Genomic DNA, 124170 nt, shown 5'->3' with positions numbered 1-124170 from the left:
TTAAATTTTAAGGCTGTACTTTCCCCTGCTGTTTGTTTACTCCACTGCCTTTCTCTGCTCCTGCACAGCACTTACCAATTGCAGAGAAATTAGCATTTCTCCTTCTGCTTGTGCCAACAAAGTATGCTCCTCCATACAAACTCACCCGAAAGGTTCTACCTGGTAGTGGGGTTTAATCTTTCTGAAATTTAGCTACCTCATCCGTTAGATATAGTACCAGAAGAAGCATTCTGAATATTGGGGCTTAAAAAAAAATCTAGGTTTTCTCTTTTTTTGAGGGAGTAGGTAGAAATTTTTAAAATGGGTTTCAGATATTGTTCTTCCCTAAATCTCCAGAAATGTTTTGAAGAGACTTGAATAAAAAGTAAGAGATCATTTGGCACAAAAATGATCAGATGATCAGAGGGCTGGAACACCTCTCCTATGAAGAAAGGCTGAGAGAGTTGGGGTTGCTCAGCCTGGAGAAGAGACGGCTCCGGGGTGACCTTATTGCAGCCTTTCAATGTATAAAGGGGGCCTGTAAGAAGGCAAAGACTTTTTACTAAAGCCTGTAGTAGCAGGACAAGGGGCAATGGTTTCAGACTGAAAGAGGGTAGACTTAGACTGGGTATAAGGAAGAAATTCTTTACTATGAGGTGGTGAGACACTGTAACAGGTTCCCAGGGAAGCTGTGGATGCCCCATACAATTTTACCCTGATTAATCACCAGTCCTTGCTATTTTTTTCTTGCTCTCTTCTGGGTACTTGTTTAATTTAGATTAACAGAAAAATAGTGGAATAAATAATTAAACATGCCAAAATGTTTATCATTCCCAGGCTATTCCCTTTTCTGAAGATGGTTTTCATCTTAACCAGTCTTCTGGAACCTCATCTGTCTTTCACGATTTCTCAAATATGTAGTCAGTCTGAGATTATAGCAACTTTTAAAATATAAACCACACTGGAAATGTGTGCCAGTCTCCTTAGGTAAACTGACTTTCCTGTAGAGACATTTCATGCATCTCCCAGACTGTCTCATAATGTTCTGTGGTATTTAATAAACATTTTTATTGTTGTCAAAGATAGTAAAATATCAGTTATTATTGTGAAAAAGCACATTTTCATAATACATATAGATACCATAAACCTTGCATGTTGAACCAGAATCTCATTTAAGAAGTTGTATAGACAGAAGGATGAATATCTGCTGTTAGCCCCTATGAATTTGACAGATATTCAGATATGAAGTCATGCGGTGATCTACTTTCACAACATAATATGACAATAAACTCAGATGCCTCAGATTTGAGGCCCAAAATTTCAGGGTTTGGAATTCACATTTGATGTTCAGAGACAGAAGACACTAAATAAGTTAACAAAAGAGACTGTGCATAAAATGAATTTATACGACTATGGTTGGCGTGGCTTTGGACTGAAATGCGGTCAGATGATTGCTCTTAGTTTATCTGGAGACTCTCTCCAGTTTGGTTTTACACCTTGCCTAGGAATTCAAACAAGCTGAATATATCTTTTCCTTGCAGCACGGTTAAGTTAATGTTTCTATGACTTGAGTTTCTAAGCTGAAAGTTGTCTTCTTTAAGAAGACCCTGGTTACATAGTGGGAAAAATGGAAGGTGTCATGTAGTTTTCACACACTTTTGTAGCTAACAGAGGCAACATTTTTATTTTTGCTTCTTACAGGTCAACAAGTTGATTTCATTCATCTTAACTCTCTCCTTCTGTTTTCTAAGAAATCAAAGTGAGAGTATGTTGATAAATATGTAAGTAAATATACTCGACTAAAAGCAACTCACAGCTGTCTGTGCCTTTTGCAGAACATTGTTAAATTACATCTTAGAAAACACAGTACTGTGCTTCAGAGAAATGGTCAATGTTTTATGAGCATATTTTTATTGAATTCAAAGAAAGTCCCACACCTGTTAACAAAGAATATTGATAACTACAATCAAGGAATTGGAAGCAATGTAATGTGTTTGGGTTTGATTCAGACCTGGCAGCCCTGGAGGATGAAATAATCCACGTGGGATAATTTTGGAATGGGTAAAGGTGTAGACGCTCCCCAGTGCAGTTTCTGGATATTAGTGTGGAGGTACCATTTGTTGGAGTAGAAGAGTAATTAAGTCTTTGTTCCTCTTTGCTTGCACCAAGATGATTATCAGGGGAATCTCGTTTTGCTTGGTGAACTTCTGAGTTTTGCAAGGCAGACACTTTTCTGATAAGAATTGGATTTGCTTATTTCAGACAGTCTGGTGAGCAACCATCAGAGGACAAATTCTCTTGGCCGCTGTGCGAGGCTCAATGCAGTGTGTGCGCACCTTGCCACACTCAGCTACCCTAGTTGCTCGGATGAGTAGTTAGTTGTTAGGCAGATCAAGCTGTTTAGTCAGCTACTCAGCTCGTTTGCAGTAATTCTGCCTTCTTCCTTGGGATGTACTAATCCCTCCTCTTCAAGGTGAAAATGAACTTAGTAATGCCATTTGTGGACATAGATAATCTTAATTCATTTTCCCAGTGACTTTTGTGATGGATGTTTTTTCTTTCTGGGTATCTATTAGCCTGCTAGTCACCTCCAAGCCACCTCCCCTATTTATGGGCATTTTAACAGAAGGAAATTAAAAGGAATCCACATCGGGTGTGAATTTACAGTTCACTAATTCACAGTATTCTTGTTGGAAACACTTCAGTACTAAAGGCAAAATAGCTTACCGTACTTTTGAAGCAAGATTACTTTCTCCTAGCAAGACAAAGTTGCCTTAGTGGGAATTAGGGCAGCTAAGCTGCAGTGCTTGGAAATTTATACCCTAATTATCACAAATTAGCTTCTCCATCTGGGCCAGAACAAATATATGAAGAATACTCAGGGGGTTGTCCAGTGTGTTACCTTTTCCTATAGTATGATCTCCACTGAGATTTGTCTGGTCATATTCAGATCATTACAGTGGAAAACTCTTCCACAGTTCAAATCAGCAAAAAAGCTTTCTGATTATCCGTTATCCAGATGTTTAAAGTACCTCTCAGAAGGTAGCATACATATATACATGTTAGTGACAACAGTAACTGATAGATCTTTAATATGAGTTGTAAATGCCAGTACTGCTAAGATGTCATCTTTGCTTCCATTTCAAGCCTAAGCCTGCCAACTTGATTAGCTTTGCTTAAGCTGAATAGTTTTGCTGATGTTAATTGTTTCAATGGATACCAAATTATTGTCACTAAAATGAATGCTTCAGAAGCCAAAATAACGCCCCCACCTAAATATTTGCTGAAAAATATTTTTCTTTTAGATAACCATGTCCACAGAGAAAACCTGCCTGAAGTCAGTTTGATTTTGAGTTGCTTAAATTGCAATCCAGAGCAAACTCTTACAATATGTGTTAGGAAAAAAGAAAAAATTTCATTCCTGTTATGTGCTGGTTTATGTCAGTTTGTAGATCAATAATTTATGTAACCCAGTCAGCAAGAAACACATATAGCGTCTACCCCTCTGAATCAATTAGCTGCCTGATGTCAAGGCAATTACATTAACGTAAGGCTGTTGCAGGTTCAAGGAGAAGAGAGCTTAGTTTCTCTACAGAAAACTAAATGCCTTGAACTGAGAAACAGATCTGCGTGTGTGTGTGTGCAGTACTTGTGAGTCATGATAGTTTCCTGAAGGCTGTTTAACTTTCTGAAGTTGACATGAGTCATTGTTCTCTTCCCAGGTAATGACTAGTTAAGATCACATTTAGCTCTTCCATTTCTCTAGTAATCTCTGAGACTTGTATTTCATTGATCTTCCAGTGAACAACTGCTTCAGAGTTCTGAGTGACAGGTAAAGTCTTTAAAGCATGGATGACTAGAGCTGGTACCTGTTACTGCTCAACCACTCAGAAATAAAAGTGACAATTGGTTTAACAAAAGAAAGCATACCTTGTCCTTATTGATTAATGTAGGTACAAAACATATAGGAGTTTGAAAAAGGCAATTCTGAATGACATAGATGATATATTAACTTCCAAAAATAAGCCAAAGGGCAGAATTTTTACTTACTACATCACAATCACCGTTTCTCCTAGCTATTCCTAAAGTTAAATTGAGTATTTCAGATGGCATTCTGAATATTTACACAAGATCTAGACCCAAACTTTTATTATCTGACCCTTGTGGTTTAGGCAAGTTTATTTAGACATTTCAAGATAACAGAAAAAAAGAAGACAGAACACAAATTAAGATAATATATTTGTGGTATAAAATGCACTAGAACCTCCAAACAGGATTTCAAACCTTTCCTGTTCTCTTCTTCATAAGAGATGTGTAAATCACAGAGAATCACCTTGTCTTGCTGGTTCTGCTTCAGACTGGAAATATATTATATGATGTTAAAACCAGGATGGCTAATGTATTAAAGGTTTATATTTAGAATAGGAATGATCTTTCAGCACAGCATTCTCATGAAACTTCTTGCTAAACATGTTCCCACTCCTCCATTGCCACCTCCAACCTTTTCTTCTGGTATTTTTCCAATTTACAATATGAATTCTTCACTTCTTGTTGTCAAATGCTAAAATAGCTTTTATAAGGGACTTTAGCTGAACTGACTAGAAATTCTAAGTGAAACAGAGTGCTACAATCATTAGTTTAATTCCTACAGTTAAAAATATTATGGGGTTTTCTTTTTCTCTCAGGTATAATACGAGGAATATGTTTCAAAGTTACAAAAACTTAGGGGATCAGTTTGGACAATTTTAATTAAATTCAGCGTTTGATAAAGAGTTCTGTTATTGATATCCTAGTAATACAACTTGTGGGGTTTGGGCAATTGATTTTTTTTTTTCCTTTAAACAGAGGTTAGTAAAACCTGATACTAATTTAGCAGACGTAGAGGACAAAGAGGCAGGGTTATAAGGGTCCTGAGCTGATGGCAACCAGTCCATTTGTACTGTCACTGCAGTACATGCTGCTGTACGTCTGCATAGCCTCTCCTTCCTTTCACATCACAGATATACCCACCTCTCATAAAACTGCATCAAAAGTGAAAACACTTTTTCTGAATAAATACAGCCATAATTTAGTGTTTATGTATTCATTAGTCAACACTGTTATTTATGCAGGCCATATTGTAACTATTCATTTTTGTGTGCAAGTTAAAAATGACTAAGACCATTAATTCAGTTAGAACACATATGTCGGTTTGATGAAATACTGAATTTTTCCTAAACTATAGCAAAGACACTAGGCCTGGGTTTACTGCACCAGATTGTTGTTTTCTGGACAGCAGGGATGAGCATTCAGCAGCAGTCTCAGTATAAAAAGATAAAGAGGAAGAGCATTTGGTTTAATATGCGAGAATTAATGTTCCTCTGAGAAGGAGAACTATTGAAGGGCATCACATATCTGACTTTGTTCTGGCTTTTCTGTTCAGAATGATGGAGCCATGAGGTGTGATTTGATACAGCCTGCAACGGGCTGGGTTTGTAGATTAGCAGAATATTTCAGGCTCTGGGGTGGGAAAAAATGAAACACTGTTAAAATCAGAGGAATTTGGCCCAGACTGTTATTTCAGTGTATGGACAAATGCATCTCTTATGTAAATTGTCTTGTTAGCATAGCTAGCTCTGCAGGATTTTCAGTGACTGATGAAGGATTCCTCATAGGTTACTTATTCAGAAAATTCGTTATTCCTTTTTCATTCCTTTGATGGAATTCAGTTATTCAGAATTGATAAAGTTGGAGCTCACTCTCTCCCCAGCACAGACCCAAATTAAATTCCTTCTTAGCAGGATTAAGCAATTTTAGCAAGAATTACTTGTGTAAAGTTTCCATGTATTGATTTGAAGCAAAACAGGTAATGTCAAGGGCAATTAAGACTGTTTCAGATATTCCATGTTAAGATCTTACTTCCCATTCCCTGCACGGGCTCCCATTTTTATGTCAGGCTTCCTCTCCAGACTAAAGGTCTTGAACAGTTCAGAAAAATGTTCATAGAAAAAAGTAGACATGTTATTTTGCCAATGCTGAAAATCTTATTACTAATTTATGGAAGGCTCCTGCCTTCTCTGTGTATTGGAAGGACTTAACTTCTGGAAGGAGGTAACTTTTGTAAGATGAATATGACTTCTGCTGTTGCCATGAATAATTATGGTCTTTTGCTAATTCTAATCCTTCTGAAAATTTCACACGCAGTTATTAGAGATCTATTGAAATTAAGCAAATTCTTTCCCCATTCCATTTCACTGGTTGTGCTTTAAAGCAGGACCTCCCCTGCAATTGCTATTTCCACTTGCTTTTGCTACTCTGTCCTGGAACGAAGAGAAGAGATGTTGTCTTTCTGGAGTGCTTAGTATCCTGTCAGGTAGTTCACCACTGGTGAGGAAGCAGTCTTAATGAACTCCCAGGAGACAAAATCTTAATTTGGAGGAGGTGAGGAAGTGGGATGCAGCGGATGGACCAGGCTGAGACTGTGAACTAGCAAGAAGATAAGGGAAAGACAGGCTAATATGAAAGAACTGTGTGGTAGAGGGGAGGGGAAGCTGGAGAAATAGGGCAGAAAAGCATAGCTTAGGAATTAAGAGGTGCAGTGAGATCTATGCTCACAAAATCCCTCCACTAACACTGCAGATAATGGAAAAAGTCCCAGATCCCCTGTTGTCAAACACTCTTCTATTTGCTAGCAAATTATCAGTGACGTGAAGAGTCAAAATGTGTATCATGCTTCTGTGGTGCTGGTTATCAAAGCATGAGACAGAAGAGTTACTGAAATCAATTAGTTCAGGTGAGTGATCTAAGTTGCAAATCTGAAGCCCCAGTTTTGCCAGTGGCCATTATGGGCATGAGTGTGATATTGTATAATTCTGTTACTGGCTGGCAAGTGAATAGTAGAAGCAAAGCAGTATAGTCTCATGCTCTGAACAGTCTTATTTTGCTATTTAGGAACATTTCTGTATTGCATATTAATCTATGCTTTTTTAAGTGGATTTCAGTAATTAAACATGGAGATCATAGCCTGACAGGAACCTTATGAAATTCAATAAGGACAAATGTAAAGTCGTGTACTAGGGAAGGCATAAGCCCTGGCAATGACACAGCCTAGGAACTGACAAGTTTGCTAAAATGACCTGAGACAGGCAGTGGAACAGGTTGCTCAGAAAGGTTGGGCCATCTCTGTCCTTGGAGGTTTTCGAGACGTGACTGGATGAACCCCTGAGCAACTAGTCTGACCTTGCATTTGGCCCTGCTTTAAGCAGGAGGTTGGACTACAGACCTCCTGAGGTCCCTTCCAACATAAAGTTTCCTATGAACCTATGATAATGTAGTTAAAATTCATTCAGCCGGTTCCTACAAAAGAAGGTGAGAACAGTATTCTTGCTAACAGCTGGTGAAATAGAGTATCTATTCACCTGGCAGTAAAATGAGATTATTGTCAGTGGGTTTGGGAGCTATCATAATCCTGGTGTCTGAAAATAAGACTTCATTAACGAAATGTCACTTGCCTTTATTATTGCAAAGGTAACCTTTCAAAAATGAACTGACCATGAAGTAATAGTCATTTCATATGGAATGTGCAGATAATCTGAAATAATAATGCATAAGCGTATGAAATGCTTCTATTAATCTCTGTGGGATATTAGCAGTAAAGCCCAATGATGGCAATTTGTATATAAGCATTGTTAATAATTTAGTATTACTTAAAGTTCACAAAAGAGAGAGTCAGATGTATTATTAAAATATAATCAATGTAATGAATGACAATACTATAATTAATATGATGGTTTTTACTCTAACAGGCACTCAGTAATACATTACACTTAAAACTACACATTGTAACAATAATAAGTGAGTCTTAAAATTGTGGCTGAGAGTACCTTATTGGTAGATTTATGGTGATTTTATCCTCTCACTTCAGGGACTACTGGTCTTATAAAGAGTCATCCTTTAGGTTTATACAGTTGTGGTACTTATTTGGGAGTTGAAAGGACTCGTTAGCAGTCCCTTCTCCTCTCTGATGCTGTTCCGTTTCCACTGGAGATTTCTTTCAGCACCTTCAAATTCTTTCGTTATCTAGCACAAATGTTCATTTCATATAAAATCAAGTGCTCCAAGACCTGCTAATGTAAGGACATCCTGAACTCATAAATCTACTAAATCTATTTACACCATGTCTATAGACCATTGGATGTCATTTGGTTTTGAGAGCCGTCTGTTGTTCACCAGATGTACTCTTTTGTTATCATTTATCTAGTGACTGAATTTTTATGGTCCCTTCATAGAGGTCCTCACAAAGTAAAAAGCCATCCTTAAGTAAAAAATCCCAAATTCTCTCTGTTTGTGCTTTGACCTATGATAATATTTGCAGAGTGATAGCTTTGAAAATCAGTATCTCAGTACCAGTTGCACAAAAGCAGCACCACCATCTATGTTCTTATGATGACCCTGTATGAAATTTGGATCAGACTGTATTTCAAAAAAAGGTCTGCTTGATTCTCTAATTCCTTCAGGAACCTGCAATCACACTTTCCAATAAATATGCGTGGTAAAGACAAATGCTTTCTACTTACAAACCAAACCACAAAACATGCTTCAGTGTATTCCAGCTGTAGCATTCCAAAATTTAATCTGCTCAAGGAAATCAAGGACCCTTACAGTCTTTTGTAAAAACCCTTTCTCCAAAGGTTTTACAAACACACTGTCATGATCTGCTTGTGTGTGTTGTGGGATACAGCCTACAAAACCTGTTCACGTAAAATCTTGTGCTAGGAAGTATTGTTAAGCTTGAAGGACCTTGTGTGACACATCAGGAAACACTTTTAAAAGAAATAACCTGTGGTTAAAGATGAGAGGAGAGAATACAAACCATTTTTTAAATCAATCTGAACATGAATTTACTTCTGTTTCTTGCTGACTTTCTACTTGGTCTGAAATTCATCTCCATGCTTCAGCTTTCTGAATATTTTTTGCTGCTGCGTTCCTGGGTTATAGGTGTGTGCTGCAGGGTAAGAGCACCAGTCTCTTCTGAGAATGGCTTGGGAATACGTGATCTGGAGGAAGCACGAGCATATACAACCTGGAGGAAGCATGGGCATTTGTGAAACTTTGAAGACAGCTGAATGAAAGTTGAGGTGCTAAATCTGAGACTGTGGCTGCTAAAATGAGCTGCTGAACACCAGAGAGCAAGGATTAGTGCATTTCCTAATGGACTATTGCAGAACATCTGGGCCTTTTATTTCTAATAATAGAAAACCCAGGTGTGTCTCAATGTGTGGATGTCATTTTGTTTATTTTGGGAAAAGAAGTGTTAAAATAGCAGTTTTGAAAGCAACAGGTTTTTTCTAAAGGTGGTTATACTCTGTATTTTTCTGGTTTGCCTATTCCAGACCCCTTCAGTTGATAACGCTGCATCCTCAGCTCCCATACCCTCTGTTCTGGCCTCTGTGATACGCATTATTTCAAAGAAGCACAGCTGGGTGCTGGACTGTAATTTCTCATGCAGCTAGGATCAGATCCATCAGTTTGTTTGAAGGTTAGGACCAAGACCTTAGAAGTGGATGGAGAGCTAATAGACAGACCGATGTTCCTGCTGCATTCACAGAGGCTTAAACCAGTGAGAAAAGGGTCAGGCACATCCGTATTATTTTCACCTTTTGCCTCAGATGCTGAGGTTTGCAGTAGTCCCATTCAGAAATGACAAAGGAACGGCTCCCTGCCGTGAGGTCCTCATGCCACAGAGAGCTGTAATGAGTTTGTAACAAGTTGGAGAGAAGGAAGACTTTTTAGTGATTACTGAGACAAATCTCAGAAATATGCCGAGTGAAAGGTAAATCTTTCCACCACTCTCCATCACTTAATACCTCAGGATACTTAAGGTATCCTCATGGTATAATGTAAGAAGAAGAGTCAGTAGGACAAAAATGTCCTAAACGCATCTTGATACATTTTCCTTTCACTGTATATCAGAAACTTTTGTAATTAGTCAGCCACTAACAATGATTAATGACTAGAAATATGGCTAATGGGCAGTATATGTTTCAAAATCAATATCAGGAAGGACTGTGAGGTCTTGGAAGTGTTGAGCTGTGGAACTGCCTCCTTGCAAACTGAGGAACAAATATTTTGCCTGTGTGTTCATTGAAGAGCTCCAAATACACAGCTGGAATGTAAATGAAGATGAGAGAGAGTGAAAAACATAATATTTACCTTGGAGTGTAGTCCTAAACTGAGATTTAATGGTTGTTTTGACTTCTGCCTTTTACGATACCTACAGTGTATTTGTATTTTTATAGACGTGCATATATATGTGTGTGCGTGTATACATATAAGTGCACCAGAAGAAAATGTTTTATTTTGGTTTTCTTGGAAGCATCAGATTTTTGTGTTGAATCTTAACATAGGTAATATATATCCAGATATTAAAGTATCTGTGGCAAAATAAAAAAAAAAAAAACCAAACCCAAAATTCCAAAGACTTCTTCTGTACCTCATTTACAGCTCTTTTCAAAATGTGCGGTTATGAATAAACCATTTATTTCCGCAGACATATGCTCTGCAGGATTTCAGATACAAAAGAATTAAAAGGTCAGGGAATTACAATGCGTTTACTGTATCCCTGTATGACAGCAAAGCTCATTACTATTTGCCGTGTTCTGTCCTTCTTAATTAAAGCATCAAATCACATGCACAGTCCGGAGCAGCTCAATTATAAAAGGTTACATCCATCAGTTTATTCCTGACTGGTTTATTAATTACTGGCCTTGACTCTTGATTCAAATCAGCAGCACTCTTTCCTCAGGATAAAAGCGGATATTATGTTAAAAATAATTAACATAATTTTAAACAAAAATATATTGTAAACATTTAAAAAGAAAGCTTGTACTGCACTTGGCTTTGATGGAATTACGTTCTCTTGTGCCATGAAGTCTGCCTTTTCACAGGTGACCACTAGCAAATTTCTGAATAGTTTTGTTACTGAACCCCCTTCCATCCCTAAAAGGCCAGAAAAAATGCTGTGAACTGAAATTCTTTTTAAGTTTTGTAAGAATATTTCGAATATATATATTTCATCCACAGTTTTCAGAATATTTTTAAATGGGACTTCTGGTGGTTCTGTGGTATTTTCTCCTGAAAACTTTTTGCTTACAAACCTGCTATATTGTGTCAGCTGATGCGCTCCAAAGAGGTGGAAGAACTTTTGGTGGTAACTCTAAGACAGATCACCTGCAGAAATGGCTAAGTGACATCTGGAGACACAATGGATGGTGTTAAAGATAAGAAGGCAGTGGCGTACCCTTCCTTCCTTCCTTATTTTAAGTAGGTATTTCAGCAATTTGGATATTGCGTCTACCTGGAAGTCATGAAGAGCACTCTCCCAATTTGGGGCATTTAAGAAATGTTTGTCTTTATTTAGTCTAACAGTAAATATCTTCTTCACCTAGTGGGAAAGGGCGGGCTGATCCTACTGTGCTGAGCTACCCCGTTTCAGTTCGTTAGCTCCTAGGCTCGGTTTCTGTCCCCACTCTCCCCGTCAGAAGGCGGCCACCCCAGCGGGGGTGGGGTGATGGCCTGCCACCGCCTCGGCCTCCCGCCAGCCGTGCTCCCCTCCTCGGCCAGGCCGAGCCGCCTGGGCCTTGGGGCACATCTCACCAGATCTACCTGAAGGAAAAGATAATTAAAAAAAAAAAACAAAACAAAACAACCCCCAAACACTTCAAGTTTAGGCATATAATTATCTCCTCAGGATTTGGCCCAAACTGATCCCAGCCTACGCCCGTCCCTCTTCACGCTGCCGTGATACACGACTCCTGTCAGACGACGCCGCCCCAGTGGCGGCGGGACCCCGCCACCGCCCCCGCTGACGGGACCCGCCCCTCGGGGGCGCCCTGGCGGCGGGGCCGCCCACCGCCGCGCCTCAGCGGGGAGGGGAGAGCGGCGGCGGCGGTGGAGGGGCCGGGCCAGCAGCCCCAGACGCTGGCGGCGCTGCGGGGGTCGGGAAGGGCTCGGCGGACCGAAGGGAGAGGCGGCGAGGGGCGCGGCGGCCGCCGCCCGGCCCCGCTCCCTGCCTGTCCCGGCTCTGTCTGCGTCTGTGTGGCGCTCTCCTCCGCCGTGAGGGCGCCCGGGCGCTTCGCCGCTCTCCCCGCTGGGATTTCGGGGGTCGCCGGTCTCCCGGTCGCCCGCCGGGACCCCCCCCTCCCCCCGGGCGGCGGTGGGGGTCGCGGAGGGCTCTCCCCGCCATGGCCTTCACCTTCGCCGCCTTCTGCTACATGCTGTCGCTGGTCCTCTGCGCCGCCCTCATCTTCTTCGCCATCTGGCATGTGAGTACCCCAGCCCCCCCGCCGCCCGCGGAGACCCTTAAAAAAGGCTCCAGCCCCGGGAGGCGGGGGGGCGGGCAGGGGTCGTGCCGTGAGGGGAGAGGGGCGGCAGGACGGGTTGGGGTTGGGGTTGGGGCTGGGGCGGACAGCCAGCCCCGCGCCTGAGGGGGGCCGAGGCGAAGCCCCCGCCGCCGGCGTCCCGCGGCGGGAGCGGGCGCTTTCCCCGCCTGTCCGCCCCGCAGCGGCGGCGGTGCCAGCACAGACCGACCGCGCCGCGAAACCTCCGCCTGGGTTATTTTACTTATTAAGTTTTTACAAGCGTAGACACCAATGGCAGTGCTTCTGTGATAGCTTATAGAAACACACGCGACCGTCCGCGCTTCTGGGAAGCGCTGGCAGCCCGAGTGCCGGCCCAGCCGTGTGCGTGTGGAGACCTCCCCGCGCTGCCGGCTTTGGCCGAGTTAAAAGGTACTCACGACTCTAGCACCGACTGCGCTAAAACATGAGACCTTCGAGGTAAGAACAACAGTTTTTCTTGCCCGAGAATAGAGCGTTGTGAGGGAGAAACTGCCCCATACCTGATGAAGCGGTTAGGTGGTTTTTCCTTCACTAATTACTACGTTAATAACTTCTTTAAAAGTCGGATTTGAATGGGAAACTTCCTTGTCCTTCTAATGCATGAACGGGGGATTAGAGTCCACCTTCATTAATTTCACTCGAAAGTGCTGGTGCTCATTCCTTACTGTACACTGGGTGACCGTGGTAGGGGTAAGCATGTAACTTAGAAGGCGTTTATTTCTGCAGTAGTGAAATTATTCTTATGTGTAATTTGCAATTCTTTTAAGTGGTTACATATTTTGGAATTATTTACACTATGTGTGTGCTACACAAATAACTTCATGCCATAAACATTCAGGATGGAACAGGGTAAGTTGAAAAATAGAGCAAGCCTCGTGAATGCCTCTACAGATACCTGATGGAATAAGATAAACCCTACCACCACCACCTTTAACTAACAAGCAAGGGAGATACAGAATTTATTTTTATTGAAACGAGAGTAAAGCTGCTAGCTTAGTTGTATGTAGGCGTATTGGAAGTATGAAACAGATCACTCTGTTGTGAGAATTCTTTGAAATCGAATTATTTTGAACTCTTAATTGTGCAGTTACAAGTTTTTTCTTATTAATGAAACCACAAAAGTGTGATGGTAATGCCAAGTACAGTAGTGATGTCAAGTACTGCAAGGCTGAAAAGGGTGTCTAGCAGTCAACTACTGCACTCCTGTTCTCTGAAAAAGGAGTAGTAAAATTTAGATGATTATTCATGTCTTCTTCCATCCTCTTCCCCAAACATGAGAATTCTACAGCTTCTTCAAAGGGTTTAGAGTTAGAAGTGTATTCTACTCTGACTCTCTTGCTACAAATGAAACAGTTACTTTCTTCTTTACTATCACAATTTTAATGATTTTTTTTTTTAATATATTTGAAGTCTGTTATCATCATCTTTTATCTGTCATCTTTTTCTTGGACTGAACTTTTTGTTGTCTGAAGACATACGGTACTTCCAGAAAATCTGGCAAATTATTCTTCCATATATCAGTTTAATTACTGCAAATTTACTCCTAGTGAAATATTTTTCAACTTTTGGTCTGTAAACTCATGGAGACAAAGCCATTAGTTCTAGAGCTCCATAAGAGGCAAGTAAGAAAGGAAACCTTTTGTCAATAGGCTTACGTTTATGGTGCTTGTTTCTTATATCTGTTGAAAAATTGTTGAGGGGTTGAAATTGAAAATGGCTGGAAATACTGTTCTGTTGTAATAGGGCAAGAACTGGTACTGTCTTTTCTTCTAAATAGATAATATTTCTACTAAAATACATATTTTGTGAAGGTCATAGAATAACAGATTTAACACCCTGCCAGAATAAACTTTTAAGCATACCCATTAATCACATATACAAAACACAAGGATTTTTATTATCCTTTCTATAAGAACAGTTATAATCTGGTTTGTTATTTCTTCTAAAATGTAGTCTAACATGTAGCTTATATATTGAGTCATAGGAGTTTCTTTTACCTTAAACATCTCATTGTGAAAATCTTCCCAAGAAACAAAACTCCTACTTCTTCCCCATGACCAATTTTTTTTTTTCCACTGTGATATACTTGTAAGGGACAGTAAATATTTTTTTAATAGGTTCTCATAAGGGCAGTGGAGGATTTTAATAATTATATTTTCCTGTTAAAATGCTTTTAGGTGTTTGGGGTTTTTTTTTTAAAGAACACATTTGGTTACTAAGAACAACTTGTTGATTAATCCGAGCTTCCCATCATTTTGAAAGATTTCTGAGGTTCTAAGACTGAACAAGAATTTGTATTTTGTAAATTATTTTAAAGAACAAGGAAAAACTGTAGCATTTGGACTTGATATTGTTCTAACCTGAAGCTGGCTGAGGTTTGGGCAGTTATCTGAAATGAATTAACAGTGGATCAAATAAAATTTCATTTTCTTTCTGCTGGGAAGTCAGATGAATTATAATTTTCATTAATATTGATGTAGTAGGTTCAATAAAAACTGTGAAACCAAAACAAAAGAAGAAGGTAAAATGAAGATTTTTATTTTTGGAAACTGTGCTTTTCTGATGCCTTTCCTCTAAGAAGTTAAAGGCTCTCTGTACATTCCTGTGCTCTGTACTCTTTGGGGGCAGACAGAATGAAATTGGTCAGAATATTTTAAAGGAATTGTAAATAAAATATAGAAACTCCTTCAGACAACTGGAACGTGTTATAATTTTTTTTCATACTTCTGAGTGATCTTCTTGTATAGGTTGCCAGTAGTGTCTATCATGATCAAAAAACCCCGCCCAAAAATTAGATACTATCAGAAATGTTTGTTTAAACTATGCATGAGATTGATCTTAATGTATTAGTGCTGGAATTTCACTCATACCTATTAAGTGAAAAAAAAAAAGAGCTGAAAAATCAAATTCTCCACGTATTACATAATACCAATACCACTTTCTGTAGTATGGGAATTTTTTAAGCATTTAGGTTGTTCAGTGACCACATTACCTCTATCTGTAATGACACAATATTAGAAACATCATGTAGAAGTGGGTATTTTCATGCCACTATTGTGGAAAAGTACTAGAGAATTTAGTAGAGGATGGTGACCTTTCTGCTTGGTTTCTTCTAACCAGCCTCTGGAATTTAATAAAACCTTACACTCCCATTATAGAATTATATAGGCTATTTCAAGCAACTCTTTTGGTGTTCAGAGTAAACTTCATGTGACACTATGAATTAGTCCTTTCAAAATTCAGGAAAACATTTCCATCTGGGGCCTAAAACTTTTCCCTGTGTTTGAATTCTCATACAGTTGGGTAAAGTTGGTTATGTTTGAAGCCATATTAGCGGAATGTATATCAGCTAAATAAGACTGTCTTCAAATGAAGTTAGCAAGTGTCAAAATGTTGAGCGAACTTTGGTGAGTGAGTATCTTGTAGGGGGGGAGAAGTAGCACATAGAGATACTCAAATCAACTGTGCTGAGGTATGTACTGCACGTGACTTTAGCTGCAGAAATGCAGTTACAATAGCACTCTGCTTTACTAGCTGAGGTATCGTTTAAATGTGTTTTGACTGAGGTGTCCTCTCATCTGGACTAATGCAGCTGAGCATATTTCAGCATGATACAACTAACAGCAGAATTTGGTCTACTAACTACATAATTTTATATCCTCACCTGATCATGTTGTAAACTCAAGAACAGAGTATGTGGTCTTCTTACTAATGATCACAGATGCTTTGTTTTGCTGTCCTCAGCTCTTGCTCTTCTTTATGAACAGCTTTTAACTAATCAGTTTTACTCCATTCCTAAACTATGTTGAACTAAGATTTATCTTTCTGTTAACATTTAACTGAGCTATGTCAAGTCTGGTTGAACTCCCAACAAGATTTGACATACCACATTCATTTCTAGTGTAGCTCCACTGAGTTGTGTCTGAAGTTGACCAAATTGTGGTTTATTTGTCATCACTTAAAATGTGACATGCTTGTGTGAAGTCTTGCAGCACTATTATTCTCATCGAATACATTGGTTTTGGGTAATCCGAGTCCTTATCTTTTTTAATATTTTAAGATGGAATTATCTGATTTGAGATTTGTTATTTTAAGGAAAGCTTTTAGAAAAGAGCTTTTCAAAGTTTTGCATTTTATAATACCACAGTAAAACAATTCATACATACCTAGAACATTACTGTTTAAAAAAAAAGAATTTCTGTGGTGGGCCGTCTCTTTTTGAACTCATACCAGCATATCTTTGAATGTGTGCGACTGCTTCATGAACAGTAGTACTTAAGGATTGCCAGAAAGTGTTAGGAGTATCATGCCAGTGAAAAAATTAATGGTGCCAGCCTGAGAAGTTGTACCAAATTGAATGCTTTTTGGAGTATTCTGATACAATTGTGAATTCAAATGAATCTGGGAGCAGCTCTCTGGCATAACAAGTTGTGTGCACTGAAATTGGTGACAGTTACTTGAACCAAGCATAAGAAGAATAAAGCAGCAGAGCATGGAATTTTTTTTTCTTTTTTTGTTTTATGCTGTTTTTTTTTTCCCCCCTTATTTTTCTTTTGAAGTGGGAGGATAGTATTAATCCTGATAAACTACCTTAATATGACTTTGGCTTGACTTAACAGTTACAAGTTCACAGGTATACTTAAAAACAGTGGGAGGCAGTGATTGAACAGAATAATACAGGCTGAGATTGACTTTTAGTTTTAAATTAAAGCATCTTTTTTTGCAAACACCAGGGAAAGAAGCCCTTGGAATCTATGTTCAGTGCTGTTTCTGCTATTGGCTTTGTGTATTATATTTAGCAGACAGCTTGAATTATCTATGTCTTGTTTTCTTATTTAGTAAGTGTGGGTAATAGTACTAAACTCCCAGTACTGCATGTCATTTTATTTAACATCTATCCCTAAAATGCCTTTGCTTTCTGACAGAAGGTGCTATGTACGTATAAGATGTTGCCACTTCTGTTATTTGTCACTGTACTGTCCTGGTGATGTGGACCGTACTTCATCAGTACTCAGGTTGCAGTAGCTTAGGTAAAAAATTCAAAAGCTCTCCAAGAGTTATTATATATGTGGAATTTGGTGAGTATTCAGTATCTGACTCACTTAGGCTTCCTCATAGAATTCCTAGCCTAATTTTCGATAAATTGTACAACCTTAATTTTAAAGATACATAAAAAGTACACAAGAGAATCATTTCGAGCTTGGTTTGATAGCAAATTCAGTTGAGCAAAGCACTTTGGTCACAAAATAGGTGCTAGTCTATCAATGTTCTCTATGTATCAGTGTCTTATTGTTTCTGTAACTTTGGTTTGGAGGATAGCTATCTGTCTTACCTGAAACCAGTAAAGAGATCCATGAGTTCACTTGAACCCATGCTTCCCTTCAGTAAAGGCTGCCAGTCATCTCATTTTAACCTCTTTACAATGCTTTAGAACCTGTCTTGAAAAGAAAGTAATTTCCTTACAGACTTGTGGTCAGGCTTGAATTCTCTTTCAGCTATTGAAGTTCAGTGCTGTCCTTTACCAAGTCATTAATTCAGTTCTCTAAGAATATTAGATAATTGTGATTAAAAATAAAATCAGATTAAGGTTTGATGAACAGGAGCACAAATGCTGTTGTGGTATGTTATACATATTTCTTGAAGATATTTTTTCTTCTCTAAGTGGCTAAGCACATTGTCCCTGAAGGTTTCATAGTCGTGACAGTTTAAGGAATGAGTCTAATATTTCCACTCTTTTAAAGACAGAGCACAACCAGATTGGCCTAGCTATAACATAGCTTGACAGTTCCCTTACAACTTTTCTTTCAGAAATTTGTCACGTTAATGCTGACAGACAGATATTAGGCCATGCAGCACAGGCTGTGGAGCAAACTGTATTTTATATATTGGAAAATAAGTATATTTCAGTTTAGTTACCTTGTCATGCTTAAATAATAATTAAAAAATCGTAGAAGTCTTTGGGCTCTACCACAGACTTAAATGCTATGGAAAGATTAAATTGGGTTTCTGTGTATGCTTGAACTGTCATGATGAGATTTATTTGGAGAAAGGTTTTAAATTGTGAGTGGTTGCCACTGGCTGTAATTCCATATGATTCACAAGTCACAGTGACTCCATTATCTGTGTAAAATAAATTATTTTGTGGAGTCTCATGCTTCTCACAAAAATGTGCAGAGAACTATTTAAACATTATTTGGTTGTCACATATCCGATATTTTTTTGGTCTTAAGATTAGTGGGAAAATCTACTTACTAAAGGGATTTCATATCCAAATTGGTAAATAATGTATTTCTAGTGCTTTTTTCAAACTGCTATGCTTGTTAATAAGCAAGGCAATATAGCTGTCATATTTTATTAGACCATGAGTACAGCTCTTAGATTGAGTCTGAGGCATGAAGTTATAGCTCGTTACATGTATTTGTTTATTCAGCCACCACAGTCTACATTAAATCACACTTAAAACATTGATTTCAACCCTCAGACCTCTGGCTTAGTTGATTCCCCCCACGCCAACATAAATATCCTTTTGTCAAAATATTTTTCAGAAAGAGGAAGAAGCTCAGCAGAGAATAAGAATCTTTTCCTTACAGATACTAGACCTCTCTTTGACCTGTTCCTCTTCCTCAGTGCCTCTGACATGCCGTTCATTTATAACCAGCGTTGCTGCTGACAGCTGGAGGTGACTCTGCCAGGCGATGAAACTGGGTCTCACTTAAGTTATAAGCTGGGGATACTGAGAGACTTACTCTTCTGGAGATTGGTGGTTCTGAAAAGGCTTCCACTTTCTGTGGAAGCAAAGTATCTCTCCCATATAAAACAGGTAAGAATTATTATTATTTCCATACTGCAAAGAGATAGTCGCTTAAAGTCACAGGACAGAGTCAGCTGATGAGGTAAAGGTGGAAGAATGTCAAATACTACTTGATTTACTACATCAACTTCCAGTGTTTCACAGTTGGAAACTCCCATCAAAAAAATTCAATTTGTGACCGTGGCGCTATGCAGAGAGCAAGATGCAATTTTATTGGAAGAATCATTCCGATCAGAATATCCAGTTCCTGTTAAAAGAAATAATAACAGGTTCATAGATTAATTTTGATTGGAAGAGACCTAGGAGATCATCTAGTCAAATCTCTTCTTCAAGGTGGGCCTGATTTCAACGTTAGGCCAGGCTGCTTATCGCCTTCTCCAGATGACTTATGAGCTCTTCATGGGTGGAGAGTCCACAGACTCTCTGGGAACCTGTTCCAGTACTTTACTCCTCCCACTGTGAACATTGTTTTCTTACACACAGCTGTAATTTCTGTGGGTGCAACTTCTGATTTGTGTCTCTTGTCCTCTTGGTGCATGCCCCTGAGAAAAGCTTTGTGCTGACTTCTGTCTAACCCACCCCAGGAAACTGAATGAAGTAATTAGATCCCACCATAGCCAAACCCACTTCCCTCAGTCTCTCCTTGTATGTCATGTGCTCCAAACTTCTTTTGTCCACCAGTGTCGAGGTTTAACCCCAGCCAGCAACTAAGCACCAGCTTACTAGGAAGAAAATTAACTCTATCCCAGCAGAAACTAGGACAGCCAGAATGGCCAGGTCCTTTTCTGCTTGGTTGCTCCCAGGCTGTGTTGTTTCATGTGGATAGTCTATCCCAGGTTGCAGGACTTTGCCCTTGTCTTGGTTGATCATCGTGAGGCTCTTGCTGGCTGATTCCTCCAGCTTGTCAAGGCTGCTCTTAATGGCAGCTGTGTGCTCCAGTGTGTCAGCAGATCTCCCCAATCTGGTGTCATCTGTAAACTTGCCCCATCTGTTTCATCTTCCAAGTCATTGATGAAAGTGTCAAACAAGACTTGCTCCAGTATTGATACCCGAGGAAATCCACACCTAGCTGGCCATCAGTCAGACTTCAAACCAGTGACCATTACCCTTTCAGTCTGATAGTGCAGCCAGTTTTTCACCTTGTAGTCTGCCCATCCTATCCCCCCAGTTTGAATATGAAACTTTTCTGCTGGGACACTGCATCGTCCTCTTGCTTAGTGTTTCATTGTGTGCCCAGGAAAATTCAGGGGAACGTCAATGCGCTTTGTGAAGGCAGGACAAAAGTCTATATTTTTCTCCATTTCCCATTGAAAAACTATTACTATATAAAGAAAGGATTTATTTTAGGAATGTCATTGTGAAAAGTTACATTAGAAGGCACTGAAAAATCACAAAACATTTACAATGGAAGTAGGTTTTCTCAGCAAGATACTGCAGGAGTGCTGAACTTGCAGCTCCAGTTTTGATAATGTGAGCACATGAAGCAGAACGTAAGGGAGATGAAGAAATAGTGCCTTCATTGAGTTGTCTCATAGTACACTGCTTGCAACTCCTCACCAACTCAATAGGTCATGAAAAACCTTTGGGTTGGTTTTGGGTCCTTTTGTATTTCTATACTTTTGCAGGTCATGTCATATTCTAGCTATCAGTGTTAGATTTTTTTTTTACTTTTTTTTTAAATATAGCTGGAAGTCTAAGCTAAGCATATCACTGGAGGAACCGAAGTTTAAAAAACTAAGGAGATCTGCAGTAAAATTGTGAGAATTACTAAGTTATAGTCCTTGCAATTCTCTGATAACAGATACTGTGCAAGTACCAGGCATTGTTGATACAAGCGCCCTTTTTTTGAATAGAATGACATTTGATTTTTTTGAATGCATTTAAATGCCAACCATCTCCATGCTGTGAGTCACTGTTTCAAGTGTTTGATTGTTTAGTCAATCTTCTACTGCATTATTATTTTATTGCGTTATGAGTTCTGGCTAAATAGTTCACATTGTATCACCATCTAAGTATAAACTGCCTTGTACATTCACAGAATGGGCATTTATAAGCAAGCATAATGAAAGCGCCACTGAGATCCGTTTGACTGTGTGTGCTTCAGAGTTGTTCTTCCCTCAGTATTATATAAACACTATTAGCAGATCCTTTAGAAAATTGATTTTCTGATCATTTAAGTGGCAGGCCTGTTTGGAACTATGGTGAAATGTATCCTTAGCCTTAGTCATGCTCCTGTAATTAAGCTAAGGAGTTTCATAAGAACGTAGGTGAACAGATGAGGATGCTTCTTGGGCTGCTGTTATTTTACTCTCAAGGTTTGATCATTTTTGCCTGCTGCTGTATCCCTTCCCCTTGCCCTGTTTCTGCAACCACAGCTGTGTTGCTGCTGTATTGCTTCACCTTGCCTTATCTCTGCAAACACAGCTGTGTGGCTGATGGCTGTTTCACATATGTGTGTGTGTGTGTCTTGGCCTTGAAGTTATTTCTTCCACGTTCTGCCTGACCTCTTTCTGGCAAAGAATGAAAACTTGGGAAGATCTTGAATCTGGTCATTCCTGCATTAGAAGAGCCCCTCTTCCCTTGTCCTGCCTCTTGCTGGTGCAGCTGGGCTCGTGCTGTGCCACTGGGAGACAGGGAAGCACAGATCCAGTGACATTTCTGCCTGCCGCCCCGCAGCGGGCTCCTATCTGAGACGGCATCAGTACGGCCCCACTGTTGAGGGGTTAATGGGGAATAAAAATGGTGTGGGAAGGGGGGAAATGGGACTGTGGGAGGGAGGAGTTCAGGGAGAAAGATGGGAAGGAAAGAGCAAATGAGAGGAAGAAAATATATGTATGAGTAAGGGACTAACAAGAGAGAAGATTGAGAGCACAGAATTCTTGTTTGGGAGACGATTATTTGAGAAGAGAAGGCTGCCTAAATCCAGAAGGTATGGTTGAATTCAGGTGGTGGACATTTTTGGACAGCTTGTGTAATGAGTCTTCTGTGTGGGTATGGTGTAATGCGTGACATGCTTGAACAGATTTTTTTAGCGACAGAAGCCAGATGCCCTTATGTGTTTCCTGGATTTTGGCGAATGCGCATGAATCGCTGCTGACAGGAATGGAGAACACGAGAGAGGGGAAAAGAAGTAGCAGCAGCAATGTGAAACCTGTGAGGAAATGGAAGAGAACTCAACGTAAGGACCGTGTGGGGGAAAGGAAAATAATACTTCTCCCAAGCATGTACTTGTGTAACAGAAATTTAAAATGTCAAAATAATAACTTGTAACAATACGTAGGAATCTTTGAAAGCTCAGGAATAGAATAAATTGTGGTGTGGTGATAAGATTGGAAACTTACTTAGAGACAGCAAGAGCCAACTGGCCAATCTCTCATCCATGACTTTTATCTTACTGATACTGAAAATAATCTTCTCTTTTGATCTCATTCTCTTGCCTCCTTTGGAGCAAATAGTTTTTCTAGTTGTATCTATTCTGGCGCATTTTCCCATCTGTTTACTACCCTTTCCCTGAATTTACTCTGCAGAAATGTCCTGTTTATTTCTAGCTTCGGGATTATCAGCTTTGTGCTGTTAACTAATAGAAGTGCTTCAGTTGATTTTGAGAATTTTATGAAGATGGAGCTTTGTGGCTTCAATGTGTCTGTGCCTTTCTCCTCGCATATCCTCCATACTGTAGGTTTGATGAGAAGAAAAAGACAAGTAGAAAAGTTGCATGAGAGCACATTGCATTTAAGGTGGGGTAAATTAGAAATGATTTGTAATTTTGAGGAAAAACAAGGACAGAAGAATACAACTTCTCACATCTATAGGTAGTCAGTTATATTGCTTCCAGCCAGAATTAACCTGCTATTGGTCCAGTGTGACCAGACTACCACCGTTCCTCCTACCTTCCACATCTGGCTAGCCTTTTGTATTAGGTCTTTCACCAACTCCCGTCTAGCCTGTCCTTGGTTTGGTGTGGAAGAAGCTGGGTAGTGAAGAATTTGGCCTATAAAAGTAGATGATGTACAAATCTGTAGCAATGAATCTGTGATATAGAGGTAGTGAGAAATACATCTTAGTTGTTTCATTTCTTATTGTGCTTTCTTAGTTGGTATGGAGTTTAGTATGAAGAGCAGCAAGGGCAAAGCAGTGCTCTCTCTTGTGCTGAAAGCAGAGCTCCCCAGCCTCTCCTGGGTGTGGATAGAAAGTAATGCTGTTTTCTTCTCACCTTGGTTGGTTGAGAGGTCTGCAAACCAGTTCATCTGCACTAGTCATTACCTGAATCAGAGGTGCAAATCTGAGGTCAACACCTCAGCTGTAAAGCTTAGATCCAAACTCCCTGTCCTGGTTTTGGCTGGGATAGAGTTAATTTTCTTCCTAGTAGCTGGTATAGTGTTATGTTTTGGGTTCAGTACAAGAAGAATGTTGATAACACACTGATGTTTTCAGTTGTTGCTAAGTAGTGTTTAGACTAAGTCAAGGATTTTTCAGCTTCTCATGCTCAGCCATCAAGAAGGCTGGAGGGGCACAAGAAGTTGGCACAGGAAAGAGCCAGGAGAGCTGACCCAAACTGGCCAAAGGGGTATTCCATACCATGTGACATCATGTCATGCCCAGTATATATAAACTGGGGGGAGCTGGCCTGGCAAGGGGGATCGCTACTCAGGAACTAACTGGGCATCGGTGGGTGAGTGGTGAGCAATTGCATTGTGCATCACTTGTTTTGTATTTTCCAATTATTTTATTATTATTAATGTAATTTTATTATTATTATCATTATTAGTTTCTTCCTTTCTGTTCTATTAAACTGTTCTTTTCTCAACCCACAAGTTTTACCTTTTTCCTCCTGATTCTGTCCCCCACCCCACTGGGTGGGGGGGGGAAGCGAGTGAGCGGCTGCGTGGTACTTAGTTGCTGGCTGGGGTTAAACCACAACACTCCCATAATTTGCTCTTGACCCATTGAAGAGATCAAGACTAGGAGTGAAGCTTTGGCCTAACTTTTATATATCTGTTTGTTCAGTTTATCTGCAGTTATGGTCTTTGTTTGCATCCTTTCCAGGACAGAAGAAAAAGCTGGCACAAGAGTCTGTATGACCTTTGCTAGGATGCCCTTTCTTAGCTTGCTCAATGTGTGGCTGTGCCTGGGAATCCATGGTGTAACAGATTGTTTGTTTGCTTTTCAAGACAGTCCTGACTATCAAATCAAGTTAGTGCCTAACTAACAAGTGACAGCATTCCTGATATGACATGTCAATTTGTTGTCACTGGTCCTCTGTGAGTTTGGGATTTTGGTGCTGAACTGAAGAAATCAGAAGTGGTTAGATACTGAACTGTTTAAAAGGTTTTGATCTTGTTATCTAAATGGAAAAACCAGTTTGTTTTAGAAAGAATCCACATAAAATACTCCATTGCATATAGGAAGAGGAGACTGTATGCAGGGCAGAATGTTGGCGGCATGCTTGTGTCAAAAGTACAAGAAGTGTGGGAGATTTATATGTAGTTCACTATTGCTGCAGAGATGCAACCTGTATTGCCCATAGCCTACAAAGGTGCATAGATTTTGGGCCTTTTGGGCTGGTGGAAAGCATTGCCAAATCCTGTGTAAGATTTTATTGGTAGGAGAAGAGCATGCATACAGCTGCTTGGGATTCCCAACTTCATACCTGCTGCCTTTGATTCAGACCCTGACGTTAGCTTCACCACTGACCTGTAGAGTCTCCAGATGCAGGTACGCTGCTAAATGGAATGGTCTCACATTGTATAAAATTCTTACACAGAAATGTAAGAGTAGATCTCTTCCTCTGTAATCCCTTCAGTGAAATGTATATTTATGCCTGGTAGCATGATACCAGCAGTGGAACTGACACTGTTATCCATGTTTCAAAAAAATGAGTAGCCTGATGGTTCAGGTTCTCTTGTGAGAGATAGAAGACATGATTTTTTTTTAAGTCAACTGAGGCAGAAGAATTGTTTCTACCACACTGAATGTAATTAAACTTAAGTAATGCATCTCCATGTACATGCAAGCTTTTTTCTGTTCAGAACAATGTGGTGTATTCACCAGTTTTGTTGCTGATTGAAAATGTGTTTTTTTTCTTAATATTGCTAACAACTGTTTGTGTCCCTTTAAAGAAAAAAAGTTGAAGAGTGTGTTTGATTCACAGAATACTGCTACTTTCTGAATTGTTTCCCTGTGCCGAATGCAGTAATGTGAGGTTTAAAAAAAAAAAAAAAAAAAAAAAAAAAAAGAAAAAAGAATTGCGACAACAAAATGATTAAATCCTTTGGGGCGGGAGGGAACCATGGCAGTCTGGACTTACCTTAAAAATTCCTCCTCCGCTTGAGGTCTGTTTTGAAATGTGTTCTAGCTGCAGGGAGCAAAACTATTAGCCTATTTAGAAGCAGGTTCTGTACAGCTATATTAGCATCATCCGTCCTCCACAGCTTGCTTGCTTGTCTTCCTTCTTTTAATGAACTGCAGTTTATATGTGCACAGCTGATTTTTGCCTGGCTGGATTTCAGCTGGTCTAGACTGGAAGACAGTGAATGCGTATAAAGTTGTGGTACAAGCACAGGTAATCTCTGAACTCTGTATTTGGGGAATAGGTGGGACATTTGTCTCTCTCCTGAAGGACAGGGTTGACATCTTTCAGTTTCAGGATAACTGGGGCACATATTTCAGTGTCTGTGGTGAGCAAGTGAAATCTGTGTCCAGGATCCTGTTGTTGCCCAGTAAAACTGTTTCCCCTTGCAGTTGGATGAAATTATTTTTAAAAGCCTGTTTAATAGCAATTGTAGAAATCTGTCAATAGATGCTTGTCAAATCATCCCTCTGGGAACAATTTGTTCGCAACAGAAATTTGCAGCTGCTGAGGTTTTTTAAGTGGTTTTGTCAAAACTAATAACAAGAAGTGAATTCTTTACATTCAGAAATCAGGTTGCTTTTTCAAATTATTGTCTGCAATGTTGAAATAATAACCAGTAACTCATGGAGATAGTAAGTTTCCATTCAAATCACTCAAAGCTCTGTACAGTATGGTTGTGTTCCTGAAGATAAATTTCTTTTTCACCGTGTGGATGGAGTCTTTCATTCTTGTACTGATAGGTGGACTGTTTCAGGTGACTGCCAAATAATTATTCTTAGTGATTTCTCCTGCGCCTCTCTGCAGACTTGGAAATCTGATTTGGCATAGCTGAAGCAATAATACTACTTTCATCCATCTGAATAGTTTTTGTGGTTTTTTTTTCATTTGTATAGTTCTTGTTTATGCAGGGGAATACAGTGGTGTAACTATAACAATGCAGACTGGTATGTTTGTGCACATGTGCTCTCAGCAAGAGAGCCTTCCTCTATGGATTTTCATCAATATTTAATTAGAGTAGTATAATTATACCTCTACATTTCCACAGGTACATAGGAAAGCCTTTTGAATCAATTTGCACAATGGAGATTATGCGTCTTTTAATTTTGCATATTGGAGTTTCTCTTGGAAAAGACTTAGGATCTGGCTTCAATACCTGAGAAATTACAGTAAGATTTTCATGACCATTAAGTTAACTTAAGCTTCCAGTTAGAGCCTAAAAAGTTTAAATTGTGTTGGCCTAAATGTAACATCCTTTTACAGGCAAAAGAACTTCAATAAAAAATGAAGACTAGATGCTCAGGTGTATGTTTGTGCAGCCCTGGATGGAGCCATGAGAGCTTTGTTTGCATTGACAATGTGTTCAGATTTCTGCGTGGAGAGTTGTTTTAATAGTGGCAGCATATGAAATTCAAGTTAAGTAGAGCAAGGAAATGCCATACAATTGTTAGTGTGAAATATGACAAATAGAACAATTTTCTACCCTTGAGTGATTTAAAACCATTTGCAATCTTAATCCAAAAAGGCACTGCTTAAAGCAATGCTCTGCTCTAGAGATGAACGACAGTACAATAATCAGACAGAAATGCATAGTTTCACTTCTCATATGTTACTAGTCTACTGACAGTATTCTTTGTTTCCCCTAACATTTTATATGGTGCAGCAATCCAGAGGCTTTGGTTCTTCTGCCACTGATTCTGTAAATCATTTACTTTCTCTGAGCTTCATTTTTCCCCCTGTATAAAAAATGGACATGATATTTTCCTTGCATTTGTTAAGGCCTTCATTGCCTTGAAAGGAGATTTATAACTGTAAAGCATTGTTACTTATTATTGTTTACTTTTATTAATATGTGGTGAATTAATAAGTGTAATATTCAGAAAACTAAATACATTGGCGAGAGATAAGAGAAGAAAGGAATACCTTTCATCTCACTTTCCTCTCTGCACTTTATTTGGCTGTAGTGTTAAGGTTCTCATCATAACCAACATTTCAGATACACTGGTCTGGGAAGCTACCAAGTTACACGGGCAGGTATGATGAAAACCAAGATTTAAGCCTTTTTTTCTTTTTTAATAGGAGATGTTTAACAAAAGGATATAGGCAAGGAATAAAATATGGCTAAAAGGATAGAATTATCTGGCCTTTGAGGCAGGTTGCCCATCCATTCATGCAATTTTGAATAATCTTTCTAAGCAACTCCTGTCTGTCACTCTCTAATAGAGGAGAGAAGATCTCTTCATACTAACAGAAAGTCAGGAGGGGTGATTTCCACTAGAGTTATACTTGACAGTGCAAAGATCACTCCAAATTATTTTGCTTTATGTTCTGTCCTTGCTTCATTGGTCATGTAACTGCAACTTCCAGAGGGATTTAAGCCTCACTTTAAATACAATTAGGGTGCAAATGTGCCCCAATATGGCAATTTGAAATACCAGGCAGGTTTGTAGCTGGGATCATACAGAGAAAGGCAGAGAACTAAGTCATATGAGATAACATTGAGACATTGACTGATACACCCATGTGCTGGTTTTGGCTGGGATAGAGTTAATTTTCTTCATAGTAGCTAGAATGGGGCTATGTTTTGGATTTGTGCTGGAAACAGTGCTGATAACACAGGGATGTTTTAGTTATCGCTGAGCAGTGCTTACCCAGAGCCAAGGCCTTTTCTGCTTCTCACCCCACCCCACCAGCGAGGAGGCTGGGGGGGCACAAGGAGTTGGGAGGGGACACAGCCGGGACAGCTGACCCCGACTGACCCAAGGGATATCCCAGACCATACGATGTCATGCTCAGCAGATAAAGCTGGGGGAAGAAGAAGGAAGGGGGGGACGTTCGGAGTGATGGCGTTTGTCTTCCCACGTCACCATTACATGTGCTGGAGCCCTGCTTTCCTGGAGATGGCTGAACACCCGCCTGCCCATGGGAAGTGGTGAATGAATTCCTTGCTTTGCTTTGCTTGTCTGCGCGGCTTTTGCTTTACCTGTTAAACTGTCTTTATCTCAACCCATGAGTTGTTTTCTCACTTTTACTCTTCCAATTCTCTCCCCCATCCCACTGGTGGGGAGTGAGCGAGCAGCTGCGTGGGGCTTAGCTGCTGGCTGGGGTTAAACCACAACAACCCATCTGGCTAATGGGGAGGTGCTGTTACAAATATCAGAGCACTTGCTGTGTTTTAGAGATAAGCAGTTAAAACCAGTCAAATAAAGGGGTGAGGGAAGGAACATTGTCAAGGATAGGCAAGGATTAAAGCTTTATTCTTTGATACTAACATGCAACATGGAGTTGCATATTTCACCTGTTCGGGTAATATATCCATGTGAAATTACAACATCAGTAATGTTTAAGCTGAATGATGGTTTTTGTCTTTCTGACTTTATCTGCTACTTTGTCAGGGCATGGATGTTTAAACTTTCACATATTTTGCAGTAGTCTGCCTGCTACAAAGACACAGAGGTATTGCATCGTTTGTGCATGTCATTGGGAGCTAACACTGTATTCTGAAAGCTTGCGATGTGAACCAGGCAGGCAATATTTAGTAACTCTGTTAATACGTTCCTTATCTGAAGTACAAACCCACACAAACACTGTAGGTATTTAGCCTACAGGGCTTTCTAACACCATTCTCCTGAATCTGAACTCCTATATAAATAAGCAGATTTTAGTGCATCTTTGGGTTATCTTTCCAAATAAGGGATATTGAAGCCTATAAATGGCAGTGGTGATATCTGTCAGTATAAAACTCTTTCCAGTTTCTGGATGATGTACTTGGTTCCGTTACTAATTTGGAAGCTTTTGACTATTGAGACAGTTCCTACACCTGCCATATATAAATTCCTGCAGTGTGGCTTTGATGCAGGGGTGCAGAGTAGAGCTTTGTCAGGCCTCTCTGCTTAATCAATTCCTAATCAAACTGAAGCTGTTAAGATGCAGTCATATGGGTAGCGTGCAAGCAGCTTTTCTTATCTCTTTGGCCATAGCTTGACTGGGTAGATTTCCCTGCCTTCTGACTCGTCTTCAGAGGAAATTCCTGCTGCACTTGCTTGTCAGGGAAATTTCTTCCCTTGGGATGCAGTAGTAGGCACAGAGTTCTTTTTGGACTCGGTCCCTGCTTAGATCAGCAAGGGGAGAGTGTGGTGTCCCCTCAGCCAGAGAGAGCTGAACCTGCTGGATAGCCCAAAACAGGAACCTTATTTCACCATTTTTTATTTCTCTGCCATTCATTATTGTGCTATCATATTATCCATGGCCCTTTCCTCATGTTCATAAGGATCTTCCTTCTTCTCCCTGCTGTTAGAAGTAAGGGGCTAATAATGCAGGGATAATTTGATACATGTAACTTGTGTATAAAGGCTCTTAAAGAAATTTGGCAAGAAAAAGGTTTTGACTTTTTCAAAAAAGGGATTGGTTATATCTAGTTGCTATTGGCAGGTGTCAGTATAAAAAGCTCCAGACAACCAAGAGTTATCCACTATTTTAGAAAGAAATGAAGTAGAGATTCAGAGCCAGCATTGTTTAGGTCTGTTATTAATTCACATACAAGGGCTGTAATGCATAAGATTTGTGTGTGTATATGTGGGTTTGTATGAATGTCAATTACCATGAGCTGGGATGGAGTTTCTGCTGAATTGAAGACAAATGGTTTTGGAGTCATGCCAATTTTGATGCAAGCTCCTGCAAAATAAAACTTTCTCATTTTACTAAGTAGCTGTTGTAATAAAGCAGTCTTGCCAATGATATACATGGCTTGTGTTATCTCTGAACAAATTTAAAAGTTAGGAGAAGGCTCCCAACTTTCACAGCAGGTTTGTGCTGTGTTCCAAATGGAACAGTGAAAAGGGAAATCATATGCCTCCTCCCTGTTTTAAAAATAAGCTTGGTGTATTTACCACTTGGATCTTCTGATGTGGTGTCTGCAGAAATTGGGGGCTGAAGCTGACAGCCCAGGAAGCTGAAGCTGACAGCCCAGGAAGTCCCCTCCAGTTCTCTTTCCTGAATTCTGTGTTGACAATTAAGTGACAATATAATGGTAACACTTACTGGCATTACTGTTTCATTATAGGACAAACAAGAGATACTTTGATCTAGAAAGTAAGAGAAAATGTTTCAATCTCTACTAAGCAGTGTGTTTTCTTCAAAATAAACACAATGAAATATTGAACTATGTCATATAATCTGATTTGCCTAAACCCAAAATAAATTCCAAAGCAAAAATGTAGTGTTGGAACATATTTTTGCTTTTTGTCTTAAATCTGGAAATTCTTTCAGAATCAGTTTGTTGGAAATGTTGGAAATACTTGTTCTTCTGACTTAGAGAAAATACATTATTTTGAAAACTCTGATATATATACACCTAAGCATCTTCTTACTAAGAATGAGGATCTGATTGCTTGTGCTATTTAACAAAACACTAGTGTGCAGGATCACTGGTAGCTATTCTTTCTGGATGAAATAGGAGGCAAAAATAGCCCTAAAACATTTCCTTGAAAGTTTGTATGTGTTTTGACTTCCATGTCTTGGTCAAACTGTAGCTTAAGTTTTACTTTCTGCTGCCTTAAATCTTCCAGTACTACAGTTCCAATATCTATTTCTTCATTTTCTTCTCTGAACTGTTTACATAGTACTGATAGTAACGATTACAGAGCAGCTGTATGTTCCCCAGCCCCTGAGCAAGTAAATATTGCTGAATCTGTACTATAACACATTTGGGATCCCTAGTAAATTGAAGTAGTTTGTTTTATGAAGAGCTATTACTTTGCTGGAGATCTCTTTACACCCAGAAAGATAGTCCTTGGGGGCATGAGTGAGAACAGCTTTGTAAACTTGTAGTACTGCACAGCTCCAGCATTTTAAAGTCAATACGCTTTAGTATCTAGCTCACTGAAATACTGAATTTACTATAGTTACAGTTGTAACCTTAATGAACAATTTTGTACTCTCTCAGTGGGTCATAGGTTGAATTTGTGAACCTGAACATGAAGCAGCTCTGAGGCTTGCCAGAAACGTTCATGAGCTGTTAAGTACAGATGCAATACTGGGTACAGACCACTAGTCTTAAGAGCGTGAGTGAGGAGCACCATAAATACTCATCTTAGTAAGTACAAAATAAGAATATAGAAATTCCCTCTTTAAGAAGTGAAAAGCAGAGAGTTATACTGATCTGGATATTTTCTGAAGGGTTTGAAAGTTAACCCCAAGACTTAGAACAAAGATTGTTTTTCAGCTTCCTGTCAGCATATACGATGATGCTGTGCAGCGTTAGCCTCTGGCGTTTAGCCTGTTTAATTTCTTCTGAATTAACTTGAGCGGTAACAGCCTCTTTTGTCTCCTGTTCTGAAGACAGAAGGTGACTTGTGAAGGGAATCTGGGAGCTACTCCTTTGCTGCATGTCTACCCAGCTCCAGGTGTTTTTAAATGTGAATCAGCTGATAACCCCTCTGTCTAAAGGCTTTGTGCGTATTCTTAACTGTAAGCCTGCATCCTTTCCATGAAGTTAATTTTCTATTTAAGTAATAATTATAGAATGGTTATAAAGTGCATACACACACATTCTGGATGTTTTTCCATCACTGTACCTTCTTGTATTTATTTGATGCCCTTTTGTGAGGGGCTGCAGGTAGGTGATAGAGTGCAACAGTAGGCTGTGGGGTTTTTTTCAGGAGAAGTTAAGTTCTGTCTTTTCTGCCTTCAGAGGCTGTGAAAGTTGTGCTGTGCAGCTCAGTGGCAATCAAGATGTTGTAGGAAGACCGATTTATTACAATACAATATGAAATGAGAGCTGAACACCATTTCCTCTGAGCAGCCAGCTCTTGGTTTCAAGGCCTTAAAAACCCCAGCCCATCAGATGTTTAGTAACATTTAGTAAAAACAAATAATGAACAATACACTCGAGCACTGGCAAGTAAAAAAAAGATATTTCCTGTCATAGCACAACCTGCATTCCATCCTTTTCCTGTGCTAATGAACCAAAGTAGGCCAAATTGCTCTCTGGTGTATTCATGTATAGTTTAGTATCATATAACAGGATTTGTTAGTATCACAAGCAGAATTTTTTCCCAGTAATTTGATTTCATTTTTTTCTCATAGCCTAATGTCAGCACTTTATGGTATTCTCAAAAGAAGATTGTCAGGTTGATTCAGACCTGGTTTCAGTCATCTGTGATGCTGTGAGTGCTGAATTTAACAAAAAATGGTCCTGGTGAGGGGGAGGAAGACCGTACTTAAAAAGCAGTTTAAATCACACATCTACATTACTTGACATGTCATGTATGGTCTCTGGGCTGTATCACAGACTGTAACGTTAATAAAATTACAGTTAACAGCTCTTATGATTTATAGGGTATTACTAGAATATTGAAAGTATTGTGACTAACAGCCACTTAAGCTGAAATGACCTTTCTCATTGGAGATCGCAGTGGAGGGGTCAACTCAGAGGAACCTTTACAGAGGGGGAAGGGTTTTCCTTGCTGTGTTTACATTGCTTGGTAGCATGAACCAGATCAGTTCAACCAGAAGAGAAAGAGGGAAGAGGAACAACCATCTTGAACAAATGTTCACCAACCACACAGCTAAATTTCTTGTTCAGATTAATTTCATATCATGGTAAGAATTGGGTAGTAAAACCTGTGCTCTCAGTCTGTCACTTTGTCAACGTCACCATTCTCTGCATCTCTCTAGGGGCTCCCCTTACTCCATCGTGTCAAGGCAGTGACTTGCCTTCCATTTCAGGTCCTTTTGCATTCTTATGTGACTGACACTCACACATTTTGACATTTGCTGCTTTTGCTCAACAAAATCCAAAGTAACTCACTCATCTTGCAACAACATGATTCAAACATGATAAATGTTCAACACTATTTCCCAAACACAGTAAATATGTCTATACGGCAGTTGATGGGCAGGCATGAAGTTTTGGAGCACAACATGCTCCTAAACCTGTCCACCTTTTGTCCATGTGCTGACTTGCAGACAGCCTATGAACTGCTGGTATGGGTGCTGTGAAAGCTGTGTGAGAGAGTGGAGGGGTAGACAAATGGTTTAAATGAACCATTAAAGACAGTTTCTTCAAGATGGGATTGTGGTGCATTGACAGGGTGGTGTCAAGGAAACATATGTTAAGTGTTACTGTTCTGTTCTGTGGTTAGCGCGGTTGTCATCAAGTTCTGTTTTATCTTAACTTTTCTGAGATGCCAATAAGCAATAATATCCAACTTCTTTGCTGTCACTGAATTCACACCCACACCAACTCCACTGCCACCCTAAAACATCACATTCCCAATTAAAGTATATTTCTGTAAGAGCTCAGTGATTTAAAAAAAAAAAAAAAAGTATCTTCCCTAAAAATGAGAGATCATAATTCATTCCTACCATTAATAGGTGAAATTTTCAGTTTGATGGGTGTATAAGCATAGGAAGAAAACAAAATTCAGGTTCAATCTTACGTGAATACTTCATTATTTAAAGCTGTTATTGTCTGGAGAGGTGAGCACAGAGAGTGTGGGTAATGAAAACAAATTTTTTAAATATCATTGCAGTTGTAGCTGTACTGAAACATACGTTGTCATCACAATCTCATCTGTTCAGTATATGTTTAAACTGGGGCAAACTCCTTGCTGACTTATACTTGGAGTTTTGAGATTTGTAGATGGTGTGAATCACCAGAGAACGCAACCAGTATTTTCATAAACCTTTAGTTCTGTCAGGTGGATAACAGCCACAAGTACACTTCTATCAACAGAAAAAAAGCACGGCTAGGGCAGCGGCAGAGCAAAATTCCTGCAATGTTTCACAATGTGGAATCACAGGGAAAATTCCCCAAGTCAGAAGGTAGTTCAATATCCATTGCCCATTCAATCCCTGGCCCCATTGTGCAGTAATGATAAAAATTATTGCTAAAAATGCCACTTTTTTTTTTTTCTGATAGAGCTTGGCAAATAGATAGCTTGATTTTTTTTTTTCTTGGCATTCCTAAGTAAATATCAAACGGTCCTTATTCTCTTTCTGTGAAGCTGTGTACAATGTTAATATTTACTAAAAGAAATAAACTTCTCTGTGTAAGATCAGTCCCTGGCACATGTTTCCAAAATGCTATCCACTTAGCTACCTGTTTAGCTTTGTGACTAGAGGCTAGTCATTTTTCTTTGCAACTGTCTGCTTATTGTGTGGCCTTTGGAGAGCTGGGGTCGCTGATGTCCATGCAAATGTATGCTTTGTAGTCTTAGTTGCCACCCTGGATCAAATTAGATTGGACAACTAAAAGACGTTGAACAGTTTATAAAATACATTCATTTACAAAGGCGTAATGATGACAATTCATGTGGTGAGGTGCCCTGACTGGGATCTATTACATTGTTTCCCTGTAAATGATCTACTCTGTCAAGTTGCTGATGAGTGTGGCAATTTCGGAGGTGAAACAGACCTTGAGAATACCTGGATGCTGTCGCAGAGCATTCAGCAACTCTGGTCCGCTGATGTATGGGAAGCAAGTAGCTGTACTGCATCCAGCTGAAATGTAAATGGGCAGAAGATTGTTTCTGTAGAGTATGCCCAGAACGCTGCATCTCCTGTGAAAGCATTGTGAAATACTTAATGGAAACAAGTAGCGAGTTATTTGTTTTTTTGTAGGGAAGAATGGCAGCTCCGGCCACACAATGCCCTAGGGCATTAAACTGCTACAGAAGGCTAGTTATAATTCAGAGAGGGAGATGTTTACTAATTAATTATTTAAACCATGCTGCAGTACAACCCAGCCTTATTTTCAGAAATACAATATAATTTGTTGCACAGTTACGTAGTGTATTGTGAGCAACCGCCAATCTTAAGAAGCTACAGCTTTGTTTCCATCATTTCTCAATTGCAGTTTTAGAATTAGAACACACAACATTGTGAGATTTAAAAAAAAAAAAAAGAAAAAGAAAAAACCCCAAACCACAAAAACCCATCCCCCAAAAAAACTTTGGGAGTTTCTTTATATTCCTTCTAATTGTGAGCCTGCCTAATGTTATGCCTTCAAGTTTTTCACTGTGACTGAGAAATAGGAATGTGCTTTTTCATAAATTAAAATAGGTATCTTCATGTCATCACTAGATTTCTATTCCTGGAGATATAACAAAATATAAACTATTATGGAACTTTTATGAAATAAAATACTAAGAATTGAGGAGGCTTTATTTGTCAGCCTCCTTCCAGAGAGACACTGAAACTTTTAATGAAGAAACTTTCAATCCTGTATGCTTGATACCAGACCTCAATCTGTTTCTTGCAGGCATAGCAGGAACATCTCTAACATTTTCATAATTAGCAGGCATCCCAAAAGGTTTATCTGTGAAACTATTGTGTTTACACTTACTGGTTCCATGAAAACGATGTGCTTAATACTGTCAGATTTGTTTCAATGCACTTGGATATAATGCAAGAATAACAGAAAATAAATTGCATGCCAGCAAATAGAGTAGGTTTTTGACTACAGAGTTGGGAATGCTGGTTAAAAAAAACACGAGAAAGCAAAAATGAGGAAATCAAAATGTGTAGTATATTTGAGGCTAATCCCTTTTCCAAACTATCATTTAGGATTTCCCCAAGACTTAGCTGCATTAGTTAAGGCTAGCTCAACAGAGCCCTGCCTTAATGGCTCTGTCTTTCAGAGTGACCTAGTTCTTCATCTAAACACACTTCAGGGTTATCATCCTATCTCTGTGTTCAGTGAATCTTTAGAGGCTTTTCTGGACTTCTTGAATGGGGTCCATCTTATCATTCCAGTATTTAGGTTCCCCATGTTGTTGTCTCGGACCAGTCTTTCCTCACAGCATGAGCTGGATCTTGTACTGCCTGTCATTTCGCGATTATCTCAAATTCCTGGTTGCTGTTACTGACTACCAACAGGAAGAGCACAGCACATTCACTCCCCCCCCCCCCCCCCCCCCCCCCCCCCCCCCCCCCCCCCCCCCCCCCCCCGGAAATTTCAGCTCATCTCTACATTTACAACAGAAAAAAAGCAGTTACCACTGTACATTATTAAAAACAGTTGTCACTCAAAGCTCGCAACTGTTTTCTATCTTAAAGCTACATCTGTAAGTACCAGTGCAGTGAGACAAAGAGAATTTAAGGGAGATGCTCAGGATCCCAGAGTAAATCAGTGGCACGGCTATGAAGAGAGGCAGCTCTGTTACCTGGTACAGGGCCATCCTTCCCCCTTTTTGTCAGTGCTGTCAGTGCCAATGTTGATACCCAATTACAGACAGAAGTGTGTGCATCTGACTTGCGTGGTTGTTACCCTCTTAACAGTTGCCCCAGCTTGGGAATATGAAGACCTGTTCAAGAAGTATTAAATACAGAGGTGTCATGAACCTTATTCTTCACAACTGTACTCTGACCCTCTCACAGTTTCTGAGATATGCTCTTTTACCTTAGTCTAAACATCTGTTGCAGATCTAATTCCTAACTTGTAGAGATACTGCATCCATGGGGAGAAATGCTTCACTTGTAATCATGTTTTATAGTTCCCTTTGTGGTTTATTCTGGCAGTTTGACTTGTCATAGTTGAATAAATTGAATTCTGTAGAGTACTCTTGTAAAATGCCACACTTTTGATTTTAAATGTGCTTCAGTATGATGAATGCAGCATTAGAGTGGGATGCAGAGTAGGGCTTAGATTTGTGGATTGTAGCTCTAGGTTTTATTCTCAAGCCTCTCATCAGATTATTATATAAATCATGGATAGGCTATTTTCAGGTTTTCTGCTCCTGCATTCCATATCTGTAAAATGAATCTGTTTTACCTATACAGCCGGTCTGTGATGACACCCAGTTGATTATTTTTTGAACAGCTAGGCAGCAGGCATGCTGTAACATGTCATAGAATAGTTGTTGCGCTCATATACTAATTACCTGACTGCTACTGTGTACTTCCTTCATCTTTTTATTGAGAACAAATACTTTCCTGGGTTGTAAATTGTCTAAAAAGGAATCATTGTTTTAACATCTATTTATGTGGTGCCTGTCATAGTGAGCTTTCATTCCTTGGGTGAAGCAAGCAGAAGAAAAGGTATTACTAGAATACAAACATAAAATAAAATTAAGAACATGCTTTGAGATCTTTGAATGAAATACACTGAGGGTTATTACAGCTGTTTTCTTTCCAAGAAAACATTATCAAACATTATTTTTATGGGCACTTTTATCTGCTGTACTTTAAAAGCAGACACTAATTACCACTGTGTCTCAATCCATCAGTTAAGGGAAGAAACTAAAGGATATGAGCAAAAGACATTTGTCCATTAATGAGGTCTGAAGTAAGGTTCTAAAACCTGCCAGAATTTAGGAAGGGTATGTTTTGCTCTAGAGCGGTTTACCTTTTGAGGAGTTTGCTTGATAATGAATAGTGGCTTAATAATAATAAAGCTGATACTAATTCAGAATTAATATCTGAAGTAGGCTTAACAACTAATAAAAAGGGCCTGTTGTGTATGTATTGAACCTAGAATAGCATGTCTGATGCATGTCTGTGTTTTAGGCAGCTAATGACTTTTTCCATCAAGTCTGGAGATGTATTTGTTTGTGAAGTAGTTTTATGTCATTTGGAAGTTTGAGAAAAGAATTCTAGCTGATACGAGGGAAGAAATCTGGAAAGCAACAGTGCTGAAAAGGCTATAGATATGATTTTACAGAGTGACAGATTAATGGATTCCAGGTGTCATATGTAGGAGTATCCCATGTTTTGTTTTAACTAGTTAGTTCTGAAAGGAGTGTGTCGGGGAAGCTAGTTTTCCGTATTTTCTCTGGAAGGGGAGGAAGAGAGGCAATGCACCTAACTAGTCCCTAAAGGAAAAATAAGTGTTTGAATGAGCATTCGTTACAATATTTGAAAAAAATTGTTTTTCAGATAATCGCCTTTGATGAACTTCGGACAGACTTCAAAAGCCCAATAGATCAGTGCAACCCAGTCCACGCAGTGAGTACAACCAGTGGCTTGCTAAGCAACAGCTACTAAAGAAAGGGAGATGCACTAAACTGTCAGTGAAAGTATGAGTATAGAAATGAATGTAGAATACGTTGTGAAGTCAACTGTAGTTTGGAAAATTATTTATTGGGCCAGTCTTAGGAAGCCAGATGACGACTCTTTATGCTAATAGCTTTCCTTTTTGCTGAAGGAGGCAGGAAAATAATTTTCAAGTTCAAAAACTAAAGGATATATAATGTGATGCTAATGCTTTCTTTTTATCTTTTCATTCTGTGGCACAAATTTTCCTTTTTGAAATAATTTGCTTTATCTGCGTTCAAGCATGGGATGACCACCTTCTCCCATACTGTCTGTATCAATGAGTCAAAAGCTTGAAGGGATTTGCTAAGAGGTGTATTCCTAGACCTCTGTCCCATGGCAGGGCTCTAAATTCTCCTGTGCTTTAAGAGTAAATAACACGTTCTGCTGCATCTGCTATGGAAAAGGTTAAATATCACCCTGGGACTGTAAACTCAGTTTTACCTAATGAACCAAAATGCAACCCAGATTTAAGCATATGAAAATTCCTCTGTTAATTAAAGCTGTAATCTAGGGTGATTAGCTGACTACAGTTAAACATGCATGAGATTTGTACCACCAGAACTGAGAGCAGAACTTGGCTCCCGTCATCTCACTGGGAATTACAATGATTATGACAGGTGCTGAATTTGATCTCTACAGAGTATCAAGTTACTGAATTGCCTACAAATGATAACCAGATTCAGTAGCTAGTACTTTGCCATTTAACCTTGTTTCATAACTCAGCAGAGGATTTGTGGTACTGCTTAGACCACTGGTGATTTTAAGTGTAAACTTTACATGAATCTTCAAACAAGAAATCTTGTTTACTGTTCACTAACACATAAGCAAAGAAGAAGAACAGAAGAAAGAAATTATATTAAGAAATCCCATAGAGGACTTCAATGGAAGTAATCTGGTTTTGAATTTACTGAAAATAATCTGATTTTGAATTCACTTCATCTGTTTTTACTTCCCATCATGAGAACTGCACACAAGAAATGTGTATTTATATATAGCAAATTCCAGTAATTTGTTCTCCTCCTAAAACTTGTAAGATGCTCCATGGAGGTAATTTCCTCTTATTTTAAAACGGTAATGGAATTGGTCTCCAGGATAGAAGAAGTTAATAAGTCCGTGTTTCAGTCATATTAGTGGTGTAATCAAAAAGTTAATCGTAGAGTTTCCAGTACAACACAGAAAAGTATTCTGTGATCAGTTGACATATTTGACTCTCTTCTATGAAACTTTCTATGATAACTCAAGTAATAATCTCAGATTGCTTTCTTCTGCACTATATACATGTTGATGCCTTTTATATTGACATAAAAGAAAGATTTTTAGCAAGTATTTCTTATGTCTTTGGTCCAGCGTATTTTCCTTTTTCCCTATGCATAGTTGCTCATGCCCATATTCCATTTATTTGGTGGGGTAGTTTTCTTTATTGCACCATAAGAATGTCTGATGTTTACTCATGTGTCTTTCACAACGTTTTCATGACAGAGGGTAGAGTCTTTTTGACAAGAGGAGGCTGAATTAAGGAGAAATCAGAGGCAAAAACAATGGCACTACTGAGAATTATTTGTCTGGTGCCTATCAAGCTGCCACTGTCTCATTGTCTTTCCAAAATGATACGTTTTTTAGAAGTGGCTTACACTTGGGGACAGGAAAGGAAAACAGTCATTTCTTTGGAGAATAAAAATAAACCTCAAACTTGGAGCAAATTTAAAATGTTTGAAAAGCAAAAAGTCTAGGGAGAGTTGGCTTCTCACATTGGTAGATTACATTACCTGTTTAAAAAAGGTCATTGTTCAGAATATTTTTTCCCATGTCTAAATGAAAATTTTACCAGATAGTCTTCTGAAGACAACAAATCCACTCTGCCTTCTGCAGTGTAGCCAACAGTAGGATCTTTCACAGTAATTCTAGTGATGGGGTTACACAGAGTGAAATCTGATTTTACTAGTGAATTTCTCATTATGAGCCATTTAAAAGAAAACCTGTCTTTGACTTGTTGTCTTTCTGTGAATCGAGCTTAGAGCATCTTTTGAGTTACAGTGCTTAATTACAGTGACTTTCAGTATTTATGAATGCATCTGTGGTTTAAAGTGGCATTTCTAGGACATTTCAGATATTCTTCACTAATGGGTTAAATTCTAATATCACATGTTGCTCAGGCACCCTCTTAATGATAGAGGAAGGGCTGCCATACTAACTCCATAGTTGTTTTTCCCATTCAGAATTATCTTCAAACCAGAGGCTGGGTACCTGAAAATGCAAGACCAAGTCTCTGTGGTATAGATTGGCCCCACTGGATAGAGCCACAAATGCTGACTTAAAAGAAGTTGCAGCCTCTGGCTCAAGGCTAACACAGACTTGAATCCCCAGTTTATATTGTTACACCCAGTAACAGATGAAAAAATAACTTACTGGGACTTAATGGGTGTCCTGGTTTCAGCTGGGATAAAGTTAATTTTCTTCCTAGTAGCTGGTATAGTGTTATGTCTTGAATTCAATATGAGAAGAATGTTGGTAACACACTGATGTTTTCAGTTGTTGCTAAGTAGTGTTTAGACTAAGTCAAGGATTTTTCAGCTTCTCATGCCCAGCCAGCAAGAAGGCTGGAGGGGCACAAGGAGTTGGGAGGGGACACAGCCAGGAGAGCTGACCCAAAATGGCCAAAGGGGTATTCCATACCATGTGACATCATGCCCAGTATATAAACTGGGGGGAGCTGGCCTGGCGGGAGGGATCACTGCTCAGGAGCTAACTGGGCATCAGTTGGCAGGTGGTGAGCAATTGCATTGTGCATCTCTTGTTTTGTATGTTCCAATCCTTTTATTATTATTGCCATTTTATTATTATTATTATTATTATTATTATTATTATTATTCTCTTCCTTTCTGTTCTATTAAACTGTCTTTATCTCAACCCATGAGTTTTACTTTTTTTTCCTCCTGATTCTCTCCCCCATCCCACTGGGTGGGGGACAATGAGTGAGCAGCTGCATGGTGCTTAGTTGCTGGCTGGGGTTAAACCACGACAATGGGTAAATCATTTGGCTTGCAAGCAGTAGGTAAGAAGTGAATACTATCATTTCAGATTAATAATGTGTTTCTTCCTTACAGCCATTAATTATGATCTTGACCCATTGTAATTGTAATATATTGTCTTTAATTTGTAACATCAGCTAATCTCCTACCTTTTTCCCACTTTTTCTTGACAGAGAGAGCGGCTGAGAAATATTGAGCGTATTTGCTTCCTCCTGCGAAAGGTAAGCATAAACTAGCCTAGAATTTGTGAAGTTTATGAGAATTAAAGCCATCCAGTGGTGATGTGCATTCATTTTCTCTTCAAATGATCCTCATACTCCATTGATGAAAGGCTGGGTTCTGCTGCAGAAGTGGAAGTTATGATGACCTTATAAGGACAAAGTAAGACAAATTACGAAAGGTTAATGTAATAGAGGATTTCTGGATAAGAAGTGAAACTTCAGAACATCAGCCCATTCATTTTGGAACATGCTTTTCAAAGGTGGTGAATCATTTTGCAGTTGCAGCTTGAGGTGCTTTTATAGTCCTATTGACGTGCGGAAACGGACTCCACAATCAGTGAGATTGTAAAGTAGGTATGTTTATTCAGCGCTGGGCAGCACGGGGGTAGTCCCACCAAAGTCGTGCGCGCCCGACTTGGCAGTTAGTTTCAAGTTTATACAGTCAAGTGTTACATATTCACAATACGCCTATACATATGCATGACCTGTCCCCGCTTCATATTAAAATTAGCTCCGAGAGGTCATTTCCATAGTCTCCTCTCAACTGCGCTTGTGCAGTGCCTCTTTATGGTGGTCGTCTGGTGGTCACAGAGATGAAGATAGATGACTCCTCTTCGTCACCGCTAGTAACCTTTCTTCTTGCGCAGGCTCAGTGATTTCTTGGTATTCACCCAAGCCGCAAGACCAGTCTTAGCTGGCTCTTGGGGCCTGCTCCTGCTTCTTATCAGGAACTGTCTTTACCTTATTGGCTGGTTCTTAGGACCAGCTCTTCTTATCAAGGACTGTCTCTATGTCAGCTAATTTCAACAATGTAAGCGCTAAACATCATCTTTCATCCCCCTTTATTATGTCTACTGAGATTCTTTTGACTCCCCTTGTCTCACTATCAACTGATGATATTGTAGTACAGGCTTTGGAAATACCCTTTTTTTAAACAGTGGCTTACTGTTTGATAAACTAAACATTTTATTGGCTATATATTTAATGTTTAAGTTCTTTAATTGGCTGAATAGAAAAGTTAATACAGTATTTATTTTAACTTGACACAAGAGAGATGCTGAGTGCCTCAGTTTCTCAGGGATTTGAAGGAGCTGATAAACTGTAGGATTGATACATTCATGGGTTAATCATCTGTAGCTTGAAAGAGAGTTCATAAACACTCATTGTTCTCCTTACTCTGTCCTATTGAAGTCAAAATAATCATAGTTCCAAACTATATTATTCTATATATTCAAGTTTCTATAAATTGCCATCATCAGAGTAGTAATGAAGCCACCTAAATTATTCTCATTTTTGCTTAAAAAGGTTATCACTGAAGTGTGGACTGCTGACTGCATCCTAATCAAGCTAAGAACTAAATTCAGATATGTTTTTAGGAAACTGATGGCCTCATCCTTAGAGGTTTTGGGAAACCAGTGCTAGGGATTATTGGTTTGGGGTGATCCCAAGGTGTAACTGTGACTCCGTGCAGAATCTATGATGATCAGTCAGAACCTGAGTTGTATCTGTTTGGCACCGTTATGAGCATGTGACTGTTAGGAGCCACATTTAAGTACTTTCTTAGTCTGTTTATGATACTAGGGGTATAAAAATAAGAGAAAATACCCATCACCAATAGCTTTCCATTTTATCAAATAGGCAGCCAGCCAATTTCAAGTTGTGTCCCAGTTTCTTTGACATAAAGCAACTGGTGAGTGGTAATGTATTAATATATGTGAGCCCCATGGGAATGCCTTCCCTGCATCAGTGTTTAATTTTTATTGAGCCTCAGCCTCACTGTGAAGAGCAAAATGGAGCGTTTTGGCTAATTACAGACTCTGTATTCATAAGGGATTGGCTTGCTTCTGGTTCACTTAAACAGTTTGTTAATTCAGCCCCTTCTTTAGAGATCTTTGGGGACACATCTGTTTTAATTGAGAGATTATATGCAAGAAGAGGAAGATACAATAACTACAGAGATTTGTAGTCTTCAAATCTGACAATCACTAAAAATAGCTTTAGTTTATGTAGTATAAAGGATTCGCTGTTGGGGAAAATTCTGGAAAAACAGTAAAGAATTGAGTGCCAGCTATATAGGTACAGACAAATAGTAGTTAGGATGCTTTCAGCAAGCACTAACTATATCCTTCATTATAACATTTTGTAGCTTTAGGTCTGCTTCTCTTTCTGTGAAACAACAGCGTATCTGTTTTCCTATGTCTTGAAGTCAGTTCTTTTAAAGAGATTTGAAAACAGTGATATCTTGCAATTTATGACATTAGAACTTAATGCTTTAAGATCTCCTGTAAATCTGTTTTCTGAAGAGGTTATAGGTGGGCTATTGTCCTGGTTTCAGCTGGGACAGAGTTAATTTTCTTCCTAGTAGCTGGTATAGTGTTATGTTTTGGGTTCAGTACAAGAAGAATGTTGATAACACACTGATGTTTTCAGTTGTTGCTAAGTAGTGTTTAGACTAAGTCAAGGATTTTTCAGCTTCTCATGCCCAGCCAGCAAGAAGGCTGGAAGGGCAACAAGAAGCTGGGAGGGGACACAGCCAGGAGAGCTGACCCAAACTGGCCAAAGGGGTATTCCATACCATGTGATGTCATGCCCAGTATGTAAACGGCGGGGAGTTGGCCTGGGAGGGATCACTGCTCGGGGACTAACTGGGCATCGGTGGGTGAGTGGTGAGCAATTGCATTGTGCATCACTTGTTTTGTATATTCCAATCTTTTTATTATTGTTATTGTCATTTTATTACTGTTATTATTATCATTATTAGTTTTTTATTCTTCTTTCTGTTCTATTAGAATGTCTTTATCTCAACCAACGAGTTTTACGTTTTTTTCCTCCTGATTCTCTCCCCCATCCCACTGGGTGGGGGGAATGAGTGAGCAGCTGTGTGGTACTTAGTTGCTGGCAGGGGTTAAACCTCGACAGCTATAAAAATGTGTTCGGTTTCATTATATCCTAGCTTTAGAAGGGGTTCTTGGGGATTATTAAATGGGCATACAATATGTCATATAAATCTGATCCCAGCGGGCAAAGTGTTTCTTAAGGATGGATTTTCAGTTTTGTTCTCCAAGTATTTTGGAGGTATTATTAACAAACTATGACCAGGTATGCAATATGTCACCAGATATTATATAACTTATTTACATTTTCCAAAATAGAATGGAGGATGTAGTTGTTCTGCAGCCAGGCATCTTCTGATATTTGGTTTGGGGAAAATGTTACTATATAATTAAAACAAGCAGGGATCATGTGAAGCAGATATATATGGTGCTAGCATCTGTACGTGCATGTACACATGAGTCCATGTTTTTATGGTGCTATAGAATTACATTAGCCTACATTTTCTGGTTACTGGAGAATGATTGGTTATGTATAAAGAAGCTATGAACTTTGTGTAGCCATGGTCAAATCTCTTCTGAAGTAAATGAGAGGAAGGACTTATTTTCTGAAGCCAACACAAAGTGAGGTTCTCTCAGGATACGGGTATCTCATTTCATTCAGTGGTGTGTTTTGGGGGCTTTGTAGCATATATATGGGTTCATGTGTGTGCTCATTAAACTGTTGAACGTCCATTGTGTGGACATTGGTGCGTCATACAAGTGTGACGTGATTGATGTAGAACATACACTAGTTTTGGAGAATGCTGTGGAGTCTGTGCTCTCTTTTTTTGAATCCTTTGTTTCTGTAAGGATATGATTGTGACACACTACAGTGCTGTACAGAGGAACACAAACTAGTTGTGAATGAGCTGTCTTGAGCTAGTGGAAGCAGTACAGTAAACAGCAGTACAGGCTTCTTGGGCTCATTAGCCCAGCTGAGGAGTGGGATAGGTGAGGTGTGCCATATAGGTCTACCATGGGTTTTGTGAATTAAATATTTTGGTGGGTTTATTAAAATATATTCAGTTAATGGTGACAGCAATATTATATAATTGTAATTGCAGTTGTATTTCAAGAAATCTATCTACCTGATTGATTCCTGTTGGATATACTTATTTTAGCACTAAGGGCAATTAGGAAGTTCCTAGATTGAAACATGGTCTATTTCATTAATCAACCACTGTAATATTATTACTTTAACTTTGAGGAAATGTAAATTAAGTTGTGATTAGGTTATGCATCGTAATTTTTGAATTAATCTGATAAATCCTTACTAAGGAGGAGAGTTGATTGAATTTGCTTCCTGCTCAGCGAATGTATTTCAGACTTCAGTTTGCTCATGCCAAACGCTGCTGAACAATATAAGTGACCTTTCTCAAATTATCAGCAAATATTTGTTTTTAAAGCCCATTATGCTAAAGTAAGAGTGATTTATGAACAGCAAAACTGGAACTGGAACTTACCTGGGAGGGAATTGAGGTAGATAAAAGACAGACTTTTACTTATTTTCCTACTGTAGTAGAGCATTTTAGTTAAGTTAGGCATAAAATTCGTAAAACTGCAAGTGTAAGAAAATATTGTACCAGAGCTCAATCCTTTTTCTTGATTTTATTTGGTTGGGTTTTGGGGTTTGTTTTGGGGTTGGTTTTTTTTTCTTTGCAAGTCCTGAAGGGATGATTGGAAGAGAGCAAATTCAGCAAGAAATCTAACCACAGGCAAGGTGACATTAATCTCAAAGATGTTCCAGATGAACTTGAACTGTCTTGAAAAATACAAATAGGCAGACAAAAGACCCTGCAGGGACAACTTTTGAATAAGCAAACTTAGCCGGTTCAGCGCTCCAGTACTAGCATTAGCAACAGCAACAGTAGATTGTAAATCAGGAGCTGGGGTGGTTATAAAAAAAACCCAACAAACCAATTCACCTAATCTCTTTTGAAGCAAGTTTTAATGTTTTACTTAGGAGGTTGGGGGTTGCCAGTGCTTGGTCTGTTCTAGTACTTTGTCACTAGTTTCTAGTGGAGCTGGATCTGTGGTAGTCGTGGGGGAAATTTATTCTGTACTCAATAGTTCTGGTGTTTACCAGATTCAATTCTGGTTTTTATTACTCTGCAAAAATAAAATAAATCAATATTTTAAATTTATATTCCACAGTATATACCCTAATACACATCACAGTTAAGTTTTACTGTATTTACAGGTTTTGGTAAATAACCAAAACCAATGTTACCTTAAATAGCAATTGTAGAAGACATTCCATTCAGTCTGAGATACTGTAAATAAAATGTAAAACCTCGTGAGCGTAATTTATAATTCCAGACACCTGAGTGTCTGCATACAATTTTGTTTTGGTATGTTTCCATATTTAAATATTCTGTAAAAAAAAAAAAGTCAAAATTACTTACATGTATGAAAGTAGCAGTAATTCAGAGGCATGAATAATCAGAAGCTTGAAGGGTTGTGGGTTAACACCACAGGTTCAGCTGTACGGAGCATTCCAGGGAAGAAGATAAGGCTTGATCCTGTGTCTGTGTCATGCCTGTTTGTCAGTGTTGAATGCACATACTCAGAACTTGAAAAAAACCACAATATGTTCAGTGAAACATTACTGAGCTGACTGGATCAGCTAAGAGGGAACAAGTTAGCTTTTTAGCTTTTCCGTAGTAGCAGATGCAGTATTTTCTGAGTATGGAGGTTCTTCTCCTTTACATGTAGATAAATATTATGGGAAGTCAGCATTTTTACAAAGTAGCACCATCTTTCCTTGTTTATCCCTAATTAGCTGACATTTTCTTTCCTGCATATTTTGGACTATAATACACGCTAGAGTAATTGCCATATGAAATAATTTTTGTACTTGGACCTTGTTAGGTTCCAGACCTTCACCTACCAGTAACTCCTACCAATCTCTGCATGCAGCAGCTACAGTGGACATACCCTTTGGAGAGTGTCAGGTGTCACAGTAGCTGATTTCAATTGACTAATAATATTTTTTTCTTCTTAATAAATTTGCTGGTTATTACAATGGTCACTCCTTCCATTGTTCTGCCTCATAGTCACTGGCAAGCCTGAGATAATGTGATGGATTTTAAGTGTGTGTTTCTGGATATGTCAGTTGATTGCTTCATCATGGATTTAGGGATTTATAGATGTGCGACATTCTTTTAGCCAGTCTGCAGGCTGATAGTCATTAGCAGAGTACTTCTGTAAGCCTATAGTGTGGTTCATTAAGACGCTTAATGTAAGGTTATATAAGCCAGTTTGGCAAATGTGATGTATAATCACAAGAAATTTTTTAAAAAGTGATGTGTATCCATCCATATGTAAGAAGGAATCATACTTTCTTCCTGGAGTTGAAAATTCTCATAGGGAGAAACTACAGCAATAAGACAATTAGTTTGTTGCAGAACTGGGAATAACAGCAATAGTTTTACCTTTTGTAGTGCTATAAATTTTTTTACAACCTCAGCAAAGATGCTTTAATTCCTCATTTAGTTACACTTGACAGAAAAATAAAATGTTGCAGCATAGCCACACTAGAGAGATAAGTCTGCAGGGTAAATACATACCAGGTTTGTGGTATGCATTATATTCAGCACCTCCTAACCAGTAGTCAGCATTTTATCTTTGAAGTTTAGGTACTTGTGTTATCTGAGAGGAAAACAGAATTTTTTAGGCTAGTCATAAGGTGGTTTTGGACTGTGGAAATAGCAGTGATATTCTGTCTCGCAGGACAAAGAGGATGAGGTTTCCAGAGTTCTGATAAACTGCTGCTGTAACAAAGATCACAAAGAGAACAAAAAATGGCACCCTGTGACATTTTTCCTGTTAACAGTGATTGTTACAACAATGGAGCACGTGAACTTTGTCCACTCTCATTAGAGACCAAAGAGTTCATCATTGTTACTGGTTTCTCAGTACATGTTATATTTCTTGATGTATCTAATGCTCTCTCTTTTCATACCTCATCAATATGATGAAACTGCTGAGTTTTGACAATCATCTGGGCAGCAGGAAAACTGTCAGGAGACCCTTCCCACTGAGTGACTTGGAGCATAAACCCTAATCAAGAGACAATGTGATAACTTCTGAAGAATTAATATAGAATATGTGTATAGAAAACATACTGCAGGTACCCAGTTAGTTATTCAATGTCTTCCTGTGACTTGGTGCAATACAGAAGCTTGCACCCAAGCAGGCATTGCTGTGTATAAAATGATTTAAGTAAATACTATGTATTTTTAAAATTATTTTTATCATCTCAAATGCTTTTTTTTTTTCCTAATCTTTGCACTGCAGTTTAGTTTAGTGGTTCAAAACAGAGTTGGTTTATATCAAAAAACTTTCTGAATGTCCCTGGATTTAGGAAGGGTTTGACTTCAAGTTTGACATTCATGCTTATCATTCATCTCTAAGATCGAACAACAACAAAAGCAGCTGTGATCACCCTCTGTGGGAACTCTCAGTCTTTCCTTGACATTGACAGCTTGGAGCAATCCCTGTTTATTGCTCTGAGATGAGAAATGTATTGATATTCAAGCATAAACCCATGTGGAATAGGCCTGGACTTAGATTTGGATTTGAAGTACTTATAATTTAGACACCATTTAGATAAAAACTGTGTAGTGTATTGTTGGTGGTTATGACCAGATATGTCTCAATTTGTGTAGAAATCTCCTGGTGAAACTCAGGAGAAATCACAAAGGTCAAACTCTGAATAGAAAGAGGGGAAGAAATACAAGTTTTTGATTAGGCAATTCAACACATGCCTTCATAGCACTTACACTTGAGGTAGTAATGCTTTACTCCTTGGAAAATCATCTTCTTCCCTTTGGGTTTAGCCATTACTGGGAGAGGACTGTGTCATGAAGGAAGGTGGCTGGTACATATTTCCAAGAAGTCAGGGTGCCTTTTGATTGGATTGTATCAGATAGTTTTATCAAGATCTGAACTTTCTATTAACTGGCCTGATAAACAATATGAATATGAAACAGTTGTTCACTAATCCTTTTTTTAGAGGTTTAAACGTATGATCTGTTATTGGGACTACAGTGATATTCTGAATTAACATCATATGAAAACTCTTCACATTTTAAAGTTGCCTTCAGTAATTTCAAAAGGGTGGTTTCAGGCTGTTCTATTTGCCTTCTTTCTGGAAGAAAATATAATACAGGAGCAAATCTTCTTTTGTTGTCTTTAGGTGGATATTCTGCTGTCTTACGTTTGTCTTGCTCTTTGAATTTTGCAATTTTTTTTTAATTTCCATAGTTGGATACTTTGATCTTTTAAAGGCCCCTGTTGTGCTTCAGTCAGAGATACTTTTCAGCAAGACTTGGCTCTCCTTTTCTGTTATGTTTTCATTAGTGTTTGTGTTACAGCAATGCTTTCAGACTTGGCTAAAAAATAAAGGCTTATTGTGCCAGGTGCTACAAAAAACACCAACAAAATGAAGAGCATTTGTTTACACTCACAAGACATGTACACAACAGGAAAGGAAAGGTTGTGCAGGTAATCTGATGATAGAAATCTTGTTTTCAGAGAGCTACTGCATTTTCTTGTTAGCAGGCATAGTCTGAATATTTGATTTTTAATTGAAGCTAAACATTTGTTTGCTGTTTTCAAGGGCTCTGATGGTTCATTGAGTTAATAATTGCATATAGTCTTTAATTTCTACAGCAGCTGTTCAAATCCAGCCCAGTCTGGAGTCAGACAAACTACTGCAGTCCAACTGATGGCTGTTGGGAGTAAAATTATCTTGTGTCATATGCTTAGAGACTTGTGATGCTTGCTGTACAGCAATACTAATAAACATAGACAGTATGATGAGGTAGATCTCTGTCAACATCATAGGGAGTATGAGCTACACCCCCCTGCTATATATATGCACACATAATTAGCTCCTAAGCTGCCTCAGAAGAAATTCTATAGAGTTTGCATGCAGGCACTGGAATAAAGGATATTGCTGTTTCTAAAGCATTAATTAGATCTGCATATTTTGTAGGATGTAAGGATGTAATGCTGTATGCATTCTGTCAGCTAGGACTTGGACTGTAATTACAACATCTTTCATAAAACTAAATTCATTTAAGTTCTCTTTTGTTTGAAGCAACCTGGGACTTTTTAAAGTACATTAGACTCTGAGCATGTGTGACAGACATAAACTGCTAAGTGTATACTTCAGTACTCAGTACTTATTTGAAAGATACAGCTAAACTGTTATTGGATGATAAAGCCAACTTTCATCTGGCCTTCAGAATGGTTCTGACAAGGTATTTTTATATTAGGAACAAGTAACTTTAAGGATAAAATTTGAAGTTAGCTAAAAATGTATTAGTACACAGTTTTTCGTTTATGGAAATCATAACTTATGGATGAGTTCTTTTTAGATAATTTTGGTACAGCATCTCTTGTTAGTCAAAAGAGGCATGAGATAAAGCAGGGCTGTCCTTAGGTTGTACAAGCAAAAGAAAGAAGAGCGTAGCTTAACAGGAGAAGTGGGGATACAGGAAAAGCAAGTAAAATATTTTTAACTGAAGTATTATACACTTCCATTAGTTCTGTGTTGGTTTAATGTCTTCTGCAGCTTGCCTAAAAGAGGATGGAGTTAACATATTGATAGCGATTCACACTTGGTAGAGATTTTGTTTGCATCTGGAAACATGAGGGACATAATGATTTTCCCTGAATCTTGCAATAGATTTGCAGTCTAGACAAAACTTAGGCCTTCAGTACTTCTGTTGCTGAGCTGCCTTTTCCTCTTTTGCACTTTCATAGGAAATTCACTACAGGTCATCTAAAAGCTTCTCTCCTTCCTTCTCCTAAGTCTTTTCTGCCTACCCTTTTGTTACTTTTATTATCTATGAAGTGTGGAATGTGATGAAATGGGGCTGTGCCCTATTCAATTAGTGTCTTGGGTGCCCAGTTAGTTTTAATTATATCAGAAAGAGTGGAACTTGACACAGTAGCTATTTTGCAGAACTGACAGTAGAATTGGGACCAAAGAGCTGGCAGGATTTATACCTTCTGCACTAATAATCCCATAAATGTTGCTTGACTAGAGATAGTGCATCTCTTCTTCACACATTTTATTGTAAATATATCAGGGTCATATTTACTAGAAGGATATTACTATTGCAATAAAAATACTGAACATAATCCTTTTCATCCTTTCCTTGTATACAGTACCGTATCTGGAAAGAAAGTCCTTAAAATAGGACTTAAGAACTTAGAGGAAGTATAGTATTTCTGGCAGGCATTCATTCACTACTGACGCTCATTTATTATGTGCATTGTGCCAGCACTATTTTTAGTCAAATTTAAAAGTTCCTGAATTCAGCACTTTTGAAAAGTTAGAACGTAACAACTGTTACTTTTAGCAATCATTACCTAAGGATGTCTGTGTGCTTACCTAAGGATACTGAAAAGATATATCCTGCTGTGCCTGCACAGGTATTCGAAGCAGGGGTAGCTCATAAGGGGAAAAGCTACAAAACTATTGTAACAGTGAAGAGTTCAAACTTGTGACTCAGTCAAAGTTTGATCCTTACCCCCCACTTTTATTCCAAGGAGGAAGGAAGATTCACTAGTGTGATGCCCAATGGAAATTGAAATGTCCTTTGAAGGGAGATACATATGGTTATTCATAATATTATTACTCATTAAAATATTTATGTATAAAACTATTTCAGGTTAACCGACTGTATTTTGCTGTTAATCTAATCTTTTAAATGTTTATTCAATCATCAAAGTGGCAAACAAAGTATCACCCTGTAATAGATGACCTCTTGCTTTACAATTCAGCTTCTTCCAGTACTGTTCTGGAGGACATGTAAACGTACGTCCTTACAGTATCAGAACATCACAAGTAACAGCAGAATAAGGCTGAAGATGCAGCAAAAATGTACATGAGTAACTGTTGCCTGTAAGTACTCCTGAGAGCAGTGTGCTTCTCAGCTGCTTGGGGTAATGTAATTTATGCATCTGTTCCTCAGAGCTGCGCTGAAGATATTGGCAAAATTTGACTTGCTAATGGACTGCGTTTGCTCTAATTTGGTAGGCAATAAAGTAAATATTTGCATTTTAATAAAACTAAAGAAATTGGGGTTAAATCTAATGTCACTGTTATGTTTAGCAGAATGTTCATTGTGGATTTAAGTCAGGATCAGACCCTGTAAAGTCACAATGCAATTACAAAAAGCAATATAATACCTAAAAATAGAGTGCAATGATTTTACATCATACCTGTCTGTGGATGAAAATTGTTTCTGCTGGGAGTTAAATGTCGTACCTTGCATTTAGATGCTGATGTTTTCAATAAAGCTGTTAGAATAGGAGGGCAGGGATTGTCTTTACCATGTCTGCGCTGTACCAAGTCTGCTTCCTCACACTGACAGTCTTTACACACCAGATACAGAAACAGCCCTTTAGTGAACACTTAGTTTTCAGCATTTATGAAACTGTCAATCTTAGGCAGACCCCTGGGAGAAGACCTGAGGGCCCTTCCTGTGCCGTGCAGATGGCTGAACTTCATTTTAATGATCACTGAGATGTTCTGCATTCATAGACCTGCCTGTGAAATGAGAGGCTGGTTTTCTAGATCCTAACAAACAGCTGTGGTACTAATTGTCATTCTCACCGGTTTTGGGCAAGCAGACAAAGACGGCATGAGCTCTTAGAATAACCCAGCTACGGGGTGTCCTGGCTGGTTGTGTCTGAAACACAATAGTGAGCTAGGGCAAGACAGCGTTTGTTACCCTGTTTCGTGTCAGTGTTGTGAAAATTAGAGAAGTTCACACTCCAGGGCTGCTAACCCAGCTTCTGTTACTGGTTCTGAATTAACATTAAAAGAAGAAAGGTTGTGAAGATATCTCCTACCCCCCGCTGAGTGGAAAAGAACAGTTCGCAGAGGAGATACACTTGTAAGATCACAGCACATCTGCCTTAATGACGTGCCTTGCAAGGACGGGGCACTTTTTGAATTGTGCTGGTGCCCTGCAGGCCTTAAGAGTGGAGAAGTCTTTTTTTTAATCCGTTTCATAACCTCTTTACCTGTTGGCTGTTATGACCTCCCGTAGGCTCTCCAGTATAGAAATATTTATAGATATTCTTGATTAATGTCCCATAAAGACCTGATCTTGCTCTTTCACTCTTGTTAAAGTTATTTGTATTATGACAAAGCTTAAATATTCTAGTCATAAACTAGCTGCAGTGGAATCTATAGATTTTGAATATAATTATCCCCATGTTGCAGAAGACAAAAATGAGACAATGAGAAGTGAAACGATAGGCCTAAATATAGACATGTTTAATAGCTGAGATGGAAAGAGCATCCAGAAATCCTGTATTTTAATATTAGATCTGGTACTGTGTTACAGATGGTTATGGAGTGCTTTGTGAGAATGATAATTAGGTTCTTTGTGTTATTCATTTCATTGTCTGGTATTTGTGCTGTGGAGTGACTTATGTTCACATCCACTTAATACTGTTTAAAGAAATTCCAGTAGTGCATTAGAATAATGAAAATACCTTTACAAAGCATTGGCTTTGTGCTGCTTTGCTTCATTGTGGTCTGGAAAGGTGGAGGGGTGAAAACACAGATGTTGTATCCTTTCTTTTATTTGTGCTCTGCATCTGGTCCATAACGTTGAGTCTTGCATGCGTGCACCATTGCTCTCCCCCAGATAAAATGAAAAGCTATGTATGTGAACTGAGTATGTTCAACTGCAGGTTGTTCTTTTGATAATCTGGAATCCATTTTCCAGACGTTTTCTTTTCAGCTAGTTGCATACATCTACACAGCAAACGGCTAAATACTTCTAGAGGTTTGCATAACATGGTTTTGAATTACTTAAAAGGCTTTGGTTATAGGTTTCTGTTATAACAATTCTATACTACACAACTGAATTTCTAAATGATTGCTAAAAGTGGCTAGAGAACAGAGCTTGTAGACACACAACCAAGTGTGGATTTTAACAGGAGAATTGAAGGAAATTGAACCTGAAAATTTGGACTGAAAACCTTAGTATATTTATTGTGGCAGCATTGTATTGGGCTCTAGGGCAGCCTTTCAGAGGAGATTTTGGAAGTCAAGTAACTCAAATAATTTAAAGTAGATTAGAAAGATACACTAGAAAATATAAATGGGAAGCCTTCCTGTATTTCAACAGTAAATTTAATGTGTTTCACGTGTTTGATCAATGCAAGCAGTATGTTTAAAACTGTTGCAAATGTTAAGATGTATGGTCTGTGTGTTTAAGTTATACACAGTTGACCCTACTTCCTTGGTTTGTGCAACAGCAGGAGCAAACAGATATGATTTGTTTCAGTGTATGTACATTCCACATACATGCACAGTCTGGGCTAATGCACATGCTACTGGTATTTTTCTGTGTGTTTCTGCTTTCTTTTTTTCACTTGCTTGCACTACACTTCTGACTTTTGTGGTCTGTGTTGTTCAATTAGGAGAATTTCAGAGTGATTAAGTAATCGTCTTCCTTTGGTCTCACAATGTCGTTTCATTCAGCAACTGATACTCCCTGGTAACCCAGGTTAGCTTTGGCAGGCTCTATTAGGGTGGACTTTAAAGTGTAATTAAAATAACTCTTGTGTTCTGAAAGCCCTGGGTACATCTCTATCCCCTCTTTTCCTGCTACCAATGAGGACCAATTCTACATGTCAGCTTTAGCAAGGGATATGGTGGAAAAAAGAAGCAAAGTGAGCACCATAGTGACAAACTGCAGCCATCCTTTGGTGGGAGTAGGTACAGTGGCATTAACCACTGCAATAAAGCAGCATACACTTAGGTCAGGCCTAATTTGGGGCCCTGGAGTGATGCCATGCATGCGTGGTGTTTTCAGTTTCTTGTTGCTTTTACATTGATGGATAAGGGCTTGTGTGTTTGTAATGTGAACAACTTGTTTCCACTTGGGAAATCACCAGAGCTCTTATGTTACACCAAGGAGATTCAGCCTCCACATCCCTTCGTTTTTTTTCGTGCCTTCAGTGGGAGGAGAAGGCAGGCATTAAGAAGGGAAGCTATCTCAGCCTCTAATAGCATAAAGACGACTCTTGGAAACCCTGGGAAGGGTAGAGTGTCTAATGGCTGGCAGTTTCTGGGTACAGTGTAAAATCCGTGGTGACACTGTAGAGGCTGGCATGCACAGGTGGAGACTGATGTAGACTCAGAGTCTTTTGGGAGAAGAAACAGCAATTCTGTGAGAATTACTATTATTGTGTAGCACTCAGGAGTATTGGTCCTAAGCGAAGTGCTGGAAAGAAGCATAAGGTCTTGTCATTTCAGTGGCTTAACAGTGATTGGAAAAACAGTTTGATTCACTTGTTGCGGTTGATTTTCTAAGCATAAGAATTCAGTAGCACTGATGAAGGGAGATTACTATTCCTACTACAATATCTTCCCAGTTTGGGTTTCTGTGAGGTATTTTATGTGCCCTGTTCACTGGTGAGACAAACTGTAACAGTCATTCCCTGTAAAAGTATATAATGTTCTGTAAAAGCAAAATTACATTTGAGAAGGAGGTATCCATGTGTAATAAACAGAATAAGGAGGAAAGTACTGACAGGAAAAGATGGGTTTATCTTTTCTATATGAACAACAGAAAATACTTATGAAATAGGAAACTGAATAAATGATTTAGGACTGAGCTTCCCAAGAGATGCCCTTCTGCAGCTGCAATCTACAGAGGTCTTTGTATTCTTATAAACACAAAGAAGCGGCTGACAGGTGCTTAGCTTCAGTGCTTGTTTTCCCATGCTTTAGTTCAGCCAAACCTAGATGTCTATACACAGCAAAGCCTGCCTTATTTTCTTTGGAATTAGGGGGAAAAATCTATCTACATGTGCATGTATATGTGTACTACTTTGTATGAGAATGTATTGAATATTTATGGTGAGATGGTAATGATACAAGTATGATATCTACCTAAGATTTTACATTTTAAATGCAAATGATGGATTGTGAATAAGGATTTTGAGTATTTACTGATATGGATATTAACTATATGTATCAGAACAAAACTTAGAAAGGTACAGTAGTTTCTTTCCCTTGCTTATGTTATAGCAAAATATGTTTCTGATTAGCAGCATTTTGGTCTAGAAGCTGACTTCCTTTTCAGGCTTTCCTGTGGTTTTCCCCAGGTAAATGTCAGCCAGCAGAATTTCTGGTAATAAATTTGTAATGCCATTCATTAGCTTTGGAGTCAAAGTGACCAAGTTGCAGTCCTTAAGAATTGTGCTGCTTTGCCAGTTTCTCCTTCAGCTCTGTGTTCTGTAACCATCTCAAGACTTCAACTTGAGCTGTGTCAGAAAGCAGAGGTCACTATCTGAATATCAGGGTGTTCCTGGTTCAAAATAGAAGTATGCTGTTTATATACTAATGTGTTTACCATCTGACAGCTTCATATGCTCTCCCGGGAATGAATTAAAGATGTTAGTTTAATTCCTGTTGCACAGCTATCTGTAGCACAGAAGTTACTACTGTATTTGAGTACCTCAGCAGGAACAACAAGGATTGACTGTTGCTTGTTTCTCAGGCAGCTTTCTTCTATCCAGGAGCTGAACCTCGTGTTTGCTAAAGTTGATTGAAAGTTTCCGTTGGTTTCAGAGGACATTGTATCAAACCGCAGAATGACTCTTGCAGCCAAGTACTGAGGCAGTGTTATTTTTTAGTTACTTAGTTATTCAGTTTACTTTTCCTCACAAGCTTTGCTGTTAGTGCCTTTCTACACTTTACACTTTCAATTCTCCCACCTCCTTTTAGATTTAGTCTCCTAGGTAAATCACCTGAATATGAACTGTAATTGGCTTTGCAGGCTGGGCTTTGTTTGCTTCTTTGCATGAATTCTCTTCAGAAACTGCGATCAGCACTGATCCTTTATTTATTTATGTCCACAGGAAAATATCACTCCAAGAAGAGGGTGAAGAGACATAAATGACCCATTTGTTGTTCTATCAGAAGCATAGGTAGATTTAATTTACACCAGAAACTGTGACTGGAAAGTGAGTCTGTTTCTGAGAGTCCACTGCTTCCTTTGTTTCCTTTCTAGCTTCACAGGAGATTGTTTTGTTTTGTTTTGTTTTTTAAGCTCTGCATAAATTTTCACCATGGGTTTCCTTCCCTGTTATTACCAGCCAGCCCACTGATCAGACACCAAGGTTGTGTTCTTGCTACGTTTGTGGATTGTGTTGGAATCAGAAATCAAATATGTGATAATGAATGTAATATGCTTTGAAGTGTTGTGATGTTTAGTGGGTAGATGTACATCATGAAGACCTTTCTTGTCTGCAATTTGTGATGAAGATGAATCATTCTTTGGAGAAAGGTTATAGTCATGTTGTAAATCACATTCTAAAAATGAAAAAAAAAAATCCAGCAGTGATAAATAACTACCATCTGGAATCTGAACTATATAATTGTATTATGATTTGTCATCCACATAAGATAAGCTTTTGAGAATGTTTAAGTTGAAGGCGTAGACACAGAGATATCCAAATGTGTTAACTACTTCAAGTAGTGAAGTTAAATGAAAGTAAAAAAATAAATGTTCCATGTGGGGTGGAAAGACTCCTAGAACCAAGAAGGTGGAATTCATTGTAGCACAGCTGTATGGGAGTAGGTAGGCATTGGGAGTAGCTGCATAGTAGGTTTTACATGTTTTAAGAAGTAGGGCTCACTTTAATTATTTGACAGATGAAAATGAATTTACACTGAAAGAAGCCCCTCAGATGCTTTTTGTGATTTAACTGGTAGATGTAGCACCAAGATGCAGCAAGGTATGCAGATGAACTGTGTATGGGATTGTCTAGCTTTGAGAAATATATACTGCTGGAAATCAATCTCTTCTATGACTTGAAGAAAAGAAATAGAAATTTCTGAGAAATGACATTGGAAGAAAACAAGAGAAGAAAGCCAGCTAAGAAATGGAAAAGCAGTGAAAAAAGCAAAATGCCTTTAGAAATAACTACTCTGAATCAACATCACATAAATTTCTGCTTCTGCCAGCTGCCCACTCACTTTCTCTTTTAATAGAAAGAATCATCTTGGATCTGAAACAAGTAGTATGGGGAGCCATGGATTTACTAAGGAAGTGAGTTTCCTGTCTTAGTAGGTTTTAGCTTGCAACACTGACTTAGTAATGGATTTGATCTCTTTAGGGTATATATAACATATCAAAATGTTAGAAGCAGCCTTTTATTTTTCCAAGGATGCTCCTCCAATATAGAAGTGAAGCTTCAGTAGTAGCTTTATTATTTCCTTTCTGAATGTATCAGTAATGAAACTTAGTTCTTTAAGAACTCATTTACAGACATTCATTTAGTCTCACAATGCTTCTGTGAGGGAGGCAGTAATATAATCTACATTTTGTAGACAGAAGTCTGGAGCACCAGCTAAGACAGTAAGTGATTTGTCCCATGCCGCTCAACAAGCACCTGGAGTACAGCCATGGTTAGAACCTGAACAAACCTGGCACTGTGTCCTGTGCTCATTGCTCATAGCCAAAGCTGTCTGTCAACTGAGGTATGTCTAGGGACAGACACAGATACACAGCAGACTTGCAGAGATGGTTTGTTTTCCGAAAACTGCTTAGGTGACTAAAATTGAAGAGGTGTTTTACTGACATCTTTTATTTCTGTTCCTTTCTTTTTAGCTGGTGTTGCCGGAGTACTCTATCCATAGTCTTTTCTGCATAATGTTTTTGTGCGCTCAGGAGTGGCTCACACTGGGGTTAAATGTTCCTTTGCTTTTTTATCACTTCTGGAGGTAAGCCCATCTTTTATATGCTGACTGCTTGTTAGCCTTATTTGCCAACTCAGCACACACGCAGATTGTATGAACTATGAAGTGCAGTGATAGGAGTATAAGCAGCTGAAACTTAACATTTCCAGAGAAAAAGTATATATTTTTCATGAATGTTTAGGATGGGTAAAGAAAACATATAATAATATAAATGTGGCTTTCAGTTACTAACTTAAATCAATATTCCAAAGGGTGTCAGGGTGCACTGACCACAACTGAATGTAAACTTTGAAATGAAATAGGCTGGAATCTGGAAGTGGAACTTGGTGAAGTTCTAAATATTTCATAGATAGGGAGTTGTAAGGCAGTTCATATCTGAAAGATCTTGGACCTATTCATTCATCCCTAGCAAGGAAAACTTTCCATTAGAGTTGTGAAACAGACTGGGCAGGTTGACAGAATTTTGCTTCTCATCTTCTTTGGCAGCTTTATGCCTTTTTTTTCAGTATAAAATAAGTTGTTTCTAGCTGTAGAGTAGAGAATTTCTGTTCTGCAAAAGAAGTCTCTCTCAGAGACTCTTGGAGTAGAGATTGCAGTAGATGAAGAGCTGTTGTCTTCACCCTGCCCATGTGAAAAAGTGGGGAGTGTTTCTGCTCTGGATCTCTACTGTGTGTTTACGTTCACTGTGGGGCTTTCAGAGTTGATCACGTAAGACCTGCTGTTGAACAGCTTTAATGTTTTCTGGACAAGCAGTGCAGCTGCTGCTGCTGCTGCTGCTGCATCTTCCTTTGCGTTCTAGTGGAGGATCAGCCTTCTGTTGCCTCTGAAGATAACCAAGAGACATCAGTTTTTGTGGTTGTCAGTCTGGAGTCTTCACCAGTTCTGCATTTCCATAATGTTTGTAAAAGCACAGATGATTTTTGTCTGTCAGGGTCTCTTTGTGTTACAAAGATATATGTGGTAGCAGATAGCTCCTGTTGTGAAGTAGCTTGACGAATAGTTCTGTAAAGAAGGCAAAACCATTATCTCAACCAAGAACTAAAAAGTAGTAGCTTTCTTACACTATTTTCTGGAAAAGCTTGGTAGTAATGCAGAGTCATACGATAATGTATGTTATTCAGAAGTTAGAGTGCCAGTATAGTTTTCAGAAAGCTAAATGAAGTGAAGCTACAAGTGCTTTTCTCCCTATTGGTTAGGTGCAATAAAAATAATAGAGTTTTATGGTGCTGTTTTACTAAGGGTTAACAAGCAAAGTGTGACAATAATACTGGTTTAAAAAGCTTTTAAAAACAAATTTAAAAATTTGTATTATATGTCCAAGATGAAAATGGTCAGACTCTAAACAATATCAACCTTTGGAGAGAACTTTTGATTGTCTTTGTTTCCATGATTTTCCATATGCCTTGCTACAATTACTCCATAACTTCTTCTGGTGTAACCACAGACAGGTTTGGGTTCATTGTGTAAAGTTCTGCACAAAACCTTGGGAAGATACTGTGTGATATCTTCATCCCGATGAAGATAATTAAGCAAGGTCTCACCTGTAGTCTCTGTAAAAGAATTTGTAATGTCATTAGAGATTGTGAGTGGATGTGACTAATATTGGAAGGGAGGAAGGCAAAGTTACTGTGAGAACGTTTACTTTCAAAGTTTGCTGCTTGTCACTTGTTTGGGGGTTTTATATCTATCTATCTACCTGTCTGCTTATCTATCTGTAAGCAATCCCAGCAATCTTCAGTGTTTACATTACTATTTCAAAGCAACAGAAATAACAATATTTCATCCAGTTCATGCTGATCTTAAAGCAGTTCATTAACTTTGTTGAGGACTTCTTTTTTGGTTTGCTTTTGCTTTTTACTGCAAAGTACCTGAGACAAAAGCTCCTTTGCCAAAACAGTTCTTTTGTCAGGATTTTCTCAAACATCCAGTCATTGCTGAGAATAATTAGAAATTTCTCCTGTGTAAGAAGAAAAAACATTTTCAAATTAAAACTATTTTGATGATAAATTTTTGAGCAGTGCTACATGTAGAAAACATTAGTCAGCCAGCTCTTATATTACTCCATATTGACTTTTTTCCTTTTCAGAGTTGGAGGAACTGAGCTATGAGTTGGTTGAGACTGTCACCTTTCATCATGTCTGAAATCAGTTGTGTAGATGCAGTTAAAACCCAGTAATCCTTCCTCCATGCTGTGATCACAAGCCACCACATATTGTCAATCACAATATGTAAGTTATTAGTGAGTAAGCCAGAAATAACTATATAGGAAGGGGGAATGTTTCAAGCTAAAGAATCAATAGAACACAGAAAGTCCACGTTCATGAATTGCTTGATTCTGTAAGAACGGTCTGCTTAGACTAGCGTCCTGATTTTAACAACATCCGGAAATAGAGGCTTGAAAAAGAGAGGAAAATTCCTCCTATATCATGGAAGACAGTTGTCTTCTGAGCTGGTGATCAGGATGGTGTATATCTGCACATATTTAATACATAATATTACAGAGTCATTCCAGATGTCTTCTCCTGCTCTTTCAGGTATTTTCGTTGCCCAGCAGATAGTTCAGAGCTAGCATATGATCCACCTGCAGTTATGAATGCAGATACCTTGAGTTACTGTCAAAAAGAGGCCTGGTGTAAGCTAGCTTTCTATCTCCTTTCCTTCTTCTACTATCTGTACTGGTAAGTCTGGTCATTTCATTAAGGAAATAGTAGCTGCTTTTCATTTGACATGTGAAATTGTATTTAGGAATGACTGGAACCAATTGGCCCATTTCCTTAGTCTTTTAAAACTTCCTTCCGATCTTGATTCAGGGAAGCATGCCCGCTTAGAGCAGCTATATCTGCTGACACCTCAGTACAGAATATTAAGCATTTATCTAAGGCCTGAGCCAGGCCCCAAGGCCAAACCAAAAAAAAGTTTTTGCTCCTCTGCATAGTCTCTTAGGATGGGTGAAATAGCAAATGTTATGATAATGGCATTACATCAAATAAAAATGATAATGTTCTTATGATTCAGGACAATCATAAGAAAAATACTACATCTGCTGGTATAGTGATGCTCAAGATGGTAAGTAAATGGGTGGGTAGATGGTGGCTACAGGCTCCCTTTCATGACAGGGTAAGCCTGTGCGTGATCCAAATGCCTAATTTGAGTACATTCTTGAAGATACACACCCCAGTTGTGTGTTGTTGCTCCTGCCCCTTTAAGCTGTCAGATGTCCTTAGTGCACAGTCACAAATACCCAGTGCAAGAATATGCAAGGATCATATTTAAGGTAAGGCCTTGGCAGAATCACTGTGCTTTTAGTCACTCCTGTAATCACACCATAAAACTACTTGACACCAAAGGTTAACACACTTTAAATGGAGGTGTTGTTTTATGATGCCTTTCTTCCACTCCTTCCATAATGTATTTGCATAGAGTGCCTCTTCAAGCCAGCCTTGCATGCAGTAATCCCTCTGTAAGGGAGGTTTGTACGCTGGTGGAAGAAGATAAATGTTATTTCTCCTTTGATTTCTGGTCTGTTATCTGTTCTGTTGTTCCCCATATCTTGAGGAGTCATTGCTGCAGGTTGTTGTATCTCAATATTACTTTTAAATACTATTGAGAACAAAGTTTTCTGCCCACATGTGCATGTGTATGTGCCTATGTCTTCATACATGAGAGAGAGAATGAGAGTAGAAGGGCCCAGACTCACAGAAGCTCAAAGGTGCCTAAGTCACACTAAGATGGATGGGGCATGAGAATCTGAGCAGGAGTTTAGCATCCAGTAGCTTTGTGGGTTTGGGCTGAGTGCCTTTGCCCATCACTCCTCTTCACGAGGCTGAGAGTGGAAAGCATGGCAGTTATGCTAGACAAGCTCTGTTGGTAGTGCAAGGAGAAATGGCAAGACATGGCTGGAGAGAGAAGCATTTTTAACCCCACATTTTTATGTTGGCTACAAGACCCTGTCAAAGTCAGCTATGTAGTATGGTCTAGCATTTCTGCTGGGACTCTGCCGTTGTGCAGCTTCCTCTGAGCCCTGCTTCTTTCATTCTAAAATGTGGCCATAATCCAAAATCCACTGGCTGGTGCTAAATAAAATAGTATTAATTACATTCAATTTTGCTGTGCTTTCCTGGGTATTGTCAGAATTAGAATTGCTTTAAAATGGAGCCATGGCAATATACTGCGATTTCTTTGCTTTTCAGAGTTGCATTTAATATGTATGGATTCACTCCAGCTGGTGTCTGCATTTTATGTTTCTTCTACTGCATGGAGTTTTTTCCAAAGGAAACAAAATAATGCAGTTTCATGGGAAACCTTGCCTGCCCTGCTGGGAGTTGCTGGTTGAAGTTCTAAAGATCAAACACACTAAAGCAAAATGGTTTTGTTTCTTCACTGTTCAAATTCAGACATCAGACTGCACTTTAATAAGCTCAAACACAGCTTGTGGTGCAGTAGGATGTCGATAATGAATTTGTTATTTCTTGAGTGCTTTTTGATACCCATCTTGAATACACCATAATTAAGATGCTTTAGAGAGAAAGAATGCAAAGGAAAGCACAGGCTATTACAGTCAGACTTGAGGAACAGGCAGTAAAGGGTTATAAAAATCAAAGTGCTCTGTATGCTTCAAAAGGATACTTTCATATTGTGTCTTTCTTTTACATTCAGTATGATCTACACTTTGGTGAGCTCTTAACTGAAAGATCATCATTAAAGACTGAAAACAACAAAGGCTGGAGGTACAAGGACCAGTGAGCCAAGTGATGCATGATTTAAAAAAAAAAAAGCAATGAGAGGAAAACTTTGAACGCAAGAAGTAAATAGAGTACATGAAAGAGAGACCCAGCAAGAAGCAGCAGAATACCATGGGAGAATGGCTGAGTTAACTGTTTATCTGCTGTTTCTCATTGTGTTGAAGTAAATTACTTTCAAAACCCAAACAAAACAAAACAAAACAAAACTGCAACAAGGTGGGCCAAGTTACACAAGTGTTCACCGCTCCAAGGATAATGCTGCTTGGTTTAGTGGATTCATTATAAACTGCAGTCCCTACTGTCTTCCAGGGAGCAAAGTTTCTTTTCTTAATGACTGTTCTGGACTGAGGAAGCAGAAGGCATTATCATCTTACACAGAAAGAACAGCTATACAACGCATCCTGAAAATGGGCACCGCCTGGAGTTCAGATAAGATGTGTGACTGTTCTGCAGGGATGTTCACATGACACTAATCAAACAGAGATGTCGGATCTTGTGGAATTGAATCAGTGTTTTTTTTTTCCACCCATAACAACAATAACAAAATAATTTGCAGTTGCGCTGTTCTGTTTTCTAATGATATGCTATTCCTATAGGTCAACATCCAGTATATTTCTGTACTTCGTTTGTGGTGCACCAATAACATACAGTGATATGTATAAATACATTGGGTTTGACCTAATCATGTCAAGCACTTACCAGAATAGTATTCCTCTGACTGCAAAAAAAAAAAAAAAAAAAAAAGGGGGTAAAAGCTACATACATTAAGGAGGATTGTAACATAGGTATTATATTCATCACAATACTGGGTAACAAAATACTGGACCAGCTAGTCATGGTCTGTAATTCTGTTTTGCAGCTTTATTTCCACTGTCAAATTTAAACTGAAACAAATATACAAAATGTTTTTGTCTTGTATGAGGTTTGTATTGAAAGATGTTCAGTTTTTCATAATTTAAATGTTTTTAAATTTTATCATATAATTCTCATTTAAATTCATATATGTGGGCTGTATATCTTTATATATATATGTATATACAAATACACATCTACATAAATACTCAGTCTATTTATATCTTAGTTTAATCTGTTTGATTGACAGGTCAAAGGCATCAAGTGTCCAGAACTGCTGCTAAATATATTTCAGCACTGAACCTAGTGGACCAGGGCTGGTTCCCTCAAAGTCACTAAGGTATTTCAATGCAGCCACTGGTGCTCTGGGTAGTAGGCAAGCCTGTAAGATCGAGACTAACACCAGCACATGCACAGAGACCACTTGGATCTTGCATGGTGAATGAGCTAATAAGGTATGTTGCTACTAGAGATGCTGCAGAGAGCAGTGCAGAAAGGCCCATCTGTACCCCAGCTTGGTTACAGCTGGTCTTGTTAGCACTAGCTCATTGCTGATGCTGTGAAATTTGGTCTGGCTATTGAGAGCCAGTAGATTGTTCTTGTACCAAACTCTGAGGACTTTTTAGTCTGGGCACAGGACTTCAGCAGGAGAGGTGTAGTCTTACATTCAGCACTGCCTCTGTGCTACCTACCCTGTTACAGAGCATGGTGCAGAAGCAATGACTGAGTGGAGTCATATCATGTCTGGCAATGTCCAAACTGAGCTGGAGTTACTGCATGTGTACAGTGCCAAGACTCTTTCTGGTTTGATCTGGCTATGTTAACAAAATTAAATCCTGTTAGCCTGCAAAGCACAGTTGCTGCATGCAAACTGTCTGCTCCTGGACCATGCCAGCTCCCAAATCATGCCTGGGCATTGCTTGGAAAAGTGCTAGCCAGTTTCTGGTACTAGAACGTTTTTCTGCATTTCCAGAGTAAATTTATTTTTGGGTAAATTATTCCACTTGGTTTTGAGCCAACATTAGCCTAAATACACCTTCTCTCATGCTGCTTAAGACTCTGATATATAGAGAGAGCAGTCCTTTTCACCCTCCATTCTGTTAAGATTAAGCTGTCTCTTCCATCCTCCCATAGCACTCCATTCTCCATGTCTTCTTTAAAGAATTTCTCTGTTGTCTTTCCAGTCAAATTAATCTTTCTTAAGAGCGGATGATCACAGCTGTTCATAGTATTCTGGAGAGTATCTTACCCTAACTAGTCCTTAGTATGAATGGACAATGAAAGTTAACGCCCTTGGTTCTTTCCAATAATGCTTATTCAAAAAAGTAATCCTACTGCTCTCAATAACATTTTGCTTCTCTTCAAGAAAAATATTAATTTAACATCAATGGAAAAATGGTTTAATATGGGGATACTTTCCCTTTCATGGAATTTTGTGAAGCTTCTCCTGAGCAGAAATAATTTATGAAACTGGCCAAAGCATTAATTGGAGGAAGTTTAATGTAAGGCAGGTATCTCTAACCCAGAACTCAAGAGTAATGAGACCTTCTAAGGTGTCTGGCAGTATCAAGAAGCTGCTAGTGCTGTGGACCTCACAGACAGCAGAGTAAGATACAGCCCTCAGCATGTTCCTTGCTCTGTGTTGTTACACAGGTGGGTTGCAGTATCTTGCTGGGTTACTCCAACAGACTTGTCTGCAGTCCAGTACTAAACCGTTATGTGGTGGTGCTGCTGTAGTGGCAGGTAGACTTCAGTACCATATTCATATTGGTATTCAAATTAGTAATGTTCTTACAATGACAGAATTGTCTCCCTGGATTTGTCAAAGGGTACAAAAACCCCAAATTTCTTTTCTAAAGTCAAATAGCTCTGTTATATAACAGGAAGTGTATGACTACTGTAAAAAGTCCAGAAATTTATCCTGGATTCTTCTGTGTTGTGGCTGTGTGGTCTGTCCTCTGAATAGCTGTACTCATATACAGTGGATGTTCTCAAGACCAGATTTGTCATTTTCTCTGTTACACTTGCCAGCCATATTGTAAGAGAAGAAGCACAAATAGAGGAAGAAAGAGTGAGGGATACAAGGTATCTGTAGCCTTCTTAATCCCTGGCCATGTATCTGGCTAAACACAAGCTAAGCATACTTTGACCAAAGCAAGGGAAGTAAAGAACTGCATAGCTGTTGATGAAGAACAGAAAAAATGCTGTGATCTTTAGTCACAAGGCAGTTTCTTCCCCATGTCACACTTTTAAGGGAGAAATAATCTATGCTATCCCTTTTGTCTCCAGTTCCTCCTTGTTGATTGGTGGAGACTAGAGATTTCCTCCCCAAGCCTGCTTCCTTCCAGTCTCTTTTCCTGGAAGGGTGAATGTCATTACTTAGGAGCAGCAGTTTTCTTATCTTACATGCTCTGGTGATGCAGATAAAAGCCACAAAAGTCATATGAAAACACATCATCTCCCTTTGCTCCTTTGAACAGGTGTGCAATGAGCACACACTTAAATGAGTATTCATTTTCCTCATTTGCACCATCTGTAAAGTGAGAATGGTGACACCTAGCTTGTGAAATCTTTCCATCCATATAATACCCTTTTTCTTTTTTTTTTTTTTTTTTAATAACTGTTGAATCTGCCTAAAGGAAAAAGATAGGTGGGAAAAAACATGAGAGGATGAGACCTGAATGAACTGCTTACCAAAGGGGTAGCTACAAAGTGTGCTGGCCTGTAGCTGCCTGTTCCTGGAAGGGATGAAAAGGCAACCCTGTTGGCAAGGTGTTGCTCGGTGGTTCTGCCTGTCCTATTTATAGTCAGGTAATTGCAGTGATGCTGAATAAAATTGTTACTGCTATGACTGTTTCAGTTTCAAATACAGCAAATCAATGCTGATAGCAGAATGCTTCACCTACAAATAATTAACTGTACTTAAGCTGTCAGAAATGTTTTTCCATCTGTTTCCTTGGGCCCTACTCTTCCTTTTGCACTAAGCCACTGAAAGTGGAAGAAAAAGTTCTTCAACCTACACCTTCTTACAGAAACTGCATTGAGGTTGTTATGATCTGGCACTGCTGTTGGGGTCATGATTACTCATACATCAGTATGGGTATTAGCAATCTATTGCTTTTCCTTTCTCCATTCTGTCTTCATGCAGATATTTTTGTAAAAAAATTTTTTTACAGGGCATGGTCTAAAATCCTTGAATTTTCTGGAGATTTTCCATTGTTTTCAATAGACTTCACTTAATGTCCGTTACTGTAGAGCTACATGGGAAATAGGTTCACACTGGAAAGTCCCTAGAGTTTTGCCAGTAGGGAGCCTGTCCTTTAGATCTTGATATCACATCCATTTAACTGAATTATGTTGATGGCAGAGGAACATGCATTTCAGAGGGCTAAGTGTAACATTTCAGTGCTTGTGCCAGACTGTCACAGAAAGTTATACCAACTTGGTAAAAATCTGGCTTCATGGAAGTTAATTGAAATCTTACCTCTTATTTCATGTGAGCCCCACTTAGCATTGTACAATTTCCACTAAGAGGTCAGTGGAAATTAAAAACAGAAAAAAACCCAAAACCAATAAGTTTAGTTAATCAATATGCTATTGAATGTTAGATAAAGCTTGGGTTGCTACAAACAGAACAGGAGATCAAAAGGTTGAAATAAAGCAAGCTTTTTTTATTTGGGAAGCAACAAATATTAGACTGCTATCCATGCTGCACCAAACTTTGCATTGGTGATCTCAGTCCATATTCCTGCTCTGGTGAGTTTTTTGATCATTCATTGCTCATGAACACATTGTTCTGATTTATTTTTGTTCTGCACAGTAATGCAGTTGTAGGTGGGAAGGAGGGAAAATTCTTCTCTAAAATACAGCATTGCCCTTTTTTTCTCCCAGATAACCTGTGAACATGCTGTAACAAAATTCTAATGATGTATTTCAGTGGTACACCCCAGCCTAAGAACGAAGCTGTTTGCTGCAGGTAATATTCTGCTGCAATTTAATAAATCACAGTTCTAGAAATATTTTTAAGTGCTTACACAATTAAAGTATTTCTTTTCTTACCTTTAAATTTCTGGCCATCTTCTCATGCAAGAGAAAATATACTTCTGTGGCCCAATTCCATGACTTTCTGGATAGTCAAACTCTCGGTAAAGCTCTGAGGGCTGTAAAGTGCTTTTTAATTTTTTTTTTTCCCTAATAATGAGACCCCATGTTTAAGTCATATATTATGGAAATGGAGTGAAGAGTTTAAAAGCCAAAATCTCTTATTTAGTCCAAAGCTTGAAGAGATGTTTCTCCTTTTTTCCCCGTGAAGTATCCCTAATATCACCAGTCTACTGAAGAAATCTGACTGTCCTGCTGTTCTGACAGTTTCAGTCTCGTTAAACAGATTTGCAACAACCAATCATTAGGATGAAACACTGACTGGAAAGCATAGCTCCTACAAACCATGCCAAGATTTATGGAAATGTCTTAAGTAACACAGCAGTGATCCAGTCTTACAGAATAGCTCTCACCTGTGCATAGTAGTATAGAATACCAAGCAAATAATAATACAAGTCATAGTACAAGCAAACCAGGATTTCTGCTCCATCTGTAATACATTTTTTGTAATACAGTATTTTGCTTGGTGTAAAAAGCAATATAAATTACAAGACAGAAGATAATCAGGCTGCGGCAGTTAACAGGAATGCAAAGGCTGACCATAGTTATTTCTAAACATTTCAAATAATTACTGTTTCTGAAAGTTATTGACAGCTCAGAGTTACTGGAGGTGCAAATTGTGAAGTTAATAGCAGCTTTAGCAATACATATGTTCACTTCTTTTGGCATAAGAATCCATGTTTCTTTCTAAAACATATTTAACACATTTTCAGACCTTACCTGACTCTCAATATATAGCAAATTAAAAAAAAAAAAAAAAAAAAATAGAATGCAAATGCAAAATACAGCAAACATGGCAGATTCTTTAGCAGATTTCTAGAGCGCCTTGTTATTCAAATGTAATTTCTAGGTTTGATGTCATTTATTGCGGGTCTCTGGACCATTGAAGCCCACTTGAATGTTGCCGTTGTCAATAACAACAGTTCTGCAAGAATATGAGCAAATACAAGCTTGGTTATGTCTTCCCAGCTGCCCAGAAACATCTCGTCATATAGCCACATTTACTACAGAGCAGATGACGTCTACTTTGTCACTTTGAATCACTTGCTCTTTCAGAAGGTAAGAATATCACAGTCCAAAACTCTTCTTAGCCATTTGCAGCCAATGATGTTGACCTGCCTTTTCTTTACAAGCACACACTTGTCTCCAGGTTGAAAAATAGCATCAGGCAATTTTCACTGACCTGTTCTTGAGCTTCAGCTTTTACTGTTCTGGGGTGGGGTTTTTTTTGTCTGAAAGGAAGATATATTTCCTATGCCTGATGACCGGCATCACTACATTGGTTTTGGAAGCCCTCCTCCCACCCACCCTTTTGTTGGGTCCATTTTAGTATATATCAAAGTGTACTAAATCCATGTCTTTCTTTGAAATGTGTTCCTCCTCAGGTCTGATATTCAGCATTCCTGCTCTTCCAGGGCTGAGCAGTTGTCCAACCATAAAGAGGTATACAGATGAATTATAAAGTTGTATAAAATAAACAGTGGAGGAGGGCTCTTATCTATCCCTTCTAACAACATAAAAACAATGGGGGCACTGAAAGAAAATTGAGAGGCAAAGATATGAAACATGAAAAGAAATATATGCCCCATTTTAATCAATGAACACATTGTCACAAAAGATACAAGTATCAGGACACCAAATATTCAGTATTGTTCCATGTGAACCTATATCCTTATATAGATAACAAACACTTCCATAGTTACATTTGAAAGAATAAAACTACAGAAGAGTTAGAAACCCACAGCTTTCAGGAGCAATCCAATTGCCAATGATTTGAGTTCAGGAGACTATTTACCCTATGACCAGCTTACAAAGTATTTTCCACTTTGTTCTGAAATGTCTGGAGATGGCTGCTATCAGAGATAGCAGCTGAAGCCAGATGGACCATTGCTGTGTATGTTCAAGGACTCAGATTCTGTTCTCAAATAACCATAAATCCAGAACACCCACAGAATTAGAAACTGTTTCAAACTATTAACTTCTCTACACTGAGGATAAAAATTCAAAAGCTCCTAAATGACTTTGGAGAGTAAGGCTAACTTTCACAAAATATTTGGGTATTTACTTAATAGAGCTAAGGATCCTAAGAACCTCTTGAAAGTGAGATGAAACACTTGTCCATATACCAAGACTTCAGTATGCAGGAGAAAGCAGCATGAATTTGCCATGTGGTAGCTCTTCCTCGCCAGGTCCTTGTATTTGCGCTCTATACACTACAGCCTTGTAAAGCAAAGTCTGCAGTTTCACAGGTAGTTTGCACTGGAAGTGCCCACAGAGGAAGTTAATGCAGAATAGCTAATGTGTTCTTCAGTCCTTTGTTGCTCTTTAGATTCACTTTCCCTACAGGTGAACCCTTAGAATCCTAAATACTTTAGGCACTTTAAAATGTTATTTGAATGCGGTCTACTCACTCCTGTTAACTGCAGGGTATGTCCTCTAATCAGCTAACCAGGAAGGGTATAAAAGTAAGGCAAAGCCAGATAATCCCTCTTTAAGAAATTAAAGTCTCATGGTTGAGTTACGAGAACTGAGAAAATGAGAGTTCGGTTCTTGCCTGGTACACAGCCTTCCTTTGTCACTTTGGGTGGGCACTTAATCTCTCAGCTCACCATCTCCTAACTGGAGGTGATAGGGCTTCCTTTCTGCCTCATTTTGTCTGTCTTGTCAGTTTAGATTATGAACTCTTGTGAGATGGAGCCATTTCTTTCCCTGAGTAATGCGTGGCACTGCATAACTGAAATTGGGAATTACATGTCTAGATGGTATTATTATCATAAATAATTAATACTTTTTCTCATGGGAGGAAGCAACTGAATTCAGTGGAATTAGTCAAAATGTATTTGTTCCACTCTCGCCGAGGTCGGTACCTGACCTGGTATGTTGCTGTGCCTTAGGGCCTACTGACGAACTTAAGTGTGCTTTAGCCTCTGAATGCATGTGATACTGTAATCTGATGCTGCCAAAAAGCACTAAAATGTAAAGAATAAAAAAATCCAAACAGCTTCCTATTTCAGTATTTTGCACCCTTCTAATTCTTCTTTGCTCTACCCTTTTATCCTCTTCCCTTATCACACAATGGCATCCTGTTTTACTCATCTTTCAGTGTTGCATTGAAAGCAAAGCCAGTGCAAGCTCAGACTAAAATGGTGGCACTGGTTCTAATCCCAATCATTTGTCTGTTTGTGGACATTTATTTGAGAATAAAATCATCCTATTTTGGTTTTAACTAGGTACAAATGGAAATCATCTATTTTGATAGAAATCCTTTTTATTCTGGAATATGAATAAAGCCACATGTATACAGGAATATGATGTTTAAACGTATTTACCTGCATTAGCACAGATTTGTTATTAGACTAGATCAGAACCATAGAAGTTACCTCCATTTGGCAAAGGATGATAGATTTTTATAGATATAACCTAGCTGCAAAACAGCAGAGCTGTGTTCCCAGGCAGGAACATGCCCCAGTTGCAAGCACTGGTGTAAGCCCTCTCTAACCTTTCATGGTGTGGAGTCATGCAGGTTACTGGTGGGCATCTGGACTTGGAGCCAATGCACTTGATTTTGCACTACAGTGGCTGAGGAGTGTTCACAGGTTAACTCCACTATGGGATCAGTGTTTATAGTCAGAAGGGAAGTAAAACCACTTGGGAAGTTAGTATATTAAACAGTGCCAAACTTCTGCGAAGTGGATACATGTTTAACCCTTGTTTCTTCCACCACAGTTTATATCACCCTTGAATTTGGCCACTTAATATTTCAGTTCTAGATCCTTGAGTTCAATACTCAAGTAGACTGGGGGTTTTTTATATGTATGTATATATTATCTAAGAGATTGCATGAGATGAACTATAAAGGAATCTAAGTTTTTTCTGTGTCCCTTTTATTGTCCATTTATAAGCCTTTAAATACTTTGGTATTTAACTTCACGGTCCTTGATACGCACGTACGCACACAAGCTCTCTAGAAGCTAAATAAATTCTTGTCTGTTAATATAATGAATAAAGAGAAGTGCTCTTCTGTTATCTCAGTGTGTCTACCACTTACAACAGGTCCAAACAGTAATATTACTTATGGGATTATACTGAGCAAGAAGAGGAAGCCACTGCAGTGGCTTTTCTAACAAGTTCATTTAAAATTCATTTTCGACAAGCACTGCTGGCAGGTTCAGAGGAGCTGCTGTGTGGTCATTGTGACCCACACCATCTCAGGTTGTTTGAGAGCCTTTTTTCAAGGGATGTTGAAGACATCCCCTGAATGTGCTCATTCTTTGACTCTTTGGCCTTGAAAACCTAAATGCAGTTAGCAAGGTCTGGGGGAGGAAAATTAAAGGTGATCAGTCCTGTCTGTCATCCAGAGCACTTTCATTCTTAGAGCAGCAGCCAGCACTTTGGCTTTGAGTATCTGTGAAGGAATCTGTTGTATTTTCTATCATGGGTTTGCCTTACGAGAGCAGGCACTGTCCATTTAAGTTAATTATTAATTAAGATTGTATTGGAAAAGGTGAATCGTTCTTTCAAAACCTGTTGCCTTTAAGTAGAAGCAGTATTTATCTTCCAAAAGCTTCCTGAAGTGGTAGTGGCAGCAGCAGAATTTTAATGTACCTTCTCTCATTCATCATTTGAAGTCTACAACAACGAGCAATGAATCTTTGATGAACCTTGTCAAGCTTCCTTTAAATTGTAATAGCAGTTTTATAAGCTTCAAAGAAGTTCAAAAACAATTTTTTATGACAGTATCTACTTTTTTTCTCTATAAGCACTCAGCCCAGTGCTGAGCACTGATACATCACTGGCTTAGAAGGCCTTGTCCCTGTGTTTCTAGTGTAAAAGAAAACCTATGTAGCAAACATTAGAAGGATATTTTCCAGAGAAATCCCAATAAAAGTTGCCAGACTACAGGGATCCTTTTAAAGATTTTTTTTTTTTTACATTGTTGTTGTAAGTGTAATGAATCCATTGACCGTGTCTAGAGACAATCTCTTACCTCGGAGCACTGGGAGTAATTATGAATTGGTGATGCTTTTTTCATGCAGTCGTGGGGCTCTGTTTTCTCGCTGCAACATGTTTTAACATCCATGAAACACACTTCTATCTCCAGCAGGTATCTTGTTCCCAGAGCTTGGTACAAATTTTATCAGAGACAAATAGCGTATTCTCAAATGAGGACACTACTTTTGTCATTTCTTGTTTTGTCATCTTGTTTTTGTGCCTCATGCTGCTAGAGGCTAGAGTCTGAACTACTGCATGCAAGCACTGGGAACTCAAAGACCTGGAAATTTGTTTACTCTTAACACAACCTTTGCAGTCACCAGTATTGTTGGCTATGAAAATAACCTGCCCTTTTAAAAGTTTGCCCTGGAACTTTATGACTTGCAGAAACTCTGGATATAGTTTCTCACCTGGATTAAGGTATATCTGCATGGCTGCCTTGTTTCAAGGCTCTCGTAAAGACAGAGCAACTGATCAATAAAAGGTTCTTGATGCCTTGCAAAGCCCAAATGGAGCAGAGCTGCTTTGCCATGTCCTTGCCAATGGTCGGGAGCAATGGGCTTTTGGTAGGATTCCATCCTGCCTTGCTGATTCTGATGGCTGGAGTGGCTCCTTGGGAACTCCTGTTAGCTGGTCCATGTTGAGATCACCTTTCTCTCTATGGTAAATGATGGGCTACTCTGCCAGTTCTAGCTTTGTTTCTCCAGTGTTTCAGTTCAGCAATACATTAAAGTGATATAGTAACTCTGGAGAGCTGGAGCAAAAATATGCAAGTTGTTTAATGGTCTTCTGCCAATTGGTACTGAGGCTACAGACTCCTTATATCCTCTCAGGGTAGACAGGTATTTATCAATTCTACTCAACTATGAAAATTTCAGTTTCAGTCACTGATGACTTAACCTGCAGGCTATATACACAGAGGTGAATTTATGAGGAGAGCTTCTTCATCAATAGTGGTTGAAAGAGGTTACCAAGTGATATTGGAAGTGATGTGTTCTCTTTTAAAGCCTGACTTTTGAGTCTGTGGTGTCTCCCGTATGTTCAGAAAACTCTCATAGTGTTGGTCTGTGCAATTCATTTGACTGTGCCTAGTGACCCCTCTTCACATGAGGATCCAACTCTCTGGTTGTGTTCTTGATCCGCCTACAATCAGTCACAGTGGCCGAACTTCTAGCTGCCTCTCTTTGTTCCTTCTTGGAAAGCTTCCTCCATTGCCTGTCTTCTCAGTTTCTGCCAAGTGATGTCTGGAGCTACAACTTTTCACAAAAATGGGAAGTTTGGGTATTTACATGAGGTGTCCGTGCTCATGCAGCTCAGCAGAATCCCAGGAAACCAGAGTATGGATGAGGTGGCTGTTCTGTGTCTTCACTGCAGACAAAGTAGACTGACCTCATCCTGTGATAGACACCAATCTTTGGTAACCCTAAGCCCTGTGAAGTGCCTGGGGTAATCATATCACTGGATGTTCATACCTAACTGTTCCTACCAACTGTCTAGCTCAGTAACCTATTTCCTACAGCAGCCAGAGTCTTAGAGGAACATTTAATAGTGCATTAATAGATGGGGTATGATCTGTCCATCATGTTAAGTCTCATCCTTACCTCTTACAGCTGGAGATTGGTACAAGCTCCTGAAGCCTGGAGTGAACATCCCTGAAACATTAATTGTAACTGTTCTTTTTTTGTATATGCAAATATACAAACTTTTTTATTCCAACTAAATTTTGGGGTTTATCTTGCCATGGGCTCTAGAATTTTATTAGATCTTGTTTGGGAACAAAAAATTCTTTTACTGCTTTGGAATGTAATCCTGGTTTCATTGAAAGTGCCCATTCGCTTTGGTTATGAGATTGGCAAGACAGAAGTTCCTGATGTATTACCTTTACAATATTCATTATTAAATTCTCTCATGAACCACTTTATCCTCTTTTTTTAGTGATCAATACCAGAATTCTGAGTGTTTCTGCACCTATTTTTCTATGCCTCATATCAGCCTTTCTCCCTCTTTGTGATACCATAACTGCGTATATTTTTAGTTTGGGTGATTTGAAGAACTTTTTTGTATTCTCTGTGTTATTCATTGTTCTGCTTCAAATGCAACTGTGCATGTTTATTTTTTTGTGTTTAAATTACAGCTGCCATGAAGCAGAAGTCTTCCCTGAGCTCTCCAACTGTGATAGCCAGTTGGGCAGATATCCAGCTGGGCAGATTGGATTGAGATATCCAGTTGGACCAGTTCCTTATTTGGATTTGGAATCCAAACCAGCTACTTTTAAAACTGAAATAAAGCTGTATGCTAGCCCTTGCAACATACAATCTGTTGACCGAACAGAGCTATAGGGCAACTTCTTTGCTTTGGGCTGAGTCTGCAGCAGGAGTATTACTTCTGACAAGCCACCTGAAAGGCACGTACACCCCCAAACAGCAGTATTGCTCATCCTGATTTCTCAAGCTGAGAGGTACGGCATTGTGAGAGGGACAGAGAGAACACAGAAGTGGATGAATAAGATTAACTTTGGAGGGAAGCAGGACAGTGTGAAAAGTATCTAAGTTCTGAACCTATCTGACAGTAGCAGCAGATACACTGGAGTATTTGGTGGCCCATTCATTTACCCGAGAAAAGGTCTCTGCCCACCACTGGAGTTGCTTTTCCAGGTCTCATTGCAGTGGTTTATCAGTACTTACCCAAACAGCTTACCTAGCTGCTTATCACTGTTTCTCTTCTCGAAGTTACTGCCCCTGCACCTCTGCAGACAAGATGGTTTGGTATGAGTGTTCCCTAACCCCTGTCAGTGAAAAGTGTCAGCTCACATTTACCAGCCCTTTGAACTCCTACAACAATACTGAAGACCGTATTGTCTGGGGAGCCTGCACACATCTGCTGCTACTTCTGGCGTGGTGCAGGCTGGGTGGTCACAAACAGGAACACCTGAAACTGGCAGATGAAGCTGCTGGAGCTCCTGCTGGACTCATTAAAGACCCTACATGGAAAGTAATGACTTGTTTTTGTGGCATTCAAGGCATTATGTACTAGGTGGGGATAAGAAAAGACATTCAGCTAAAATCAAAACTGCCCTGGCCTTAAAATCTGGACTGAATCTTTTTGGACAGCCAAGAGAATTTGGATCATCTCTTTATTCTCTTGTTGCTGGGACTGGAAGAGAGAACTCAAAAAAAAGCAAAAATCTGTTCTTCCCAAACAGCCAATTCTCTTCCTCCAACTGGAGGAGGCTGGTTTGTTTTGATGATCAATTTTAGGGGTAGGTGGTCATCTGAACAGGCCCACCAGATCTTTTGAGGTAGGTTTTCTGTGTCATTGCTGCAAACCTGAGAAGCAGAGGAACTATTGTACTCTGACACAGGTTCAGGATGTGATCATGGTCAAATGGCCTAACATTTCTACACTTCTGTTATTTCATCCCTACAATGGAGATTAAGATATTGTGTCTCAACACTGCATTGTAAGGTTTATCTATAGCTTGCAAAGGAATTTGAATACATTGAGGTGACACATTTCACTAATAAAAGAAATCTTTTTCTAATGAAGAGAGGCAGCATATTTTAATATTTTAAATACATGACAGGGAAGCCTAAGTTTATTTCTGATTATCCTAATGACATTGTCAATGAGGCATCACTTCATTTTAAAGAACATTGATTTTCCCCTCTCTCTAAAATTGGGTGAATGTTGAAATATCCAATTTTGTAATGAATAAGGAAATTTCCAGGTGGAAAGTATCAGAGGGGAAAGAACATTATTGATATCGCAGCTTACAAATGCTGTGTACCTGGAAATCAAGGGATTTTGAATGGTTAACAAATTGCATGTCCTATTACAAAAGTTGCCTTGGCAGCAGAAGCCTTTGAAATAGTATCTTCGAATGACTTTGTTTTTAAGAAATTGTAAGTCCTTATTTGCATAATAGCACAACAAGTTCATTAGCTCAGCTCCTATTTGTAAGAAATCAAATGCATTTTGTTAGCACTCCAAGCAGTTCATAGACATGTGGATTGTGATACATGGCATAGAAGTTTTGCAGGTCTGACTGCATGATAGCTGCCAGGAATATACTAGTTGACTGACAGTTATCAGAATTACTGAGTGTTATTCACATTCAGCAAGTGAAGGGGGAGACAATGGTAAAGGCAGTCTGTAAAATAGTGTTCCTGTAATCCTCTGATGCAGGTCAGTGTAGTTAATTCACTTGAGAATCTGAGAATGAAATGTTGGTGCCTGACAAGTGATCACTCATTTCAATTACCAAAGAGCAATTTTTGCTCTCATCAGCACAGCAGGTTGAGTTCTGACTTATAGAAACAATTTGTAATAGTGGATCAAAAATGCATTAATTTTCATTTGGAGTATTTAATTTATTAGGCAAGTTGGGAGTTGCACAGTGGTATAGCAATTCCATTACATTTCCAGCTCAAAAAATGGCAGTTAAGAGCAAAAAAACATGACATGCTAGCTATTCATTAGCCTATCAGAAAGTCCTTAAGGAGATGTTATGGTTCTGTTCTCCAAGTTCTGAACTGTGGCTCCCAGGGTGAGACTGGGTCATTCACACCAGTGATGTGCAAAAGCCAGAATTTCTAGGGCTCTTTAAAATCCTGGAGTAAAGAATGTAATTGATTGGTTATTCGGTTTGGTTTGGGTTTGGTTGTTGTAAAAGCATTTCATTTATTGTAGGGATTCCAGGTCTCTTCCTCTCTCCATACCAGAAAACATACTAAAAGCCACTGCTACAAACCTTTAACATAACTTATACTGTGCTCTGACACTATAGTAAGAGTAGAATTGCTGCTAATTTTATATATTGAATTTACGGTCTGAGCCCAAGCTGTGATAGAGATCAAGCAACTCAATTTTATATTTATGTTTATATGTTCTCAGAAAACAATTTTGGTGAGACCAAACTTCTAACTGGGTTATTTGTAATTTGAGAATATTCTGCCTAAGCCCAAATTTGGTTTTCTGGTTTCCAAATTCCTTCCAGTCATATAAAGAGGGAAAAGCTTATAAATATTCAGTAGAGACAAAGGAGTGAAAAACAAGAAAAAAATGTTAATTTCTGTTTATAAATTTTAAAAATATGCTGTTCTTGAAAAAGTTTTCTCTACTTTTCTCTGTTGCTTTGGTAGTATCTTGGGGAAAATCTGCTGGTTCATCTTCAGAATTGAGTTAAATGATGATTAGGCTGATGTAGCCAAGGGACAGACTCGCTTCCCTGCTGTTTTTATTGCTGCTAAGAAGTACCCTGTGGCTTGGAAAAAGGCAAAAGGAATATGCTCTGCTGCTAAAACTGCTAAAAGTGAAAAAAAAATGCAAACCCCACAAAAACTGCAAAAAAGCTGTAGACACACAAAAATGCAAAACCTGCTAAACCAGACAAAACATGCTAAAACACACTAAAACATGCAAAAATCGCTTAAAGCGCTAAAACACACTAGGCCTGCTGAAGCTTGCAAAGCACACAAACCCACAAACCCACAATAAACCCACAAAAGAACACTACCCCCCCAAAATGCAGAAAACACTATAATATGCTACAACATGCTAAACCACATAAAACGTGAAAATCATGCAAAACCCACCAAACCAGCAAAATCTTTAAGAACCACACAAATGCTAAAATTTAATTTTAAAAAATTGCAAAAAAATGGTGAAACTGCAAAATTGCTAAAAACTAAAGAAAAAAATGCTAAAAATTCAAGAAAGCTAAAGATGCAAGAATTAGGTCTGAAGGCACAATTCAGTCCCTTCTCTGAAGCACCTGAAGCATTCATCAGTCTGGAAGACTGTATTTCATGAGTAATATCCATGTCTCTATACTGCAGCCACTTTATTATTTTTATACCATAGAACAATTATTTCTCTAATATAAATAACTTTTACTAACAACATTTTGCTCACATACTATACGTTACTTCTAAGAATCTAGGGGCCTTTCAACTTCTGTTAGTGTTATAATAAGGATGTGACACACAGGAGTAGTGCTGGCCTCTGCCACACCGGATGAATTGGCCAAGCAAGTGGCTGTATCCCTGTAGCTTACTCCAGCAGCTACCTTACATCAGCTCTTATCCCTGTTTCACAGCTGGACATTCAAGCAGACAGAGAGGTGAAGGTCAAACAGCCTGAACTTCAGAATAGGTCTCTACAACTACTTTAAAAATTCCATCTTACTGATTCGAGATTTGCTGTCTGCTCGAGGACTGTGGGTACTGGTGATCCAGGTCATTCATCTCATGAAGTGATGACATCTGACATTCCGTGGATTAAACAGCAGGTAATGGAGGAACTAACCAAAGTCGTCAGCTGTCCCCTAAGCTATCGCTATCGCTATCGCTATCACTATCACTATCACCTATCCACTAAGCATAGCAAATATTCTCTGAGGGACTTAAAGAATAATGATGCTATTTGTCTAATTACTTGTTGCATAGTTAACTGTTTGTTTTTACAGTAAAATTATTTTTAATGTAGATGTGTGGTCACATAGGACATGATATTTTTTTAATCTTTTTTATTTCATCACTTATTGTCCAGCCACTATTACATGCTATGTCCCATGGAGTTTAATCCACATGTCTCTAAAATATTAAAGCCACTTGAGACACTAAGTCAATGTTGTCATGCATGCAGTGAATACTAATGCAGATGCTGTGCTTCATATTCCAGACTGAGTGATGAGACTTCCAGGGGGAGGAAGGATTGGAAAACCTTTTAAGTGCTGCACAAACATTGACAGCTTTATTATAGTGTAAATCAAATCAAAGGAAACATGTTCAACAAAACTTAAGAGTTCGTTAGGGTTTTTTTTATTAATTAGAAAATACCACACAGGAATTGTAATTTTAGTTTATGGTCTAAATAAACTGTATGTCTAAATGCAACTGTGCAGTTTCTGTACATGTGATGTATACGGAGCGTGAGTTAACTGTTGCATAAAAAGGGGCTAGATAGAACACTTGTGTGAATGGCAAAATCAGTACACAAACTAACACGTGCAACAGACTGTGATTTATTTCTTGGCATGTAAAATTGCATACCATGGAATTTAGAGTTGCCTGGCAAGGGTCAGCAGTTACTGGTTCCAAGAGCTGCTGTCATACTTGTGTATTACCACAATATCTGAGCATAACTCATAAATATTTGGTGGGTCTTCATACTGTCTCACTGAACTAGAAGGACCTGGTAATAAAGGTAAAATTCAGGGTCTGTGCTCTGCAATCAGGAGGAAAGAATAAATCTGGCAAGAGAAGCAGACAGGTAATCAGGCTAAATTAATTGTTGGAGTAGAGGCAAAAGTCCACTTAACAAGGGAGAAGAACAGACGAGTAGGAAGGGGAATTTAAAATGACAAATAAATTTGTTCTGTTTTTCCATATATGTTTCTTACTGGTCATCTGAGTTCCAAGAAAACAAAATTCCAAGTGTGGAGACTGGGAAGCTTGCAATTACTCAGAGCACAGGAGCAAAGTAATTGTGGTGAGTACAATCCTGAACTCAAGCTAGCTGATTTCAATTTCTAATCAGACCTGTCTCATGGCACAGAATAAATGATAATTATAAGCACTGCAGGAGCTTGTTGCTGTCACGACTGAAGCCTGATCATTCTGTATCTGTTATTTAATTAAATTTGCTTATAAATTGCACATTACATGACATTAAAGATAAGATCCGAAGTTGTTCTTCATTTGGTTTCTTTTCACCTTTTAATCCATCAGAGTTTCTAAGCCCAAACTTCGCCATTATGCTTTCTTCCCTGAAAACTAGTTAAAACTGTTACATTTATTGTAGCAGCCTGCTCCTTTCAAACTTATTCATGCATTGAAGCAAAGGGCTGAGTATTCCACGGTGACTTAAACTTTGACTTGTTTTTATTAAGCGTAACGGGTCTGATTAGCCATTTACGGAGATAATCATATGGCTGCTGTTGCGTAGCATCTGAATACCTGCAGTAGTACAAACATTATCACACAGAATTTCCAGCCTTTGGGGACTGTATTTCTAATTTCAGATTTAGCAGCTCAGGGGCTATACAGAAAATGTGTATCTAAGCATCTCACGCCTTCTTTCCCTGCTAGGGAGAAATCTGTGGGTGGAAACTTTGGGCAGAAGAACAGTTCAGAGGACCAAATGAGCCTCAGCTCTGCCACTGATCTGCACAGGGCTTTTTTTTTTTTTTGGTCTTTTTTTTTGTTTGTTTTTTGGTTTTTCAGCACTATAGTTCATCACCTTTCATGTAGATTTTGCTCTTTCTGGTTTATATAATTGGAGGCTGAGGTGATAGTCCTCAGCCACTGGAGAAATTTTTATTGCAGGGTGCATATAATGTAGCTAGAGCAACGAATTCACATGTTCACATGACTGTAGTGAAATGAATGTTGTTATTCTGCTGAACTGTTGGTTGTTAATAATTTGAGATAGCCACAGCTGAAAAATAACTGTACAGCAGTTACACCAATCAGGTGCTCTTAATAAATCAAAATGGAAGGAATTTCACTACTGAGGCAAAATGAGGACTAACTTTGCATAGTAGCTCTAATTTAACCAGAACATTTCCTTTTACTGGCCAGATATACAGTCTGAATAAAGTGTGTGGGACCGCACCATTGGCATGGCACTTCTGGACAAACAACCACTGCACAGGAACAGGTAATTCTGTAGCACATCAGCAATGGTTTCCCTGTGTCCTGAGACACAGAGCGCAGTACATCATGGTTGGTTTTCAAAGTACGAGAATAACTTACAGCCCATCAGAGCAAGCTGTATAATAGGTAAAGGGCAGGTACAGCACTTCCCACTGTGTTTGACATTGTGTGTGTGTGAAGCCATGCGGTGGAGACAGGCAGTAGGTGAAGGACAAAGCAATTCCATGTAATGAATCTGCTCTCCTGCTGACTATTGGGAACGTGATGCTGCAGAGTACTTGAATGTATTTTTTTGTCTGGGCAAACTTGACAGGAAAGCAATGACTTTTGCACTTAGGAGCTAGTATTCGGTATTCTGAATTGCCTAAGAAGCACAGCTGCCAAGGAAAAATTTTCTAGCTGTTTTATTTTGAGCAAGCATATACACACTTGCTGCCTAGATACTTCAGGACTAATTAATGTTTTGTGAATCCTTAATTAGACTAACAATTTGAAATTGCACTCAACGGTGCAGCATACAATTTATATCAGAAATGTCCATACTAATTACTAAGAATGCAAAAGAGATGACCTAGGCGTGATTTAACTAAAAAATTTTCAGCAAAAGAAATTAAATAAACAATCAATATTCCTGTGAGATGAGAAAAGTGAGTCCCTGATTGCGCTCTCACTCAGTGATTTTATGCAAAACTGGTCTGTCATACTAATTCAAGGATTAGTTCTTGCTATTTAACCTCCCTTTCCTTGCCCTCCACATGGTTTCAAATGATGAAATCCTCTAGCACTATGCCTGTAATATTAGTGAGAACATATCTCGGACTTCTACATAGAAATAACTGCATCTCAGGCAGTGACCCCTGTATACACTTACTGAACCTTCTAGAGGAAGCACCTATAAAACATTATCTAATAACAATTTGCTCTATACATAAATCATAATTAATTTTTTTTAAACAGGTTATGTTAGGTTATGTGATTAAGGGCTCATCTGCATGACACAAAGAAGCATAGAAGCACCGTGGCAGATGGGGAAACCTCAGTAACTCCATCAGGGGGTTACTGCCTGGGGGTATGCGACATGGTATGGGATGAGGGGAGAGAGCTTTTGGGGGTTGTACAAGACCTATGATGGGATCTTTAGAAGAGGAACCAAAGGTGGGGAAAGGGAACGATCGAGGTGGTTTGAGGAGGGACACGCATGAGAAAATAGAAGGACAAGGAGATAAAAGGAGACAGCCATGTGGAGGCAGCTCCTCAGCTTCAGCGGAAAGGTATGCAAAACACAACACTCCGTGGTGCTGGCTCCGCTGCTGCAATGCAGTCCTTGCTATATCTCTGCTTCCCTCCTTCAGACAAAGTGGGAGTTGTGCTCAAAAGAATGTGTGATCTAATGGTCTTCTGCTGACTGAATACAGATGATGCCCTGATAAGATTACTGGTAATGGAAATACAACATAGTGTTTAGGCTTTGTTTTTCTTTTTTAAGGACAAGCTACCCTGCTTACAAAGTGGTTTTTATATAAGATTCAGTGAGGAGTTTCATTTCAGGAATGCTGGATTAGTTTCGATGGCTAGCTTGTAGAAACCCGTGTGACATTCCCAGAGAAAACTGGAAGTTTCAAAAGTTTCTTTTGATACAGAGTTAAAATCACTCTACTGGAACTGTGTCTGCAGCGTCATCAGTTTTATTTTTACTGGATGCACAATAGAAAAGATGTTTCTTTAAACAATCTATTACAGTTATTATAATCCTGCATTATCATAATCATTATTAATACTGAACAATTTCATGTTTCCTTAGATCCTGTCCTTTTCCTATGGATGATCTACGCCAGCGATGTTTTTACTGTATTGTGAGTACACAGTTTACTCTATGAATATAAAAATTATTCATGATACTGCTTTCAGCTTGAATCTCCCAGCCCAGAGAAATGAGAACATTGATGGGCATGAATAATCAGTCAGTGGTATATATCTTTGTGAGCTCAGTATTTTTTCAGCAATCTTGTAATGGAAATGAGAAAAAATTCTATGTGCACTTTTGTATTTATGCATTATTGGTTGACAGTTTTGATTATTGTTTAATATTTCTATTTAAGACACCAGACATTTAATCATCTGATTGCCCAGACTCTTCCTCAGTATTCCATCAAGTTTATGAATAACCTGTAATGCCAGATGGCAAAGGGCATTTCCCAACAGTCAATGACTGACTTGAGTTGCTGAGGGATAGAGGCAAATAGCTACATAACCATCTGTAGGGAAAGGACAATACTGACTTCTCAGAATAAAATCTTTGGCTAACAACTTATTAAATTTTTCTTTTTTCCTAGGTTTGGTCTTTCAGAACCTCTTGGAGTATTATGGAATGAAAGCTGTCTACTTTCAGGCCAGTTAGCCAAATATGCTGCTTTTAGCATTTTTCACCAATAGAGAATAACAGAAGCCATTGTAAACTGTGGTGCAACAGCACTTTGCCAACGTGTTGGTAAAATACTTTTCTGTGAAGAATTTCAGAGAGTTATATGGAACACATGCATTGTCTTAAAACAAAATAGCAAGAGCTGGGCCAGGTCCCTGATTGCATATTTGTTGCCAGTATATGCTTCTCCCTTCTGGCTTTTTCAAAGATTAGAACATATAACATTTTAGTGGAGCCTAACATCAGTAGCTTACTAGCAGATTACTGTGAAAGCCATGTTTTTAGAGAAGATAAAATTCATCTTTCTTCTTTATTAATACTGTTTGAAGGATCTTCTTTGACTTCCCTTATTAGGTTCTAGGCTTGCCTTGCAGAATATTAGAAATTCAGTCTCAGTTAAGTCTGCAGAGCTGACACACATCAACTTTTGTTGTTACATCTTAAATGAAAGTCAGAAAACAAAATAAATCCTGCAGAAGGCAAGGTCATGAACAGCCTTGTCATTTTATTTTAAAAGAACAGGGAGTTTCTGCCTTTTAGGGCAAAAGCTTAGCTCTCATAAGGTGGAAAACTTTAACATACAACAGTAAGTGATGTTTATTTGAGAATCATAGAGGTCCAGTCCACACGGCTTCTTTTTCTTTTTAAAATATTAATTAATTATATAAATAAATATATACATGGATATATAAATAAATAATAAATTATTAATAAATAATATCACCATATTAAATGGTAATTCCTGCTGACCTCTGCCTCGTGTTTAAGCTGCCTTCCAGTTCCCAGCAGTATATGGTCTCCTGGCTGAGCTGACTGTAAGATTGATAGTGAAGGCCAATTCTGAGGCTATTTTCTGTGTCGTTGGTACCTGCAAACTAAGAAAGAAACCATAAATGAATTTCACACTGACATAGTGAAATTTGACTAAAGCATTAGTAAAGGAATAATAGAAGTATTTAGTTTGTATGAAAAAGAGTGCACAACAGTACTGCCAAAGTTTCATAAGGACAATGATGATTTTTTATTAGGGAACAGTCTGATTTGCAATCTTGTCAGTTCTGATGCAGTATGTTTAGGGTTTTGTTCAGAAATTTCCATATCTCTGCAACACATTGTTACTACTTTTGGTTTATATCATATTGTTTAAGTATATAATCCTGTTCCTTAATATTTTTGTTCTTCCCTTGAAACTGATGGGTTTTCTCAACAGCAGGGCTAAATACATACCCAAAAAGTTTTGAAAGCAGATCCAGCAGCAGCTGGACTGCTGAGGCTTTCATGATTCCCAGTATGATACAGGGGATGCCCACACCATGGCGGAGGAGGGAAGATGAGCACTCTCACCACTGGCTAGGTAACTATTTTGCTCATAGGTGCATACAAGTTATGAGTTACGAGTTGCGAGTTAAGAATTAAAGAACTTCTGAGTTAGAAAGCTCATTAATTAAGTGGTGAATTCACGTGCAAAGAGGATTGAGCCCTTGTTTGTTGTGTTTGTTTTCTTTCCTAGTGGGCTCATAAAATAAAGTTTAATTTACAGAGTGTCTTGTCCTCCAAATTTGAGAGATCCAAACAGACCATGACCTATGTGCCTTAAATCTTTTCTGTGCAGAGAAAATACTTCATTTTGCTGTATAACAGAGAATCTGTTGGGGAACAATCTATATGTCACATCCATGGAGCAGTCAAGTTAATGCAGTCTGATCAGGGTCACTGTAATTCATGTGAAAGCAATTCAGCATGCAGTACCAGGCTGCACTCATGATAAGAAGAGAACCACTTGAAAAAAAGCAAAGCTGGAGAACACGACGCTCCGCTGGCCCTATGTTTTGCACGTGAAGATTCAGCATGCTTTGAAGGTGTATGGGAACAGTCATGCAGCAAAGGGACACCCAAGGGGCATTTGAGCTGGCTTGGCTAGGAGAGCGTCAGAGGCTGCAGGGAAACACTGGCTTCCACCATTTTTTCCTGAAAATCGGTGGACACTTGTTATTGCCCATACCTCTGCAAAAACCACTTGCAAAGGCTTCTTCAAGAAATCTCTTCTCCACTGTGTCCTGCAGGAGCGTCAGAACGCTTTGGCCACAGAAGTTAGGCATACACTTACATAGTCTTTGCTATTTAGGGCCATGCTTTGGTACTTCATCACCACTCCAAACAAGGTGAGATACTGTTTTTCTTTGGAGGGGGTACTGGTTTTGCTGCAAAAATACATTTGATTCAGACTCTTTCATTTTATACTGGTGAGTAAAAATTTTCCTGTAGCACTTCCTATACTAGCTAGCTCATAACTACAAATAGGTTTCTTACAAGTCCGTAGATATTTATCCATGTCATTCTGGGGATTCTCAGCACAGTGGGACCTTCATGTATTACAAATACTCCTTCACATGACTACAATACAAATTTCAGTGAAAATCTGTAGGGTTCAGGTATATCTAGCTGATTATTGTGTTCTAGTTATTTTTGGTTATATACACTGAATGCACTATTTATGAACTTATGAATCACACCGGAAAAACATCATTCCTCTTAATATTCCCCAACCATTCTTGAATGCCCTCAGATTAGTTTTGTAATGTTTTAGGGTCAGAATTCTTTTAGAAACATTACTTCATATCCCCTAATGAAATACAGTGCTTGCTTTCGCAAACTGTAAATTTGTCAGCATATGTTCATTTTAATTTTGTTTGCTTTATTTGGTTAGGAGCATGTGATCCTTCAATCAGTTTTGCAGTAATGTTTTTTATTGTGGCACAAAATTCCCACACAAAGAGAAGTCACCCTACATAAATCTACAAAACCACGTGTCAATACAGTCATATGTAACAAAAAAAGATAAAACACTGGAAGTTAATTTGAAAGCCACATAGAATGCTTCTGGTTACAAGTAGTAACCGGATTCATGCAATTAATTAAGCCAGCAAACCTAATCGGAACTGCTTCTCCATTAATTGCATCCAGATTCATAGTAGCACTTAGAAAAGAATTTTTTATTCTTGGATTAAAAGTGAACATTTTTCAGTTGAACCTGTCCTAGAATAATAGGATAGTATTGAAAGTCTCAGTTCACAGGAGCCATCCTTTCTAAACCTTTCATAAACCCCCCAACATTTATAAACAGAAAAAACTGCAGATACAAACTAAGCCATACATTTTAATGGCTGGAAAATACTACTTTTTTTTCAGCATTCCAATTGTCTGTATTCTTATAACTGCTCAATACAAGTAGCTTCAATAGGACCTTTGTGTGTAAACCTCCAGTGCATAAGTGGAAAAACATGAGTTTCCTGCAAGTACTTATTTGTTACATCTCTTGAGATTCCATTTCATTAGTATGACACTTGTTACTGATTCAGCAAGCCAGACTCATTCATATTAACGTGTTTGAAAAAATCTTATTTGAATATAAGCATTTCAGATTAACAAATAAAGGTTTAGTCACCATTTACATCTTTAGGGAAAGCCATGTATGGTCAAATCAAGTATGGACAAGTTAGTCCCTAGCAGACTTTTATTTTCTTTTTCAGATTTCTGACAGTCTGGCAGTTCAGATAAAATATCCTTACGTTTCTTAAAGTATACTTTGTTCTTATAATTAAGAAATAATGTTATGAAGAATGAGAGACAAGTTGAAGGATATAATCTGTATACACTGGGGGCTCAAGAAAACTTACAAGCAGACTGATTTCAAGATACTGAAGCACTGAATAGTTTTACCTTTAAAAAATCCACTTTGGTGAGGGTATAGTAACTTCTGATTATTTCACCTAAGTATTTGCTTTTTTAATGTCTTCTTGAGCTTCCCATAGCTCGAAGTGTCTCTCCATGACACAGAGCCATACTACAGAAATTGTTGAAGGAAGTTAACTAACTCCTTTACTATTGGTTTTACTCAGCATTACCATGGAACGGTTTTCACCAAAAATTAACCTTACTTCACCTCTCAAATGCGGGGTTTTCTTGCTGCGATGACTGCTGTCTGGTCAGAGGTCGGTACCTCACAAACCAAGGCCGGTGCTAGAATGGCCGGGCAGCACAGCCTGGCCGGGGAGAGCCGTTAGCCCTCAGCACCCCACAACGGTCCCCCGCGACGGCTGCCGCTCGCGGCCAGGGGCCCCGTCCCATCCCCATCCTGTCCCGTCCCGTCCCCGTCCCCTCCCGTCCTGTCCCATCCGCCGGCTCCCAGTTGGAATGGCCAGGTCAGCGGCCACGGAGATGGTGAGCGGAGCCGGGGGGGCTCTGGCTGCTTTTTTGGTGCTGAAAGAAAGCTGACGGGACCAATCCCTAACTGTAGAAATATTAAAGCTGTTGCCTGTAGTGGAAAAGGGCGTCTTCTCTGTAGCCGTGGCTTAGCTTAGGTTAACTTTCTACCTTTCCTGCATTTAGAGGGGGCTGCAATACAATGAGGGGGGTGGAAACAAGTTGATTGTGCCCCTGAAAGATAGTGAACTCTTCAGCATAGTAAGAAGGCAAAACTGACCCTGAAGAGTCTAAGGTTGTGTGATACTACAGGCAATAAAATAAATTGCCAGCTGAAGGTTACTAAACCTGTGTAACGTCTGGTTCGAGGAGCGTCTAAGGGCTGGTTGTTGGCAGCATTGCTGTGTGAATATCCTCGCGCTTGTGGGCTGTCTTTGAGCTTGTGTCATGGGTCTTGTTAGAAAAAGCCAAGCAGTTAAGAAAGGTTTGTGTTTTGTTTCTTGAAAATATATCATAGGCCAGCTATAAGAAGCCATTAAATAGTTTCTTACGACTGCTGAGGGAGAGGATAACACTGATGTGCCTTGGATATCCTGTCCCATTTCGTTACAGCACCGAACGTGCATGTTTACATTTACACTTATGCTTGAATTTTGACATGCGTATACTAAGGTATCTACAATACTGGTAGAGACTCTAACAAATCATGCATTTTTCAAGCAGATATACATTTTATTAGTTTCTCAACATTTTTTGCTGGAAATTGAAGAGATCAAGTATTTCAATTGACCATCAGCTGGATTTCAAGTCCTTATATTATTTGATCAGTTGAGTCCTTAATAAATTACTGATTTTTTTTCTGTACTCTGACTACAAATTTTGATCCTTGTGCCAAAACAAAAGGCATATTTTAATTTTGTGTCTGTTCAGGAAAAATGAATGGTGTCTTCAGTCTTCAGTTTTCCTTCCTTTTTAGCTCTCCCATCTTGCTATGCTCTAAAAGTTAATGAAATGAATGGGTCATAGTCGTCTCCTTTGTTCTCCTCAATGATGTTACACCTCAAGCTTTTACAGGAGGAGCTTGGGGGTGTAGCTGGAAGGGGGTCTATCCAGATCCATAACAGCAGATTCTTAGATATTTGTAAGATATTGCTGTTAGAGGTACTAATTACTTCTGCATGGCTAGTATAGCTGCTTCTGTATCAAAAAATGTTTTGCCTATATAGCAATATTAGTATGTATGCCACCTTGAGGCATGATTGCAGTCTTTTTGGATCTAGCTGTTATGGGTAAAGAGTTTATTACTACTCAGTTGGAGCTTACCAACTTCCACAGTTGCTCTAGCTTTGCCTGTGAACTGCCCTGACCAATTCTGGTGCACGGTTAGTTGTTGCATTTGTTTGAACCATCTTTTCTGCACTAAAGAGGTGGAGGAACAGGCAGGTCACATCTGAAAGTGTATTGATAGTGGGAATATTAGCTACTACTTGAGTGGCAAGCGGTGGTAAGGAAAGAGCAGCACTTCATATTCTTGGGGTGTGAAGGGGTGTCCTGGATCTAATAGGAGCGGTTCGAAGAGGGTACTGTCACCTTTGCTTGCAGCTGCCTCAGCAACTTATTTTCACAGCACTTCCCTGCTTGAAACTGTTTTATATTGTTAGAAACTTAGTTTATAAAGTAATACAAGAAGGGGGAAAGTGCTACTTCTCTCACCACAGGATGCTTTTATGTTGTCAAAAAAGTAATGTTACCAGATGCTCGGAAATAGACTAAACTTCCATATTAACATTAGATCAGGATTCAGCAAACCTCTTCGGGACATGATGAAATTTAAGGTATGTTCATGCTTTACCATCTTGCACTTCATCTTTAATCTAATGAGCACAGTGACCTGCTGCCACTGTGGATACAGCTAGATCTAAAGAAGATTGTGTGGTTTCAGAAGAGATCTCAGCCGCTGGGATAAGACAAGTCCTCTTTCCTTCCATGTCCTAATTTTAAGATCAACCGAGTGACCTGAGCCCTGATGCACAGGGCTACTTATAGATCCTAGAGAAACAGGAGAACAAAACCGAGCTCAAGGGATCAGCTACCCTTGCAGCCTCATAAAACTATGTTCTGCTGTTGAGTTGCCTTAACTCCCACTGGAATAAGCAAGCCTGCCTCATCGACTTGTTACACCGAGTTTCAAAATCCCAAAAGATACTATAGCCAGTGATTAAGCCTCTTGCAGTTTGAATGTGAAACAAGGCAAGATCTTTACCTCTTTCTATTTTACCTGTCATGTACTTTCTCTTATGTAATATACAAAAGCAGCTAACACTTCAAGTGGCATTTGGAATTTGTCTAAAGATCTGGATAGATAATGTTACTGAAGAATGTATGGCAGCTATATTTCATTAACAATGTTAATAAACTCCAGTTTCAGGGTTTAAATATGGTTGAACTGTGATTCGGGCTTTGATCCGTTTTTAATCTACAGTTCTGGAATTCTTTGCACATCCCTGGAGGTATTTAAAAGACATGTAGATGTGGCATTTAGGGACATGGTTTAGTGGTGGACTTGGCAGTGTTAGGTTAATGGTTGGACTCGATGATCTTAAGGGTCTTTTCCAACCTAAAGGATTCTATGATTCTATGATTTATTCTTCTATGTACTCCGTTTGTTTAAATCACTGAAAATGCAATATGCAACATAAATTCAGTGCTGCTTCTTGAATTTAAGTATTTGGCCTAAATAGTTCATAAGATTTATAATGGGATGCAAATAAAGCATCTTTTTCTAGACAGCAGCTGTTGGAACATCAGTCACTTTTTCCGGTGGGAAATAAGAGCGTTTAATTCTGGGAGATATAGGCTGTAAGCTAGTAACATGTGAAATGAAGATGCTGAAAGAACTGCGTGTCCTGTCAGACTACTTTCTCTTCCTTACGTATCTGTCTTGTGCCCATCATGAAGGCCAGATCAGTGGAAGGAGGAAACTGCTTTTCCTTGACCCTTTTAAGCAGATGTTAGCACAGAGCAGCATCTACAAGTGGTGAATACAGAACAGGTTGGGTTTAGGCAGTGAGCTAGCATACGCTGAGCCGGATCCTACCCCTAGTTTTGCAGATGTTGATCTGCAGTAATCTGTTTCAATCTAAATTTGATTTTATATATATATTTGCAGGTCATAATTAACTGTTGCAAACTGAGACAACAGTCAGAGTTTATAATAATTAACAGTTTTAATATGTTACATATTCTCACGTCTGGGCTTTGATGATGCTGTGATTCTGAAGCATGTGAGGGAATGGAGAAGGGGGACCTAAATGGGAACCTAAGCTCCTATGTTATCTGAGTGACACTTGCAAGTCAGGAATGATGACCTCTGCTCTGTCCTGGTTTTGAATGCTTTTTTAACTTTGTATTAATATCTTCCTGATTAGAAAGTACAATGGTCCTTTTGAACTAGATTTTTTACGTTACTATTTTTGGCTGCATTTAGCATTTTAAAAAATCCTCAAAATATCTTTTCAGACTCTTTTAAACTTTCCATATATACTGTATATAGTATATGACTTAAAAAATTCAGAAATTCTTTTTTTTTCTTGTAGACGTCCTTGTAAAAATGTATGTTCTTCTTTTATCTAAATTATGATTAATGCCGTAAATGTGTTTGCCTTCATAGTTCTATATTATTAATTTTTCAAAGCACATAAATGTTTAATTTGCCACTTAGTGTGCAATTAACTGTTTTTAATTTGTCAACTGTGTGAACTTTCAGTTCCAACACTGCAGAAGCAAATAGCCAACCACCACCTGATTTCTAATAAGGCATGCAGATCTTCTCAAGTATGAAGTTCACACTGAGGTCATAGTGGGGAGACATTCATTGCTGCAGATTTAACTCAATAGTTATTTTCTTACTGTTAGGATGAAGAATACCTACCCCAGATGGATGAGCGAAACAAAATGCTGAAAGAAAAATTAGTATCTCGTCTCCGATTTGAACCAGAGAAGACAGAGGTGCTGCTTATGGTACAAGGCAGGTATAATGTGTGTGAACTGGCTGACAGCAGTGAAAAAGACAACAGTGAACTGGTGAGAATGCACATGTTTTTAAACTAGACTATGTGTTAGTATTTTAATTGCAGTTAATATCCTCCTGGCTATAGTCCCATTATACTAAAAGTCTGACTCAGAGTTAACTATTACAATTATATAGTCTTAAACTAAAGTTAAATACAAAAGGATGTATGTTCCCAAATCCTTTCTAAATCTGGGTGCCTAAAAGCCCAGAATTAGATCTTTTAAAATTCTGGTCAGTTGCTGCTAATATAAACAGACTTGAAGTAGAATATAGGAGCTTGTAGAGACTCTCTGGGAGTTTGCAACAGTGTTAATACTGAATTAATTTTTGCACAACTGATTTTGTTTACCAGTGCAGCTTTGGAGATATTGGGATGTTTTGTAAGACTGAAAAAAAGTGACGTTAACTTAATGCATAGGCAGGCATCCTTTGTATGGACAACCTTGATATACATAGGATAATCCTAGATTTACAGTATTTTTACATACGGCTTTTTTTTTTCCTGTTAAATCTGGCTTCTGTCTGGGAAAATGTTATAAGAATATATGTTGATTATGTGTTTAATGCTTGTGCAGTCGTGGGAGTGAAAATCTTTCTCCTACGAACCTTGCAAGGAAAACTTCAGAGACTGCTATTTATCTTGAGGCATTTCCCTGGAGGAAGTATTTGATACTGAGTAACAATTAAAATAAAGTGGTTTTGCTTAAAACCCTGCCATAGTCCTCTCATTGTTGGTGGAATCTCCTTAATTTGTTCCTAACCCACCACCCTCTGTGTCTCCAGAGTACAATGGAGAGCCTCAGGTTACTTAATTGCTCTTACCAAACGTGCTGCAGTATGAGTTAGCCTTCATCATTTAAAATATCTTCTCATAGCAGTAAACTGTAGGTCTTGAATATGAAAGAGTTGCTGTATTCTGTTTTACATTATCTTAGCTTTTTCTTATCCAGTGTGAGCTGTTTATGCTCGTCATTCATATACAGTTCCAAAATTCTGTTTTTTCTGCTAATTTGAATAACCAAAATCAGACCTCTACATTTTATAATTACTCCCTCTATAAATCCATGTAAATTAATCTAATTTACATGATTAATGGAAGTATTTTCATTTAGTTAGTGTTTGGCTCAAGTGTCCTGAAAAACAATGATTTGTTGTTCTATGTTTAGAATGTATTTTCTGAAGGTTTGTAACTATTTCAGGTGTAGGTTGATGGAAACAGGAGAAAAGAGTTTTATACTCCATATGAAAGTATTAGATATTAATTTTAGTGCTCTGAGCACAGTTATTTTTAAGTTGTTTACTAAGATTATTTTACGTGCATGAGAATTTACTTATTAAAAATGCTGTATATCTGTAACGAAAGATGAGTTAAGCCATCAGTTGTGTTTTTGAAAATGTTTTCCATAGTTCTTAAAAAAAGTCTTCTTTGTTTGTTTTAGATTATAATATATGATGACTCCCTCAATAGTTATTGAAATTAATGTATTTCTCTGCCCTTTGTTCCCAGTCATCCTCAGTAGAGAAGAAATACTCTATTCTTCGCACAGCAGTTTACAGAGCGAGCAGAGAAAGGAAACACAAAGCAACAATAAAAGAGGAAGGCGTGTGTTTTGGAAATGTGTATGTGAAATTATATTTCTTTATGACAACTTTTTGTTCTCTGCTACTTAAAATTTGAAACAGCAATGCATGTCTTCTACTGAATTATTTGACTGCTTCCCTGCAAATTCTGTGAAGCCTGGATTGATGCTCCAGCATAAATTTTATAGTTTCCGCCCATTGCAATCGAGTCTGATCTCATTTACATCACTGAAAATCTGGAGAAGTGCTAGTGAAGTCATTGCAAATGGAATACAGTCTAGTCAATGGGGAACTATATACTATATGAACCTGTGCAAATGTATTGCTATGTACTGTGTTGCTTTCACCTGTATAAAAGAAGACAAGTATTAGCATTTTTCAAATTTAGTGATGGATACGATGACTGAGTTGCTTTAATTGTTTAATGTTTCTTGTCCTAAAGTGAAACTAAAGGAGTGTTAATATTGCTCTCAAATACTGTATCAAAAACCTTTGAAGTGGCATGACAAGGTGAAGGGATGATGTATACTTGCCAAGAATTGAAGGTTCAGAAAAATTGCTGTAGTGGGATCTGTGAAGTCCAGGATTCTGTCTCTAACATTAGCAGGAGCAGAGGCTATTTAGGGAGAGCACGCAAGCCTGCCTGCCTGCCGTCTGCAGCCCGTTTCCCTTGTAGTCCCCTCACACCCACAATTATTGGATTATGAATATTTGGGGCTGTAGTGCTGCCATGTATCTGTTCATGAACTTGTTGGCCATGTACTTGTCTTCTCCCTTTTTGAACCTCCTCATACTGTCATCCTCCACAGATACCTGTGGCAGGAAGTTCTAGAAGTTCTTAATCCCCAGCCTTCTGGCATAGTTCATCTTTTGGTTTCCTTTCGCTTTTGTACAGGTGACGAGGAAGGGAAATATTATTCTGAGGCTGAAGAGACAAGAATGCCTTCTTACAGGCAAACCTCCATTCCTGAATTTTGTAGATTAGATTAAAACCACACTTGGGGTGTTTTAGCCTAAATTCCTTTTTTAAAAATATGAAGTTTGTCGATCAGTTTCTTCTCAATGGATTTTGAACTAATCAATCTTTAGCATCTAAACTTATATGAGAGATGTAGACATCTGGAGGATGTGAACTTCTCAGTTTGTGAAAAATGAGGTTTTGTGTAATGAAACCTCAATTTTCATCAGTCCTGAGCCAGGCAGAATGGTCTCCATCCCAGATATCGCAAAGTATCTGACCAGTAAGGATCTGCATTCTGGCTTGTATCACCAGCCACAATACATACTGCTAATTGTCTAGTTTAATTAGTAGGTGATGTGAAAGAAAGCTGAGAGGAGGAATCCAAGCATGGAAACTGAAGATGGAAGTATTTCTGGGGAGTGATTAGGGAGCATTAAAGCACAGATGAGGAAACTGCCAGTCTTCATTAGTTTCAGTGCTCGCAGTACAGCTTGTTTTGTATTGGTATATTTTGCCCAGATGAAATTTTTGGCTTTATACATTTGTCTTCAGAAAAGCACATAAGTGCTGCTATAGTATATCAGGGGCTGCTAACAGATTTCTGTCTCATCTTTCACATGCTGGATTTGACTTTGCCAGCATTTTATCATTCTTCAGTCAACAGAGGAATCTTATTTGGGGTTCCCATTTGCTACCTGAGGTTTCACTTTTTTGCGCTCACACTTCTCTTTACAGAAGGCAAAACTCCTCTTAGCACAGAACTGTCTGCACTGGCTGTACCATCCAGTTCAGTACAGTCTAGTTCTCCACTCCTTTTTTAGATTTTTCTGAAAAGTTTCTTTAAGAAATCTTCTCTGCTCTGTGAGACTGTGAAGAAAGGATTCTGTAACAGCTAGCTCCTAGCCCCCAAAATAAAGGATGTCCCTGTATCTTTGAATTAAGGAAGATCAAGTCTCCATTCATAGACTCAAGTACAAGATAATTGCTAACCACCATGATCCTTCTTTGCAGCCAGGGAACTGGTTTGCACCTCTCATCTTTTGGAATAAGTTTTCATATTTGATTGCATGTTATCACGTGGAAAATGTAATTCATAGTGAACCAGGGCCATTACTGAGGAAGGTTCTACTGATCTACTGGTCTAGGTAAGCAAACCAGCACAGTGCAGCACTATGTCCTAGCTAGAGGAGAGATTAGTTTAAAAAAAGAAAAAAAGTGTTTCTTCCTAACAGTTAGCAGAGGACAGCTGCATAATCTTGACACAGGGAAGAGTAAACATGCAAAAATCAAACTTTATTCTAGTACAAAGAATGCAATTTATAGGACCATGTCAGAGTTTGGCCAATTTACACTTCCTCCAAGAATTCCAGATCTGAGTGGACATCGGTGTATCCAAATGTGACAGTCTGATGAGGGAGATAAGAACTTACCTGTGTATTCTGGGCCATATTGTCTCCTGCATCTATGTATTGTTGCATGACAGATGTGCGTCAGGTATGTGCAAGGGAGTGACTGTGATCTCTGCCAGAGAATTGGTAAATTTATTGAAACCCAGACAGTCATTGTGTATGGTCATCTAGATAGTAGATAATCACTGCTCTGTTATCAGGTCCTCTCTCTCTCATCTTTCTGGAAAGCAGCTACTGTTCCTGTTCTTTCTGATTAGTCCCTGAACTACTACACAGCACATTCATGCACTGGTTTGAGGTTCAAGATGCCTAGAAGGGCCACACTGAGAATGCTAAAGTAGCTGTTACACCTAGCCGAGATTGCTGTTATATCAGGCAAAGCTGCTCTTTTTGTCAAAGACCTGAAATCAGTCTTCAAAAGAATAGGCTGCTGTTGAAGTGCTGCCCACAGCTAAGTGTGCGTGTACCAGAAGAAAGAAGTTATGGTGAACAAGTAACAGCAGTCGAAAGAAGTTTGGAATAGAGTAACTTCTTTGAAATGTATTTTTGGTATGAACAGTGCTCACTCTGTCCTTCCCTTTAGTAGTTTGTATTATGGAATTCTCTCCTGGAAGAGAAACTTAAAGACTTCTGCACTGATCTTTCATGCTCCTGTGGGAAGTGCATATATAGTGTGTGGCTGCTGCTAAAGCAAAAAGTTCTGGCACATAAGTTTTAGACAATTTCAGCTGCTCTAAGTGATTCGTCTTTGATGCCATTGCCACTTCGATATAATCTAGATTATGAATTAGCCTTTTCAGCCTGAATTATATAGCCTGAATTTTTTACAGCATATTCACAATGGAGTTGGACCAACTGTTAGTTGAAGCATAGGTTTCTTAATTCATTTTCCCACCACTGTTCCTATGGTTTATTTTTGGTTTTTACTGAAGATAGAATTGGTTAAATGAGAGCAAGCTGTGCATGAAATCATTACTTCATTCGTGGTTTTTATTTATTTTTCATTTTGTCCTGACAAGTGAACTTAGTTGGAACTTCACAGATTAAAAATATATCTAAATTGTGTATGCTTTAGTGCATGTAGAGGCTGTCACCCACAAGATGTGTAAGAAGCTGGTGTAGCTGACTCTCCTGTGTCCTTTTTTTTGCATTTTAACTGCTGTTAGTTATTTTTCTTATGTTTTCATACAGGCAGGCTAATGTAGTGCATATACTTTTCAGAGCTCTTTAGCTTAACCTTGAATTACTTTTTCATGCATATTGAACTTAAGAGATTTTCAGATTTTCAATCTAAGAGTGAACTTGAAAAAAACCCAATATAATACAAATCCTGTATTATAGGATTCTTATTTTTATGCTTTCTCTAGGAAATAATTCAATTTACAAAATAAAACTTATTATGTGCTTTCATAGTAGATACAATGCTGTTGGAATTACTAAGAATGAGAACAAATAATAGCATTGATTTTTTTAAGTATTCTTTTCTTAGTTGTGTTTCCCAGAGCTTAAACTTAGTTTAATTCTGAAGCTCTCTTACCTTTGAGGCAAATCAAAATAATGGTCAGGTTTTATGTAATATTGCTTCTGATGCCTGTACTGTCAGAGCACAAGAGGTAGGGCTGTAATTTTATTTTTATTTCTTTCCCCACCCTCACTGTGCATTTTATTCATCATGAATAAAGCTCTAATTCTGTGCCATAGGACAGCTGTATCTTAGTCATAAATGCAAACCATTATCCAAGTCGTATTTTAGTTGATTGTTCTATTTTGCCTGTATGACTGAATCTTCAGGTTTTTTCCTAAAAGAGTATATTGTTCAATTTTAGACTATCAAGAATACGTAAGGAGGGAAGAGAAGAATCTGTTTGTCAGCCTCCTAGCACGTCAGAGCATGAGACAATGAAGTTAAAAAGGAGCATAACAAAACCAGCATCCTTAATGTCAAAGAATGAGAATTTGAAAAAGACACTTCCCACAGCTTCTGCTTGCAAAGGAGTTCAGCATGGTTTTGGCACACCACCTTCATCTTCCATACATGGTAAAATACCTAAAATGACAGAAAGTGTGGTAATAAAAGATACGACTTTCTTTCCTCATCATTCTAATAATTCTTTTCGAAACAGTGGTAAATATACAGTGTCCTCCAGTGCATTTCTAACAAAGAGTACTGTAAGTCACAAGTATTCCAGTTTTTACTTCAAGTATGGTCTGATAGTTCATTTTCTGCTTTTCTGCCCCAAATAGCAGACTTACTGGACTTCTAATATTTGGTGAGATATAATATTGCAGTGAGCAGCTGTAGCATGAACATACACTCTGTCCTTCTCTCAAAAGCCTTTAGAAGGGAATGCTCTTCTTTCTCTGGGCATTACAGGGGCTGCAAACAACACTTTCTTTGTAGGTGGTGAATACATAAAAAGACTCCTGCAAAACTTCACATCTTTTAAAAAGCAAAAAGGAAAACATGCAACAGTGGAGATGTAACCCTGACTTTAACTCAGTATACTAATTGCAAGGTGCATAAGAGTATGCATTTATTCTGGTTTTTAAAAGTTACAGTTATCCATATTCTTTTCTGTGTAGATTCACCTATTCAAAGTTTCTTTAAGTGACAAGGCTGTGTAATGGGTCTTGAATATGCTTTTTCGAGCAGATGTTAATGAAAACTAAATGGATGGTTCTCTTTCCTATTGTCTGCCAACCAGCTTGGGTTTTTTTGAAGTATGAAGTGGGATCATCTCTCTAAAATACAAAACCATAATTCATGGAAGCTGTATGTATGGGAAAATGAAACTGCTCACACAGACTTGGTGGCCTTGTGATCACAATTCTTGCTCTTTGAAAGTCATTGCAAGTTTCAAACTGACTTCAACAGGTCAAAATTGAAGCAAGTCTGCAAGCTGGAGTTCGTTTACATCAGTAATTTTTGGATTAGGCTTTGAATGAAACTTGCAGAAAACATTTTTTAATCAGTTGTGTCCTACGAGTCTTCAGCATATTAAAAGTGAGAATTGAGAAACTGTGCCTTGTTAAACAAGACATTGAAGTATAGGGTTGTACTGGGTCTGGCTGGGATGGAGTTAACTTTCTTCAAAGTAGTCCATATAGTGTTGTGCTTTATGTTTGTGGCTAGAACAGTGTTGATAAGGCACCAATGTTTTGGCTATTGCTGAGCAGTGCTGCTTTCCTGGGGTCCAGGCTTTCTCTCTTTCAGAATGGATGAAAAGGTTTTCTAGTAATAAACAGGGCCAAAAAAACGACAAAAGTCAAAGTGAATATTTTTCTCTACCTCATGGAATACACAGGAAACAAGTATTACGTTTCTTATCCAACCATACTGAAGTAACTGATGTCAACTGATGATCTGAATAAAAGTTTTAATGTACTGTAGACAAAAAGAAAGAGCATCTTGTGTGTGTATGTCTTTACCTACAAATATTAAAACCATCAGAATGCATTTGGGGAAGCAGACGTTGCAGAAATGTAAACTTGCAGGAAGGTTAAATTAAATTAGAAAATAATTGTGCATAATGGTCTGCTTTAAATGACTAATATTTTCCTTTTTAATGTGTTGGTTGCAGATAATATTAGAAAGGCTGAAAAGCAAATAGCTGTTTTGGAACCAAGTTGCCATAAAAAGACTTGTGAGCAACCAAAAGTCGAAAGATCTTCTAAAAAGCCTTTGAGAACCAAAATTCTTTCTTATGACAGAACAGGTACCTAAGTTGTAGCATCAGGCGGGAGGACTATGCTGTTAGTTATGCCTGTACAGCCAGTGTATTTACTTCACATTTACATTGGTATAATGGAGAATATACTTAACTGCTACTGTCTTTCCTCATCCCTTTTCTGCCTTTAGAGTAAGAGTATACCTGTATTCACCTTCTGATGTTTGGGGTTTTTTTTTATACCTGATCTCAGAGCAGAATTTCAGACAGCATCTGAACTTTTATTTTAATGTTGTTTATATTTCATAGTTAGCTACAGTAAGTTTTCTTTTAATCAGAATATTTGTAAAGAGTAGTCATGTTTTCCTGCTTATCTTCCGGGATTAGTGCCAGGAAAAATAGATTTTGATCATTATTTCTCCATTAAAAATATCTGTTACTGAATGTGAAAACTGGGAGGGAGTGATACCACAACCGAATTCCAATTTTTTTTCTTCTTTGCAAATTTTTTTTTCTACACACATTTCAATAAGGATTAAAGACCACAGGAAAAAAATATTTTTAATGCTTTCCAGGACTTCTCAAATTGTTTTCCATAATGTTGCAGAGTCTTTTTTTCAGCTAGAGTGTTCTTTTCCTATACAGGACTAGATTGGTCTGTTTTCTAGTGGGGTACTATGTTTCAATGTAAAAAAGAACTTCTTTTCGATATTAGAAAGAAAAGTGTTATTGTTATTCTTTTATTTTCACCATTCTTTTTGTTTAGCTGAGATTTTGCTCTTCAGGAGCCCTTTCTCATTCTTTCAGTCTTTCTGGCATTTGAGAAGGTCTTTGAGCAGTAAATCGGTTTTTTTCTACTGAGTACTTTGAATTTTGCTGTATAAATTACAGCAAATCAGTGTAAAATCATTGGAAATTGAAATGACTTCAAAGTCAATTGAACCACTGTCCTTCAACTGCAGCAAAACAAATTTGGAATATCTGATGGCTTGGGGTTTTTTTTGAGGAAGACTTTCTAAGACATGTTTTCAACATCTTCTAACTCAGTCTGAATAATATTAGGCTAATCCTCCACACTTGTTAAGGCTTATGCAGTGAAACTAAAGAATGAATGGGTGGCTGGGTTGTGTAATGAATGTAAAGATTTTACGTTTAAGGGAAAAAACCCAACACTTCTTTTTTTTCTTTTCTCGATGTACCAGAACCAATTGATGATGATGTTATAATGCATATTTTGAGGCTTCGAGGCAAACTTGGCTGGCAAACAAAGTTACTGTCATGTGAATGGTTAGCTAGAGAAGCTGATGTGGCCAGACTTCAGAAGTTCACACTTACGGTGAATTTTACTTTCCCTTCTCCACATACTGTGCAATTACACATTCTAGAAATTATGTTAGTTATAAATCTATAATACTTATTTCCTGAAGTTTTTGTCTCTGGAAAAGGATAAATCTGTTCTTAGAATTAAGAAAATGTTTAAAGAGAATAAACTATTAGAATTGTAATTAGCAGGATTGAATTCTAATTCTTAAAAATAGGAAATGGAAGCCAAATTACACTTTGCAATGGTCAGAGCCATAGGGGAGTTCTGGGAGGAGATGGTACCTAGAATTATTCTGGGAGGAGAATAGTGGTCACTGGAATTATTTATTCCATCCCTGGGTGCGTAGCAGTCACTTAAACTTAGTACTTAGCCAGTGCTCCCTGTAGTTGAGCTGTTCTAGCACTAAGTCAAATTGTCCTGATCAGACATGCCAGGTATGAGGCCAGTATTTGTTGTGAGTGGTACTGGACAGTCTGCTCTTGGTGTAGCCAAATGGGACATCGCCTATGTTCTCTTACTAGTTTGGTGCATTCAATGACAGGCAGACACATACCTGGTTTAATTATAATTTTGCATATACACTTTTTCATGAACAAAAAAAAAATAGGCAATACAGAAAAAAAAACAGATTTCTTTCAATGTGCACAATGTTGTGAAATATTTTGGATGCACAATAAAAATAAAATCTGTGTTACATTTTGTCCCTTGGGACTTTTGATTTCAGATATGGCTGCAAAATTTTTAAGAAGCATTACAGTCCACAAAACTAAAATTTCTTGCAACTATAATGACATGTTTTCAAAACAACTAGGTATCGCTGGTATTTACAATCTTTAACTGTATAGGTGTTTGCTACTATAGAGCTTTATGTTATCTTTTTAATCTTAACAGTCCTTACCTCTGTTTTTATAGATGGAGAAACTTAACTACTAAAAAGTTTGTTCAGGTTTGGGTAAAAAAGTTGTATTATTAATGGGGTTATATAAGACTGTTTTCTGAACAAGAAATAGTAATACTTAACTAGCTGTTGGTGGATTTGAAAATAATTATTTAGAGTGGAAATAATAGAGAACTGTGATGGTAATAGAATAACTTTCTAGTCAATTCAGTGTTGCTACTAAGCATCTTATCAGAACATTTGGGTACTTTTTTACTTTTCTTCTCACAGTAAAATATATAGATATATAACTTGTAATCATGAAAAATGAATTACGTATATACACGTAAATAATTTCCTCTTTTGACAGAAACCTTTCCTGCTGAAAGATAGTGGGGAATATATATATTGTCTTCAACGAAACAGGAACAACTTTAAAGCTCCCTACAACCCATACGATTTACAGGCAGTCTCTACGAATACAGCTATGCAAAACAAAGAATATTGGACTGTTACAGCTTCATTTGTATCTAAGGTAGCATGTTGTGCAGCACACAGAACACCACCAACCCAGAGATTTCCCCAGAAAGCACATTTTTCTTTTCATTTATCATCATGTTGCTTTCACATTGCAATTATGTTACCGTCTTTGCTTAAGAGCTTACTGGTCCCTCCTACAGACAAGTCCTCTGTTGGCTTTGAGCTGAACGTAGCTCATCCTTTTGCTCAGGCATGTGTTTAGATCTTGAAGAACGGTATCCAGTTTGAACCATAGCACACTGGGTGTATCAGAAGATGGGTAACTCAAAATTAGCACCCAGTAATCCACTAACATTTCTGGGCATAATAATGCACGACAGGGAATGTGCTCACATCCTGCGTGTTCTGATCTCAGACAAGGGCATACCCTCTGCTGATAGTTGTATACAGATATTGGTAATGTTCATGCCTTATCTTTGCTTTTTCTATTCTTTTACTCTCTGCATTGTAAATAGGTAAGCCTTCAGTGACTTACTGATTAGTCTTTGGTCTTGACAGCATTTCCTTTTTTAAAAAATGAAAGAGCGAAGTTTATCCTCTAACTCAGAAGGAGATTCCATGGCTGGTTTAAGCCTATGTAAGGCTGACGAGACAGTGGCTCTAAGCCACCCTCTCCATTGCACTGGCACTGGTGATTTCGTGGCCAGTGTGTTGGATCATCTCACTAATTTAGCTGAAAATGAATGAAAATACTTATATATGTGTATTTGTCTGCTTGCCAGGTTAATTTTCAGTCAGATTAGAGAGCTAATCCATCTCACCAGGAGCACAGAGTACTGATATTCCTAAAAGAAGCACTAAAAATAATACCTTTTAAGAATACGAGTACCACATTGCATGATGTTTTATCAGTTCTTAAATGCCTTTGAAGACAACTCAACTTTGAAGCCCTTTTTCTCTTTAGCATCAGTAAATTTTAGAACTAGTATGACACTAAACTTGCATGGAAGAAGTGATAATTGCATGATTTACATAATTGGATTGTTGCTGGATGCTAAAGTTAAACTTTTTGTTGTATGTATGAGATACGTGATTTGAATGTCAGAAAATTACAGACATAGCTTAGGAACTGATGCAGTTACTTTTGTTAAAATGGGGAATATGTATTTACTACCAGTGGAGGTACTAAGCTTTTATAAAACCAGATTGGAAGAAAAGAATAAATGTTGGGAACCTGACTGGGAAAAAAAGGCTGCGACCTTGTTCCCTTGCCTTCTGAAGTACAAACTTGATTTAAATACAAAGTGATTTGTTCCAAAATGTCTGTAATAAAAGATCTACTACTTGCTTTGGCTAAACCCAGAATGATTAATATAAAATAAAACACAGTGAATTTTGCCACCACTGAGGTCATCAGTATTCATGCTTTTTGTCTTTGATAATGAAGATTCAGTAATGCTTATCAAATTCTCTTTGAAAAGGACATGTATTTTTTTTCTTAATTTTTTTCCTAGTTTTCTGCAGGCCATAATTTAGGAGAAATGGAAATAACACCAGTGCCACAATGGCTGCATGAAAGACAGCTGTATTATAAGTTACTCAATTTGAATTTCTTTTCCAATTTCAGGTAAGGAAATTAAAAAAAAATAATTGAAGTTAACCAATTACAGTACTTGACCCTGTGTCTCATGTTGGATTTGTGCATGCAAGTTTTTTGTGCATGCATCAGTCATCACAATGATGGCATCACAAATTTCACACATTTTTGAAATTGTATTTTATGTTTGCCAGTGCCACATTCCACATATAACAATTAATCAAAGTAATCATGATCTTATTTCATTACCTTGCTCCACAAAATTCTGGTAACATTTGTTGTTACTGAATATGTGTGTATTTGTGTCAATTAGAGAATTAAATATTGCTGTGATGGGAATGTTTAGAAGACAGGTAAGCCAATTTTAAACTTTTAAACAAAACTTTACTAGACTGACATTCTTTAACTACGCTCTTTATGATAATGCTTAATTCATATCCGTTATCAGTCATTATCACTCTGTAGTCAGTTAATCCTTCACCATCTCTACCTGTGAGCAGGCAGTACCACAGAGCTGATGCAGTGTGTATAGCACAGTTCTTGATTGCCTTGGTCAGTGAGGTTGAGGAGATAAGACTCAAAACCTGTCTACCAAGGGAAGCTGAAACGGTAATGAACCTGTTGCATCTCTTCTCCCTGCCCAACCACAATGGGGGTCCTAACCATTTATAAATATATTGTGTTTATATTGTTCCTAGACAATTGGCCTCAGCCTCTGGGCTAGGTGTTGCAAAAGCTTAATGAGTACTTGCCCAGGCTGCAGCAGGTTCGTTATCTTCTAGCTTGGCTGGGTTGGTTTTTTGGTTTCTTTGTTGAGTTACCTTAGTTAGCTGCTGCTTCTATTCTCAAGGCAAAAGTAACATTTGCCCAGCTTTGGGGGTTGTGTTTTATCACTGCCCGGTAAGTGTGAGTTATGGGTTCTAGGAGCCTTTGCTTTCAACCCATGGCCATATTTTCAAGACCTTTACTGTCATCCCGTACTTAAATCTACATCCCAACAAGAAACGTCTGGTACCAAGGTCCAGTTTACATCGGGAGTTCTCAGAACAAGTTGGTAACAAGCCCAACTGGCCAGGACTGGGGCCTGGTGCAGTTAACATAAGGCACAGTTAGCTTAAAGCTTCTGGTTTATTCTTGGCAGTGGCAATACTAATTTTACTGGGCACAAAAATGCTTATGCACTTATGGTACATTAAGGATGCTTATGCTTCAGTTTAAAACAAGCTAATATTAATGTTTGCTTCGTGTACTTTATCTTTTGTGAGTACAACAGGCCTCTGCTTTAGCTATACTTTTCATACATCTCTCAAGATAGATGAAGAGGTGTGGAGGCAATGTTTGGGAGCAGATTTAGAAAGCAGAAATTGGCTAAATAGATCTGCATCTGTCTCCCAACAGTGTAAGTGCTGTTAATGAGCTGTTGCGACAGCAGGTATGACAGCCTGTAAAATTTACATGCATAAATAATTATTTCTGTTGCTTCTAGAATGCAGAAATACTTTCTAGTCTGGAAAATCTATGTTAGAAGGAGCAAGATGAACAAGACCAAGTCAGTTTGAATGTAGGTTTTTCATGGGAAAAGAATTAAAGTATACTTCCTCTCCTGCTGTACACTTTATCAATTTGTGTCTTATTTTCCTTAAATACTTTATAAATCAACAAAGACCATTATACAAATGCCAGATTACCTGTTGATAATGGCATGGAAGGCTTACTCTAATAAAATTTTTATGGTAATTTTATCTTGCTGTGAAGGAGCTTGGAATTTTAATCTGGAGAAACCTGAGCTTTAATTTGATGTTTGTCTAATGCCAAGCGCACTGGGATTCTGCTTTATGGCTAGGGATTTTTGCTATAAGATGAAAATAATAATTAATACAGTGTTATATTGTAAAATGAGAGTGGTTGCACCAAATCCAGGCTGAATATAGGCTGAATGAGAAGATGGAATTCAGTCTGTATGTTGAGGTGAGTAAACAAAATCCCATCACACTTCATCTATTCCCCTTAAGGCCATCCTTTATTGGCATGTAAATAATATTTGTATTGTGTAGGTCTGGTGGTGAAAAAGACATTATTAACTCTTCACAAGAGATTTTCTTCCCCTTTTATGGAAATGTATCCTATGGTTAAGGTTATTCGTACAGGTTTTTAATTAGCCCTTGTGTTAGGAAGAGACTTCTTTCTGGGGTTTATATCAAAATGATTAGCTTTGTGCTGAGAGCATATGGATTCGATCTTTCACTTGTACCTAGGGGTAAGGAACGGGGAAAGGTTGATGGCCTTTTTCTTCCATTTGAACAGTTAAGTGGAAAAGGCATAAACTGTCAGGTAGTCCTTTGTCTGTCTAATTTTAAAGTCACTGAAATATAAAAGGTATTCAAGTAAAGAGGGTTTTTAACTGCATAAAATCTGAAAACTGCCATTTCTGGAATGTATCATTAAAAATAATATATGATGAGTCAGCTTCTGAAAAAAAAATCATGTTTTCTCTTTGCTTGGCATTAGTCAGAGACATGTTCATTAATTCTTACATTAATGCTTAACAGATACATAGCGCTTTCCCTAAAAGCAGATTTTTTGTAGGTGGCAAGTTCATCAAAATTCAGTTGGGGCACTTTAAATGACCTCACTATAGATTATTTTTAGTATGTTTTGTCAAAATCAGATTTGTCTTCTGAAATGTTTTTATGTCCTGAAATCATACGACCTTAAACTGTAACCCTTTTATAAACTAGAAAGTGGTCCTGATGCTCTCCACACTTCAGCATGTGAATGAATTTGTGGGGCAGCAGTTCCTGTAAACAAAGATGGTGAAAGAGAGAATAGTCCTTACAGAGTCCATAAATTTGTTTTGCTGAGTTTTGGGGTTTGGTTTTATTCCTTGGTATGTTGCTGCTCACATAAAGTTATTGGACCTTCATATAGGTAGGCTAGGGCAGGACACTTTTTCAAAAGGAAACCACAGAAGGACTTGTAATGCTATGTTGACTACACAACCTGTTTATGCAACTGATTTTTCCTAAAACGATTTAGATCTCTATGCATTAAGAAAAGCAATTTTAAAGTTATTTTGTTGGAATTGTTCAAATTCTTTATATTTCTTAAATGTCATGTTGAGGCAAAGCTCGTTGAAGTTTCTTCATGCAATAAATACATTTGGTTATGCTATTCCTTATTTTAAAGTCATTAAAAAGAATACTCCAAACATGGATAGTGAAATGCAAACACTTTGAACTGCACGTTGACAGTTTGCTGTCTTTTCTGTCTTCTACGCAAAGGTGCGCACATTGCTTCTCACAAATCAAAAAACAAAAGAAACCTCAGAGTGCCTACGTTTTGATTTGGAGACCATATAATGGCTTTGTTATCAAAAACAAGAGGCTGAGATCTTAGCCCACTTATACATTTATTCTGCCTATTATAGTGCTCCTTTTTGGTGTGTATTCCCCCACAGAACTTGAGCTTAAGATCTTGGTGTCGGGAGCATCTGCTGGAGAGACACCCTCCCTTTGAATATCCCAGTGCTATCAGCCAAAGACATAAACCTCAGTGCTGCTTCTCATCACCTTACAAGTCCTTGCTGGTACTTAGTGTGACATATTGTAATGGTGTTATAAAGGACTTATCTGTTAAATAAAGGAACATCTGGTATCATTTTAGTTGTCCTAAATTCTCAGATTTTGGATTACTCATGGTTTCAGTTATTTATGCCACTGAACAATGGGTTATCTTAATCCATACAAAACTGTCTCAGATTTATAGAAATTATTTTCAAAGAGGAGAGAGAGTTTAAAGGAATCTTACGTAAAATGAAAAGAAAAAAAATATTCTAGAAAAGACCAAGCACTTAGAAGCTCTCTGGACTTGCTAGGGTAGAACATAAGATTATGCCTCATGAAAAAAGTGCTATATCTAGTTGTTCAAGGATTTTCTCAAGTGTTAAAAACTGGTCCTTCACTTTTTAAAAAAAAATAAAACCTTTAGACAACAAAGGAAATCAGGAATGTCAAAACCAAAGCAACACTGGTGTCCTAGCCATCTCCCTTGATGCCTTTTAGATTCAAGGTCCGTAAATCTTCTATAGCCTGACTGACTGAAGGGTAGCTCAACAAGGAGCCATTCGGCAGCTGATGATAAAAGCCACCAGGTCATCATTTGGTATCTCAGTGCTCACTTGCTACTGACTGCTGTTCTTGCAAATGTGGTGAGAGTGGTCTAAGTCTTGCTGATTCCACTGTTGATTACTAGAGTGCTGTTATTCATAGTAGCTGCTCCAGTACTTTCCTGTGACAGTCCATAACTTGTCCCTGTTCCCCATAGTACCACAATCAACCACATTCTGCTTGATCTGAGAACTTACCAGTGAGCATCAGCATTTTTTCTTTTTTTATGGTATCAGTACTAAGCTCTATTTTGCTCACATCTAAAATTATTTATAGCCTGGTACCCAGCGTTGGTATTAACCCTTTTAGGGTGTGAGAGAAACTCCCCAGCTTGCAAGAACTATGTCAGCAACAAAAACTAGATCCTGACCATGTTTTCCTTCCTTGCCAACCAAGAGGGACTGATCTAGGAGTATAATTCAGATGAATAAACATAAGAAAGCTCTCTTCACAGTGTTTGACAGCAGTCTGTATACTTGCAAAGCTACTATAATAACATCTGCTCTGGAGGTATGGGTTGTGGATGAAATCTGTAACCAATGGATTTACTCTCACTTCTGATTAAGGTCAAGTACATCATCTGTTAACAAGAACTTAACCAGACATAGCCATGTTACTATGACAAACCCCTTTGTTCAGAGAGAGAAGACAGCTACTTTCAGATTTCAGAAAAACTTTACCAAATAGAGCAAAGTCCTACAAGTAAAAATAAAAACTCAAATAATAAAAGGAGTTCTTTAGTAGTAAAACCTGCTAATAAGTAAAAACAGTACAAATAAAAATATCAAATTATTGTCTTCCAGACAAGATATGATTTTATCAATTGGGATTCTTCTAAGTTTTTACTTTAAATTTTTCCATAATATTTGAAGGTGAAATTAAGGTTTTTTTATCACAGAGAAGGTTAACTTCTGTCAAAAATAGTACTGGAGGAAATCCTGCATGTGAAAAAAAAAAAAAAAAATCTGGCATTTCAGTCAATGAAGTTGTTCAGACCTTTCGGACACCATTTTTCTGGAATGTCAGCAAAGATGAAAATAACCAAAGTTCTACCATTTTGAAATCATAAGAGTATTGTGTACTTTTAAATAAATAGAGTTTAAGACCTCTGAGCATTTCTACTTAGTCTAAAATAAAACTAACACAGGCTGTAGCCTTCCTAGAGGCAATTCTTCTACCCCTCTAACAAGAGCCAGATCAAGGAAGAAATACAAGTTTCCACAAGTTTTTTCCTTCTCTGTTTACTTCGCCAGTATATCACCAGTCCCCTAACAACCTCAGGGCAGGTAATTTGTTCATTCCAATTGACAAATGCTATGGATTTTTGTGTGTCACTTTTTTGGGTATAACATTTCAGGAACATCAACAGAGTTATTAAACAGACAGTCCTTCAGTTGCCCTGCTTCTTCCACTTCCTCCACTTTTATCTTCATTCTTTGTTCTTATTTAGGACTTCCTCTGTCCCAAGGGTAAGGGTCTTGGTTATTTTGCATTTTGAAACTGGGACCTGCTTTTTGGGCTGGTTCTTTTTGATGTGTGAATTAGGTTTGTGCTATCCCTAGTATACTGCTTACTATGACATTCTGGCGAGTTTTCTTAACTCATTTCCCCCTACAGCGAAGTATTTCAATTTCTTGGAATCCTTTATGTCAACACACTGGTCATGTGATGTAGCTTCAGCAAGGGACCTATGTGCGACCCATGTCAACTACCCTTGTCTTATGGTGAAGGAACTGAGAAGTGAAGGAAGACCTGCTTTTTACATTGTTTGCTGAAGGTTCAGGGACATTCACAGTACAACCACGATCCTGAAGAATGCTCCAGACCACAATGTTAATTTAGTATACAGAAGATGCAAAAAATAGAATAGGAGAGTAGGTAAGAGAAAAGATACATACTGTGCAGTAACTGTAATTCCTTGAGAAAATTCCACAAGAGGCAAGGCTGAAGTTTTTGCTGTGTGAACCTTCTCCATCTGGTTTGAGTAGCTGTACAGGAACCTGTGTCATGATTCTTTACTATGAAGGCTGCAATGAAGAAGGGTGAAAACAGTGTCTAAACCCATGACCAGACTGGGAACTACTTGTAGGAATAGGCCTATGCTACCAAAAGAATGCATGTGTCACAAGATTAAGAAATGCAGCTTAAGTGGCAGTGGTACTTTAACTGTAGAAGAATATTTTCAGCAAGTCTATATTTAAGCCCCTGAAGTATGTGCACTGCTATATAAAATGAAGCAATATCTGTCCTGAAAAGTTAACATTATAATAACAAAACATTGAGGAAGAACCTGAGAGGGAAGTAATACTGAAAATCTTGATATCATAAACCAAGAATTTTTAGGCAGGCTTTGAAATATTTTTAAATAATTGAACAGGATGACAAGTTGAATAAATGTAAGAAAATACAATTTTGTGCTCTTTACAGCAGTTTGCCTTTTTGATAATGCTATTTCTCAGAGCTGCAGTAGTTTAGAGTGTGTTTAAGTAATTGCCTGAAATCGAGTTTCTTATTCTATCTCATCTTACGTATGACTGTGCATGCTTGAAGAACATTGCAGTTGCAAGTAGAATGTGTTAAAGTAATCCTTACCCTAACAAAATCTGAACAATTCTTGGTAGACAACTGGTTGCAGTTAAGAGTTAGACATTTTATTGTACAGAATAAAACTTAAATTTTTTTCTCTTTCAATGTTAAATTCACAGACAGCGAGTCTTCTCTCTCTTAGTAGTTCAATGGCACATGCAGAATCCTGCAGCAGACAGTTTGTATTATTATCTTAGCATGGTGAATAATGCTAACATTGCAAACATCAAAATCAACACTACAAAAGCAAGTATCTTCAGAAGATTTCAAGAACATTCTAGTTAAGTATACAAATGCTGTGAAATAAGTTGTAGGAACAACTACTGAAAAGCATATCCATGTGATCAAAGGCAAAAATTTAACTATCAGAAAGACTGCCTTCCATATTTTGACAGCCTTCCATTTGGTTAATATGACACATTTATCTATGAATAATAAAATTGAAGAAATTAATTCACATCTTTTTCAATTAAGTGGATTTATAGCTGGTAAGACATAAACACTGATGGAGATAAATGAGAATATGTTATGTGATTGTATTCCATATTTAAAATTCAGTCATACTTTGAAATCAAATATTTCTTCTTGACAATGATGTCTCTAGACATTTATAATGTCTGCTTGGCACTCCGAACTGCATTTTGTATAAGTCATGGTTCTGTCTCGAAGCGACATGTACAATAGCCCGTATGCATATTCATAAAGTGGGTATGCATGTGTCTACTCTGTCAAGACTTTTTATTAGGCTGGTCTGTGGTGGGCACACCAATGCTTCTCTTCCCTTTCTCCTGAATACATGAGAAATATGATAGAGTCATTCTAATTCCTTTCAGTTACCAAGTAGTGACAGACCATTTCATGTCTACATTTTTCAAATGATTCAGCCACCTGTGACTCCTCCTATGCCTTCTTTAAATATTACACCATTTCTGAACCATCCAGCACAGATACAGTACTTGACGGAGCGGTCCTGCAATTATTTCTGTGAAGGATTGCAGAACCAGAGGCTTACTTTTGGAATCATCCACCATGCAAATGCACATTGCTCAAGGAAATTATGCCCAGTAACTTTAATGTCTGAAGTCTGTAGTCTAGATTTCCTGCTCTTTTCCTCCGCATGTAACCTCAGAATAGCTGATATATTTGTGGTTCTGCATGTGCTAAGTCTAAGATGGCGTTGCATGTGCTCTACCTTGTATCCCTGCACATTCCACAAGATGCCTGTTCTATGGTAACTAAAGGAGGAGTCTCAGAAGTAAAGTCAGGAATCACAAGTGATAAACCACTGCGTTTCATTTTCCCCCTTCTTTGTCATGACAACTTCCCACAGTGTTCCATAAATCTGTCTTTCAGAATGCCTCACATTGCCTGTCTTTGCCTGGGATTTCTGTTTGCTTGCTTTTTCAGCAGTCTCTCCATGTAATCTTACACTCTTGCTGACACATGTGTTCTTGTTAGCAATATTTGTGCAATATTTACTGAATATAAGATTGATTTTATCTTAATGTTTCATACCTCTTTCACTCTTTAGACACAAAATAGTAAAAACTGTCTGGTAATGCTGAGATTTCCAGCTTGTTCTCATTATCTTGTTCCTTTTGGCTTTTGTACTGCATTCTTCTGCTCATTTCATAGCAAATATACATAAAGATTTAAACCCTGTAGAATCTTTTCTTCTGTCCTGGGTAATATTCAGAGCAATGAGAGTTGTGTGTATAGACAAAAACATTTGCCCAGCCCTTTTAAATTAAGTTTAAGTGATCTTACTGAGAACTCTTGGGAAAATATTTTCCTGCACGTAGGGCTTGAGCAGTACTTACACTGATACAGGCTTGAAGCATGTGTGACATCCCACTGACCTCAGTTACACTGAAATACAGATCTCTCTAGGCTCAGAATCTTGTACAATATAAATAAAGTGTAGATCAATGTGGTCAAAGAGTTTACATGTAGAAGAGAAATTATGAGCTTGGAAACTGAAGATACATTTTTCTCTGTTGCAAGTCATTGATTTTTGGATTTTCTTCTCATATAAAAAACTAAGAAATGTTTCCAAATTGACTTTCAGTATTGATAAGTAAATGAAAACATATGTACAGCTAGATAATATAAATTTCTGATTTTAAATGCATTAAAACTTATAAAATATTTAGTGACAAAGAATCAGATGACTGAATAGCAAATTAGCTATTATTCTTCTCCTCATTGTAAGCCTGAAATTTATAAAAAAATTATTCAAGGGGATAATATAACAGCTTACTACATTGTAGAAAGAATGAGTTCTTCAAGAATATTAGTAGTCCTTTTCAAATATAATAATCTGTTTGAAATTCCTGCCTCTTTGGAAAGACTTTTTAATGAAATATGAATAAAACATAATGTGTTGCTTGACAGTTTTAGGTATTTTTGAAATATCATTATGGGATTAACTGCATACAATTAATTTAATCTTAGAAATCAGCATATGCAGGACAGCAAGCAGAGCAATCATTGTTGCCAGTAATTGGCCAACTCAGGTAGAGAATTTCATATAGTTTCACAATAAAATTTTGGTAAGTGTGTCCATATCAAATCAATAACTCATTACAATCGTAGCTATGCTTCCTTGAAATCACACACTGGGGTTAGTGAACAACTGTTAACAATTTCATATTTTAGTATCTTTTCAGTAGAATCCAATGTACCTTAACAACCAAACTGAGTTTAACTTTGCTTTATTCATTTACATAAACACGGCTTACTGCCAGCATCAGTATTTTCTACTTAAATTTTTGCCAATAATATAATGTGTATTAATATTTATTAACATATAAAATGCCATGAATTAGAGGCATGAGATCAGAGAAGACATAATTGAAAACTGAACTTTTTTCTCTGATGCCTTTTTTGTTAAATCTTTTTTCCTCAAAAATTTGGGTGCTGGTTTGGTTTTTTTTCCAGAAAAATTTATATCAGGATTTTTTTTTCCTAACAAAGTAGGCATAGAGGAGACTCCAGACTAGACAGTAGGTCTGATTGATAGCTTAGGGCATTTATCTGTAATTTGAGACACGTGGGTTGCAATCATTGTTTTTCCGGATCCATTGCATTTGGAAATTAAGCAGTTTCTGTTTGGAAGTAGCAATATTTCATGGGTACATCTACCTACTGTTTTGAATGCACTTATGAGCTTGTTGTATCCATGATTTGAATTAGTAAGATGCAGTGCATCAGAAATTTTTTTGAAATTTTTTTTTGTTGGTTGGTTGGGGTTTTTTTCCAAAACAGAATTGGAAAGGAGTGCTGGATGATCTAATGTGATTCATTTCAGAATTGCTTCAAGACATTAATTTCAATAAAAAAGAAGGGAAAAACTCATGATGGCTGTTCTGTCAATGCCACCTTAATTAATATTGGCAATCTGTGTTGTGTTGGTATAATATGGCCCTACAGGTGGAGGGAAGACTCAAATTGAAAGATTTTAAGAAAAATCTTTGGTATTTTTACATACTAGAGATTTTGAAATAAAAGATCAGATGCTGAGTTTGCTTTGCACATAAGGTTTTTGAGATGCTTGCTGCTTATAGTTTAGTTTTAAGAGGATGACTTTGCAGAAAAAAAAATTTCCTAGTTTATGCAGAATTATGAAACAAACTTTTAAAAGTAAATAAAGTAACGTATTTATTTGAGTTTTTCAAAATTTCATCAGAATTGTTCTTCTTGTCCACACACCTTAACCTTAAAAGAGAACTATTGCAGTCCTGGAAGGCATTCCTGCCACATCTGTGGATGATTTTGAACAAGATGTGGAAGTTAAGATAAAACTAACAGAAATCAACTGCTATTTTTGTAGGAATTATGTCTGAGTCCTGCATAACTTAACGTTAACTTGTTAACTGGATTAGCTATAGAAATTTTACAAGCTTGATCAATTTAAATCTATTTTCAACTATCATATGAAACAATTTTGGAAGTTGCTTTTCCAAATAAAAAGTTAATCTAATAAATTAACCTATTGTGTCACGGAAGATGTATTGTGTTTTTATTATTTATTAGAATGGAATCAATATTTCATCTTCAGAAAGCTGCTGTTACCTGTCACGTGTTATGTTGTACATTTTTAGGCATGGATACAGACACTGCAAATATCTAGACATCTGAACAGCTTCTTACACAAAGAAATGTTTCTGCTTTCTGAGGAGGAGTGCTAAGATTGGCTGTAAGGGTTCATTTTGTTTTCTTGCTGGATCTCAGTGTTACTTGATCAAACTTGAGAGCTTGTTTTAATTATGGCCCCTAACAATTTAATTACCAGCCTCCCCAGAGTCTGCTGTGCTTTTTGGGACCCTAAAATTCCAGGATCTGTAGATGTGCTCCAGATAATCCTGTTCTGCTCCAGCAGGTCACCTTTGCCAAAACTTGTAAAAAAAAAAAATTCAAAGAAAAGGTTTCTGACTGTATTATTTCTATTACAGGGGAATTTCCCAGCCTCAGCTGAGGTTAGGAACTTAAATCCTTTCCTTGCCACAGCTATCTCGTCTGGTGTAAATGACTGGAATGAGAATAAGAAACTCCTCTTCCATAATCATTGGGAAATTTCAGCACTAGGCAGTACTTTCCAGCTTATTACTGTGCTCAAGGAAATCTCTGGAAAGGGTGCAAAACTCTGACCTAATAGCTTATGCAGTAGAAAGAAAGCTTTGAAATGTCTGACCCTCAGAAATATGTACATCTGCATAACTATTCCTGATGATGAACTTTTGTTATGATGCTAGTAATGGCAGCTCAAGCATGGGCATTAGAGTTGTGTTTTACAATTACCAATTTTTGTGATGGTTGTTTCTAGAGTGTGATAAATTTTTTTGAAAAGCAAATTGTTAAACTAAAGGCATATGGGGAAAAAAATAGTGCTTTCATCTGTCTCTCAATAAAAACCAAAATTAATAATAAAATTACTATTAAAGAATGGAATGAAACCTTTGTTTGCATCTTGTTCATTTGCAGAATGTTTCTTTCAGCATGCAGTTGTGTGTGTATGATGACTTGATATAAATATGCTAGAGCTGACTCAAGCTGTATGGGAAGAGGAAGCATTCTCTAACTAAAATTAACAACTTGATTGCAAAGACTAATCGAGTTTGCTTTGTTATGGGTTTTTTATGATTTTTTTTCTATGAAAAGATAGATTCTATTTACAGGCCAAAATTAGCAGTCCTAGTCATGCTATGTAACCTTTTCCACCTCCAACAGTTATTTTTCTTTGCCATTTGACAGCTGTAGCCCACAAGGTGAGGGAAAATACTTCTGGCAAAAATGCTAGGATTAGACATTCAGAAAAGTTTGACTTTGCAGCCTATTCTTCTAAATAATATTTGCATATTCTGAATTGTACACAGGGTGCTTAATAGCAACATGGTTAACTGGGACAGAGCACAACCTTTCTGTCTTCAAGTCGTAGGGTAAACGTGTCCATTCCAACCACAGGTGCCTTTGCACTGTTTGACAAAAGGAAATTTTCTCAAGTCTCTGCGTATACAGCTGGTGAGCTCTGGCAGCTCTGTCGGACCTGAGAATATACGGGAGAGAAGGCTTGCTCCAAGCTTGGACTACCCAGCAGCAAAGTGGATAACAGAGCTCTTGGTACCAAGCCATCCATGCATCGGTCCTTCCTTTTGTGTTGCAACCATCCAGTGGGAGGTTGCTGATATGCTCTGGCTTTGAAAATAGTATCCCTTCTTCAGAAGAGGATGATTTTAGGACTTCTTGGAACCATAAAGCTGGCTGATTTGTAAACTGTGCACCAAGTTTTACAGGCTACCTCCTGTAGCTCTGTGCCAAAAGGCTGGATGGCAGATACTGGATCTATGTGAAAATTACTGATTTTTCCTTTCCTGTGCTTTCCCCTCACTTTGGTTAGTAACTGCAGCAAAGGAAAGGTCAAAGTCACCCGAGAATGACTCAGGCAACCAAATACACTGCGTTTATTCTTTTGATTTCTTAAGTTCAGACTTGCAAGTTATCAAAAGCTTTTTGTCAGATCTGAATTTAATGTCATGACATTTTAAGGTTATATCATTGAGCTCCAGAGACACCTCCTCTAGCTTTCTCTTCAACCTCCTTTTCAGGCTGTTTCCAGTCTGATGTGTGCTGGAGGCTGATGACAGTCTCTTGTGTGTTGGAGGTAACAACTGCATACCTGGCAAGTCTGGCTCTCTCTCACAGGATCCTTGAAAAATTACAGACAGTTCTTGTCCCTTCAGAGGGACTGGGTTTTTTCAATGACAAAACAAATTAAATGATCCTGTTTATTTAAGTAATTGCAGGCAGCTTACCCTAAACTATTTCCTGTTATTTGAGTCTTCACACTCAGATGTCTGCAATACCTTTTGTTTCTGGCACCTTTGCCATCAGAGCCCTCTTAGTATCGGAAACTTCAAGAAGAAAGCAAAATCAAAGCCACTGCCAGGCTGTTCTGGCTTCTGCTTCAGTTAATCTCATCTTTCTCTTTCCCTACCTCAAGATGTGATTATTGCCATTATCTTCTGACCCTCATAAGTGCAGTGGGTCCTTCAAGAGACCTTGTCACTCTACAGTACTGGAGGGACCCTCTCAATTCACGCATTGCCATGTCCTCCCAGCCCTCTCTTGCTGATCCAGGTCAGTGATGATTGATGCCTTGGTCATTGAATCGGGTGCCACCCAGGCAGCTTGAGAACGCAGGACATGCGGGAAATAGAGGAGAGGAGCCTTAACATCCAGATATCCTTAATATTGTTAATATGTCTTCCAGAGCTCAGAACACTGAGAAGTCAACCGATGAGTCATGACTGCTGTCATACTGCGATATCTTAAATTGAGAAGCAGGATGGGGAAAAGATCATTTGCTCTCTGCTGAAAAGCTGTTGGTTTGTTGGGTGATGTTTCAATTTTAGACTCTCAATAGTCTGCTTCACCAGCAGCACGGAGCACGCTGACAGACAGCCTGAGCTCATTTCAGATCATTAGCAGAAAATAAGGGAGGATGTTTCTTAGGACATTTTTAAAAAACAAGTATATTTTCAGGGATAGCTCCTTCCATGAGATATGCTAACAGAGAGAGGAAGACTCGACATTATAACTTACATAATTTATGTCTATAACATTATAGCTAATAATTGTGGATCCTAGCAAGTCTCACACATAAATGGAAATATTTACTGACAGTAGAAAGCAATTCACTAGACATAATGAGCTGGCAATAGTGAAATAACTTCTTTTGATATTGTTCTACCAAATCTAAGTCCACGCTTTAGATCTTAATTCCTCTCATGACTTCCTGCTTGGGCTGGAAGAATTTAGATTGTCCATGAGCTTGGACTGTGCTTAGTTAGCAGAAACCTCTGCCCACTAGCACTCTAGTGAGATGCTGAAATCCACCTTTCTTCTCCATTCCAGTTTTCTACAACTACATCAGGATTTGTGAGGATGTTTCCTTCCACCAAATATCTTATTACTGAGTAGTTCTTTATGTCCTTTCTTTATTCTGCTAGTAATGTGTTAATTATTGCAGCTTTTTTTTCCTCTTCCTCCAGACTTCACAATTTCAGGGTGGAGAAATCATTGCACACTGTGAACATCAAGAGGAGTCTGTCATTTTACATCCAAGGTCAAATTTTTCAGGTGCTGCCCCAAATCTTTCCATTTAATTGCTAAAGATACAAGCCATGTTTGTAAAGGAGCTGTTAAGTTGGGCAAAAGTCTGTATTATTTATTACCACTTATGTCATGATCTGTTTCCAAATAATCACCCACAGAGCTGAAGCTGTGTCAGCATTCTTGCCCAAGAATCATTCCTTCCTAAGTATATTCAGAGAAACCACCTGGATTTCTGCTCCTGTCAAGTGATCAGTATGTCATCCAGGGTCAATGCTGTATTGGGCAAAAGGCTGTTAAGGTTTGTGTTTCTATGAAGAGTTCCAAGATCTTCCTCTAATTTGTTGTGCCTTTATGGCATTTGGTATCACCTAAATATAGAATAAATATATCTAATATAATAAATAATAATATGTAGACTATTACTCAGAGTAGAGAAAGTTATTACTGATAGCTGGAGTTCTTCAAGATACATGATCTTACACTGTATCCCTTCTTCCCTTCTTTTTGCAGGTCAGTGTTACTCCTAAACTCCATGCTCAGAGAAACTTAACATCTAGAAGTATGCTTCAACCTGCATCCAAATGTGTCAAGGTGGGGGAAAGGGCTTGGATGTACCCTCATGTTAATGCCAGGACAAAAAGGCTTTTGTACCCAAATGCCTGGGTTCCACCATCGCCCAAAATTAAAGCACCTGTAAGGAGCACGTATGGTAAACTCAGGGTATTGATAAAAACAGGTTTTATGTTTTAAATATCCTGTATTTTATACCTCGCCTGAATGTTTAATCTGTAAGCTCTCTCATAATGCTTCACCACTGACTACTGCTATTTACTCTAGTTGAAGACCCTAGGTCAGGTTGATGCAGTCGTGACTGCAAGAAGCAAGCAAGTCACCATAACTGCTCATATGTAATTATGGAAAAAATGTCAATAACATAATGAAATAAATTGACTTGACTTTAGCTCATTTCTGCTTCTTTTCCTCCTCTCTCCCCAACAATGTAGCCAGAATCTTAAGTACATGCTTAAGAAGTTTTACTGAGATACAATTGGAAACACAAAGCATCTCTCAAATATCACAAGACCAGCCTCTTTGGCTTTACGTGTACTAATTAGAAAATTACTCCACAGATAGATGCATGTTATTAAATTGTGGAATTTTTTTATTTTCTGGGAATTTTTTTATTATTGGGAGAAATTTAACAGAAGCTGATGGTTGGTTGTGAAAATAATAACCTGTTACAAGGAGCAGGTAGCTATATTCTTGGGCACTACATTTGAGCTACTACTATAATCTACAACCCTCCTTTTCAGGCATGTTGAAAACCTTACTTATAGAGAATACTTTTGAGACAATAAGATCTTTTTAAAACTATAGGTAGATGCACTTCTACCTTCTCCATGAACTTCTCCGCATGAGTCCTTCCCACGGGCTGCAGTCCTTCAGGTACAGACTGCTCCAGCGTGGGCTTTCCCATGGAGTCCCAGCCATCTTGGGGGGCATCCATCCCCCTGCTCTGGCGTGGGCTCCTTCCAGGGCTGCAGGTGGGCATCTGCTCCCTCGCTCCCCTCCGTGGGCTGGGAGGGGACAGCCTGCCGTCTTGTCTCACCACGGGCTGCAGGGGCATCCCCTCCTCCCCCACCTTCTTCACTGACCTTGGTGTCTGCAGAGGGGTTTCCCTCACATTCCCACTAAATATCCCATTAAATCTGTTCTCCCAGAGGCACTACCAGAATCGCCGATGGGCTCAGCCTTGGCCAGCGGTGGGTCCGACTTGGAGCTGGGGAAGCTTCTAGCAGCTTCTCACAGGAGCAACCCCTGCAGCCCCTCCCCCACTACCAAAACCCCACCACACAAACCCAAACCACAGTGTTAAAATGACTCGTTTCCAAATGTAGGATAGACTTGATTTAGTGGTTCAATAGGTCCTTTTTTGTCTTGTTTTTTTTCAGCTTTATTCAGACACTGTGTCCAAAATAAAGAAAATTTATTATAAAATGTGTTATAAAACTTACTACTAGTAAAATTAATAAAGTTAGAAGGAAACATGTATTTCAGCAAATATGTTAATAGACTTTGGCTCCAATAACAAGCTTCTATAGATAATAGTGGAGCAAAGCTGAAAAAGTCTGTTTGTGACTGTAGTATCACATATACTAAAATTAAAGCTTGAATTCTCTTATCAAGCAGGAAACCCAGCAGAAGGGTTTCATTTGCTTTTTAAAAGCTTTTTCTGACAAGTGTATTTTTAAATTAAAATCCTTAAAATGCAGGGTTTTTTCTTTTCACAGAGGCAAATACGGCATCTTTATTTTATGATGTATCTCATCTCTCTTAGGACATGACATTCAATTAAAAACAGCATTAGAAAAAAATGTTTTTCTGTAAAAGAAGCATTCTAAAGGTATGCTTTTCTCTATAAGCAGTATTAGAAAAGCATGTTTTTCTGTAGCTTCTTTTAGCTATCAAATAGGTGATTGGTAGAATAGAAATTTTTAGTAACAGGGAATGATCTGTATCTTACTTGCAATATCCAAAAAACTGTTACCTTATAGACAGATTCTGCTGTTTGTGAGCTCTTTGTGTCTATCACATATATTTGTCATATATATATGTGAGTGTTCATATATTTATATACACACGGATGTGTATATTTATAAAATTTACCATTGAGAGTCAGAATGATGTTTGAACTGGGATGTCTTTCTCAAGCCAATACTTTTACTGTTAGTAGATTTGCAATAGGAATGTAAGCTTTTCTTGTTTTAAACAATAATTTATTATTCTAAAGGTAAAAGGCAAAGACACAAAGATGGTAAGAGACACCAAATTTTACTCTCAGGTAAATTCGTGACTTAATGGGATTTTCAGGTTTTTGTGCTTTCTCTGCAATATTCATGTGTACCATTTTGCTCTGACAAATGCATGCATCTGGTTTTTTTAAATTTAATAATCTCTTTCACTACTACAATTTTACACTTGCAGACTCTGAGTTCACATTGCTAGGTTGAGCATAACTATCACTAAAGTCACAAAGATGAAATGTAAAAGCAGTCATGCCAGAAGTAGCACTAGGCAACATGGTCACTCAAGGACTTATATCTTGTTGCCGTTCTCATCCTGCTTTTTCTTTACTGTGTAATGATGCAGCAATTTTATTGTTTACTCTGTATAAAAAGCAATCATCTACTATGCCCTAAGGGACAGTTAAATGTTGTAGCAAAGGTTGTAGTATGATTAAAGCTAGGGCCCTGCCGATTTCTTCTTCCAATTACTAGTTGAAACTAAGGAGTAAATATTAATGCAGTGACTTTAAGTAACTGGTGTACTTGTGTTTGCTCATGGTCTTTTTGGAATCTTTGACAAGAACAAGCATTTGCTTCAAAGGGAGCAAGATTAAACTTAACTATATGTATATATTTATACAGACTATAAAGGTATTTGAAGATATAATGAAAAAAACAGTCTTTTTCATTAACAGAATCAAAATAATGAAAGATTGGAACCCTTCATTACTAAAAGTCTGTTAAAAGTTCCAAGAATAGTTACACAGAAACTTAAAAGTTTGTTTCCAAGAAGTTTGGAAAAGGGTGAAATTTTTTATATAACCACAAAAAATGCAGCCTTTTCTGTGCATCAGAAGGGTGTTGTGAAGAATCTCCGATGGTGGTGTTGGACAGACTAAGTAAACAGTAAACAAGTAAATTCCTTCTAACAATGGTGATCAGGCGTTGCCTTGCATTTTTAAGAATGTGTCTCCATGACATGATTCTTTAGGACAGTTCCTGCTGTTGCAGTGAACTCTTATCATTGAAGGATAAAGATAATTCGTTAATCTTATATTAGTGCCATTAAAATAGGTGAAGTTTAGTTACTGCATTTAATTTTGTAATGGTATGTTCCATGGCATGTGTGGTCCAAGCACTCTTCGGAGTAACACCAGCCGGGCATTTGGGATACTGGCTTATGAAGTCCCTTTCCTATCTTTTGAGACAAGCCTCTGATTTTCTACTGTCTTGTTCCAAATTTCCCGAGACACTGAACAGTTGCATGACTGAGCTTTATCTCCCTCATATTGTGTATTGAGTTTTCTCAAAGATACATAGGTTGCTGCAACCTCCTGCGTATGCAAACTGAAATATTAAACAAAGTCAGATAATTGACTGCTTATACCTGCTTTCAATTTAAGAATGTAAAGACCTAAATTTTGTACTTTATTAAAGAAGAAATCAGTCTTTCATGTATTTCTGTTCCATTATAGTTTTGCTGACAGCATGCAATGAGTTTCTGTGGACACAGACAGACTTCTGCTGCTTGGAATTTATTAGCCTTCTAGTTCATATCTATAGGTGGAGGTATGTGTAACATTTGCTATTA

The 124170-nt window shown here is 38.2% G+C and overlaps 1 protein-coding gene across 2 annotated transcripts; it reads left to right on the top strand.

Annotated features, from left to right (window-relative positions):
- The first annotated feature begins 11957 nt into the window (after positions 1-11957).
- On the top strand, positions 11958-81072 carry CNIH3 (cornichon family AMPA receptor auxiliary protein 3). Of its 2 annotated transcripts, XR_003926379.1 has the most exons (7): positions 11958-12281; positions 38396-38464; positions 41757-41804; positions 59341-59453; positions 61964-62107; positions 64086-65478; positions 80274-81072. XR_003926379.1 is itself a non-coding variant. In XM_030035757.1 (6 exons), exons 1-6 carry the CDS (start codon positions 12201-12203, stop codon positions 64111-64113), a joined length of 483 nt encoding a protein of 160 aa, XP_029891617.1. In that variant the 5' UTR covers positions 11958-12200; the 3' UTR covers positions 64114-67871. The 2 variants fall into 2 exon arrangements, 1 of the variants encoding a protein (XP_029891617.1); XM_030035757.1 differs by lacking the exon at positions 80274-81072 and having other exon boundaries at positions 64086-67871.
- Positions 81073-124170: the final 43098 nt, after the last annotated feature.

The sequence above is a fragment of the Aquila chrysaetos genome, chromosome 13 (genome assembly GCF_900496995.4).
Source record: "Aquila chrysaetos chrysaetos chromosome 13, bAquChr1.4, whole genome shotgun sequence".
In the NCBI taxonomy this organism is placed as follows: domain Eukaryota; kingdom Metazoa; phylum Chordata; class Aves; order Accipitriformes; family Accipitridae; genus Aquila; species Aquila chrysaetos.
The sequence above is the reverse complement of the archived record's forward strand: the minus strand, read 5'-3'. Positions and strand labels throughout refer to the sequence as shown.

Excerpts from the sequence above, each read along its gene's own strand:
- CNIH3 (XM_030035757.1), top strand. The coding sequence starts at position 12,201 with ATGGCCTTCACCTTCGCCGCCTTCTGCTACATGCTGTCGCTGGTCCTC. Across the intron at positions 38,465-41,756 it reads AGTGCAACCCAGTCCACGCA|AGAGAGCGGCTGAGAAATAT; the intron begins GTGAGTACAACC and ends TTTTCTTGACAG. Across the intron at positions 59,454-61,963 it reads CTTTTTTATCACTTCTGGAG|GTATTTTCGTTGCCCAGCAG; the intron begins GTAAGCCCATCT and ends CTGCTCTTTCAG.